The sequence below is a fragment of the Micropterus salmoides genome, unplaced genomic scaffold (assembly GCF_014851395.1).
Source record: "Micropterus salmoides isolate LMB-PRFRI ecotype aquatic unplaced genomic scaffold, ASM1485139v1 Ms_hic_scaffold_17, whole genome shotgun sequence".
NCBI lineage: Eukaryota > Metazoa > Chordata > Actinopteri > Centrarchiformes > Centrarchidae > Micropterus > Micropterus salmoides.
In genome coordinates this window covers 2,474,280-2,618,458 of record NW_024040817.1, presented here as the reverse complement: position 1 = coordinate 2,618,458, position 144,179 = coordinate 2,474,280, and the positions used below count along the sequence as shown (strand labels likewise).

The 144,179-nt window shown below is 40.3% G+C and overlaps 5 protein-coding genes and 2 long non-coding RNA genes across 10 annotated transcripts in view; 6 read left to right on the top strand and 1 right to left on the bottom strand.

Annotated features, from left to right (window-relative positions):
* The window catches only part of LOC119908108, a 119,336-nt gene extending 61,931 nt beyond the window's left edge, over positions 1-57,405 (top strand). The window contains exons 6-17 of the mRNA XM_038725860.1: positions 37,823-38,113; positions 38,534-38,818; positions 43,620-43,892; positions 44,056-44,346; positions 44,764-45,048; positions 49,331-49,369; positions 52,258-52,530; positions 52,748-53,038; positions 54,568-54,852; positions 55,311-55,427; positions 56,191-56,202; positions 56,340-57,405. Of these exons, the coding sequence (XP_038581788.1) occupies positions 37,823-38,113; positions 38,534-38,818; positions 43,620-43,892; positions 44,056-44,346; positions 44,764-45,048; positions 49,331-49,369; positions 52,258-52,530; positions 52,748-53,038; positions 54,568-54,852; positions 55,311-55,427; positions 56,191-56,202; positions 56,340-56,398 (2,501 nt within the window). The 3' untranslated portion in view covers positions 56,399-57,405. The remainder of the gene's footprint in view (positions 1-37,822; positions 38,114-38,533; positions 38,819-43,619; positions 43,893-44,055; positions 44,347-44,763; positions 45,049-49,330; positions 49,370-52,257; positions 52,531-52,747; positions 53,039-54,567; positions 54,853-55,310; positions 55,428-56,190; positions 56,203-56,339) is intronic.
* On the top strand, positions 14,963-18,463 carry LOC119908115. Its single transcript, XR_005445192.1, has 3 exons — positions 14,963-14,996; positions 15,812-15,835; positions 18,159-18,463. It is a non-coding gene; the product is annotated as an uncharacterized LOC119908115 (long non-coding RNA).
* Positions 57,406-60,369: 2,964 nt separating the features above from the next.
* Positions 60,370-68,739, top strand: LOC119908113 (BOLA class I histocompatibility antigen, alpha chain BL3-6-like). Its single transcript, XM_038725866.1, has 7 exons — positions 60,370-60,522; positions 61,432-61,704; positions 61,853-62,143; positions 64,814-65,098; positions 67,273-67,404; positions 68,168-68,191; positions 68,630-68,739. Exons 1-7 carry the CDS (start codon positions 60,447-60,449, stop codon positions 68,671-68,673), a joined length of 1,125 nt encoding a protein of 374 aa, XP_038581794.1. The 5' UTR covers positions 60,370-60,446; the 3' UTR covers positions 68,674-68,739.
* A 1,743-nt stretch (positions 68,740-70,482) lies between these two features.
* LOC119908114 (H-2 class I histocompatibility antigen, Q10 alpha chain-like) lies at positions 70,483-77,029 on the top strand. Its single transcript, XM_038725867.1, has 6 exons — positions 70,483-70,741; positions 71,919-72,191; positions 72,339-72,629; positions 74,579-74,869; positions 76,588-76,599; positions 76,753-77,029. The coding sequence occupies exons 1-6, from the start codon at positions 70,660-70,662 to the stop codon at positions 76,866-76,868; spliced, it is 1,065 nt and encodes a 354-aa protein (XP_038581795.1). The 5' UTR covers positions 70,483-70,659; the 3' UTR covers positions 76,869-77,029.
* A 1,925-nt stretch (positions 77,030-78,954) lies between these two features.
* On the top strand, positions 78,955-99,479 carry LOC119908105 (ATPase family AAA domain-containing protein 2-like). Of its 4 annotated transcripts, XM_038725856.1 has the most exons (29): positions 78,955-79,287; positions 80,501-80,589; positions 80,780-80,808; positions 81,451-81,544; positions 82,128-82,200; positions 84,530-84,608; positions 84,748-84,870; positions 85,105-85,171; positions 85,353-85,439; positions 86,228-86,336; positions 86,524-86,639; positions 86,808-86,982; positions 87,436-87,524; positions 87,760-87,919; positions 88,343-88,433; positions 89,160-89,474; positions 89,546-89,663; positions 90,151-90,337; positions 91,481-91,666; positions 91,843-91,978; positions 92,111-92,307; positions 92,394-92,553; positions 93,560-93,682; positions 93,881-93,958; positions 94,783-95,205; positions 96,120-96,253; positions 98,502-98,630; positions 98,792-98,830; positions 99,057-99,479. In XM_038725856.1, exons 1-28 carry the CDS (start codon positions 79,177-79,179, stop codon positions 98,822-98,824), a joined length of 3,711 nt encoding a protein of 1,236 aa, XP_038581784.1. In that variant the 5' UTR covers positions 78,955-79,176; the 3' UTR covers positions 98,825-98,830; positions 99,057-99,479. The 4 variants fall into 4 exon arrangements, 3 of the variants coding, with proteins under 3 accessions (XP_038581784.1, XP_038581783.1, XP_038581786.1); XM_038725855.1 differs by lacking the exon at positions 99,057-99,479 and having other exon boundaries at positions 78,956-79,287; positions 98,792-99,027; XM_038725858.1 differs by lacking the exons at positions 94,783-95,205; positions 99,057-99,479 and having other exon boundaries at positions 78,958-79,287; positions 98,792-99,027.
* Positions 95,914-105,037, bottom strand: LOC119908107. Its single transcript, XR_005445191.1, has 3 exons — positions 104,909-105,037; positions 100,365-100,506; positions 95,914-96,349 (listed from the first exon to the last, which is right to left on the bottom strand). It is a non-coding gene; the product is annotated as an uncharacterized LOC119908107 (long non-coding RNA).
* On the top strand, positions 104,947-120,658 carry LOC119908106 (zinc fingers and homeoboxes protein 1-like). Its single transcript, XM_038725859.1, has 8 exons — positions 104,947-105,296; positions 106,629-107,113; positions 108,286-108,912; positions 110,420-110,546; positions 112,121-113,335; positions 113,437-113,568; positions 114,196-114,635; positions 117,346-120,658. The coding sequence occupies exons 2-7, from the start codon at positions 106,755-106,757 to the stop codon at positions 114,625-114,627; spliced, it is 2,892 nt and encodes a 963-aa protein (XP_038581787.1). The 5' UTR covers positions 104,947-105,296; positions 106,629-106,754; the 3' UTR covers positions 114,628-114,635; positions 117,346-120,658.
* The last annotated feature ends 23,521 nt before the right edge of the window (positions 120,659-144,179 follow it).

The following is a 144,179-nucleotide window of genomic DNA, read 5'->3' as shown; positions in this document are numbered from 1 at the left end:
AAAAATAGAAAGAAAATAACTAGACGGACTACAGATGTGAATGGAATCAGTCTGGGTGGACACTGTAAATATTTTGCACTGTTTAATCCAGCAGGTGGTGGTAATGCCAACAGCTATAAAAAGACAAAGAAGAAATGCAGAGCGCATGCTCTGGCATTGTTTTGAGTGTGTGAGGTGTTCAAACGTGCAGGAGACAGGGAAACTGAAATCCGTGTGGGCACATGAGACCCTCAGAAAGGGAGACACCGCTGGTAGTAGCCTACCAGTTGGTCCAGGGGCGCGAAATAGTTTCAACTTCAGAAAGGGATCGCCAGAAAGGTTAAGAACCCCTGGCTTAGGGTATAGCTCCAAGATGCTTTTTTGTGCGTCTTGGGATGATACATGTGCAGAAAAAGGTTTTGTGCGTTTAGCTGAAACAGGGAACAGGGGCTACTTCTTTGAAAGGTCACTTCCTGTTGCCAGTAGGTGGCGCTATGACTGCATTTGCATATTGATGTGTTCAGGACGAGACTGTTATCATACATGTAAAGTTTGGTGCAGATGTGAGCATGTCCACTGAAGTTATTGCACATTCCTTTTCCACGGCAAAGCATCGATTTTGGATGCAAGACACGGTTACGCCCTTCGATGAGACCTCACAGATGGCACAACTTTTAATTGTCAGTGCCATTAGATTGCACAGCGAAAATGTGAAGGCGATTAAATAAATTCTGTAGGAGGAGTCTGTTAAAGAACGGAATATGTAAATCAGTCCAAAATGGCCAACTTCCTGTTGGGTTTAGGGCATTGCTTCAACAGGCTTTTTTGTAGGTCCGGATATGATATATCATAAATTCCTTAGAAACATGCCATTTTGCCACGCCCATGCACGAAAAAATATGACATGTAAATTTTCGTGGGACTTGAATTTTGGCAAAGTTTTGTGAGTTGCTACCAAAAATGTGATTCATTAGCAGAAAGAAAAAGGAATTCCTTCAGTTTCAATAGTGTCCTCATATGTCCCATGCTCTGGTTTTAATAATAAATTTGTGCATGTAATAGGTTTGCAAAGTGAAAAAGCCCAAAGTCCAGCCCAAATAGAGTTACCATCTCCGACAGAATTCAGTGCTCCTGAACTGAAAACTCGATTGTAGTCCATCCTTTACTTCCGTTAACGATCTGCGTCGCTTTGTAACACGTGTCAAAATGCTCACCTAGCAGCTAGTGTGGCATGCCCTCAAAAACACTGGTGGAGAAACACACTGAGGTGCAGCACACAATGACAAGACGTCCGCTGCTGCCTCCGCTCATCCTCACCCTCCCTATCAAACATTAGTTACTCTTCAGGCAGTCAGAGAACATAAAGTTGTTAGTGTGATATAGAGACAGTGCACAGTTAAAACTGTATGCATGAAAGATCGATTTGTTACAAATTGATAACTTACCACCAGGGTTGGGAGGATTACTTTAAAAATGTAATCCAGTACAATTATCAGTTACTTAATACTTGTGCATTACTACAATATCAAATACGCAAATAAAGAGGTAAAGATTCCTTGTCTGCTCAGTGGATTTTAAGAGAAACATACAATTATAAAATATCCCATTCCCATGAAATCACAATCGATGTTTAAATGTTTTTATGATGATGATTTAGTGTCCAATGAAAAGTTTTCTTTGTTTTTATGACGCTGCTGAAAAATAGGACTTCTTCAGTTCTGACTGACTGGCAGGGAAACTCAGCTAACCTCGTTTGCCAGGATTTGATACTGCTGGTTCATTACACACGGTGACATTTTGCAGCAAAGGCGAAAGGTGGACACAATTTCTAACCAGCGTACCTTATTTTAAGTCCAGCATGCATCACGTTAAGTCAGCGCAACACCATATAAAGTCAAATCCACCTAAAAAGATGGTGTTTTTTGAAAATAAACTATATAAACCCGTTCTGGTACAACCACTAAATAAAACTACAAAACTGAAAATGAGCATAATATGACCACTTTAACTAATGAAATGAAACATACAATAGTGCGCTTCCTGTTATTGATTCAAATGGTGTTCACACTACAAATGAACCTCTCCAGAGTTCACTTGTCAGTGGTCCGAGAACATCCCTTAGAGACGTACCAGAGTACTGTTGTTCTGTCTGCACCAGAGTTCGAGTCCAAAGGAACTGCAGGAAGGGGGTGTTCATTTCTACCGGATACAGAACATGGAAATATACCATCATGAAAGTTTCAGCCAGAAGAGATTAAGACAGAAGACGAGAAGAAAGAGAGAACATGATAACAGAAACTCAAATAACTAAAATAAAACATGTAGTTCTTTCAGAAGCTTCTACGAGGGAGTAGAACGCAGCCTTTTTATTATCATCATAGCCTTAACATTCTTCTGGGAAACAGGGTCTGGGTTGTAAATTTCTACTTTGGCTACCGGTAAACAGTAACTTTTTCTCTTTCCAGCTCCACCGGAGGTCTACATGTTTTCAAAGAACACCAAAGTTGAGACAAAGATCACGTTGACGTGCCTGGCCTCAGGTTTCTATCCAAAAGACGTCATCCTGCAGATCAAAAGGAACGGCAGTGTTCTAACTCAAGAGGACGGAGTGTTTACCTTTGGCGTTCGACCAAATGAAGACAACACCTTCCAGAGAAGAGACAGTGTGGAGATTTTAAGGAGCGACACGTCTACATTCACCTGTGAAGTGACTCACGCTGCATCCAGGTTACATGTTCAGAAGGAATGGGGTAAGAAAAATTTATGTAACTACAGTTGGTCTTTTTTACTTTTTTTAACTGGACATTTTTTTCATTTGGTTTTTCTGGCAAAACACAATTAGTAAAGTTCCACATCCATACTTGGGATTGTTTCTGATTAAAAACTAGAAGAATCTTTGGGTATTTGAGTATTTAAGGGAAGTGTTTTTGACTATTAGCAGCAGCACGAGACCAAAGTGTTTTGTCTCAGTACATCATTTTGATCAGTTTGCTTTTGCCGTTGTGATATTTTTTACCTCAAAAGCATTTATTACTGATTTTATGTAATTTTTTGAGAAAATTCTACCATAATTATCACCATGTGTATATTGTACTGACTTACATCAACATTGTAGTAGATTTAAAGTAACAAACAGAAGTGCTGCTGAAATTTAAAACTAAAGTTGAATATCTTGTGTGCTTTAGCTCAAGAGCCTCCCAGCACTGCAGTGGTTGCTGTTGTTCTGGTTGGAGTGGTGAGTGTGATCTGGGTAACGCTGCTAGTGGTCTTTAGCAAGAGATGCATTACTGGTAAGTACAACACATCGCCAACGATTGTCTTAACCAGGCAGGCCGATACTGATGGAGTAGAGTATCTGTTGATTTGTTTTCATAACATGAAAGAATGTGTGTCGTCCCTTAAAGGTTCATTGTGTAGGTTTTAGTGCCATCTAGTGGTGAGGGGTGTGAATTGCAACCAACATCTCAGCTCACATCACCGCTCCCTTTGCAAACTAGAAGGAGAAGCTACGGTTTTCAACACGCTTTGTTGGCTCTTGTGCTAAATAATACATGTGGTCCTCCATGTGTCCAAATTTCACTTCTTGTCTTGCGTCTAATAAACCAGACGACTACTGCTACTACTACGCAATCATAATTCAGTTGTTTTGACAGACATCAATGTGTTTTGGGTAATACAACAGCGTATGTTTAAAAAATAGTGTAAAGCCTTTCGTGTCTCAGAGGGAGCTGGTTGAAATCTGATAAATGTCCTCTAGTGATGTCTGCTGATGAATTTGATTCTTTTTTTTAATAAAAACTTTCCATTATGAGACGAACATGTGTCTTATGATAAGTCAAAGTAGAACTCTTTCAAAGGATACTTTAGTCCTGCCAGTGCTATAAACTTTAAATTATAAACTTCTGTTGACAAATACAATCTCAAAGAAAAACATTTTTGGATTATATTTTGGAATAGACATTAGTCTAATGTGTCAACCATGTTTTTGTTTACACAAGTATGAGCTACTTGCAGAGGTAAAAAAAGTCAAGTCCTGATTTAGTCCTGGCCATGTTGTAGCCTTTAAAAGATAAACTTTGGTCAGACACAGTGAAAATTGTCTGAAACACGTTTCCTGTCACTTTACAGGGCACTGACACAGGCACAGATTCTGAAGCTTGGCAGCATATCACAGTCTCACCAGGGGTCCATTTATAGCTGTTCTGAGCTATCAGTCATATCACATGATCTTCATCAACAGATAAGGACTATTACAATATATTTGGATAAATAAGGAAAAGAGGAAAGGTATATTATGTACAGGACTGGTACTTACATACATTTATAATCTCCTAAATCCATTTTCGGTGTTCTGCAGGGTTCTACAGATGGTGACTCTTGTAAGTATCTCTGTTGCTCGATATAATTTTTACAGCAAGCCCAGCACTAATAAATGTTTGAAACACATAATTATAATTACTAATATAATGTATGTTATCCATACAGAATACATAATCTTTGTGATATTTATCCCTGCAGCCAATGACCCTGCTGCCACCGCCAGTCTTGTGAATGAGAATGTGTAGGACGCAGCGTGAAGTTCCTGCAACAACAGCATCATTTCCATCAGAGTACACAAGCCTCAGTGTGCTGAAAGCAAACTGGCCGGTAAAACTGATGTCTTTATTACTGGGGCAGGCGATAGAAACCAGAGAGGGGAGTTTGAAATTTAGGAGAGAAATTAAATGGACTGAGAATATTGTAAAAAATAATATCTGTATGATATTATGTTGTGTGGTAAGGCTGATGCTTGTTTAGATATATTTATATTAGTTTTTTGGACAATGGGTGGCAGTGATTAGATGCACATGGGTGTATATAGAGGGCATAGGTGACAGGAAGTGGGAGGCACCGGTAGGGGGAGCGCAAACAGTTCTCACCAGACCACACGCAAACAACTGGAAACAAGTTAAGAAATCAACCGGTATGTTCATGTGTTTGTACTATTTACTCCTGCACCACAAACCTCAACTGCAATAATCTCTCTGGAAAATCATCTTGTGTGTCTGCATAAAAACTTCACCCCTACCTGTGCATGATGGCAAAGAGATTGGTAAAGCGAGGAAAAATTGCCATTACAATAAGTGAGAACTGAGCTCTAAAAGTGAATCAAATATGTCTGTTGTCAAGTCTGACATTCGATCACAAGATGGCGATGTTGCACTGGATTCTGAAAAAAGGTCATTGAACACACTGCTAAAGGTTTGGAAATGTTCATTGAAAACTGTCAGAAAACAAGAAACTTGAAATGCAAACAAAACAAATGCTGAAAGAGCTCATGAAATCAAAGGAGAATGCAAATGAAGTGCAATCTAACTTCGTTAATTTAATCAACATCTGTGATGCAGCCAAAGGAAATCATGAGTCATTGAAGTTACCACTGCCTGTAAATGCAAATGCAAAATCACTGGTTTCAACAAAAAATGGAAACTTTTGATGGTTTTATACAGGATGTAAATGTGTGGTTTTCAGAGGTTGGAGGGCATAAAACACACAGCATTGCTGAAAGTGTAATCACAGATGATATTGGACCGGATGACAGCGTTTCTAATGTATCAAAACCTAAATCAAACCACAAATCAAGTTCTTCATCACGTGCATCTTCTGCATCCTCTGCTCGCATTAAAGCTCAGGCAGAAAAGGCTGCTCTCATGGAATGGGTTGCCGCCCTGCAGAAAAAGCATGACCTTGAGGCACAGGAAGAACGACTGAAAAGGAAGAAGGAACAACTGGAACTAGAGACTGAACTGGCAGCAACCAATGCAAAAATCAATGTACTTGAATCAATGGGATCAAGAAACAGCTCAAGAGTATCTGATGGGATGAACTCATATTTGAGAAAAGGAACTGCTCAAAAGAAAACGTCAATCAAATTAAATCCGCATGTGAACACCTATTTACCTGATCAAGTGCAAGAGAAAAGTTGAGACCAAGGGGAAGCAGTTTTGCAACAACTGTAACACCTGTAGAAACACCAAAACAAGAAACAATTACGACAAATGGGATGAAAAATGTATCTGCTGCTAATTCTCAAAATTCCTGTCTGTTCTGTGATAGAGGTGGTCACACATTGGTGCGTTCTCCACAAATCAGGAAAAAGATGCGCAGGGAAAAAATAGACTTCTTAAAAGGAAAATGGAGTCCGTTTTGGATGTTTGAAGGTAGGACACATGAGCAAAGACTGCAATAGTTGTTTGACTTGTGACGTGTGCAATAAAAATCATCCTGAAATTCTTCACATTGAACAAAAGGACATGGGGAAAGAAAACAGAACTGAATGAGAAATCAATTGGGATCATACATGTGGGCATATTAGGGCCAGTGAAGAAGTCTTTTCTCTATTGTTCCAGTACAAGTAAAGACCCCCAAAGGAGACGCAGTGTTACAAACATATGCATTTTTGAAGTATGTCAAGATTCATGAAATAGACGCTGGCATTGAGCTGCTCATTGGCACAAATTCTGCGAAGGTATTGGAACCTTGGGAAGTGGTCAATAGCCAAAGGGATGGACCATATGCTGTGAGGACCCTACTGCTGTCAATCGAATGTCTGTTGTGAATCTAGAGGAGCTACTGGTTAAACAATACAATCATGATTTCAATGAAGGAACCAGCAAGGAAACAGAGGAAATGTCCAGAGAAGAGAAAAAATTCTTGGATATTGTGAATCACTCAACAAAAATGACAGATGGTCACTACTGCCTAGACTTACCTTTCAACCAAGAAAATCCCAGCATGCCAAATAACCGTTGCAGAGCAGAGCATCCAAAGCCTGAACAAATTTGGTAAAAATGAGATGTTTCACACTGAATATAAAGCTTTCCTCAAAGAAATGATTGACAACGGCTATGCTGAAATGATACCAGTAGATCAACTGACTCGCAATGATGGGGAACTCTGGTACATCCCACATCACGGGGTGTATCACTCAAGGAAAGGAACCTTAAGAGTGGTCTTCGACTGCTTCAAGGGAACATCGCTCAATGAACAACTGCTATAGGGTCCAGATCTTACCAACTCGCTCATCAAACAGATGTGGTTAATTGAAGAAGAGCAGCAAACTGTTTTTAACTGTGCTCGGATTATGTTGTTTATTCTACTTTTATATTACGTATTATTTATTGTAAGTGGACGCAGGTAATAAACGCCAAACTGCAAACTTTACGGAAAAGACTGGACATCGTTTTTCGGGTACACATAAAGAACAATAAATCAATGAACTACCTGTAGCAGCTAAATATAGGGCATAGTCACTACAATATCCTATAAGATTTTTTAGGTATTTAAATGAGACTCTAAAGAAGCTGAGTTTTAGGCACAACAACACTCTCCTGTTACTCTGGAATAAGACCGGCTGCTTTGTGTTTGGATGGCAGTGTCTGTCGGTCCACAACTTTGGTCCAGATTAAAATATCTCAGCAACTGTCGGATGGACCGTCATAAAATCTGGTACAGATATCCATGGTGGCTAAATGATGAATCTTAAAGGCTCTGGTGAACACCTGACATTTCCTCTAGCGCCACCACTAGGTCAAAGTTTTCACTTATCTGGTTAAAGGTGCAAGGTTGTTTATTAGTCATTATACAGCAAAAGGCTGCATAACGAAACAAAATGTATAGTTCCTTCATGCTACACACACAACATATTAAGTATAGGCTTATAATAAAATACGGTAACATATAAAATAAAACAATACAGTTATTTATATACATATTCATAGTTTTCAGTCACATGACATGCACGGTGACCTGGAGAGAAACATAGCAGTTCACTCTGCGACTCCCCCGCAGAAGCATTCAAATTTTATTATTTTATCACCTTTCAGCTTAAGAAAAAAGATATGAACACAAACTGCAAGTGTTGAGCACTTCTGACCCACATAGTCAAGAAAAGCGGTGGGAACATAAAGGCTCAGATTACGGTCGTGATGATACACTTGTGTCACAAGACCTGACGATGGTCAAAAACTAGATGAGAAGATCTCTGCCTCGTTAACCTTGATCCCTGTCACCTGTGATGCTCCCGCCCTGCTCGTTAGTCCCTGTGTGTATATATACCTGGTGTTTCTGTTCAGTCTTTGTCTGGTCATTGCAGTGTTTTGTAGTGTGTAGCCTGCCTAGCGCTGTCGCTTTGTGTCTTTCTGTGTTTTGTGGATTTTGTATTTTCTTGTGGCTCATTTATTTTGGATTCAGCCACTCTGAAGTAAGTGTGCTCGCTTTTTGTTGGTCAAATAAACCTTTCTGAACTTGAACTGCTCAGTGTCCCGTATGAGGCAGGTCTCTGTAATGATGTGGGCACAAAATCTGGTCAACATATTTTGTGTTTAGCAAAATTAAGTCCAAGCTGGGCCAGCATGGCTCCTCTGCTGGCTCTCTTTCCTCTGAGAGATCACCGCACCCGCCGTGGAGCCTGGTCCGGTTGTTTGGACCGGGTGGACCGTGGTCTGCTGCTCCTTTATCCAAAAACCCCGTCTAAATCTTATTATGACTTTATGTATGTCAGAGGTAATGCATGTTTTGTCAATAAAGCTGGAAAAACAGATAAAAAAACAAAACAAAAGTGTAGCAAAGTTTGAAGGAGCTAGCGGCTGCTGCTTCTACAAGCGCTGCCGGTTGCCATAGTAATAATGTAATATAATCTATAGGCACAAAATGTTCCTTCATGTTCCCCTCAGGATGATTTGTAACTTTGACTCTAGCACCATCACCAGGTCAAATATTTAAATTGCCCAAATACCTGCAGAGCTAAGGATATTCCCATCAGCCTCAGCTGTACTGTGCTGTTTTACATACTCGCACGCTAATCTAAGATGGTGAACATGGTAAAAACATGTCGGCCAAACATCAGCATGTTAGCATTGTGAGCATATAAGTATGCTAATGTTAGCATTCAGCTCAAAGCAGCGCTGTGCAGCCTCACAGAGCTGCTAACGAGCTGTAGTCTCACATGTGAGACACTCTACCTGTGCAGAACTCTGTAGTTTGTAGTTTCTTCAGTGTCTCTTTAAGCTGAAGCACAAAGTCATTATTATCTCAGAGTTGTTAGAGTTTGGATCATGTGGGTGAGTAAACGTTTATCAGGTTCAAATGTCGCAAAGGCTCAAATAGAGGAGGCTTCTATAAACAGGCTATTATAAATACACATTTAGGGTAGATAAGGGTTTGTGGGAAACAGGGTTTAAAGGTAACCTGGATAAAAAGGAAGTTCATTGTGTGTTGTGGTTTAACTGATACCATAAAACAGAACCAATCCAAGTAGGGCTGCATGATTAATCTAATTGCAATCGCAAGTCATCCTGTGTCATTACATAACCACAAAAACGTGCGATTTAATTAAAACAAAAAGGTTTGCTGCATGTGACACTAGTCTCTGTGTGCACTGCAGTCTGCTCATTAATTACTGACTGAATTCATGCATTTATACTAGTTCCTCCTCCAGGTTGTGGATGGTTCCTCTGCTGTGGATAGATGTAGATTTAGTCAGATCCGGGGTGCCGCTGTGCCAATATGTGCTCCTTCTGGCCGCCTCCTCCTGAGAGCAACACACTCCCTTTGTAGTTTTCTGTGACGAGTGTTTTAAGCAGCTGTTGTGGAAAAAAATCAGTATTTTTTGGACTGGTGCCAAAAAAAAGTATTTCTTCTTATGCATGTTTGACTTTTGTCTGTTTGTTGAGCAATACTCAATACAAAATGTCTGTATTTTGAACATTTAAGTAGACTAATGGTACTATTTGTTACCATTATATCGCAGTATTGTCCACAATAATCGCAATATGACTTAATTAATGTAAAGGATTCTGATGATGTTTTACAGATTAGGTTTCTTACTAGTAACAAGTGCTTGTTCCTGCCACTTTTATGGAGTTTCATACACTTATTTTTGTGTCATAAAATATGCATCTGTGTTCTTCGCTGGCTTGTTTTTGGGTTTTTTTAAGTTACTACTTTTTGGGTTCTTGAACGATATATATGTAATCAAACCTGATTCAGTCTGTCAGCTGCAGACTGAATATATTTTACTCAAAATGTATTAAAAGTGTAGTACTGATGATAAACACTATATTTACATATATAAATATTTATATATTTGATTGAAGTAAGTGGATTTATTCAGATTCAGAAATCAATTTAATACTTAAAAGATGACTGGGATTGTCAGATTGCAGAGATATACTTAAAATGTTAATATTATGAATTTGTCATTGGGGAATTAACATGCTAACGATTTTATTATTAGCTTCCCACCCTGCACTGTGAATGTTTACACAGTGTGTTCAGCAGCCTTTTGTATTGAAATGACAGCTGGCAGCAGAGGAGAGAAAAGATTTTAAAGTTTGATATTGACTTCATGATTGGCTGTGCTGACTGTGGTAAGATCTGATTGGAAAAAACTAAGGGAGAACACCATAGTCAGCTGTTAGTGGGTGCAGAGAGAGAGAGAGTTATCAATGAATGACGCATAAAGGTAGTCCTGGTCAAACTTATGCTAAGCTACATGTGTTCTGCTAAATATAATCACTTATATCTTGAAAACTAAACCACTCTGTCCAAAGGGGCTAATGATTTATCTGCCTTGTTCAAAGAGGTCACATTATGCTCATTTTATTCAGAGGTTGTACTGTACCTGCCCCATCCAGGTTGTTCACGACAAGTGACGCTGACGAGCTACATTCAGAACACGGCTGCTTGAAAAGCACCCGAGCTTCTCTTCTCCCTCCTCTCTCTGCGCCGACGGGAACAGGTGAGCGTCACGTAGCGCCCAAGAACCTGATATGGAGAGGGCAGAGCAGAGGACAGGTGTGACGCCAAAATGTGTGACCTATCAGATTCTGTGACCCAAAGGGAACCGACAGCTTGGGAGAAGTCCCGGTACGCCAAAGTGTAAAGTAAAGTGTGCACATTGCTGCAGCTCTTCTTTTCACCCTGTGTGAAGAGCAGCTCCATTAGATAAGATTTTGTCTCAGGCACCTGATTACTTTTGAAGACTTTGAATGGAAGCTGATTTCTAACTCTCTCAAACGTTCGCCCACAGCCAACACAAACTCTTGCAATTCCACCTTTTATAGGCTGCATAGACTTTAAATGACACCTCAAAAGCTCCTACAAACAGTAGGTACAACAGTACTTTTCAAACGTAGTTGATTTATTTAAATATAGCATTCAACAGTAACTATATAGGCTACACTTAAAAAGTTAAGACAGAGTAGAGTTCAGTCGGCCAGCAGAAATAGCCCAGTATGAGCTGGCCTCTCTACTGTATCTCTGAACTCCACCAAGTCACACACATCTAGGCTATTCTATGGGATCTCCTTTTGATAGATAGTCTGTGTTTTCGCTCACAGGAAATTTGTCTTCACAGTCTGTACAAAACCTCAAGCATACCTAACATACACATAAGTTTAGCAAGCAGCATACACAAAAAAACCCAGATAACATTTACTTTAGTGGTGCTACTGCAGAAGGCGCAACACTTTTACTGTAGCTGACCCGTTTCCAGGCCAGGGACGGGTATCTGCGACCTGATGGAGGCAGAGAGGGTGTGACTGTGGTCATGTGCAATAGTATGTGCTTTTGGTGGCATTACCGTTGAGATCTGGTAGGTTGAGGGTGTTAAGGCCAATTATTTTTGATGCATCAGTTTGTTCAGTCCAAGTTGGGAGGGGCTGCTCGTATCTGCCCACAATATTAAAAGCCTGGTCGAGGATAAATTGAAAATGAAAAACTCAATGACCACCGTCCGGTTCTGCCCAGTAAACACTTTCTGAATGAGGTTATCGTCGCTAGTTTCAAGTGTTTTTCAGTAAATCACGATATTCATGTAGTAAATGATGGTCCCATTTAGAGGAAAATAGAGCAGAAAGCAGGGGAGGCTTTAGGGCGGGGCTACCTTGTGACGGACAAGTCACTAACATGGCGACCTGTCAATCAGAATAGAGGCGAATTGTTTCTGCTGCGTCAGCGCCGTTGAAAAAGCTTATTAGGCTATTTTTCGCTAACCAAAATTAGCTTCCCGGTTAAAATCACAGTTAATGTGAATTACAGTCACACCTTGCTAAACAAGCTGGCTGGCGCCCACTCCCTCGTCCAAATATGGTAATTTCTGGTTCCAATAAACCAAGATGGCGACAGGCAAAATGCTAAACTTGAGGCTTCAAAACGGTATTCAACAAACCAACAGGTGACGTGACCGTGGCTAGGTCCATTTTTTTAATACCGTCTTTTGTCCTACCTTGAAGAGACTTCCGTATAATCTCAAATATTTGTTAGTTTAGAGATCTTTAATGCTGGTTTTACTCCCAAGCCAAATATTTAAAACTAGATCAGTGCAACAGTGTAACAATTCAGGAATAATTAGCAAAGGAGTTCTTAAATCGTAGTAGAATTAACGATTCTGAAAAGTCAGGGCTGATTCATAACCAATGTGATTTTATTTTAATTTATTATTTTTTATTGATGCTTGCATTGAATTGAGACTTGCTGCAGATAATCACCGACAATCAACATTATGTTTCCTTGAGGATGTTTTAAAGTCTACAAGATTATGGCTACCTCACACACACACACAATTGGAAAGAAGCTTTAGCGCTTAGTTCAGTATATGTGATTTGTAGTAAATGAGCTAAAATGTAAAAAGTATGTTCAATTAAGTAGTCACCAGGTTTAGCCTGCAGTAATGTTTTTTTAAGTGAGTGATACTCATGGATCATTTAAAGCAAGTGGTGTGACTCAAAGTCCTGCTTATATTCATACTATATTGATAAATATAAGTTTTATTCTTAAACAGCTTCTAAAAGGCATTTTTTATGTCATTATAAAATATGCTAACTTACTGACTGATTGGACTGATGAGGAGTTTCATCTGTTTTTTATCTAAGATTAAATTAATACCGTTGTTTGCTGTAAGCAGCAAATGTCTGGTATTTTATGGATTAGTGATCCGTCTGTTGTTAAACTATATTTATTAAATGAATATTGAACAGCACTGACATGTTAATATTTTTGGTGTGTCCCTCATCTGATTAAAAGCACGACTAATTCATGTGGCACGAAAAGTGTTTAATTTGCCTTTCTGAAACCTGGATGTGACTAAAAGGCAGCAACAGCGTCCTTATTTTGGAGCACCACCTGAATGCACCATCTACTGTCAAACATAAAGTACAGTGAAGGAGAAGGAAGCAGCAACAGTTCAACTAGCTGAGTTTTAAAACATGAAGGGAGTCGGCTTTGTGTTTAAAATGTATTTGGTCGCAGTTTGCATCCTGCTCAGGACGGGACTGATGGTGAATAGCGGTAAGTTAAGAGTTTTCTGAGGTGTTATGTGAAGCATGAGAAGGTAAAAATAGGAAAATAATTGATTTTAGAAATTAATTTCCACCCAGCTGACACGCCTAAGATACTAAGCAATGACATCAAGTCGAAATATGAGAAATTAGATGAATATGTTTGATGCAGACTTGCATACAGATCGTATCTTCACTGTATATATAAAAAATATGTTAAAAAATTATTCAATCATTAAAATGAACTACTGGTTTTCTCCCAATAAGTTATAATTTCAACATGATGCTGTAAATAAAAACCTGCGCCGATGCCTCGCGGACATATTGATGAGCGTGAATCATATTTCAAACTTGAGGCTATAAAACACAGATTGATCAGCTAATCCACTGTAAAAGAAATGACAATTTTGTTTGTTTGCTTTGTTGTCATCCATTATTAACTAAATGTGAACCACAAAACTGTTGTGAATGTTTCTGTGTTTTAGATCATAAACTACCTCCTGATGTACCTGGACAATCACACAGCATTATTGTGGTGGTGCTGGTGCTGGCCGTTGTCTTGTACAAAAGATTTGGTAGGTGGCAAATATACATCCATTATAACCAGATAGCAGTGGAGTGGAATTTTTATATTCTGTAAAAGAAAATACACAAAACATTTAATTCCACAATAATGTCTCCTCCTCCCTCAAGAGAAAACAAAACAAACTGAAAAACTGAACATTAAAATCATCCAGCATCCAGAGATCCTGGTCATTGGCTCCCAGCAGATGGCAAAGCAAATACTGCCATCTGCTGGTTCCCCAGTGAATCACAGAATCTTGGTGTCTGGTTCGACAGTAGTTTCAGTTTTGAGCACCAGCTTAGAAATATATCAAAAATTCGATTTATGTTAACTTTTAAGGACACCGAGACCATTTTACACACCTTCATCTCATCACGCCTGGATTATTGCAACAGCCTTTTCACCTGTTTAACCCAAAATCTATTGATCGACTCCAGACTGTCCAGAACTCAGCTGCCAGGCTTTTAACCAGAACAAAGAAATATGACCACATTACTCCTATTTTAGCTTCATTACACTGGCTCCCAGTATGTTTTAGAATTGACTTTAAAATTCTATTGATCACTTTTAAAGCTCTTCTTGGCCTCTCGCCTTGTTATATTTCTGACCTTTTAGTCCCATACGCACCAGCACGTACCTTGAGATCCTCGGGCAGAGGTCTGTTGTCTGTTCCAGAGTCTCGAGTGAAAACTAAAGGGGACAGAGCGTTTGCTGTCAGGGCCCCGAGGCTCTGGAACAGCCTGCCCGAGGAAATCAGGTCGGCTGAGTCAGTGAACTCTTTTAAGTCCCTTCTGAAAACATACTTTTATAGGAGAGCCTTTCCTGATTTTATTCTATTTATTTTTATATATTTTATATTTACGTATAACAAGTGTTTTCTTGTATTTATCGTACATTTGTTTTTATGTGTTTTATTGCCTTTGCACTTGTCAAAGTACTTTGTAACTTGTTTTTGAAACATGCTTTATAAATAAAGAACAAATAAAAGAAATAAAAAACTAATTTAACTTTATACATTGTAGTTCTTGCATTATAGAGTTACCTAAAATGCCATATCACTGACTTCATCTATGATTTATTAACATTGACTTTATTCACAGCTGCTGACAACAGTGGACCCAACACTGCCCAAGGTAACTACTTTATTTCTCTTGAAGTCTCATGAAGTTCATTGTTCAGAGGTTACTCTTACTTTATGACTGAACAAAATGAAATGCTGTCTGGTTTGTGATCTCTCTGCATGTTGCTGTCTCTTACTGATTTATTAAACATATATTGCTGCTAGTACTAAACTGGGTACACACACTACAGCAGATAACCAGTACAGGTTTAGGAACTCAACTCATTGTTGCTTTTGGTCTTTTTACTTGAATTATTGATCTTGTGGAAATTGTATCTTGCTGTTGGCAAATGAAGCAAATAATTGAGTAAGAACCAACTGTTGTCTTTGAAGAATTAATAAAAGGGAATAAACAGAGAAGTGCTAAAACACATATACAGCTGGTCTAGAGACCTGCTGCGTAGGGCGGCTTCGGGCGTCTGGCTCAGAGACGCAAAGGGATGCATCATCATTCACACAGTCTAGGTTTCTATGTTTTGGGAACAGAGATCCTCTCTCAGCCTTGAATGAACATTCCAGGAGAGGAGAGGAACAACAAGACGGGGAAAACAGCAAAACAATCTCACAGCTCTGACCTGAACCCTAGTAAATGTGGACAGACTAACAGTAAAAGTATAGAAGGAAAGACATATATATCTCTAAGACATAGCAATAATAGTAATAATAATAGTAAAAGAACATACATAAAAGATGAGATGTAAGAGGACACAATTTTCTGCCATAACAATTGACAAAAAGAAAAATAACATTGTTACCTAAAATACCGTGCCACTGACTTCATCTATGGTTTATTAACATTGTCTGTGTTAACATTGTCTTTATTCACAGGAGCTGGACCCGACCCTGTCCAAGGTAAATACTTTAGTTCTCTTTAAGTCTCATGAAGTTCATTGTTCAGAGGTTACTGTAACTTTATGGCTGAACAAAATTAAATGATGTTGGGTTTGTGTGCTCTCTGCAAGCTGCTTGAGCTAAGAACTAGGCAAATATTTAGGCGACCTAGCCTGAAAAGTTATAAGGCGATGGGCCTTAAGCCTAGTTCACACTACACGATTTAAATGGGTTAAATGAGAGGTTGATCGGCGGTCGCCAGTGGTTATGTGTGAACTACTCAATGATGCATCAAAACGTCTCCCCGACACATTTCTGACATATCGCCGACATCTGCCAGATATCAGAGTCGGCCGACTCAACATCTACATCCAGCCAATGCACTGCAAAAACAATTTTTACTCCCCTCAGCTCATCGTGTAGTCAGCAACAAGCCTTAAATGCTTCATGTGTGTAGACAATAACCCCCGTAACACAGTGGACGACACCAGTCCCAATGTTCAATACCCAATACTAAAGGTTTGGGATCGGGACATCCCTCTACTCAACTCTTTATTTTTGGTCTTTTCTATGGAAGATTTTATAGGACTTTAATATTTGTAACCCACAGAAAACAATCCACAAATGTGTATTATGATGCGCAAATATTTCACTATCTATCTACTATCTACTATTTCCCTATACAAGTATGTATTTGTACATCTGTGTTGTGTAAATCATATCCACAAAAATACAGTGCAATTTGCAAATATGTACAATTTACTCTGTACAAACATATTTTCATTTCACATACAAAGTGTTATTTACGCATTTGTGGATCTATTTTTACACACAAAACAGTTTTAGCACATTTACGGATCATTTCCTGTCAATTTGCAGGTCACAATACATTTGTGACGCATTTGTGGAATTTTGTCCACTCTGTACCACAGAGATCTGTAAACAGAGATCTGTAAACGTGAGATCTGTAAACGTGAGATCTGTAAACGTGAGATCTGTAAATGTGAGATCTGTAAACAGAGATCTGTAAATGTGAGATCTGTAAACAGAGATCTGTAAATGTGAGATCTGTAAATGTGAGATCTGTAAACAGAGATCTGTAAATGTGAGATCTGTAAATGTGAGATGTGTTAACAGAGATCTGTAAATGTGAGATCTGTAAACAGAGATCTGTAAACAGAGATCTGTAAATGTGAGATCTGTAAACAGAGATCTGTAAATGTGAGATCTGTAAACAGAGATCTGTAAATGTGAGATCTGTAAACAGAGATCTGTAAATGTGAGATCTGTAAATGTGAGATCTGTAAATGTGAGATGTGTTAACAGAGATCTGTAAATGTGAGATCTGTAAACAGAGATCTGTAAACAGATCTGTAAATGTGAAATCTGTAAACAGAGATCTGTAAATGTGAAATCTGTAAATGTGAAATCTGTAAATGTGAGATCTGTAAATGTGAGATCTGTAAATGTGAGATCTGTAAACGTGAGATCTGTAAACAGAGATCTGTAAACGTGAGATCTGTAAACAGAGATCTGTAAACGTGAGATCTGTAAACAGAGATCTGTAAATGTGAGATCTGTAAATGTGAGATCTGTAAACAGAGATCTGTAAATGTGAGATCTGTAAACAGAGATCTGTAAATGTGAGATCTGTAAATGTGAGATCTATAAACAGAGATCTGTAAATGTGAGATCTGTAAACAGAGATCTGTAAATGTGAGAGCAGTTTATTAGCTACACCAGCAGGTGGCGGTAGCGACATTGCCTCTCATGAGTTGTAAGATTATGTATTGCAGTACCCAGGATCATCTGATGGAGACAACAACTTCTGCTTCTGAGAGACAACTGGACTCTTCTCTATCTAAACTTTTTGTGCATATGTATATAGTTTACTATTGAATACTTTATCACTGTATTTGTTTTACATTTTTATTTAACTATTATTTGACTACATTTGAAAGTACTGTTGTACCTACTGTTTGTAGGAGCTATTGTAAACCCTATGTATAAGGTTATTTCCATTTTCCGTTGAGCTTTTGCATGAAAAACTGTATTTTTTTTTAAACATTTGCGCATCGTAGTACACATTTGTGGATTGTTTTCTGTGGGTTACAAATATTAAAGGGCAATAAAATCTTCCATACTTTTCATGTAGTTTATTGACAAACAGGAAAATACTGAATAAGGCCAACCTTATGCTTTAAAGTTGTCGCATCACCAAAATGCACTTTTGTCATAGAAAATACATGAAAAAGCAAAACCAGACAGGCCTCTGTGTTTTCATGATCTATTGTGTGTTTGTGTGTATCCACATGTAAAATAACACTTGTTTTCATTCTTACAGCCACCAGCTCAAATAACCAAAACACCATCTCAGTGCAAAGTGTTCTGGAACAGAGGGATGAGGATCAAGACTGAAGTCTCTGCAGATTGTAATATAATATTATTGCATCATTGCAATATTATTATTATTATTACATATAATAATATCATTTGACAGGGGTCTGTGTGGATCTTGGTTTTTAAATTAATCAGTATTAAACTACATACAGGAAGGGACATTATTTATTTTGACTGAATTGATTCATAGCCATTTACAGTGCCTTTTTGGAATTTACTACTAATCAAAGTAAACTTCACATTACTGCCAACAATTTGATAGGAAAACTCTTTTGGTTTCATTTAATTTTAATATTTATTCTTTTATTTATGTTGTGAAAACAAACTTGAATTGAATTTAGACTTGCTTAAGATGTCAAGTCAACATTATGTTTGCTTATAACTGACATTAATTAGATAGAACGGATGTTTGGTTTGTTGGATTATGTAACCTGAGTTTGTTTTTACAAGACTAGAAGTGAATGGAAACCAATAGGTTTTGAGTGAGAGATAATCAGGGATAATTTAAGTGCTGCTTATCATTTAAAACTGTTCAAGTTTTAAATGATCATGAGTGAGAGATAATCAGGGAGAGATATCATTTAAAACTTTATTTAAAAAGTTTTAAATGAGCTCTTGAAAAATGTCTTTGAAGCTGCTGATTGTAAAATGTGCTCACTTAGTGTTTTGGATTTATGAAAGGACTTTAAATCACTAAACTTATTACTGTTAAAAAGTTTTACTGTTAACAGATTATTATATATAATTATTATTATTAGTTATTTAGTTGTTTCTGGTGGGTTTTCATGTTGTATTGTCTTCAACAAATGTAATATTATTTTCTGGATTTTAAATGTTTACTCTTTTGGGTTCTTGGCACTTTGAAAGTATTGTTATTCTGATGGTTATTACTTGCTTAAGTGTGAGGATTATTTTGCTTAATTGCCTGTAGTTAAAGTTCCCTCCTGGTGATAATAATTGTAATGATGATTGTTTAACAATGTTTCTGAAAATACAATGAAATATTTCTACTTCAGTATCAATCTGTCGGTCCAAAAAATCTCCAGTGAATCCTGCATTATCTGCATTATGTGTGTTATGATTAATTTGCTCAACGACAACATTAAGACAGTAGTGACAAATATTAAATATTTGCAGCTTCTGTCTGAAACAGTTCAAATTAGATAAGTAACTCCATGTGGAGTTTTCATTGGCCTCTAGCAGTGAGGTCTCAGATTACAACCACTAATTTCTAAGCTGCGTTTGTCAAAACAGAGACTGACAAACCATAGACGACATCACACACCAAACATGGACATCCACATAGACTTGATGTTGTAGAAGCTACTTTTGTCAGTTCCTGACTATGGTGATATACTGTAAATGCATGCTTCAGCTGCAGTGCTGAGGCCTCTTGATGCAGTGTATCATGCTGCCTTGCGGTTTATTCAGACGTTCCAAATATCGGTCTTAAAGATTTGCGGCAAAGCTTATTCTGAGCAGAGAAAACTGCCTTTGAAGATAATATCCAAATTACAGGAAAGGTTTAAGCTAGATGTCTTGGTTTCTACAGGACAATTTAAAGCCACGTGGAATTTAAGGCCGTATGATTTCCGGTAAACGCGGACGGGAATCGCGATAATAGAAAAATAATTTGATAATAGAAATGGAATCGGCTGTTAAATGCGGAATATCTCAAACTCTGCTAAAATGTGTTTGCATTTTAAAAAAATCGGGGGTTTCCCCTATCAAGCCACTTTTTCCACAGCACTTCAGCAAAACAAACAGAAAAACTATACTGCTATGTTGTATGTTATGTATGGGATCCTTTTATTTAACTTAACTTTATTTAAGTTTTACGTGGGTTAAGGATTTTAGTCATCCGACATGGATTTTAAGATAGATGACCGTAAAAACGCGATCAACGCTACTGATCGCAACAAAGCTCCGGTGACTATGCAAGCCGAGATAACTCTGCCCCTTGAGGACTGCTCACTCCTTAAGAAAGCGAACAAGAAGATTGATGACCTTATGGAAGATATCCGACGACTTTCAGAGGAACTCAAAGAGAAAGATTCCCTGCTGACTGGCTTTATGGATGTAGCTTCAGTACAAGCCAAACAGATTGTTTCTCGTAGCACAACCGCTAACATCCAGGACACCGTGTTTTGGGACCCCTCTAGTCTTCCCAGGCTTTCATCCTGCTCGACTCCGAAGCATCAGTCAACCTGGGCTGAAGTGGTGGTCCGTGGCTGCAAGAGAGGCTCGGATGGGGCTGCCTCTCCTCCGGACATCGGCCTCTCCAACCGCTATGCAGCCTTGTCTAACGACACTCCGGTCCATCCAGCGGATTCACCTGCGGCTTCGAGTCTCCCTGATACGGATCTCTTTCGGCGCACAGCGCCTGCCGACACTGTTGCATCTCCGCCACCGGCTACATCTCCTGCACTGGGCCGCCGGTCTGCCGCCGGACTTGATCGGCGGCCGTCATCCCGGTCAAAAACCTCCGCTTCCCGACGTAGGATCCTGAAGGAGGCTGTGCTCAGACGCTCCGGAGGCCGTCTCTACCCTGCACCGTCGGGTAGCTCTTCTCTCAGGTCTGTTACTGCTACTCCAACACAACACTCAACAGCTCACACACTCCATCCTCAGTCCGCACGCAGTGTTGAAGCAGATTCTGCTCAGTCCTGCTCTGGATCCCAACAACCAGCATCTCCTCGTCCTCTTTTCTCCCCAACCACACTAATAATTGGTGACTCCATAACCAGAAACCTCCGTTTCTTTAACGCTACCACTCGCTGCTTCCCCGGTGCCACCACGGCTGACATTTTAAAAAACTCCAGGACCTGATGCCGTCGCTCCCGTCCTCCATCACAAGAGTGATAGTCCATGTTGGAACAAATGACAAAGCTCTTCGGCAGTCTGAGCTGACAAAATTAGATTTTAACCGTCTTTTTAACTTTTTAAAGCAGTGCGGAAAGTCCGTTTTTATCTCTGGTCCCATTCCCACAGTTGGTCGCGGTGCTGGCCGCTTCAGTAGACTCCTTGGCCTCCACGACTGGCTCCAGTCCGCCTGCAGGGCTCACCGTGTGTTATGTGGATAATTTTAATATTTTCTGGCAAAGAATGTCTCTTTTTAAGACAGACGGACTTCACCCAAACAAACGGGGCTCAGAATTGTTAGCTGCGCACATACAGCATGTGGTGCGGTCCACACATGACTTACGTGAATGACTCATCATTCATGCAGCACACCTGGACACACCACCGCTCACTGAACAGATCTCTGCCTCACTGCCACAAACAACTGTCTCCACCTGCTGGCATGTAAAGCCGTCTGCTCCCAGCGCTGTTCCACAGACTTCTATTCCTGTCATCATCACACATAGACCAGTAAACCGAAATGTGCACATCCCACACAGAAATATTAGTAATCTCTTAAGGATTAGGACAACTGCACCAACTCCAGCACCCAGAACAAACTCATTTAAAATGGCTCTCTTCAATGTGAGATCACTTTCAAGTAAGACTTTTATCTTAAATGATTTTATCCTGTCTGCAAATCTAGATTTTATGTTTTTAACTGAATCCTGGTTGCAGATGAATGACTATAGCCAGCTAGCTGAACTGTGTCCGCCTCAATATGATTGCTTTAGTCAACCGAGGGTCAGTGGTCGTGGTGGTGGGCTAGTGAGCGTGTATAGGAAAAATTTTAAATGTCATCAAGTACGCTGTGATGAATTTAGCTCCTTTGAAGTTCTCACTCTTAAAGTTGGAGGGCTGCAACCTATCATATTTGTTATAATTTATCGCCCCCCAAAACCGCCTGGAGGATTTTTATCAGAACTTCCTGAATTTTTATCTACTCTGGTTTTAAATTATGACAGAATTGTTCTTTGTGGCGATTTTAATATTCATGTTGATGACCCCAACAATGTTAATGCAACTGACTTTTTAAATATGGCCACTTCTTTTAACTTCAAACAACATGTCAAAGGGCAAACACATAACCGTGGTCATACACTGGACTTGGTTTTTACCCTGGGTGTCAGCATTTCCTCTGTGGAATTAGTGGACATGACCATATCTGACCACAGATGTATTGTTTTTAGCTGCGATTCGCCTGTTACTCATGCCGCCTCACCAAGCTCCGTGTGTTGTCGCATCTTTAATGAACAAAGTGTTTCAAAGTTTTGCGCAGTCTTTCAGAGCCAAAGCCAACACCTGTCTGATTCCAACACCAACAATCTGGTCGATCACTTCAATCATATCTGCTTGTCGTCACTAAATATTACTGCTCCTCTAAAGGTTAGGCCTACGTCTAAAGCTAGTAAACAACCCTGGATAAATGACAGCATTCGCAGCCTAAAAAGGGAATGCAGGAAAGCAGAGCGCAGATGGAAAAAATCCAATCTCCAAGTCCATTACCTCAGTCTGAAGGATTTATTAATTAACTACAATAAAATGGTTAAGGATGCGAGAACACACTATTTTTCTGAACTCATTACTACACATAAACACAATCCCAGGTTTCTGTTTAAGACTGTGGATCAGCTGGAAGTAATGATGACTGTGAATTGTTTTTATCTTATTTTACCAATAAGGTGGTGTCAATCAGAGCCTCTATTTCCCCCGCGGCCTCTTACTTAGAGGTTCCTCACCAGCAACAACAGAGTTTTAACCAGTTTTATCCCATCGACTTGTCTGAGCTTTTAAAAACAATATCACAAATGAGAGTGTCCTCCAGCCCACTTGATATAATACCTACAAAATTTTTACTAAAAGTAATAGATTCTGTTGGGCCCCATTTGATCTCTGTTTTCAACAGCTCCCTATCTACTGGTTGTGTCCCTGATTATTTTAAAACGGCTTGCGTGAACCCACTTTTAAAGAAACCTGGTTTAGATCCCTCCCTCCCACAAAATTTTAGACCAATTTCAAAACTGCCTTTTATTGCAAAGATTCTAGAAAGAATTGTGTCCAAACAGCTGCTCACTGTGCTGGAAAATAAAAAATATTTGAAAAGTTTCAGTCTGGTTTTAGGAAGTACCACAGCACTGAGACTGCCCTGCTTAAAGTCACCAATGACCTTTTAATGTCTGCTGATGAAGGTATGTGCTCAGTCCTTGTACTCCTGGACCTTAGCGCTGCTTTTGACACCATTGATCACAACATCATGTTAGACAGACTGAGGCACTGGGTGGGGATCTCTGGTACTGCTCTAGAATGGTTTTCATCCTACCTGTCAAATAGGAAGTTTTGCGTGTCTGTAAACAACTATGTCTCTCATTCTGTCCAGTTAAATATGGTGTGCCTCAGGGGTCGGTCTTAGGACCCATTTTGTTTTCCTTGTATCTGCTTCCCGTTGGACATATTATCCATAAACATGGCATTTCTTTTCATATTTATGCTGATGACACACAAATATACTTGCCCGTCAGATCCACAGACCCTGGAATGCTGAGTTCACTTAACAACTGCCTTTGTGAAGTTAAAAAATGGATGTCAAATAATTTCCTCCAGCTGAACTCAGACAAAACAGAAATCCTGGTCATCGGGTCCCAGCAGATGGCAAATGAAATACTGCCATCTGCTGGTTCCCTAGTAAATCACATTAAGCCTGTGGCAAAGAACCTTGGTGTTTGGTTTGATAGTAATTTAAATTTCGAGCAGCACACCACAAAGCTTGTTTAATCATGTTTTTATCAACTTAGAAATATAGCTAAAATTCGATCTATGTTAACTTTTAAGGACACCGAGACCATTTTACACGCCTTCATCTCATCACGCCTGGATTATTGCAACAGCCTTTTCACCTGTTTAACCCAAAAATCTATTGATCGACTCCAGACTGTCCAGAACTCAGCTGCCAGGCTTTTAACCAGAACAAAGAAATATGACCACATTACTCCTATTTTAGCTTCATTACACTGGCTCCCAGTATGTTTTAGAATTGACTTTAAAATTCTATTGATCACTTTTAAAGCTCTTCATGGCCTCTCGCCTTGTTATATTTCTGACCTTTTAGTCCCATACGCACCAGCACGTACCTTGAGATCCTCGGGCAGAGGTCTGTTGTCTGTTCCAGAGTCTCGAGTGAAAACTAAAGGGGACAGAGCGTTTGCTGTCAGGGCCCCGAGGCTCTGGAACAGCCTGCCCGAGGAAATCAGGTCGGCTGAGTCAGTGAACTCTTTTAAGTCCCTTCTTAAAACATACTTTTATAGGAGAGCTTTTCCCGATCTTATTTGACTTTATTTTATCCCTTTTATTTTATTGTATTTTACTAATTTATATTAAATTTTCATGCTCTTATCTTTTTTTTGTATTATTCTTTACACTTGTTAAAGCACTTTGTAACTTGTTTTTGAAAAGTGCTCTACAAATAAGGATTATTATTATTATCCATACAGAATACATAATCTTTGTGATATTTATCCCTGCAGCCAATGACCCTGCTGCCACCGCCAGTCTTGTGAATGAGAATGTGTAGGACGCAGCGTGAAGTTCCTGCAACAACAGCATCATTTCCATCAGAGTACACGAAGCCTCAGTGTGCTGAAAGCAAACTGGCCGGTAAAACTGATGTCTTTATTACTGGGGCAGGCGATAGAAACCAGAGAGGGGAGTTTGAAATTTAGGAGAGAAATTAAATGGACTGAGAATATTGTAAAAAATAATATCTGTATGATATTATGTTGTGTGGTAAGGCTGATGCTTGTTTAGATATATTTATATTAGTTTTTTGGACAATGGGTGGCAGTGATTAGATGCACATGGGTGTATATAGAGGGCATAGGTGACAGGAAGTGGGAGGCACCGGTAGGGGGAGCGCAAACAGTTCTCACCAGACCACACGCAAACAACTGGAAACAAGTTAAGAAATCAACCGGTATGTTCATGTGTTTGTACTATTTACTCCTGCACCACAAACCTCAACTGCAATAATCTCTCTGGAAAATCATCTTGTGTGTCTGCATAAAAACTTCACCCCTACCTGTGCATGATGGCAAAGAGATTGGTAAAGCGAGGAAAAATTGCCATTACAATAAGTGAGAACTGAGCTCCAAAATGAATCAAATATGTCTGTTGTCAAGTCTGACATTCGATCACAAGATGGCGATGTTGCACTGGATTCTGAAAAAAGGTCATTGAACACACTGCTAAAGGTTTGGAAATGTTCATTGAAAACTGTCAGAAAACAAGAAACTTGAAATGCAAACAAAACAAATGCTGAAAGAGCTCATGAAATCAAAGGAGAATGCAAATGAAGTGCAATCTAACTTCGTTAATTTAATCAACATCTGTGATGCAGCCAAAGGAAATCATGAGTCATTGAAGTTACCACTGCCTGTAAATGCAAATGCAAAATCACTGGTTTCAACAAAAAATGGAAACTTTTGATGGTTTTATACAGGATGTAAATGTGTGGTTTTCAGAGGTTGGAGGGCATAAAACACACAGCATTGCTGAAAGTGTAATCACAGATGATATTGGACCGGATGACAGCGTTTCTAATGTATCAAAACCTAAATCAAACCACAAATCAAGTTCTTCATCACGTGCATCTTCTGCATCCTCTGCTCGCATTAAAGCTCAGGCAGAAAAGGCTGCTCTCATGGAACGGGTTGCCGCCCTGCAGAAAAAGCATGACCTTGAGGCACAGGAAGAACGACTGAAAAGGAAGAAGGAACAACTGGAACTAGAGACTGAACTGGCAGCAACCAATGCAAAAATCAATGTACTTGAATCAATGGGATCAAGAAACAGCTCAAGAGTATCTGATGGGATGAACTCATATTTGAGAAAAGGAACTGCTCAAAAGAAAACGTCAATCAAATTAAATCCGCATGCGAACACCTATTTACCTGATCAAGTGCAACAAAGACAGAATGTGCGGATGGGAACTGCATCTTCTTCACAGCAACAGGTTGCTCGACCAAAGGAAAGAGCTGCTGGACCGTCTGTTAGAGCTCAGGATATGACTCCTCTAACACAACAACCTGTATTTAATGATGGTAATCAAGGTGATATCTATCACATTATTCAGAGGCAAAATGACATCACAGCCCTTCTTGCTCAACAAAATCTCTCTCCTACTTTACTACCAAGAGACATTCCTGTTTATGATGGTGATCCAATATGGAGTTTTCATCGGGGCATTTGAGAGAGGAGTGGAAAGAAAAAACAGACGACTACAGTGACTGCCACCAGAGGGCATCCAAAAGATTTAGTCCACAGCTGCCAACAATTGCCTCCAGCTGAGGGCTATAAAAGAGCAAAGGATCTACTTAAAGAACATTTTGGTAATGAACATAAGATCGCCACAGCATACATGGACAAAGCATTTGCCTGGCCAGCGATCAAGCCAGAGGATGTGAAAGCATTGCAAGCGTTTTCATTATTCCTTAGAGGCTGTTGCAATGCAATGGAACAGCTCACCTATATGGAGGAGATGAATATTGCTTCCAGCATGAAGACCATTCTTCTGAAACTGCCTTACAAGCTCAGAGACAAGTGGAGGAATAGGGCATGTCAGCTTCAGGAACAACATGGATGAGAGCTAGTTTCTCTGATCTAGTAGACGTCATGGAGAGACAAGTGAAGATATTGTCGGATCCACTTTTTGGAAACATCCAGGATGTTAAGACAACTACATCTGTCAAAGGCTCCACCTTTGCTAAAGCAAGAGAAAAGTTGAGACCAAGGGGAAGCAGTTTTGCAACAACTGTAACACCTGTAGAAACACCAAAAACAAGAAACAATTACGACAAATGGGATGAAAAATGTATCTGCTGCTAATTCTCAAAATTCCTGTCTGTTCTGTGATAGAGGTGGTCACACATTGGTGCGTTCTCCACAAATCAGGAAAAAGATGCACAGGGAAAAAATAGACTTCTTAAATCCGTTTTGGATGTTTGAAGGTAGGACACATGAGCAAAGACTGCAATAGTTGTTTGACTTGTGACGTGTGCAATAAAAATCATCCTGAAATTCTTCACATTGAACAAAAGGACATGGGGAAAGAAAACAGAACTGAATGAGAAATCAACTGGGATCATACATGTGGGCATATTAGGGCCAGTGAAGAAGTCTTTTCTCTATTGTTCCAGTACAAGTAAAGACCCCCAAAGGAGACGCAGTGTTACAAACATATGCATTTTTGAAGTATGTCAAGATTCATGAAATAGACGCTGGCATTGAGCTGCTCATTGGCACAAATTCTGCGAAGGTATTGGAACCTTGGGAAGTGGTCAATAGCCAAAGGGATGGACCATATGCTGTGAGGACCCTACTGCTGTCAATCGAATGTCTGTTGTGAATCTAGAGGAGCTACTGGTTAAACAATACAATCATGATTTCAATGAAGGAACCAGCAAGGAAACAGAGGAAATGTCCAGAGAAGAGAAAAAATTCTTGGATATTGTGAATCACTCAACAAAAATGACAGATGGTCACTACTGCCTAGACTTACCTTTCAAGCAAGAAAATCCCAGCATGCCAAATAACCGTTGCAGAGCAGAGCAGAGAATCCAAAGCCTGAACAAATTTGGTAAAAATGAGATGTTTCACACTGAATATAAAGCTTTCCTCAAAGAAATGATTGACAACGGCTATGCTGAAATGATACCAGTAGATCAACTGACTCGCAATGATGGGGAACTCTGGTACATCCCACATCACGGGGTGTATCACTCAAGGAAAGGAACCTTAAGAGTGGTCTTCGACTGCTTCAAGGGAACATCGCTCAATGAACAACTGCTACAGGGTCCAGATCTTACCAACTCGCTCATCAAACAGATGTGGTTAATTGAAGAAGAGCAGCAAACTGTTTTTAACTGTGCTCGGATTATGTTGTTTATTCTACTTTTATATTACGTATTATTTATTGTAAGTGGACGCAGGTAATAAATGCCAAACTGCAAACTTTACGGAAAAGACTGGACATCGTTTTTCGGGTACACGTTAAGAACAATAAATCAATGAACTACCTGTAGCGGCTAAATATAGGGCATAGTCACTACAATATCCTATAAGATTTTTTAGGTATTTAAATGAGACTCTAAAGAAGCTGAGTTTTAGGCACAACAACACTCTCCTGTTACTCTGGAATAAGACCGGCTGCTTTGTGTTTGGATGGCAGTGTCTGTCAGTCCACAACTTTGGTCCAGATTAAAATATCTCAGCAACTGTCGGATGGACCGTCATAAAATCTGGTACAGATATCCATGGTGGCTAAATGATGAATCTTAAAGGCTCTGGTGAACACCTGACATTTCCTCTAGCGCCACCACTAGGTCAAAGTTTTCACTTATCTGGTTAAAGGTGCAAGGTTGTTTATTAGTCATTATACAGCAAAAGGCTGCATAACGAAACAAAATGTATAGTTCCTTCATGCTACACACACAACATATTAAGTATAGGCTTATAATAAAATACGGTAACATATAAAATAAAACAATACAGTTATTTATATACATATTCATAGTTTTCAGTCACATGACATGCACGGTGACCTGGAGAGAAACATAGCAGTTCACTCTGCGACTCCCCCGCAGAAGCATTCAAATTTTATTATTTTATCACCTTTCAGCTTAAGAAAAAAGATATGAACACAAACTGCAAGTGTTGAGCACTTCTGACCCACATAGTCAAGAAAAGCGGTGGGAACATAAAGGCTCAGATTACGGTCGTGATGATACACTTGTGTCACAAGACCTGACGATGGTCAAAAACTAGATGAGAAGATTTTATTTGGTATTTTGAAGAGACATGAAATCCTGAAATATATGAAGATTTTGAGTTTTAAAGACTTCATTTCCTGCATTCTGGAGACATTTTCTGCTCCAATTTATGGTGGAAATATCTTTATTTGTATAAAGAGAAACAAAATTTTTTAGCTTAAATGTCACGATCCTGTCAGTGTGTCTTGTTGGAGTCTGGGTTTCGGTTCCACGTCTTTGTTCCTAGTCCCGTGCCTTCAGTTCATGTCTTAGTAGTTCATTGTCTGCATTATGTTGGTTTAGTCTGCTCTGTACTGTGTTCTAGTTCTGTGTTCTCGTTTAGGTTCTGTCTGTTATGATCTCTGTGTTATAGTTGTTGGGTTTCTGTTGTTGTCTGTAGTTGGATTCTTGTCTGGTATTTTGTTGCATGTGTTCTGTCTGTGTTGGTTATTTTGCCCCATGTCTGCGTGTCAAGTGTCCATCTGTTGCCCCAGTTGTCTCTCTGCCTGCCTGTCTCTCTGTTTTCCCAGCCGTCTCTGCCTCGTTAACCTTGATCCCTGTCACCTGTGATGCTCCCGCCCTGCTCGTTAGTCCCTGTGTGTATATATACCTGGTGTTTCTGTTCAGTCTTTGTCTGGTCATTGCAGTGTTTTGTAGTGTGTAGCCTGCCTAGCGCTGTCGCTTTGTGTCTTTCTGTGTTTTGTATTTTCTTGTGGCTCATTTATTTTGGATTCAGCCACTCTGAAGTAAGTGTGCTCGCTTTTTGTTGGTCAAATAAACCTTTCTGAACTTGAACTGCTCAGTGTCCCGTATGAGGCAGGTCTCTGTAATGATGTGGGCACAAAATCTGGTCAACATATTTTGTGTTTAGCAAAATTAAGTCCAAGCTGGGCCAGCATGGCTCCTCTGCTGGCTCTCTTTCCTCTGAGAGATCACCGCACCCGCCGTGGAGCCTGGTCCGGTTGTTTGGACCGGGTGGACCGTGGTCTGCTGCTCCTTTATCCAAAAACCCCGTCTAAATCTTATTATGACTTTATGTATGTCAGAGGTAATGCATGTTTTGTCAATAAAGCTGGAAAAACAGATAAAAAAACAAAACAAAAGTGTAGCAAAGTTTGAAGGAGCTAGCGGCTGCTGCTTCTACAAGTGCTGCCGGTTGCCATAGTAATAATGTAATATAATCTATAGGCACAAAATGTTCCTTCATGTTCCCCTCAGGATGATTTGTAACTTTGACTCTAGCACCATCACCAGGTCAAATATTTAAATTGCCCAAATACCTGCAGAGCTAAGGATATTCCCATCAGCCTCAGCTGTACGTGCTGTTTTTAATACTCGCACGCTAATCTAAGATGGTGAACATGGTAAAAACATGTCGGCCAAACATCAGCATGTTAGCATTGTGAGCATATAAGTATGCTAATGTTAGCATTCAGCTCAAAGCAGCGCTGTGCAGCCTCACAGAGCTGCTAACGAGCTGTAGTCTCACATGTGAGACACTCTACCTGTGCAGAACTCTGTAGTTTGTAGTTTCTTCAGTGTCTCTTTAAGCTGAAGCACAAAGTCATTATTATCTCAGAGTTGTTAGAGTTTGGATCATGTGGGTGAGTAAACGTTTATCAGGTTCAAATGTCGCAAAGGCTCAAATAGAGGAGGCTTCTATAAACAGGCTATTATAAATACACATTTAGGGTAGATAAGGGTTTGTGGGAAACAGGGTTTAAAGGTAACCTGGATAAAAAGGAAGTTCATTGTGTGTTGTGGTTTAACTGATACCATAAAACAGAACCAATCCAAGTAGGGCTGCATGATTAATCTAATTGCAATTGCAAGTCATCCTGTGTCATTACATAACCACAAAAACGTGCGATTTAATTAAAACAAAAAGGTTTGCTGCATGTGACACTAGTCTCTGTGTGCACTGCAGTCTGCTCATTAATTACTGACTGAATTCATGCATTTATACTAGTTCCTCCTCCAGGTTATGGATGGTTCCTCTGCTGTGGATAGATGTAGATTTAGTCAGATCCGGGGTGCCGCTGTGCCAATATGTGCTCCTTCTGGCCGCCTCCTCCTGAGAGCAACACTCTCCCTTTGTAGTTTTCTGTGACGAGTGTTTTAAGCAGCTGTTGTGGAAAAAATCAGTATTTTTGGACTGGTGCCAAAAAAAAGTATTTCTTCTTATGCATGTTTGACTTTTGTCTGTTTGTGTTGAGCAACACTCAATACAAAATGTCTGTATTTTGAACATTTAAGTAGACTAATGGTACTATTTGTTACCATTATATCGCAGTATTGTCCACAATAATCGCAATATGACTTAATTAATGTAAAGGATTCTGATGATGTTTTTACAGATTAGGTTTCTTACTAGTAACAAGTGCTTGTTCCTGCCACTTTTATGGAGTTTCATACACTTATTTTTGTGTCATAAAATATGCATCTGTGTTCTTCGCTGGCTTGTTTTTGGGTTTTTTTAAGTTACTACTTTTTGGGTTCTTGAACGATATATATGTAATCAAACCTGATTCAGTCTGTCAGCTGCAGACTGAATATATTTTACTCAAAATGTATTAAAAGTGCAGTACTGATGATAAACACTATATTTACATATATAAATATTTATATATTTGATTGAAGTAAGTGGATTTATTCAGATTCAGAAATCAATTTAATACTTAAAAGATGACTGGGATTGTCAGATTGCAGAGATATACTTAAAATGTTAATATTATGAATTTGTCATTGGGGAATTAACATGCTAACGATTTTATTATATAGCTTCCCACCCTGCACTGTGAATGTTTACACAGTGTGTTCAGCAGCCTTTTGTATTGAAATGACAGCTGGCAGCAGAGGAGAGAAAAGATTTTAAAGTTTGATATTGACTTCATGATTGGCTGTGCTGACTGTGGTAAGATCTGATTGGAAAAAACTAAGGGAGAACACCATAGTCAGCTGTTAGTGGGTGCAGAGAGAGAGAGAGTTATCAATGAATGACGCATAAAGGTAGTCCTGGTCAAACTTATGCTAAGCTACATGTGTTCTGCTAAATATAATCACTTATATCTTGAAAACTAAACCACTCTGTCCAAAGGGGCTAATGATTTATCTGCCTTGTTCAAAGAGGTCACATTATGCTCATTTTATTCAGAGGTTGTACTGTACCTGCCCCATCCAGGTTGTTCACGACAAGTGACGCTGACGAGCTACATTCAGAACACGGCTGCTTGAAAAGCACCCGAGCTTCTCTTCTCCCTCCTCTCTCTGCGCCGACGGGAACAGGTGAGCGTCACGTAGCGCCCAAGAACCTGATATGGAGAGGGCAGAGCAGAGGACAGGTGTGACGCCAAAATGTGTGACCTATCAGATTCTGTGACCCAAAGGGAACCGACAGCTTGGGAGAAGTCCCGGTACGCCAAAGTGTAAAGTAAAGTGTGCACATTGCTGCAGCTCTTCTTTTCACCCTGTGTGAAGAGCAGCTCCATTAGATAAGATTTTGTCTCAGGCACCTGATTACTTTTGAAGACTTTGAATGGAAGCTGATTTCTAACTCTCTCAAACGTTCGCCCACAGCCAACACAAACTCTTGCAATTCCACCTTTTATAGGCTGCATAGACTTTAAATGACACCTCAAAAGCTCCTACAAACAGTAGGTACAACAGTACTTTTCAAACGTAGTTGATTTATTTAAATATAGCATTCAACAGTAACTATATAGGCTACACTTAAAAAGTTAAGACAGAGTAGAGTTCAGTCGGCCAGCAGAAATAGCCCAGTATGAGCTGGCCTCTCTACTGTATCTCTGAACTCCACCAAGTCACACACATCTAGGCTATTCTATGGGATCTCCTTTTGATAGATAGTCTTGTTTTCGCTCACAGGAAATTTGTCTTCACAGTCTGTACAAAACCTCAAGCATACCTAACATACACATAAGTTTAGCAAGCAGCATACACAAAAAACCCAGATAACATTTACTTTAGTGGTGCTACTGCAGAAGGCGCAACACTTTTACTGTAGCTGACCCGTTTCCAGGCCAGGGACGGGTATCTGCGACCTGATGGAGGCAGAGAGGGTGACTGTGGTCATGTGCAATAGTATGTGCTTTTGGTGGCATTACCGTTGAGAGGTTGTGAAGGCCAATTATTTTTGATGCATCAGTTTGTTCAGTCCAAGTTGGGAGGGGCTGCTCGTATCTGCCCACAATATTAAAAGCCTGGTCGAGGATAAATTGAAAATAAAAACTCAATGACCACCGTCCGGTTCTGCCCAGTAAACACTTTCTGAATGAGGTTATCGTCGCTAGTTTCAAGTGTTTTTCAGTAAATCACGATATTCATGTAGTAAATGATGGTCCCATTTAGAGGAAAATAGAGCAGAAAGCAGGGGAGGCTTTAGGGCGGGGCTACCTTGTGACGGACAAGTCACTAACATGGCGACCTGTCAATCAGAATAGAGGCGAATTGTTTCTGCTGCGTCAGCGCCGTTGAAAAAGCTTATTAGGCTATTTTTCGCTAACCAAAATTAGCTTCCCGGTTAAAATCACAGTTAATGTGAATTACAGTCACACCTTGCTAAACAAGCTGGCTGGCGCCCACTCCCTCGTCCAAATATGGTAATTTCTGGTTCCAATAAACCAAGATGGCGACAGGCAAAATGCTAAACTTGAGGCTTCAAAACGGTATTCAACAAACCAACAGGTGACGTGACCGTGGCTAGGTCCATTTTTTTAATACCGTCTTTTGTCCTACCTTGAAGAGACTTCCGTATAATCTCAAAATATTTGTTAGTTTAGAGATCTTTAATGCTGGTTTTACTCCCAAGCCAAATATTTAAAACTAGATCAGTGCAACAGTGTAACAATTCAGGAATAATTAGCAAAGGAGTTCTTAAATCGTAGTAGAATTAACGATTCTGAAAAGTCAGGGCTGATTCATAACCAATGTGATTTTATTTTAATATTTTATTTTTATTGATGCTTGCATTGAATTGAGACTTGCTGCAGATAATCACCGACAATCAACATTATGTTTCCTTGAGGATGTTTTAAAGTCTACAAGATTATGGCTACCTCACACACAATTGGAAAGAAGCTTTAGCGCTTAGTTCAGTATATGTGATTTGTAGTAAATGAGCTAAAATGTAAAAAGTATACAGTATGTTCAATTAAGTAGTCACCAGGTTTTAGCCTGCAGTAATGTTTTTTTAAGTGAGTGATACTCATGGATCATTTAAAGCAAGTGGTGTGACTCAAAGTTCTGCTTATATTCATACTATATTGATAAATATAAGTACAAGTTTTATTCTTAAACAGCTTCTAAAAGCATTTTTTATGTCATTATAAAATATGCTAACTTACTGATTGATTGGACTGAATGAGGAGTTTCATCTGTTTTTTATCTAAGATTAAATTAATACTGTTTGTTTGCTGTAAGCAGCAAATGTCTGGTATTTTATGGGATTAGTGATCCGTCAGTTGTTAAAACTATATTTATTAAATGAATATTGAACAGCACTGACATGTTAATATTTTTGGTGTGTCCCTCATCTGATTAAAAGCACCACTAATTCATGTGGCACGAAAAGTGTTTAATTTGCCTTTCTGAAACCTGGATGTGACTAAAAGGCAGCAACAGCGTCCTTATTTTGGAGCACCACCTGAATGCACCATCTACTGTCAAACATAAAGTACAGTGAAGGAGAAGGAAGCAGCAACAGTTCAACTAGCTGAGTTTTAAAACATGAAGGGAGTCGGCTTTGTGTTTAAAATGTATTTGGTCGCAGTTTGCATCCTGCTCAGGACGGGACTGATGGTGAACAGCGGTAAGTTAAGAGTTTTCTGAGGTGTTAATGTGAAGCATGAGAAGGTAAAAATAGGAAAATAATTGATTTTAGAAATTAATTTCCACCCAGCTGACACGCCTAAGATACTAAGCAATGACATCAAGTCGAAATATGAGAAATTAGATGAATATGTTTGATGCAGACTTGCATACAGATCGTATCTTCACTGTATATATAAAAAATATGTTAAAAAAATTATTCAATCATTAAAATGAACTACTGGTTTTCTCCCAATAAGTTATAAATTTCAACATGATGCTGTAAATAAAAACCTGCGCCGATGCCTCGCGGACATATTGATGAGCGTGAATCATATTTCAAACTTGAGGCTATAAAACACAGATTGATCAGCTAATCCACTGTAAAAGAAATGACAATTTTGTTTGTTTGCTTTGTTTGTCATCCATTTATTAACTAAATGTGAACCACGTTATTCTGGGAAATACTTGAAGTCAAACCCTGTGAGTTACCAGTAACAGTTAAGTGTGAAACTGCCAAATTTCTGCAAACAGGATCTGTGAGAGATGAAGACAGATTGTCAAGAGAGATCATTATCAGCGGACTTTGCTTTAGTAAATGTGAAACGTTGAGTTCAGAAAATGTCAAAAAGAAAAAAACGAAATAAGCCCATCACACGTTGCCAGAGCCCAAAATTATGTCCTAAAGATGTTGATTTAATCTGATGAATTCACTGTAAAATAAAACTCAAAATCAAGCGTTCTCCAAAGTAAGGAATCGTCATCATTAAATCTATGTTTCAGTGTTACTAAATAAATTTAAAACACAGCACAAAACTGAACCTTGACTCAAATATGCCACAACTTCACACTTTGTTGGGGGACAGGAAGGAAGCAGTTTAACTTAGTGGGCATATTTTTTTTACTATCTGATCTGGAGGAAGTCAGAATGAGAATACAGAAAAAAAAAAAAAGAATCTACATTTGATTAATTTTACTTTCTTTTCTCCTGGTTAAAGTAGCTTGATAGAAAAATAAATAAATAAATAAAATAAAGTAGCTTGACAGAGCTCAGCTGTAACATTGTCACTTATAGATATACTTCTCTTCAGTGGTGGACTGTAACAAATTTCAATTACTCACATTACTGTAATTGAGTAGTTTATTTGTGTATTTGTACTTTTTGGAATAGTTTTTTAAATCTGTAATTTTACGTAAAGGTTCAGTGTGTACATTTTAGTGAAATCTAGTAGTTAGGGTTGCAAATTGCACCCTCCCTCTCCCCTACCAAATAGCTACGGTGCCTGAGACAGGACAAAGATGTCATCTATGAGATAAGAGATTGACAGTCAAGAAATGAGGTTTCTTTAGATAGATGTGTTAAATTATAGAAATTATGTAAAACCAAATGTTTATTGAATATTATTGTTACTTTTTCATTAATAAACAACAGCCACATGAAGAAATGAAGAGTTACATGATTTCTCATGCTCCTGTAATACATTATTTTACAACTTGGGAGGGTTGGCTCATTTGGACTAACATACCAAAGAAAATGAAGAAATTAAACACTGTCACATCTAGTGCATCAAGTATGACCACTGACAGATACCAGGACAATGTAAGCCTCACTGTTTCTGCACCACAGTCCATTATTAACCACATAATACATGAAGATTACAAAGTGTACAAGTGCAAGAGAACAGCAGCTTTATCACAGTGTTCACACTCATATAAGCTAATAAAAAGGTTCATTTTGCGAAAGTTAATAATATATAATATGTAAATTAAAAATGTTTTTGAAAGTCCAGCCCCCACAGTGTCTGCTCAGAAAAAAATCACCTAATGTAGAGGTTATATAATACTTGTAGCATTCAGTTAAAAGTAAGTTTTATACTTTGGTAAGGTGCTTTGCTCAAATTAGCCTAAAAGACAGGCACATGACAGCATAGGTGTCATTTACACTGGGGACGCTGGGGACATGTCCCTACCATATTTTGAAATAGCTGATTTTGTCCCCATCACTCCCAAGAGATTTGTTAGAAATGTTCTGAAAAATAGATTGCACCAAGTAATGTTCACTAATAAATGAAAATGCTTTCAGAAAGGTTACCTTGTACAACAAGAAAACATGCAATGCAATTTAAATATAGAAGAAACAAATGTGCATTGTCCAAAAAAATTAACTTAAGCTAAAAAAAAATGTTTTTCTAAATAAAGCTATTTCCACCATAATTTGGAGCAGAAAATGTCTCCAGAATGCGGGAAATTAAGTCTTTAATGCTCAAAATCTTCTGGGGGAGGACCCCACCGAGCCATTGATATGGCAAAGTGACAAACTAAAATCAAAAGCACAATGTGGCTTATATAACAAGCAGTCCTATAATAAGTATAAATAAGATATTAAATCAATATAAATATGTTATTTTTGGAGGTTAAAAGAGTGACTTTTACTCTAAGTACATTTTAAATGAGCTACTTTTTACCTTTCACAAGTAATTTTACTTTTACTTAAGTAAAAGTTCATCAACGTAACAGTACTTTTACTTAAGTAGAATATTTCTGTACTCTTTCCACCTCTCGTTCTCTTTCTGTTAATTCCAAACAAACAAAAAAAAAAACTAAACCGGGCCTAATAGAATATCTGTCTGTCTGTGTGACTCTCAGAGACACATTCCCTCTTTTACACCTACACGGCTCTCTCCAAACCTGTCGGACTCCCGGGCATCCACCAGTTCACAGCCATGGGTCACCTGGACGGCAGGATGATCGACTACTTCGACAGTGATCACCAGCAGAAAGTTCCCAAACAGGACTGGATGAAAGAGAGACTGCCTGCAGATTACTGGGAGAAAGGAACACAGTCCTGCCTGAAAAAGCAGCAGTGGTTCAACGTCAACATCGACATCCTGAAGAAACGAATGGGACAAAATGACTCAGGTAAGATCCATGAAACGAGAAGGGCAGCAACAACGTTTTGATGAAGACCATGAAATCAACGGCTATAATAGAACACTGACTCTTTCATGTTTAACCAGAAACCCACAAAAATTCAAATCTGACCCAGCTCATCGTGTTTGTCTGTCATTACCTCCGGTTTCAGATGTCCATGTTTTTCAGTGGATGCACGGCTGTGAGGGCGACACGCAGCCTGACGGCACGATTAGGTTCCACCGCGGCATAGACAAGTACGGCTACGATGGAAACGACTTCCTGTCCTTTGACGACGCCAACCAAGTCTGGGTTGCTTTGACTGACGTGGCCATCCCGACCAAGAGGAAGTGGGATGATGTCCAGGTCCTAAAAGAATACACCAAAGGCTACCTGCAGAATGAGTGCATGGAGTGGTTGAGGAAGTTCGTGGACTATGGGCGAATGCAGCTTCAAAATGCCAGTAAGTTTTCTCGAAGATAATGACCTGGGCCCTGAGCGTTTCTACACTAAACACTCTTAAATGTTTACAAGTTTCCTAAAGCAGCCGGCTTACTGTGCATGTGCACACCGGAAACCATCATGAGCTAACCCTAGCCTCTTTGTTCTTACTCTTGGGACAGCCAGTAGGTTAGTCCTAAAGGTTCTCGGGGGTTCGTATTGGCACAAGCATATCAGCACATCATGTATTGCTCCAGTGTTCGGTTCTACTGGACGAAACAATTTTTTGGACTAAATTACTTATTTATTTATGTAAATAAATAAGTTATGTTAAATAATTAACTGTTGTCTGTTAACTGTCCTAAATCTAACCAAACGGGGCCTGGGTTGTACATTTCTGTTTGGCCACCAGCAAATAATAACTTTACTTTTTTCTGTCCAGCTCCACCTGAAGTCTACGTGTTCACAAAGAGCACAACAGTTGAGAGAAAGGTCATGTTGACGTGCCTGGCCACAGGTTTCTACCCAAAAGACGTCATCCTGAATATCAAAAGAAACGGCCGTGTTCTAACTCAAGGGGACGGAGTGGTTACCTCGGGCGTTCGACCAAATGAAGACGACACCTTCCAGAGAAGAGACAGTGTGGAGATTTTAAGGAGGGACACGTCTACATTCACCTGTGAAGTGAATCATCCTGCATCCAGGTTACATGTTGAGAAGGAATGGGGTAAGAAACTTTATGTAATTACAGTAGGGCTGTCCCGACTAAGGATTTACATAGTCGAATCACAATCGTCAACTCTTGCCTATAGTCGACTGATAGCCGGATCATGTGTGTTTGTGTGGCAGTGCGTGCGACGTGGGGGTTACACACGGTAACTCCGTTTTAATCTTAAGAAGCTGCAGTCTCTTTAAACCTTTAGTCTATTTAAAGCTTCTTTCTTTTCAAGTTTTTAGTTACAGCATTATATGTTGATATTTATATTTCAGTAGGCTGTATATTAACTTACTGGGAGAAAACTGGTAGTTCCATGTAAAATCAGGCGTTGAGCACCCCCATATCGCCAAAATGGAGAACATCCAAGCTGGCGCTGCGTATAGCTGCCTCAGTGTTTTGTTTTTGTGTTAACTCAGTGTTCAGTTTCAATTTTATTTATATAGCGCCAAATCACAACAACAGTTATCTCACAGCGCTTTTCATAAAAGAGCAGGTCTAGACCGTACTCTATGATGCTATTTACAGAAGCCCAACAGTTCCCACCAAGAGCAGCACTAGGCGACAGAGGCAAGGAAAAACTTCCTTTTAAGAGGCAGAAACCTCGAGCAGAACCATGACTCAGGGTGGGCGGCCATCTGCCTCGACCGGTTGGGGTGAAGGAGAGAGAGAGAGAGAGAGAGAGAGAGAGCCTTCACAATATACAGACAGTAAAGGTGATGTTGCTATAGACTGAATGAAAAATGGTGTAGATATTTATAGTAGTGTTGATGATAATAATCGTAATGTTAATGATTATAATAACAATAATAACAGTAGGACTAGCAACAATGGTCGCTGCAGGAGAGGGTGTCGAGCAGGAACACGGGGGCAGCAGGTGACCCGCAACCACAGATCCAGAGCCAGAAAACCTGCAGGAAGTGATAGGAGGAGAGAGGAGAGGGACGAGAAAGCACAAGACTACCGGAAAGGGGAGAAGTTGAGTTAGTAACATACATTAATGGGATGAGGTTGCGTAGAGAGGGAGAGAAAGTAGAGGAGAGAGGAGCTCAGTGCATCATGGGAAATCCCCCGGCAGTCTAGGTCTATAGCAGCATAACTAAGGGATGGTTCAAGACTCACCTGAGCCAGCCCTAACTATAAGCTTTATCAAAGAGGAAAGTCTTAAGCCTACTCTTAAATGTGGAGATGGTGTCTGCCTCCTGAACCCAAACTGGAACCTGGTTCCACAGGAGAGGAGCCTGAAAGCTTCCTGGTTCCTGTCAGAACACGTGCTGCAGCATTCTGGACCAGCTGAAGAGTCTTAATGGACTATTTCGAGTAGCCTGATAATAAAGAACTGCAGTAATCCAGACTAGAAGTAACAAATGCATGTGTTTTTCTAGTTTTTCTGCATCATTTTTAGACAGGATGTTCCTGATTTTCACAATATTACGTAGGTGAAAAAAGGCGGTCCTTGAAATTTGCTTAATGTGAGACTTAAACGACATGTCCTGATCAAATATAACTCCAAGATTCCTCACAGTGGTGCTGGAGGCCAGGGCGATGCCATCAAAAAACTATATCTTTAGATAATGCGTCACAGAGGTGCTTCGGCCCCAGAACAATAACTTCAGTTTTATCTGAGTTTAACATTAGAAAATTACAGGTTATCCAGGTTTTAAAATCCTGAAGGCACATTTGAAGTTTAGCTAACTGATGAGTTTAATCTGGCTTGATCGATAGATATAACTTAGTATCATCTGCATAACAATGAAAGTTTATGGAATATTTCCTGATAATATTGCCTAAAGGAAGCATATATAAAGTGAAGAGGATTGGTCCGAGGACAGATCCTTGAGGAACTCCATAACTAACTTTGGCGTGCATGGAGGACTCATCGTTAACAGGTACAAACTGAAATCAATCTGATAAATAGGACTTAAACCAGCTTAGAGCGGTTCATTTAATGCCAATGAAAAGTTCCAGTCTCTGCAATAGGATCTGATGGTCAATGGTATCAAATGCAGCACTAAGATCTAATAAAACCAGTACAGAGACAAGTCCTTTGTCTGATGCAATAAGGAGGTCGTTAGTAATTTTCACCAGTGCTGTCTCTGTGCTATGATGAGCTCTAAATCCTGACTGAAAATCCTCAAATAAACTATTGCTCTGTAGAAAGTCACACAGCTGTTTAGCAACTGCTTTCTCCAGAACCTTAGAAAGAAATGGAAGGTTAGATATAGGTCTATAGTTTGCTAAAACATCCGGATCAAGTTTGGGCTTTTTCAGAAGAGGTTTAATTACAGCTACTTTAAAGTACTGTGGTACATAGCCTGTTGATAGAGATAGATTGATCATATCTAGTATAGAGGTGCTGACTAAGGGTAAAACATCTTTAAGCAGCCTAGTCGGGATGGGGTCTAAGAGGCAGGTTGATGGTTTGTATGAAGAAATTATTGAAGTTAGTTGGTAAAGATTGAGGGAAGCAAAACAGTCTAAACATATATCTGGTTCTACAGCTGTTTCTAAGGTTCCTGAGTTAAGAGATAAGTCTGTGCCAATTGAGGGCAGGTCTTGGTGAATTTTGTCTCTAATAGCTAGAATTTTATCATTAAAGAAGCTCATGAAGTCGTAACTAGACATCTTGTATAGAAATTTTTGCCCAATGGCGTGTAGTTCAGCAATACAAACTCAAAAGTTATCAAACAGTGGTTGGATAAAGAGGGATTCTGTGGGAACACCACTAAATGTTCAATTTCAATACCATACACCAAAACAAGGTCGAGGGTGTGGTTAAAACAGTGAGTCGGTTCATGAACACTCTGAGAGAAGCCAATGGAATCTAACAGAGAGATAAACGCAGTACTAAAGCTGTTATTCTCAACGTCCACATGAATATTAAAATCCCCTACAATAATAACTTTGTCCATTTTAAGGATTAAAGTTGACAAAAACTCAGCAAATTCAGATAAGAATTCAGAGTACGGACCAGGTGCTCAGTACACTATAATGAAGAGAATTGGTTGCAGTGATTTCCAACTTGGGTGAAAGACCAAGAACAAGACTTTCAAATGAGTTATAGTTTAGTTTAGGTTTAGAGCTGATTAGTAGGCTAGAGTCTAGCTACAACTCCGTCTCCTCGGCCTGTGCCTTGTGGAATGTGAGTATTAATATGACTGGGAGGGGTGGATTCATTTAGGCTAACATATTCTCCATCACCCAGCCAGGTTTCAGTAAGACAAAATAAATATTAGTTAATTTACTAGTACACCTTTAGAAGAGAGAGATCTGATGTTTAAGAGTCCACATTTAATTTTCCTATATTTTGCACTGTTGCTCTTGTGGTTTTAATTTGAGGTTTTTATGCACAGCTCCTCTTCTGTTTACCTTTGATTTAAATAATTTCGATTGTCGGGGGGGCAGACACCGTCACTATAGGGTTTTCACTAAGTAACTCCTGGAATGGAGGAGCAGAGAAGTGTGTTAGACTGCGACTCTGCGTAGGGTTTTGGGTGGGTAACTGCTGAATTAGAAGGGCAGAGAAGTGTGTTAAACTGCGACTCTGCGTAGGGTTTTGGGTGGGTAACTGCTGAATTAGAAGGGCAGAGAAGTGTGTTCACTAATAAATTTGGCCAGATTTTGCTGGAAGAAAAATGTTGACAACATACAGACTGAGTGAACACAGCCTGGCCATAGAAAAGGTCGCCACAGACAGAGCTGGCTACCAAAAGAGGAGAGCCTCTGCTCCCAGTGTGACAGGGGACAGGTAGAGACAGAGCTGCACTTTCTAATCTCATGCCCCAAATATAAAACACTAAGACAAAAACACTTTGCAAACATTTCCCAAATATACCCCTAATTCGAATTCAAATCAAGCTGCAAAATATCTCCTCATGCCATGAAGTGAGGACAACCAGTGGAACCTCCGACTGATAAATAATTGTACAAATATTCAAATTATTATTATTTTGATCATTTGATATTTTAGTAATTGTATTGTTTTTACATTTGATACTGATTTCTGATTTTTTTTTTAATCAATAAATTATTTTTTTTACATTTTTTGTCTATTAATAAACACACACTTACTGTTTTATTTATTTTATTTAAATTTTTAATACATTTTATTTTTTTAACACACACACTTACTATTTTATTTATTTTTAATATATTTTTATTTCTTTAACACACATGCTTACTGTTTTATTTATTTTATTTTAATTTTTAATATATTTTTAATTTTTTAACACAAACACACATACGCTTTGATTAAATTACGCTTTAATTACTTGTTTAATGAAATGTATGGGGTTCATTGTTCTTATGTAGTTTGTATGATGCTTTGGCAATATTGTTGTTACACATTCGTGCCAATAAAGCTCATTTGAATTGAGTCCTTGGCTCAGCTTCAGCCCCTGTACACCATACCCCTCCCCCCCCCCAAATCATAATGTAAATGTAAAGCACAATGTGGCTTATATAACAAGCAGTATATAATAAATATAAATAAGATATTAAATCAATATAAATATGTTATTTTTGGAGGTTAAAAGAGTGACTTTTACTCTAAGTACATTTTAAATGAGCTACTTTTTACTTTTCACAAGTAATTTTACTTTTACTTAAGTAGAATATTTCTGTACTCTTTCCACCTCTCGTTCTCTTTCTGTTAATTCCAAACAAAAGAGAAATACCAAACACATCTCTGCCCCAGTAACTTGTATTTCTACTGCCAATAATAATCAATTTAAAACTAAACCACTCTGCCCACTGAGCCTAATGGATTATTTGCCTTGTCTAATAAATATCTGTCTGTCTGTGTGACTCTCAGAGAGACATTCCCTCTATTACACCTACACGGCTCTCTCCGAACCTGTCGGACTCCCGGGCATCCACCAGTTCACAGCCATGGGTCACCTGGACGGCAGGATGATCGACTACTTTGACAGCGAGCACCAGAAGAAAGTTCCCAAACAGGACTGGATGAAAGAGAGACTGCCTGCAGATTACTGGGAGAAAGGAACACAGTCCCGCCTGAAAAAGCAGCAGTGGTTCAACGTCAACATCGACATCCTGAAGAAACGAATGGGACAAAATGACTCAGGTAAGATCCATGAAACGAGAAGGGCAGCAACAACGTTTTGATGAAGACCATTAAATCAACAGCTATAATATGTTTATTATAGTTTCATGTTTAACCAGAAAACCACAAAAATTCAAATCTGACCCAGCTCATCGTGTTTGTCTGTCATTACCTCCGGTTTCAGACGTCCATGTTCTTCAGTGGATGCACGGCTGTGAGGGCGTTACGCAGCCTGACGGCACGATTAGGTTCCACCGCGGCATAGACAAGTACGGCTACGATGGAAACGACTTCCTGTCCTTTGACGACGCCAACCAAGTCTGGGTTGCTTCGACTGACGTGGCCGTCCCGACCAAGAGGAAGTGGGATGATGTCCAGGTCCTAAAAGAATACACCAAAGGCTACCTGCAGAATGAGTGCATGGAGTGGTTGAGGAAGTTCGTGGACTATGGGCGAATGCAGCTTCAAAATGCCAGTAAGTTTTCTCGAAGATAATGACCTGGGCCCTGAGCGTTTCTACACTAAACACTCTTAAATGTTTACAAGTTTCCTAAAGCAGCCGGCTTACTGTGCATGTGCACACCGGAAACCATCATGAGCTAACCCTAGCCTCTTTGTTCTTACTCTTGGGACAGCCAGTAGGTTAGTCCTAAAAGTTCTCGGGGGTTCGTATTGGCACAAGCATATCAGCACATCATGTATTGCTCCAGTGTTCGGTTCTACTGGACGAAACAATTTTTGGACGAAACAATTTTTTGGACTAAATTATTTACTTATGTAAGTTAAATAAATAAGTTATGTTACATAATTTACTGTTTTCCTAAACCTAACCAAACGGGGCCTGGGTTGTACATTTCTGTTACAAACAATAACTTTACTTTTTTCTGTCCAGCTCCATCTGAAGTCTACGTGTTCACAAAGAGCACAACAGTTGAGAGAAAGGTCACGTTGACGTGCCTGGCCACAGGTTTCTACCCAAAAGACGTCATCCTGAATATCAAAAGAAACGGCCGTGTTCTAACTCAAGGGGACGGAGTGGTTACCTCGGGCGTTCGACCAAATGAAGACGACACCTTCCAGAGAAGAGACAGTGTGGAGATTTTAAGGAGGGACACGTCTACATTCACCTGTGAAGTGAATCATCCTGCATCCAGGTTACATGTTGAGAAGGAATGGGGTAAGAAACTTTATGTAATTACAGTAGGGCTGTCCCGACTAAGGATTTACATAGTCGAATCACAATCGTCAACTCTTGCCTATAGTCGACTGATAGCCGGATCATGTGTGTTTGTGTGGCAGTGCGTGCGACGTGGGGGTTACACACGGTAACTCCACTTTAATCTTAAGAAGCTGCAGTCTCTTTAAACCTTTAGTCTATTTAAAGCTTCTTTCTTTTCAAGTTTTTAGTTACAGCATTATATGTTGATATTTACTTCAGTAGGCTGTATATTAACTTACTGGGAGAAAACTGGTAGTTCCATGTAAAATCAGGCGTTGAGCACCCCCATATCGCCAAAATGGAGAACATCCAAGCTGGCGCTGCGTATAGCTGCCTCGGTGTTTTGTTTTTGTGTTAACTCAGTTTTCGGTTGGGATTCCCGGAGCTCTTTCACCACAGAAGAGCTCATGAAAATCAGGGGAACAACTCGAGCAGATTTATTTTCCACTTTTCTCCCATCATCAGTGGAATTATTGGACATTTTGGTGAAGGGCCTTCTCAGCAGCATAGTTCTCCTGATCTAGAATATTTTATCATTAACTATAAACCGTTTTACTCCCCCTGAGTTTTCTTCATTCGCTCTGGTCGGTGTTTACATTCCGCTGCAGGCCAACGTGCACGATGCACAGCTCATACTGGCCGACCGGATACTGTGTGTGGAGCAGACGAACCCGGACTCCCTTGTTATTGTTCTTGGTGACTTTAACAAAGGAAACCTCAGCCATGAACTCCCCAAATAGAGACGGTGTCCAACCAGAGAGGGGAACACTTTGGATTACTGCTACACCACAGTTAGCAGTGCCTATCCCGCCGTCACATGCGCTCCACTGAGACACTCTGATAACGTGATGCTCCATCTGATTCCTGCATACAGGCAAAAGGGCGTTTCACATACAGGCTTGGCAAGGAGGTGCGAGAAGCTAAACAACTGTACTCAGAGACATTATAAAACCAGTTCTCTGCAAACGACGCCACTTCTGTCTGGAGGGGGTTCAGAGAGATCACAAACTACAAACCCAAAGCCCCCCACTCCACCAAGCCCAATGAGCTGAACCAGTTCCACTGCCGCTTTGAGAGTCAATCAGACACCATCCCCCATGACTCCTTGGTTCAGCTTCAGCCCCTGTACACCGGAGGGCCGACTTCACCCCCCTCTCTCCATCTCAGAGAGGGAAGTCAACAGACTATTCAGGAGGCAGAAACCCTGCAAAGCAGCTGGGCCGGACTCCATGGTGTTTCCCCATCCACCCTGAAGCACTGTGCTGATCAGCTGTTTTTAACATTTTTAACACCTCACTGGAGACAGCTCTACTTTCAATCCCAGACAGAAGAAGAAGACTGAAGAAGTTCAACCTGCCATAGTCAATGATGCTGCATTTCTACACCCCCATCATTGAGTCCATCCTCACCTCCTCCATCACCATCTGGTACGCTGCTGCCACTGCCAGGGACAAGGGCAGGCTGCAGCGCATCATTCGCTCGGCAGAGAAGATGATTGTCTGCTATCTTCCATCACTTCGCTTCCAGGACTCTGAGGCGAGGAGGAAAGATTGCAGCTGACAACTGTTTCAGACTCTCCCCTCTGGCAGGAGGCTGTGGTTCATCAGGACCAAAACCTCTCGCCACAAAAACAGCTTCTTCCCGTCTGCAGCCTCATTAACAAGACCCGGGTCCCCCACTGACACTCTGCAGATGTCTCTGCACGTGTAAATATGATTTCATTTCATATCTTGCACTAACCTGGCACATTGCACATATTTGTTGTCAATTGTTAATACAACCCCAATTCCAATGAAGTTGGGATGTTAAATAATGTAAATAAAACCAGAATACATTCATTTGCAAATCCTTTTCAACCTTTATTCAATTTAATACACCACAAAGACAAGATATTTAATGTTCAAACTGATAAACTTGTATTATGCAAATATTCCCTCACTTTGAATTTAATGCCTGCAACATGTTCCAAAGAAGCTGGGACAGGGGCAACAAAAGACTGGGAAAGTTGAGGAATGCTCAAAAAACACCTGTTTGGAAGATTCCACAGGTGAACAGGTTAATTGGAAACAGGTGAGTTTCATAATTGGGTATAAAAGGAGCATCCTCGAAAGGCTCAGTCATTCACAAGCGAGGACGGGGTGAGGTTCACCAATTTGTGAACAACTGCATGAGCAAATAGCCCAACAGTTTAAGAACAACGTTTCTCAACATACAGTTGCAAGGAATTTATGGATTTCATATCTACAGTCCATAATATCATCAAAACATTCAGAGAATCTGGAGAAATCTCTGCACATAAGCAGCAAGGCTGAAAACCAACATTGAATGCCCATGACTTTCGATCCCTCAGGCGGCACTGCATTAAAAACAAACATCAATGCGTAAAGGATATTACCACATGGGCTCAGGAACACTTCAGAAAACCATTGTCAGTTAACATAGTTCGTCGCTACATCAACAAGTGCAAGTTAAAACTCTACCATGCAAAGCGAAAGCCATATATCAACAACACCCAGAAAAGTAAAGTGGAAAAGGACTATCCGGATTGTTATCGGCGCAAAGTTCAAAAGCCAGCATCTGTGAAGGCACCATTAATGCTTGTCGTGTGACATGCGCAGTGACCTGGAGGGCAAAACAACAGACTAACATAGCGGATCACACCGCGACTCCCCACATAGACGCCACAAAAGCATTAAAATTTTATTTGGATCGCCTTTCAACCTAAGAAAGAAAGATATGAACACAAACTGCAAGTGTTGGGCACTTCCGATCCATATAACGTTAGGCTACAGCATCCGCTGCCGCATTTCTATCATTAAAAGCCGCCAGGTCCCTAGAATTTCTGCACAAACTGTCAGGAAACGTCTCAGGGAAGCTCATCTGCATACTCATCATTGGGGTCTCGACCTGACTGCAACTTCATCGTCGTAACAGACTTGAGTGGGCAAATGCTCACATTCGAAGGTGTCTGGCACTTTGGAGAGGTGTTCTCTTCACGGATGAATCCCGGTTTTCACTGTACAGGGCAGATGGCACAGGGCGTGTATGCCGTTGTGTGGGTGAACGGTTTGCTGATGTCAACGTTGTGGATCGAGTGGCCCATGGTGGCGGTGGGGTTATGGACAACAAACAAAAGTGCATTTTATTGATAGCATTTTGAATGCAGAGAGATACCATGACGAGAACCTGAGGCCCACTGTTATGCCAAGGACCACAATGGAAATAAGCTGTCTGGGTTTATTGTGTAGCTGGGGCATCTGTTGTTGGAGGTGCCACTTTTATATTTACAATCAATAAAGAAGCTCAATCAATCATTCATCCATGACCATCACCTCATTTTGCAACATGATGATGCACGGCCCCATGTTGCAAGGGTCTGTACACAATTCCTGGAAGCTGAAAACATCCCAGTTCGTGCTTGTTTGAGATGCTCTGGATCGGCATATATGATAGTGTGTTCCAGGTCCTGCCAATATCCAACAACTTCGCACAGCCATTTGAAGAGGAGTCAATAAACACACACACACACACACACAATACAGTCAACCTGCACATTTTCGAGTGGCCTTTTATTATGGCCAGCCTAAAGCAAACCTGTGCAATCCCCATGCTGTCTGATCAGAATCTTGATATGCCACACCTGTGAGGTGGATGGATTGTCTCAGCAAAGAAGAAGTGCTCACTAACACAGATTTTGACAGAATTGTGAACAATATTTGAAAGAAATGGGCCTTTTGTGTACAAAGAGAAAGTCTTAGATGTTCAGTGTATATTCAAGCTGGCTACACTGACATACACAAAAAACCCTTACACCTAATGAGGAAGTAGCAGCAGCTCAAGTGTTCCTTTGTTTAGGAAACTTTAAAAGAGCTACCAGAGCCCAAAATAATGTCAATGTACTTTACACTTTATGTGGTTAGTGATTAGTCACTTGTTAAAATTGTAATTAAATAAAAATAAATATTCACATTGTCAGTGCAGAAATTATTCATTTAATTGTCAGTCATCTGAATAAAAGCACGATTAATTTCATGCAGCACAAACAGATGTGTTTCTGAAACCTGAATGGAACCTGAGTAAAAAGCAGCAACAGTGTGTTCATTTGGAGCACCACCCAAATGCACCATGTACTGCATGTATAGGGATGAGATGAAGGAAGGAAGCAGCAACAGTTCAACTTGATGAGTTTTAAAAAACATTAAGGCAGTGAACTTTGTGTTTACAATGTATTTGGTTGCAGTTTCCATTCTCCTCGGGACGGGACTGATGGTGAACAGTGGTAAGTTGAGAGTTTTCTAACTTGTTAATGTGAAGTAGGAGAAGGTAAATATAGGAAATAATTGATTTTAGAAATGAATTTCCGACCAGTCCACATGCCTAAGATACTGCAACTAAGTGATGACATCAAGTGAAAATGCAAGTAATAAGATGCATATGTTTCATGTTTCTTGAGGCCATAAAATATTGTAGGATTGATCAGATAATCCGCTATAAAAAAAAGACAATTTTGTCAGTTTGTTGAAATCCATCTATTAACTAAACATGGAACTTATTATTCTGGGAAACACTTGAAGTCACACCCTGTGAGTAGCCAAACATCAAACACAAGTATGAAACTGCCATATTTCTGCAAACAGTATCTTTAGAGAGATAAGAGACACTGTCATCCAAAGATGGTTAAAGTCAAGGGCAACTGGACTTGGTTGAAGATACTGTAAGACGTTTCGTCCCTCATCCTGACTGACTGGTAGGGAAACTCAGCTATTTAACCTCAGTGGGGTTGTTTGCCAGGATCGTCAATACTGCTGGTTCGTTAGTGTTCCTGGCTGTTGTAAAGACAGTCGTTACAGTCGTTAGGACTACCCGAGGCCAAGACTGAACGACCATCGTTGGCATCCTCACCTAAGGCCAATAGATTACGTTTGTTGAGTTTCCTGGACGTAGACGCCCTCCTCTGTTCAACAATGGCCTTTCAGCCCGGGTGTAGATGGCTTCCTTGACACCTCTTTCAAACCATCCATCTTCTCTGTCTAAAATGTGCACCTAGTGGTCCTCAAACGAGTGTCCTCTGTCCTTCAGATGTAAGTAGACTGCAGAGTCTTGAACTGAGGAGTTGGCCCTTCTGTGTTGAGCCATGCATTTGTGTAGTGGTTGTTTAGTCTCCCCAATATACAGGTCTGTGCATTCCTCACTGCATTGGACCGCATACACTAGATTGCTTTTCTTATGTTTGGGTGTGCGGTCTTTGGGGTGGACCAGTATCTGTCTTGGCGTGTTCTTGGGTTTAAAAAAACACAGGGATGTTGTGTTTGTTGAAAATCCTCCAGACAAGTATGGAATCACAATGTTGTTGCGTTTGACCTTCTTCTCCTCATCCCCTGTAGTTTTGTTCTTCTTGGATCTTGTGGCTGTCTTCACAAAGGTCCATTTAGGGTATCCACAGGCTGTAAGTGCCCCCTTCAGGTGTTCAGTTCCTTCTCTCTGGCTTGGGTGCTTGTTGGTATGTTTTCCGCTCTGTGGTGCAGTGTTCTCATGACCCCTAGTTTGTGCTACAGTGGGTGGTGGGAATCGAAGAGTGGCTATTGGTCTGTGTGTGGGTTTTCTGTAAACACCAATTAGCAGGCTCCTGTCCTCTTCAATGTGTACAGCGCAGTCCAGGAAGGCCAAACAGTTGTTGAGGACATCTTCTCGTGTGAACTTGATGTTGCTTTCCAGAGTTGATGTGTTCTGTGAAGGCTTGCACTTTTAATTTTGACTTCTGGCTTTTAATTTTGACCCAGGTGTCCTCCACATTTCTGTACCAGTGGCTCGGTGCTGTTCCTCTGAACGAGTTGAGGGCTTTATTCTCCACTTCTTCCACGTAGATGTTCGCCCCAATCAGGGATACCGGTGAGCCCATGGCACAGCCATGCTTCTGTCTGTAGAATCCTCCATTGTACTGGAAATAGGTGGTGTTTAGACAGAGGTTGAGTAATTTGCAGATTTGGTCAGGGCTGAGGCTAGTTCTGTTGTCCAGGGTGTGGTCTTGTTGGCCGTTTCCTTACGGTTTCTACTGCTTCTATGGTGGGGATGTAGGTAAACAAAGAAGTCACGTCATAGGATACCATGGTTTCATCTGGGTCCAGTTTCAGTCCTCAAACTTTGTTTACAAAGTCAACGAAGTGTTGGATGTGGTGTGGCATGTTTCCCACCAAGGGAGCTAAGATGGTAGAAATGGGTTTGGCAATGTTGTAGGTGACCGAGTTGATGCTACTGATAATCGGCCTGAGTGGGGCTTCTTCTTGGTGTATCTTGGGTAGTCCATAAATACATGGAATGGCTTCTCCAGGATACAAATGGTAATATTGTTCACGGGAGATGGTGTTGTCTTTCTGTAGCTGTTGTAGACATTCTATTGGCTTTTTTCTTGTATCTGCTGGTTGGGTCTCGCCTCAGTGTCTCGTATGTGTTTGGGTCAATTAGTAGTGTGTTGACCTTGTTCTGGTAATCCGCTGTTTTAAGGACTACCATGCATCTTCCTTTGTCAGCAGGTAGGATAGTGATGTTTTGATCCTTGCTCAGTGATGTCACAGCTTTCCTTTCTTGGATGGTGAGGTTGGAAGGGGGAGCCTTCGCATTAGAAAGGGTTGCAGATACCTTTAGTCTGAGCTGTTCCGCTTCTGTTTCTGTTAATTTGTTTTTCCTAATGGCCGATTCTGTGGCTGTGATGAGGTCCACTATAGGTAGATACTGGACGATGCTGGCAAACGACCCCACTGAGGTTAAATAGCTTAGTTTCCCTACCAGTCAGTCAGAAGTCCTTTGGATGAGGGACAAAACATCTTCCAGTATCTTCAACCTAGTCCAGTTGCCGTTGACTTCAACCTTCTTTGGAGAACTATGACCTGGATGACTGAGAATCTTCACAAACAAGAGACATTGTCAAGCTTGTTTAGTCAGTTGACCTCCTGATATTTGTTTCATGTTAAAAAGAGAAACTACATAAGCCCATCACACGTTACCAGAGCCCAAAATTATGTCCTACAACTGTGGATTTAATCTGATCAACAGTGGAAAAACATAGTACTGCTAATTATAATCAATTTAAAACTAAACCACGCTTCCCAAAGGGTTGAATGAATTATCTGACTTGTCTAATAAATATCTGTCTGTCTGTGTGACTCTCAGAGAGACATTCCCTTTATTACATCTACACGGCTTTCTCCAAACCTGTCGGACTCCCGGGCATCCACCAGTTCACAGCCATGGGTCTGCTGGACGGCAGGATGATCGACTACTTCGACAGCGAGCACCAGCAGAAAGTTCCCAAACAGGACTGGATGAAAGAGAGACTGCCTGCAGATTACTGGAACAAAGGGACACAGTCCCGCCTGAGCAAACAGCAGTGGTTCAACGTCAACATCGACATCCTGATGAAACGCATGAGACAGAATGACTCAGGTAAGATCCATGAAACAAGGACTGCGACCATTTTTTGATGAAGGACATGAAACCAACAACTGTAATAACTTTACAGATAAATGCTTTAGCAAAAATAAAACAAGGGCTCTTTCATGTTTAACCAGAAAATCATAAATATTCAAATTTGTCTGATCATCCTCTCTGGCTTTGTATTTATCCATTCATCTCACTGTCCTAGCATAACTTTTGGTTTCAGACATCCATGTTCTTCAGTGGATGCACGGCTGTGAGGGCGACAAGCAGCCTTACGGCACGATTAGGTTCCACCGCGGCGTGGACATGTACAGCTACGATGGAAACGACTTCCTGTCCTTTGACGACGCCAACCAAGTCTGGGTCGCCCCAACTGAAGCGGCCGTCCCGACCAAGAGGAAGTGGGATGATGTCCAGGTCCTAAAAGAATACACCATGGGCTATCTGGAGAACGAGTGCATGGAGTGGATGAGGAAGTTTGTGGACTATGGGCAAATGCAGCTTCAAAATGCCAGTAAGTTTTCTAGAAAATAATGATCTGGGCCCTGTTTCCTGATAACAGTTGATTTCAGAGCGTTTTCAAAGAGTATTTCTACTAACACTCTTACATTTATTTTTTAATGTTTCCCAAAGCATGTGCATGAGCTCACCACAAACTGCTAGAGCTAACGCTAGCCCTTTGTTCCTACTCTTGATACAGACAGTAAGCTATTCCTAAGGGTTCTCAGGGGTTCGTACGGCACAAGCATATCAGAGAAATATTTTGGCCAGAGCCACAGAGTGATTTGTAGACGAGAATTCAATCCTCTCAGTGACTTATAGCCAGAGTGAGGATTTTAAAACTGGTGTAATGTGGTCGTATTTCCTGGTTTTCGTCAGGACCCATGCAGCAGGGCTCTGATCTTTGCATCCTGTTGTGAGTGTGCAACTTTGCATGTGCTCTTGTGTGTCTGCAAGGTGTGTTTGCATTCAGTTCAAGTATGAAGAGGTTAATAAAGTCACTTAAGGGCGGGTTCACACTTAAAGGTCCAGGTTCTGTATCGAACCAGCGTGAGGATGATACATGGTTTAAATTTTCCAACTGGTCAGGTCTGCATCACAAAGGCAAAACTCAAATGGTCAAGAAATTGTAAACAAAAGCCATGTGGTGAAAATGGTATTTGATTACTGGTCATACAGTCGGTGGGTAAAAAGCACAAACCCTTCCAAATACTTACATATTACAGTGCTTTGACGTACTGTTGACTAAGGCTGGACGATTGAGTAATCTTAACCGAAATTCGTTTTTTAAATCCTATTACTATTTTAACTAAAGGTACCCTTCAGCATCCGTATGAAACGTCACCGTTTGCTACGTCCCAGCAACACAAAGGAGGCTCATGGGCGATGTGCACAGCTGGCTTCAGGGGGCTGTCAACGCCTTTAACAGCTCGCTAGCACTAGATAGCTAGTACTTCTGGTCTGTTCCGGTCTGTCTCATAGAGACCCGACGTGTTTCTGAGACGCTGAAGGGTACCTTTGGCATCAAATAACTACGTTTTGTTTTGTTCTGGTGTTGGATGCTCTGAGATGAGAACGGTCTGGTATCATCATGAAAGTTTCAGCCAGAAGAGATGAAGACAGACGACAAGAATTGAGAATACGATAAAAGAAACTCAAATAACTAAAATAATAACATGTAGTTTGAGGCTTGTTCAGGAGCTTCTTCTAGGGAGTAGAAAGCTCCCTTTTTTTTCACCATCATAGCCTTAAAACTGGGAAACGGGGTCTGGGTTGTACATTTAAGCAATAGCTCACGACAGGCCGTGGTATACGCTTATTACATCACAGTTGAGGGGCGTTGTTCGGCGCATTTTATAAAATGGTTACCAAGTATGGCAAAAAGAACATAGGCTAACACACTACAATTTGACTTTGTTTTATTTCATCAATAGACATTTCTTTATGAATACACAAAGTGGTGTTACTTTCTAACGTTACTTTGTCGCGGAGTGATACGGATCTGTTTGGCCACCAGCAAATAATAACTTTTTTTCTGTCCAGCTCCACCTGAAGTCTACGTGTTCACAAAGAGCACACCAGTTGAGACAAAGGTCATGTTGACATGCCTGGCCACAGGTTTCTACCCAAAAGACGTCATCCTGAATATCAAAAGAAACGGCCGTGTTCTAACTAAAGAGGACGGAGTGGTTACCTTTGGCGTTCGCCCAAATGAAGACGACACCTTCCAGAGAAGAGACAGTGTGGACATTTTAAGGAATGACACGTCTACATTCACCTGTGAAGTGAAACACCCTGCATCCAAGTTGCATGTTCAGAAGGAATGGGGTAAGAAACTTTATGTAACTATAGTTGGTCTTTTGTAGTTTTTTCATTTGGACAGTTTTTCATAAAGTTTTTCTTGCATAACACAGTCATGTTAGTAAAGTTCCACATCCACACCTGGGATTGTTTCTGATCACAAACTAGAAGAATCTTTGGGTATTTCAGTATTTAAGGGTGGAGTTTTTGACCATTAGTAGCAGCACGGGGCCGTGTTTTGTTTCACTACATCAATCTCTTTGCTTTTGCTGTTGTGAATTTCTTACTTTTTTAACAGCCAGATGTTTTTCTCCTCCCAAGCACGTATTACAGATTTCATTTTTTAGGAGATCATAATTATCACCATGTGAATATTGTACTGACTTACATCAACACTGTAGTAGATTGAAAGTAACAAATATTAGTGCTGCTGAAAGCGATTTGAAATTTAATACTAAAGTTGAATGTCTTGTTTTGTGTTTTAGCTCAAGAGCCTCCCAGCACTGCAGGTATTGCTGTAGTGGTTACTTTTGTTCCGTTTGTGGGGGTGAGTGTGATCGTGGGAACGCTTCTAGTGGTCTTTAGCAAGAGATGCGTTACCGGTAAGTACAATACATCACCAACGATTGCCTTAACCAGGCCGATACTGTTTTTTTATTTTATTTGTTTTGATAACATGAAAAAATGGATGTCGTCATTTAAAGGTTCAGTCAGTGTAGGTTTTAGTGGCATCTAGTGGTGAGGGTTGTGAATTGCAACCAATGGCTCAGTCACCGCTCAGTCCTCCCTTTGCAAACTAGAAGGAGAAGCTATGGTTTTCGACACGCTCTGTTGGCTCTAAATAATAGGTGTTCCTCCATTTGTCCAAATTTCTCTTCTTACGTCTAATAAACCAGACGACTACTTTTTCTTCCCTTTTGTACTTCTATAGCTCTGTAGAGCATTGTGTCCGTTTGGGCTACTGTAGAAACATGGCGGCGCAACATGGCGGCGTCTATGTAAGAGGACCGGCGGTGTATATAGATAGAAATGTCTCATTCTAAAGTAATAGAAACATAACGGTTCATTATGTAAAGTGTTATACACCACTGAAAACATAGTTATGTTTATTATATTGCATTTCTGTCATTAGATCCTCCTAAATGTTACACACTGGACCTTTAATAGTGCTGAAAGTTTTGGGAATCATAATTCAATTATTTTGACAGATATTAGTGGGTTTTTCAACAGTGTATGTTTTAAAAGTAGTGTAAAGCCTTTAGTTACTCAGAGGGAGCTGGATGAAATCTGATAAAAGTGATGTCTGCTGCTGATTTTGATCATTTAAAAAAAAAATCCCTTTTCTGTTTTCTGCTGGGTCTACAGATGGTGACTCTTGTAAGTATCTCTGTTGCTCGATATCATTCTGCAGCAAACCCAGCACTAATAAATGTTTGAAAGACTTAATAATATTAATAACTAATTTACTTTAGTACGTTAGCCATACATAATCTTTTTAATATTTATCCCTGCAGCCAACAACCCTGCTGCCGCCGACAGTCTTGTGTATGAGAATGAGGAAGACGCAGTGTGAAGTTCCTGCAAACAACATCCTTCCCATCAGCATGTTAGCATTGTCAGTGTGAGCATTTGAGTATGCTAATGTTAGCATTTAGCTCAAAGCTGAGTGCAGCCTCACAGAGCTGCTAAAGTGGATGGAGTCTCACATGTGAGACATCATTTTTGAGACACCTGTGCAGAACTCTGTAGTTTGGAAAACAAGTGGACCACTTGCAGCCCCAATGAAATCAGAAAATATTCTTCTTTGGTGTCTTTTTAAGCTGAACCACAAAGTCGTTATTATATCAAAGAGTTGTTAGAGTTTGGATCATGTGGGTAAGCAAATGTTTATCAGGTTAAAATCTTGCAACAGCTCAAATAGAGGAGGCTTCTATGAACAGGCTGTAAAATATAAATACACATTTAGGGGGTTGATAAGGGTTAGTGGGTTAAAGGTAACCGGGATTAAAAGGAAGTGAATGAATTTATACTAGTTCCTCCTCCTGGTTGTGGATGGTTCCTCTGCTGTGTACAGATGTAGATTTAATCAGATCCGGGGTGCCGCTGTGCCAATATGTGCTCCTTCTGGCCGCCTCCTCCTGAGAGCAACACTCTCCCTTTGTAGTTTTCTGTGACGAGTGTTTTAAAAAGCTGTTTTCCTTGATACCTTTCCTTCAAGTAGACTAATGATACTATTTGTTACCATTATATCACAATATTGTCTACAATAATCGCAATATGACTTTTTCAATATGAGATTAATGTAAAGGATTCTGATGATGTTTTTACCGATTAGGTTTCTTACTGGTAACCAGTGCTTGTTCCTGCACATAATGGACTTTCATACACTTGTTTTCGTATTATATAAATATGCATCTGTGTGTTCTTTGCTGTCTTATGCAGATTTTGTATTTTTACATGTTTGTTTGAATTGCTACTTTTTGGGTTCTTGAACAATATAGACACAGACCTACATGTAATCAAACCTGAGCGTTTTCTAATGTAACGGGATGTTAAATAAAGTAAAAAATAATGAAATTGCGTCCTGCAGTAGAGATTTACCAGCTTTGTGAGGAAGAAATCTAATTGTGGCAGCAGTTAGCGGGCTCTCCTGCAACTGTCCTGAACCAGCAGGAACCTCTGAAAGGTTAACCTACGTTCTTTCTAAAGGCCAGCAGGTTGTGAAAAGAAGCTCGATCGCATTGAAGTTAATGACACAATGTGTCTTCATCTCAGCTGATTTATTACCTTAGCAAACAATTTCCGATGAGTTCATAGTCTCAGTCGCTAGTTTTCTAACACAGCATGATGTTCATTTAGTAAATTATGGTCCCATTTAGAGGAAAATAGACGATAAAGTAGGGGATACTTTAGGGCAACCTGTCAATCAGGATAGAGGCAAATTGTATCTGCTGTCCTGTGTACATATAACTAGCTGTGAAGTTTTGGGGTGTTTGCGACACAGAAGACCTTTGACCCTGTCACAGTGTGTTTTCAGTTCATGAAAGTTAACTGGAATTTTTTGGTTACCTAAAAATGTCTTGTTCAGCGTTTGTTGTACTAAAAGACACTCTAAGGTGTCGCCTGTTAAAACCTTGCTTAAAAAACACTGATAAAAACACCAGATCGTTCACCTAAAGAAATATTGAGAGATTAAATGCAAATGAATGCAAAAATAATGTCATGGGGATGTTACTTATAGCCACAGTCTTATATACCTTGACAATTGTTAACATTCATAAACTTTGATATCACAAACAGCAGCGGGTGCTGTGGCATGTCCTCGGCATCTCTTCTGCAGAAGGCAGGTCAGTGTGAAGTCAGTGACGCCACCACTGCTGGCAATATTATTATATAATTAGGATTTGGGGTATATCTGAAATGTTGTCAGTTCTAATATTTACACACTCTTTTTTTCCTTTAAATGACAAGACTAAAATACCTTGTTAATTTAATAGCTTTGTTTCACCAAACTATCTTGCAAAAGTTAAAATGGTGCATCTCTTCACAGCAGGGTTATATTTCCTATTTTTATCCTAACTATACTCCTTATTCTGATCTTTTGAATGTAGTTTATACGTCTTATTATAACACTGGCAGGGGGTTAAGAAATATTTTGAAGCATAAAGCTATATTCAAGTTGGCTAAGCAGCACAAAACTCGTTGGTATAAGATTATTGAAATCTTAGTGAGGTAATGATCTGTGGCTGGCACATGGATCTGAACACACTGCTGGTGTTGTGGCTCTAAAACATTTTTATCAAGTTACTGGCATTGACAACTTCACCTTCATGGCAATAACTTAATCACTGACCATGAAAATCTTTTTGAAACATTAAGAAAATCAAATTCAACACACTATAACTTTCCAAATTTTGGAATAGCAACATGACGGTGCTTCAACATGATATTAGATCATAATATGGATTATTGGCCCCCACTTTATTTAACAGTTCTAATATAAATGCTTTAGGCTATTTGTGCAGAAGCACCACCAGTCAGGTTTATACTTTTGAGTAAAAAACGAAAGATGTCATATAATGTAGTCTCCATCTTTATCCCTTTACACTCTGCCCACACTACTAAATGCAGAAGCACTAACTGGAAGCTTAAGTTTGCTTTTGCTACACAAAAAAATAAAATTAGACATTGAACAACTAATAATGCAATTTTGGAACAAAGCACAATTTGAAAATGTATTTTGCAGCTTTTGGAAATTATTAATATTCGGTGCAAGACAGAGAAATTATGGTAGCAAGCCGCTTGAAGGGGGGTGCAGAGGGTGCTATTGACAGGGAGGAACACAGAGTTCAAATTACATGTGCAGACTAGGGGATGTTTTAGGGCGGGGCAAGTTGCTACCACGCCGACCTGTCAATCAGGTTAGAGGCGACTCGAATCCGCTGCTCTGTGTACATTTAACCAGCCGTGAGCTTATTTTTGGATACTGTCTGTGTTTTCGTTGAAGAGCTTTAACCCTCTGTAACATTTTGGTCGCCTGCAAATGTCTTGTTCAGCGTTCTGTTGTACTAAAAATCCTAAAGAGTCGGCGTTTAAATTTTTTTCCAGTAACCATATTTGTTTTAAGCCTGTTTTTCACTGAAAAAATTAGCATCCTGTCGCAGTTGACATTAATAATGGATGCTTACCAAGCTAGCTAGCTCCTCCCTCTCTTCCAAATATGGTCACTTCTGGTTCATCAAATTTTCATTTTCATTTTCACTTTAATATTGTCCGCCGTAGGCCTCCAATAGTAGTCATTAGGATTTTGAATATCTGCACCAAATTATAGAGTTTCACCACCACACAATGAATCATTCAAACATTCAAAGGATGGGACACAAAGGCACCGTCTCTCCTTAAAGCCAGTCGTGGTTTTGCACTCAGTTGTTCACATGACAAGTGACAGAAATTGTTGTGAGGAGAATGAAGAAATTAAGCTTGAGAGAGAAAATTAAATCCTGCCAAGTGTTAAATCTCTTAACAGCTGACCAATCACTTTGTAAAGTGGAAGAGTCAGACGGTGAAGGTGAAATTAAGGGAACAACAAATCACAACAAAACCACACACATAATGACGAAGTGCAGTAGCTGTGCGTTCAAGTGTCCAGTTAAAAAAACTTTAGAAGAGCTACCAGAGCCCAAAGGTCTTTAAAGAATGTTTTTAATTTGCAGATTTATTTTGACCACCAGCTGAAAATAACAAAGTTATTCAGTTTACATTAATATGAAACAGAAAAGAAAAGCAGTCCTCACATATGAGAGGCTGTAACCAGCAAATGTCTGGTGTTTTATGGGATTAGTGATCAGTCAGTTGTTAAAACTGTCATAACTAAATTAATTATGACAATATTATTATTTATTTCAGTGCCTCAGTCATCTGATTAAAAGCATGACTAATTCATGCAGCATGAAAAGTGTTTAATTTGCCTTTCTGAAACCTGGATGTGACTAAAAAGCAGCAACAGTCCTTATTTTGGAGCATCACCTGAATGCACCATCTGCTGTCAAACATAAAGTGAAGTGAAGGAGAAGGAAGCAGCAACAGAGTGAAACACAGTTCAACTAGCGGAGATTAAAAATATGAAGGCAGTCAACTTTGTGTTAACAATGTATTTGGTTGCGTCCTGCTCGAAGACGGGACTGATGGTGAACAGCGGTGAGTTCAGAGTTTTCTGACGTATTAATGTGAAGCAGGAGAAGGTAAAAATAAGAAATAAATTTATACTGTTTTTAAAAATTGATTTGAGTTTTAATTTTCCACCCAGCCCACATGTGTAAGACACTGCAAGTGATGACAGCAAGTGGAAATTCAAAATACAGATCCTATATTCACTGTTTATATAAGAAGAAATATTTTTTCTAAAAATAAATTATATATATAACTTTAAGCCATAATATACAGTAGGATTGATCATATTATACACTACAAGAAATTACCATTTTGTTTTGTTGGTCGAAATCCATCTATTAATTAAATATGGATCACATTATTCTGGGTGTGAAAGTGTGAAATCGCCATATTTCTGCAAACATGCACCTGTAGAGAGATAGTGCTGATCATAAAACAGACCGTTCCTCAAAAGTGAGGAGTCGTCATTGATTCAACGAAGATTAATAATTTAATAACTTCAATATGAACATAAACAGTTATGTGTCTGTGTTATTAAATAAAAGTAAAACTGACACTTTTGCAGAACAAAAACTGAACTTTGCATGTGACTCAAAATGCGCCACAACTTCTCAGTTTGGTTGGAGGCTTTAAAAAAGCAGCTTAACTAAGTAAAAAATTGTCTGATCTGGTGGAAGTCAGGATTTTCTTTTGTCCTGAGTAAATCAGTTAGACAGAGCTCAGGAGTAATGTTAATGTCACTTACAGATATAGTTCTTTTCTTTTCATTCCAAACAAACCAGAAATACCAAAAACTCGTCTCTGCCACAGTAACTTGTATTTCTACTGTTCATTATAATCACTTGAACATTTTTAAAACTAAACCACTCTCTCCACTGGGTCTAATGAATTATCTGCCTTGTCTAATAAATATCTGTCTGTCTGTGTGACTCTCAGAGACACATTCCCTCTATTACACCTACACGGCTCTTTCCAAACCTGTCGGACTCCCGGGCATCCACCAGTTCTCAGCCATGGGTCTGCTGGACGGCAGGATGATCGACTACTTCGACAGCGAGCACCAGAAGAAAGTTCCCAAACAGGACTGGATGAAAGAGAGACTGCCTGCAGATTACTGGGAGAAAGGAACACAGTCCCGCCTGAGCAAACAGCAGTGGTTCAACGTCAACCTCGACATCCTGAAGACACGAATGAGACAGAATGACTCAGGTAAGATCCATGAAAGGAGAAGGGCAGCAAGCTGGCACTTTTTGATGAAGGCCATGAAATGCTGGTAGAGTGATAAAAGCACTAGAAAAAATAAGCTTAACCAGAAAACCACAAAAATTCAAATCTGACCCATTACCTCCGGTTTCAGACGTCCATGTTCTTCAGTGGATGCACGGCTGTGAGGGCGACACGCAGCCTGACGGCACGATTAGGTTCCACCGCGGCATAGACAAGTACGGCTACGATGGAAACGACTTCCTGTCCTTTGACGACGTCAACCAAGTCTGGATTGCTTCGACTGACGTGGCCGTCCCGACTAAGAGGAAGTGGGATGGGGTCCAGGTCCTTAAAGAATACACCAAAGGCTACCTGGAGAACGAGTGCATGGAGTGGTTGAGGAAGTTCGTGGACTATGGGCGAATGCAGCTTCAAACTGCTGGTATATTTTCTCGAAGATAATTAACTGATAACAGTTGATTTCAGATCCTTTTCAATGAGCATTTCTACTAACTAATGTCAAATTTATTATGTTTCACCGCAAACCATTGTGAGCCCATTGTGTTCTTACTGTTGGGACAGCCAGTCTGAGGCTAGTCTGAAGGGTTCTCAGGGGTTCGTATAGCACAAGAATTTTAGGAAAATATTTTGGCCCGGAGCCACAGAGTCATTTTTAGACGAGAAGTCAATCCTGAGTCAGTGTGCGGATTGTAGAACTGGTATAATGTGGTGGGGTATTTCCTAGTTTTACCCTGGCAACAGTACTCTGAATAGGATGGATTTGCAATAGACCTTTGCATTAATCCGATATACTAGAATTTATGCATGGGTCAGCTTTTTTAGGTATAATATAAAAACGAATAATAATCCACAGTGTTAAAAGTGGCACTAAGATCCAACAATACTAAAACAGAAACTTTGCCTGAGTCAATGAACAGGCAAATGTCATTTAGCACCTTTATGAGTGCAGTCTTTGTGTTGTGTGGTGGGACAGAAATCCTGGCTGTAGTTTTATTGTGCAGAGCTGGCGTGTATTGTATGTGCAAACGCCATAGAGAAAAAAATGTCAGGTGATGTTGTATAAAGAGCTCAAAAGTCTGCATGAGGTGGTGGGTTTTTGCCCGTGCTTTGTGTGTGAGTGAGTGTTGTTTGGGAGGAGTGAGACTGGTCTTTGCATCCTGTTGTGAATGTGCAACTGTCCGTGTGCTGTTGTGTGCGATGAAGAGGTTACTAAATTTACTTAAATTAGATTAGTTAAGTTATTTTACTTAAGAGCAAATTCACACCTAAAGATCTAGTTTCTGAATCGAATCAGTACATGGATAATACTTGTTTAATTTTTCCAACTGGTCCGGACAATGTTGGCTCCCAAGGAGAGATTTTAAATTAACGCCCCCCCATGCCCAACCCTAAAAAGTCCCCCTCAGGGGTTGGTCCCCATCTCCCGAGCATCAGTGATATCGCTGAGGTGAGGTGCCTCCGCAGAACCCGAAGGATACTAAAGGACAGTACCCACCCAGCCACAGCCTGTTCACCCTGCTGCCGTCTGGAAAGGGATATAGAAGTTCTACTTCGTATAGGCTTTGCCCTCTAAGGCTATCGCTATTGGGTTTACCCCTACACTGAGAAAAGCTTGTCTACACCCACCCGCAGTGTGGGCCTCTCTTACGTCCTTATCTTGTTTATATACACAACAGTGAGACCTGGCCGTTGGCTCCCATTTTTCTTGAGCACTGAGCTGTCTAAAGAGCAGAAGAATACCTGCTAGTGATTTCTTTCAGCAGGCAACATCCGTGCGGATGTGTGGCGTCTGTGAGACAGGCTTCATCCTGCCGGGGGACCTCCATCCCCGAGGTGAGGCGTGCCTTGGGCTGGAGCACGCTGAAGAAGGTGTGGCTCCCTGGACGAAGCCCTCGACCTGCTGTTACCGTCCGTAGGTCTCTCTGTTCCAACCTCTGGTGGACGTCAGCCTTGACTCCAGCCTTGAGGAAGTTCTCTCAGGGGATATTACCGTCTCGCTCTCCGCCACTACTTCCCTTCCATCTGTCGGCGGCCTCATGAGAGAGCTCCCCCCCCATCATTCAGAGGGCTGCCGCCCACCGTTATCTGGTTGTCCCCACAGCCTAAGAGCTCGTCCCTAAGATCCGCTATAGAGCCCCAATGGGTCTTGCCGCTGAGAGGTAGCGCTTGGAAGGTTTAGGTCTCTCACAGGAGGTGGTGTGCACCATCCAAGGGTCGAGAGCCGCCTCCACTCAGTCCTCGTACTCCACCAGATGGTCGGCATTCCAACTCTGGTGTTTGGACCAGGGGTTGGACCCGGAGGCCGGTCCACTGCCTGGGCGTTTCCTGAAGGAAGTGTGGAGGCACAGGCCTGATGAATCATACTTCTTGATCTCTGGGGAGGACAGCGGTACCATTCGAAGATCTGACAGTGTATCTTCCTTCGTTTTAAGAAAAACGTCTGCTTTCCTTTTGTTGGTTTGGTGGTTAAATGTCGCCACATTACACTTGTTGCTAGCCAGCTAAAAGCTACAACTTTGTAATTAATAATAAACACTAGCAGCTTTCACGCTGCGCCAGGCCCGCTGCAATGTATGAAAGGTACGGAGCCAAATTAGTCCACCTCTGGGCCGGGGGAGTTAATGACAGAGAGACGGAACGATCTATGTGTGAAAAGCTGCAGCCGACATGATGGCGTAACAATCTTTTTACACGCCGCTGGTTCCGATAAAGCCAGACTGATATGTAAAAGCACACATGGTTGCGGATCCAGGGTGACTGCAGCTTGGCTGTCCTGAGCCCAAAACCAAGCTTTTATGCCTAAGAGCATCACCAGCTCTGTTAGGTTGAGAGTGATTACCCTCACGGGCCTTTTCCCTCCTCCTCATAGGTCTGAGGAAGAAGCTGCCTCTGACCTCCTCTGCCCTGTGCGCACACTGTCCTGCTTCGTGGCCCAAACAGCTGCCTGGCGCCGCTTGTTTGTGCACTACAGGGAACAGTCCAAGGAGCTCCCCCCTGTCAAAGCAGGCTGTGCAGCGCTCTTTCACAGGCTCCGGACAGCATCACAGCGCACTCACCAGCAAACAAATAACTTTTCTTTTTCTCTTTCCAGCTCCACCTGAGGTGTACATGTTCTCAAAGAACAGTAAAGTTGAGTCAAAGGTCATTTTGACGTGCCTGGCCACAGGCTTCCACCCAAAAGACATCATCCTGCAGATCAAAAGGGACGGCAGTGTTCTAACTGAAGAGCACGAAGTGGTTACATCGGGCGTTCGACCAAATGACGGCGACACCTTCCAGAGAAGCGACAGTGTGGAGATTTTAAGGACTGACATGTCTACATACACCTGTGAAGTGAATCACCCAGGATACAGGTTACATGTTGAGAAGGAATGGGGTAAGAACCTGTTTCTTATTCTTTGTTTTTCGCCATTTGTCATTGTTTTTGCAATGTTTACTGTTAGGAAGTGTCAAATCAGCCTGTTCTTATGTCAGACGTCATATATACACGCTTGACAAGCATATTTATTTACATTTAAATGTATTCATTTAGCTGACGCTTTTATCCAAAGCGACTTACAATTGCTATACATGTCAGAGGTCGCACGCCTCTGGAGCAACTAAGGGTTAAGTGTCTTGCTCAGGGACACAATGGTGTCTCACAGTGGATTCAAACCAGGGTCTCTCACACCAAAGGCACGTGTCTTATCCACTGCATTATCACCACCCCTATTTCATGCTAAACGTTGTTTTTTCGTGTATAGTAGACGTCCCCATGTGCGTGTGTATGATGCCCTTGGGAAACGCTAGCGCTTCCGGTCGCTAACTAGTTAACTAGCTAGCGATGTTTGTGTTTAAGAGTTGACAGCCCCCCAAGGCAACTTACCCTAACCTTAACCGTCACAGAAGTTAGTGCCTAAACCTAAGTCAGTAAATTTATGCAAGTTGACCAGCTGTGGTCGACATGTGCTTTGCACATCGGCCTCACGGTGCTAGCAGGTAGGGTTATGGTGCTTTTAGACCAAAAGCGACGCGAGCGTTTGGGGCGGTGAGTTTACATACAAACTCAATGCAAAGACACGTAGAGCCGCGATTTCCTGTCGGGTGCGACGCGAAGGGGGCGGGGCTGGCGACGCGAAGGCAACGCGAAGAAATTCGCGTGAGTTGAATATTTCCAACTCAAGCGAAGAAGTCGCACGACGCTGAGTCGCGATAGCCTATCAGTGTTGAGATTGTCCGTACATCACCGAGGCTTCAGAGCGTTGTGTGGAGAGGACCAGGCAGAGCGGGAGATTGAAAATCTGCTGGCCGGCTGAGAGCTGCTAAACGTGGGGGAGAGGAGCAGGGAGCAGCGCTGCAAACATTGGACAAATAAACACCCATAGTTGGTCGGATTCTGCTCTGACAGCTATGCCGTTATGCTGTCGTACTACGACTTCATATTTATATAAAAACTGGACATTACCTGGAAAAAAGAAAGTGAGGAGGTTGAACTACCGGGTGAGTTCATAAAACATGTGTCTGTAACTTCCAGCTATCATTGTACTTTACTATGACCAAGTTAGCATAGCACAGCCCTGATCGATCCAAACTCCATTCAGAAAACAAACATTTTAGTAGTTGTTGTCCTGCTGTCTTGCTGACAGACCTGACAAAGCATGAATTCATATGTTTAACAAATCTACATCATGTTGTAGTTATTTCGGCATCAGTTTAATCCGTTTATTGCTATGTAATGTTGTTTACTTTGGGTTCAGGCAGTTCTAGTAAAGGCGAGTTGTGTTAGGGTTAGGGTTATCGCGTTAAAATCGCCTTCTTGCATCGTGTGTTAACACTTGCAGCGAATGTACTCACGCGAGGAACGCGTCGCAACGCGAAGATTCGCGTTTGGTCTGAAAGGACCATTACCTCCTTTGTGTTGCAACGCTATAGCAAACTGCAGCATATCATACACACGCAAAATCAATGTTTTGTGCACAATAGCCACGTTTTCTTCAAAGCGTGTATAAATGACGCCTGAGATGAGATTGGGTTGGTCAAATGATGGTCAAATTTCCGTACCAAGAGGTCAACTTGAAGAATAATTCAGCTTAATTTAAAATTTGGTATTTTGTTAACTTTGGTCATCATTTCTGTCCGTTATGGTAACAAATTCAAATCAAGGAAGTTCAGTGAGACCAAAAATGATCAGACTGTTACACGACTTATAACTACAGCAACAGTCAGAAGGTTTGGGAACCGAAGGCCAAACCACTGGTTTAGAAAGTTATAATCAATCAATAAATTAATTTTTGTGTCATAGTTAGAAGTTACATGCTACATGGAGTTTTGAACTTGTAGAAGGTCAGAAACCTCTTTGATACTTGACATGGAACATCCTCTTTTCCTGTTTCTCACCAGCACAAATTCATGTTTTCTTAATGTAACCAAATGCTGCATTTCTATCATTTAGCTTTTACATTTTTGCAGCATACATCAACACCATAGTTGAAAAAACAAACAAATACAATAAAAAAATAATGTTCAAAGTGAGTGAATATAAAAGTAATGTGAATGTTTTCTGTTTTTTAGATCATAAACTACCTCCTGACATTGGAGAACATGCATCTATGATTGCTGGAGGTGTAATGGTCCTGCTGGTGGTGGTGGTGGTGGTGGTGGTGGTCGCATCCGTTGTGGTTCTGGCTGTCGTGTTCAGAAAAGGCAAATCAGTGGAGCGAAATAAATCTTTAGTGCTTTGCTTAGTTACCAGCCATGTTTTCTTAAATATAAGTTGAGGTATAAGCTTTGTAGTAACATTTAAGCAACATGGACATTTTAAAGTCAGTGAACAAGACCTGAAGTGTGCAGTAAACAGCAGGATAAAGAGGCAGTAACTGATGGAGTTCATTTCATCTTCTTTAGCCCCGCTAGTGTCGTGTAGTAGGGACGTCAAGCTAAACCCACCATGCTGCTGTAAACATCTTAGCATGCTAATATGCTTTAACTGAGCATATTACTAACTAGAGTTTGGTGTTGGTGTTGACAATAAATACCGAAATACTAGAGAAATGTGTTCTACCCTGCTGTCTGTACAGATTTTATCCCTTAAATATCTCTGGTTGTTGAGGCCACTACAGTCAGTGTTGGTCATTGATGAGCAGGTTTGAAGGAATGGCATTATTGAACATAAAGGATGTGATGAAAATATTTTTGGTGTTTAATTCACTGAGTTAGCCAAAAGTTCCCAATTGTTAAAATTTCATGAAATTTACAATATAATTTATCTGCCGCAATAAAACATTAACACTATGAAAACGAAACATTTAAAACTGAGACAATGAAAATGTTCACCACTGAATTAAGTGACCTTTAGATTGTCCATAAATTGTGTATTTTAAAAGTCAGCTAATGGAACGACAGATGCAGATTTAGACCATGCCATTGATTATATTCAATGATCCATTAACATTTCTTTTATTCACAGGAGCTGGAGCCAACCCTCCTCAAGGTAACTACTTTAAGTCTCATGAAGTTCATTGTTCAGAGGTTATTGATCACTAAACTAAATGAGATGTTGTCAGGTGCGTGTGCTCTCTGCAAGCAGCTTGGAGTAACGACAAGGAAAATATTCAGTCGTGGGCAGCCCTGAGAACAGTTACAAGATGATGAGCCTTAATGTTTCCGATGTGTGTAGAAAATAACCCCAATAAAAAATAAACATCAACACGGAGAACATACAGTAGGCTATGTGATAATTTGGGTGAACTGACCTTTTAAGGAAAGAAATACACATCACCAAATATGCATGTAAAAAATTACAGAGAGAGCAGATAGGCCTCCATGTTGTAAGTGTCTATTTTTGTGTGTGTGTGTGTGTGTGTGTGTGTGTGTGTGTGTGTGTGTATAAATATAATATATCAAATAACACTTCTTTTCATCAATGCAGCTACTCAGCTCAAACAACTCCCGGCCCGAAGTCTTCTGGAATAGAAGTCTGAAGTTTCTGCAGATCATTTTTATTTTCATTAGAGTACATGAAGACTCACTGTGTTCTCTTCAAACCAAATTCACCTATTTAACAAATACATTTACTGTGGGATACAAATTCAACGGGGAATTTGAAATCAACAAAGAACAATGAACATGTAAAAGTTACAAAATGTCTTTATTTTTCAATGCAAATCATTTTTTATTGGCCAATATAATGCAGGTTTAGGGGCTTCTGCATTCGACTCAGTTTTATTTTAATATTTTATTTTCATTTTATGCTTTAAAAAAAATTAACTTGCATTGAATTGAGACTTGCTATAAATGTACCACGACAGTCAGCATCACGTTTGCTTTCACTGTTAAAGTCATTGTACAGTTACTACTAACAGAAAATGTTACTTTGACAACAATCACAACAGATTTGATGTTTGTTGTTGTGGATTATGTAACCTGAGGATGTTTCAAAGTCTACAAGACTAGATGTGAATGGAAACCAATGGCTGCCTCAAAACTGAGACACAATTGGATGCAAACTTTTTTTTATATATGTGATATGTATGTCTGTATATGTGATTTGTAGCAGCTAAAATATTTAAATACACTGGTATGATTATTTAACAAGTCACCAGGTTTTAGCCTACAGTAATCAATGTATTTTTAGTGGGTGATCGTGGATCATTTAAAATGTAATGCTTATATTCATACCACTGTATATTAATACTATACGGCAAATACAGGATTTTTTTTTATCAAGCTCTTAAAAAACTTTTAGGAGCAGTTTATCTGTCATATATGCTCACTGACTGATTGATTAATTGACTGATAGGACTTTAAATTTATAGGACTGTTTGCAAAGATTTACTGTAAACACATTATTATTTTGGTAATTTACTGGTAAATTTTTTCTGGTGGGTTTTCTAAGCACAGTAATTCATGAGATATTGTTTTAAGCAAATATAAAATTATCTCGTCTTTAGCGCTTTTAAAACTGGTTGTTCATGTTATTAATGCGATCACTTAACCATGTTGGTTTCTTATACATTTGGCTTACAGACAGAGTAATTAATAATTTGATCTGCTTTGGGTTGAATGTTTGGTATAGTTAGCTATAGGATTATTTTATTTTGTTGTTTTTCCTTATACTAACTGAGGGTGTTGATTATTGGGTGTGGGTGAGAGTGGGTGTGCGAGTTATCTGTATATGTGTGTGTGTAATATATGTAGTTTTGTAATGTTCTGTTTTGTATTTGTCTATTATGTATTTGTGGTATAGGACCCCCTTTGAAAATGAGATGCTGCATCTCAAGGGGTTATCCTTCAATAAATTAAATTTATATTTGAAACTATTGTTATCCAGCTGTTTATTAATAGCTGAAATGTGAGGATAGTTTGTTTAATTACCAGTGAAAAAGTTCCCTCCTGGTGATAATAATTATAATGATTGTGTAAATATATTTTTGACAATACAATGAAATATTTCTCCTGGAGCACCAATCTGTTAGTTGAAAAAAATATCCAAAAAGTCTGCATTATGTGTGAAATGACAAAACCATTTGATTGTAAGATCGCGGTGACAAACATTAAATATTTCCTGCTTCTGTCTTAAGTTCAAATTAATTCAAGACATTTCATTGTGAAGCCACGTGCCAACAATTTAGGAAAGACATTGAGTCAAGTCACCTTTATTTATATAGCACATATAAAAACAACCCAAAGTGCTTTCCAAATACACAGTATACAAAAATGTCCTCCTCTGCCTATGATTGGCTAAGCCAGACGATGACGATTCTTGCGTAGCATTCGCTGCAAAACGGGGCGTTTTCGCTTCTTCTGCTGTTTTCTGCAAGTAGGCTCGAAATAGTTGCGAAATCTGGATAAAAAGCAGCAACAGCGTCCTTAATTTGCACCGTCTGTGCACAGCGACGAGGAAAAGGAACGAAGCAGCAACAGAGTGAACAACAGTTCAACAAGCTGAGATTTAAAAGCATGAAGGCAGCCATCTCTGTGTTTATAATGCATTATGTCGCAGTTTCCATACTGCTGGGGACGGGACTGATGGTGAACAGCCGTGAGTAGTTGTGTCAGTGTAAATGTGAAGCAGGAAAAGGAAAAAATAAGAAATTATTGATGCTGATTTCCACTCAGCCCACACGCCTGATACTGCAACTAAGTGATGACATAAAGTCGAAATACAAGAAATTTAATTTATGTTTCATGCAGACTTGCATATCTTCCCCGTATACAACATGATTATTACACAGATTCAGGTTAAGGTTTTTACGGACCCCCTTTTGTACTTTTAAGTCAGAGAAAACTATTAAATCCAAGAACATCAACAGGAAAATGTAGGTAAAGTATGGAAAAGGTAACAAAAACTAACAGGCCTTTAAAATTTGAGGCCCTAAAATACAGTAGCGTTGATCAGATAATCCACTATGATGGACCTTCTCATTGTGGAAAATACTTGAAGTGAGTCTGCAAACAGTATCTCCCTGTAGAGAATTGAAGATTGTCATGTACATGAAAACGTGTGCAGCCCCGACAGTCATGAAGATTGCTTCATAATCGCTTGACTTTCTGATCTTTGTTTCAGTGAATGTGAAACACTATCACACGTTGAAATAGCTCGAAATGATGTCCTAAAGCTGTTCATTTAATCTGATCAACGGTGGAAAAACTGTCAGTTTACTGTAAAATTAAACCAAAAAAAAGCAAGCATTCCTCAAACGCAGGAGTCGTCATTGATTCATTAAAGATTTAATAATATAGTGACTTGAACATGAACCTTTATGTGTCAGTGTTAACTAAATAAAAGTAAACCTGACATTTTTGCCGAACAAAAACTGAACCTTGACTCAAATGCGACACAACTTCTCAATTACTGGGAGACAGGAAGGAAGCAGCTTAACTGAGTAAATAATAGGCCTAATGTCTGATCTGGTGGAAGTCAGAATGAGAATACAGAAACTGAGAGAATCTACATTTTACTTTCTTTTGTCCTGAGTCCTTTGTCCTAAATCGGTTAGACTGAGCTCAGGAGTAATGTTAATGTCACTTACAGTTCAATTTATGTTCATACCAAACAAACCAGAAATACCAAAAACTTGTCTCTGCCACAGTAACTTGTATTTCTACTGTTCATTATAATCACTTGAACATTTTTAAAACTAAACCACTCTCCCCACAGGGTCTAATGAATTATCTGCCTTGTCTAATAAATATCTGTCTGTCTGTGTGACTCTCAGAGAGACATTCCCTCTTTTACACCTACACGGCTCTCTCCAAACCTGTCGGACTCCCGGGCATCCACCAGTTCACAGCCATGGGTCTGCTGGACGGCAGGATGATCGACTACTTTGACAGTGAGCACCAGCAGAAAGTTCCCAAACAGGACTGGATGAAAGAGAGACTGCCTGCAGATTACTGGGAGAAAGGAACACAGTCCCGCCTGAGCAAACAGCAGTGGTTCAACGTCAACATCGACATCCTGAAGAAACGAATGGGACAAAATGATTCAGGTAAGATCCATGAAACAAGAAAGACCACGACCACTTTTTGATGAAAACCATGAAATCAACTATAATAACATTACAGATAAATGCTCTATCAAAAATTCAAATCTGACCCAGCTCATCATGTTTGTCTGTCATTACCTCCGGTTTCAGACGTCCATGTTCTTCAGTGGATGCACGGCTGTGAGGGCGACACGCAGCCTGACGGCACGATTAGGTTCCGCCGCGGCATAGACAAGTACGCCTACGATGGAAACGACTTCCTGTCCTTTGACGACGTCGACCAAGTCTGGGTCGCCCCAATTGAAGCGGCCGTCCTGACCAAGAGGAAGTGGGATGGGGTCCAGGTCCTTAAAGATTACACCAAAGGCTACCTGGAGTACGAGTGCATGGAGTGGTTGAAGAAGTTCGTGGACTATGGGCGAATGCAGCTTCAAAACGCCCGTATGTTTACTTAAGTTATCTTGCGCGGGTTCACACCTGAAGGTTCGGTATCTGAATCAAATCGGTATGAGGATGATACACTGTTCATATTTTTTAACTGGTCTAACTTTGCGTTCACAAAGGCAAAACTCAAACTATTCCAAAAACTCACACAACATTGCAGCTGAAATCATTGCGTCTTCATTTAATATTTTGAATACGTCAGTGTTGTTAAACACTTTCTCTAGTAAGAAAGTGAAACGTTCTCTGCAGCCCAAATATTCAGGAGGTATCTCACTTTGACGCGAGTCCACGTCCATGCTAGTCAACATTTTGGTATGCAAACACAAGATTTTTAAAGAGGTCATATTTATCATTTATCTTTCCATCTCCTTTATTGAGTTGTATACTTTTTTTGTGCATGTAACAGGTTTGCAAAGTGAAAAAGGGAGTTCCCATCTCCCACAGAAAACACTGCTCCTTCCTGAACACAGATGGATTATAGTCCAGCCTTTACTTCCTTAAGGCTTGTGCAGACTACACAACTTTCAGCGTCGGCCGACAACTTGCCGTCTTGTGACGGAAGTCTTGAAGTTGTTGTGGCGTTCACACTACGTGACTGATGGGTGACAGGGGGTCACAGGTCACAGTCACCCAACGCTGGTCTTCAAACCACATGTCTAGAAAACACACTTTAAATATGAAATGGTAAACCTACAGACAAAACATCTGTTGTTTGTTCTTATAAAGACAAAGAATCTGGGTGAAAGAACGGATTAGCTCAGGTAGCAGGGATTGTCTGAGCTACAGAGAGAGCTGGAGGGGAGTTAAAAGTGGTTTTCGGTGAAAAGGTAGCTGTCTGCTCTCATTGGCTGGATGTGGATGTCGAGTCGGCCGACTCTCCCAGATATTTGCCATGCTAGATATCTGGCTGGCGTCTGCGATGTGCCAGGGATGCATCGTTAAGTAGTTCATACATAATGACTGGCGACCATCGCGTAGCTCTCCAACCGGCAAAACGGGCTTAAAATCGAGTAGTGTGACTAGGCTTTAAACTTTGTACCACATGATGCTCACCTGGTGTAGAAACACACTGAGCTGCAGCACACACAGACAAGACGTCCGGCCGCCGCCTGCCCTCACCTCCGCCCTCCAGGGTGATAAGAGGAGCTGCAGCAATGTGCAGTATGACAAAAAATATGGTGTTTTTTGACAATTAAACCATGTAAACCTGCTCTAGTAGAACCTCTAAATAAAATTATGAGCCTGAAAATGGTGTTCATACCAGAAATTAACTGCTACAGAGTTCACTTGTCAGTGGTGCGAGACCACCCCTTTAGTGCGGTTGTTTTGTCCGAAACCAGAGTTCGAGTCCGGCGTTCACACCAACCCAAAGGAGCCGCACCAAGCGGGTAAACGTTCCAGTGTTTGGTTCTATTGGACTAAACATGGTAGGAACCCGCCCTAATTTATGTTACGTATTTAGGTTCCTAAACCTGACCAAACTAAGCTTCGCTGGTGATGTGATGACAGTTCAAGGTGATGCTTGAAGCATAACGTGAAGTTTCAAGTCTACAGATTTATAATTCATGTTCCTGAGTGGAAGTCAGGTTAAGAAAGTAAACTGCGGCTGCTGAAGGAAGAAGTTTTAGGAAGTGGTGGTTCTGAATGTCATTTCTGCATTAGAACTGCTATTTTATAAAAACATACACATCTTAATTAAAAAAAGAAAAGCAAAAGATGCAGAATATGGCTCTGTACCAATAGAAGAGATGAAGACGTATAAGAAAAAGAGAGAACATGTCAAACACTTAGCGTGTAGTTTGAGGTTCGTTCTGGAGCTTCTTCGTGTGAGTAGAAGGAACCCGTTTTAACATCATCGTAGCCTTAAGATGCTTTCAGGAAACTGTGCCTGTACGTTTCTGTTTGGCCGCCAGCAAACAATAACTTTGCTTTTTTTTTCTGTGCAGCTCCACCTGAGGTGTTCATGTTTACAAAGAACACCGCAGTTGAGACAAAGGTCATGTTGACGTGCCTGGCCACAGGTTTCTACCCGAAAGACGTCATCCTGAACATCAAAAGGAACGGCCGCGTTCTGACTGAAGAGGACGGAGTGCTTACCTTTGGCGTTCGACCAAATGACGACGACACCTTCCAGAGAAGAGACAGTGTGGAGATTTTAAAGAGCGACACGTCTACATACAATTACACCTGTGAAGTGAATCACGCTGCATCCGGGCTACATGTTGAGAAGGAATGGGGTAAGAAACTTATGTATGTACTTTATGTGTTTGTCTTTTTTAGTTTTTTCTCATGGTATTATTTGGACACTAGTTTTCTGGCCAAACACTGTGGCGATGATTAGATCATCAGGTGCAGTTGTTCAGTTTATAGTGGTGATTGTGGGTGTGATCGTGAAAACGCTGCTTGTGGTCTTTAGGTTTAGAGATGTGTTATTGTTTTTTTTGTTTGTTTGTTTGTTTCGCTGTGGACCTTTTCTCTCAGGGGGTGCAGTCTTGTGCCCATGAAGGGGCGTCACTCCCCTCAAAAAGGGATGAGATGAACCTCATTTGAGCTGCCAAGTAGTAGTTTTTTTTAAAATCTGGTAATCAAAGTCCCCCCTGAGCCACAGTCCCATGTTAGCTTTCCCATGGAAATCCGGGGTACTTTACAAGTCCATAAAAAGATTATCTGACATATCTATTGAGAGCGTTTGAAGAAGTATTGTGGTAATGGAATGGGCGGGGATTGAAACATTGCAATCTCAGTTTTACATTCACTTTAATACAATGAACTCTTCCAAGCCCACCCATCTACGTAAATCATCCTCCATCTTACTGAGCAGTGGGAGGTAATTCAGTTTGTACAGGTTTTTGAGGTATCCCAGGGTATTTGATACCATCCATAGGCCATCTAAATAGACTTGCTGGAGTTTGGAGTGATCAAAATTTGTCAATGGAATTATTTCACTTTTTTCAAAATCTACCTTATAGTATTTAGTATTTAAGTAATATTTAGTACAGTGTGTAATTTGGAGAGAGAGTTATTAGGATCTTTTAAGTACAAGATAACGTCATCTGTGACCCACCTGAAAGCCCTTTTATATCAAGATCTTGTCTAATTGCTTCAGCTAAAGGCTCGATTGCTAAGACAAAAAGTGCCGGAGACAAAGGGGGCATCCCTGTCGACTTGATCTGCTTAAAGGGAATGTGGATGAAATCTGTCCATTGGTGCTGTTTTTTGAGTTTGAACCCAACTAATAAATAATGGACCGAACCCAAACTTGGCCAACACTTTAAATAAATATGGCCACTCTAGCCTATCAAAGGCTTTTTCAGCGTCTTAAGCCTACATGGGTTATTAGCTGAGGAGCGCTTTGAAATAAAGCCACACTGGTCTGGATTCATTAGTTGTGTCAGGTATTGGCCCAGTCTGTTTGCCAGGGCCTTAGAAATGAATTTATAATCTGCATTTAACAATGAAATTGACAGATATGAAGAGCATTTCAATGGATCTCTATTTTTTTTTTGTAAATTACAGTAATTGTGGCTGTAGAGAATGATTCAGGGAGTGTTCGAGTCTTAGAGGCCAAAAGGGCAGATCAAGACTATTTTGATCTTCCTGGCCAAGTTCAATCATGGAGAAAAATTCATCAATGTTACTCAGATTTTCTAGTGGTTCTGATGTGTACAAATGTGTGTAAAACTGTTTGAATTCATCGTTAATTTCTGAACCTGTTTCAGTTTGGATTGAGTTAATCGTCCTAGAGCTTTCAGAATTTTGTGCGCCCTCTTTCCCAATTTATGGTACCTTTGCTTGCTTCTCAGAATGTTTTTCCAATTTCAATCTCAAGGGAATTCCTGGTTAAATAAAGGTTAAATAAAAATACATATAGTGCATGTACAGTATATACATGTAATGATAATAATTATAAATATACTGTCCTAAATTCATTTTCTGTTTTCTGCATGGTTTACAGATGGTGACTCTTGTAAGTATCTCAGTTAATCATAATAAATCTGCACTAAAAAATGTTTGAAAGACTTAATAATATTAATTACCAATAGACTGTAAGTTAACCATACAGAATACATAATCTTTACAATATTTATACAAAAGTTAACATTTCTGTTCATCCTTGCAGCCAATGACCCAGACGACCAAAACCCAAGTACTGTCGGCGCTCTCACCGCTCTCGCCAAAGCCGCTCTCACCAAAGCCGCCGCCGTTCTCACCAAAGCCGCCGCCGCTCTTGAGTAGGTGGAGGGCTGCAGTAGGATGTTCCTGCAAATAACATAATTTCCATCAGCGTACATGAAACCTAACTCTGCTCTTTAAAACCAAATTGGCCGATGAAACGAATGTTTTTATCACAGCGCAGGCAATAGAAACCAGAGAGGGAAAATTAGAGGGGAAAAAAATAATGGACAAAGAATATTGTGTATTTAAGAATTTAAATGAGCTACAGATGTCTCCACTGTTTCACACTCAAGGACAGTCTCCTGTTACAGCTGTGAACTATGGAATAAGGCAGGCTGCTTTATATTTTTAACCATGCTAACGGCACAGCTCTATGGTTGGCAGTCCACCAATTTAGATTTAAATATCTCAGCAACTAGCCTATTAGACTGATTCTCACGAATCTGGTACAGATATCCAGAGTGCCTAAATTATGACTCTTAATAACTCTGGAACATTTCCTCTAATGCCACCACTAGGTCAAACTTTTCACTAATCCAGTGAAATATAATCTACTAGATCGATTGGCACAAAATGTTGAACAGACGGTTCATGTTCCCCTCAGGATGTGGTGTAATAACTTTTACTTTGACTTTTGACTTTTGCCTTATTTGACTTTATTTTATGCCTTCTATTTTATTCTATTTTACTAATTTTATATTTATCTTAAACGTGTATTTTAGTCTTTTCAATGTTTTCATGCTTTTATCTTATATTGTTTTTGTATTATTGTCTCTTGGGTAGTATTGTCTTTACACTTGTTAAAGCACTTTGTAACTTGTTTTTGAAAAGTGCTCTACAAATAAAGATTATTATTATTATTATTATTATTATTATTATTTTTAAACAGGCTATAAATTGTACATTTAGGAAAAGGAAGTGTTATACGTTGTGGCTTACTTGTTACCATAAAATGAAACTAAATAGGGTTGATTTATCTAATCACAGAGACCCACGTGCACCAGCCACAGTAGTTTTCTATGATAAAGCTGTTTTCAATGCGGCAAAATCAGTATTTTTTGGAGTATGAAGTATTTTCTCTTATGCTTGTTTAACTTTGTCTGTTCGTGTTGAGCAATACTTTTCAAAGTTGTCAGTATTTTGTGCACTTTATTTGATAATCAAGCAAGTAGACTCATGATACAATTTGTTATCACAGTGTTGTCCACAATAATCGCAATATGACTTTTCCTCCAAATCGCCTTAAATCCAATATAAATGTAAAGGATTCTGATTATGTTTTTACAGATTATGTTTCTTACTGGTTACCAGTGCTTGTTCCTGCACCCTATGGGTTTTCATGCACTTATTTTCATATTCAATATGCATCTATGCATTCTTTGCTGTCTTACATAGATTTTGTATTTTTGCATGCTTTTTTTAAATTGCTACTTTTTGGGTACTTGAACCTTAAAGATCAATATTTTTATAATTCAGCTGCTTTTACTCAAAATGTATTAAAATTGCAGTACTGATGATTAACATGTTGAAATATATTTGATTTCAGTAAGTACATTTATGCAGATTCAGAGATCAATGTCATACATTAAAGATGACTTGGATTGTCATACTTACAGTTACTTAGTGTGTGTGTGTGTGTGTGTGTGTGTATTTATATAATACACACACAAGGTTGTTTATTAGTCATTATACAGCACAAGGCTGCATAACAAAATGACATTTGTAGTTTCTTCATGCTACACACACATATAATTAAGTGTAAGCCTAAAGTATGGTAACATATGAAATAAAAACATACAGTTAATTATGTACATATATACATAGTGCATTTTTGAATGTGCATATAGGGTGAATATAAACAGCAGCAACCAGATGATAATATGAAAGTTTCATCTTCACAATAAACAGAGTCCATCGTGACTGCGTTTGAGCACCAAGCCTCATCGCTGTAAAACACAGTCCAGCTCTTCTCATCTTGCCGGATATATTTTGTATTTATTATTAAATTATATATTGCACAGGATGTATATATTATCGATATACAGTATTGTATATTTATATAACTGTATTATGTTACTGTTAATAATTATTATTTTATTTGCGTCTTTTGTTTGCACACGCACGTTGCGGCATGACGTCAGTAGGCGGCGGCAGAGCCCGGCGGTTTGAATCCTGACAGCGGGCTGCTGCCGGTCTGTTTATCGGCTGTTTGGTGTGTTTGTGTTTCCTCTCAGCCTCAAGTCCCGGAGCAGCCGTCCGGTCATCTGAGCAAAACAACCGGCAGAGACTCCAGCGCGTTTATCTCCGTGTTCTTGAGTTTATTGTGTCCTTTTCTTACCGGTAAGCTAACGGTCGTTAGCTTGGTACCATGGTGACGCTCCGCGTCAGAGGCAGCGGGCCGCAGCAGCAGCTCAGGCCGGACAGGAGCTCCGATTCCCCGCAGAGGACTCCACCCCGGAGACGGAGCTCGATCACTGATGTGAGTTTGTTTGTTTGGAGTTTAACGAAGCTTCACTGCATCTTTTGACTTTTAATACGTTTCAATATCAACTGTCAGAACCAAATGAGTAAAACCGAGCATGTTTACAACAATTAATATTATATTTATTGTTATGTTGTAGCTGTTGTTGTTTTGTCTTGTTTTTTCTGTGTGCTATGGACCTTCCATTTCGAGTCCTGAATAAAGTCATTATTATTATTATTATTAATTAATTTAGTTAAATTGTGAATCACATTCAACGTTAGTTTGTATATTTGTGGAGAGGAAACATATTTTGGATTAACGTTAGTGAGAAATTAAATAAATGACATAAGAGCCAGTTTTTATTCAGAACTTTTAGTATTTTTATTAATTAAACTACTATCATTATTATTATTTATACATATTAATCGGAAATTAACCACAAATCATTAAAATCATAGTCACATTAACATTTAATTTTATTAATTGTCAGTAATAACACACCAACATTTATTTTATGAATTATGAATACAGCTATGATTGCATTCTTTCTCTGTTGCTTATTCCCACTTCTAACATTCATTTTAATTACATAATTGTAAATTACATTGGATTTAAGGATTTCTGCTGCACCAAAATCTAAAAACTTTGGTATTACTACCAAATCAGTCCCGACCAGTAGGCTGATATACATTGCAGATGTATTGGTTCTGGCACATAGGCTATGTCAGCTGCTAAAATACAAGATATTGAAGTACAGAAATACCAATGACATGTTTCTTCTGGTTTGTCCACCAGAGAGAAGTGACACATCTATTTTTCTACTGGAAAATTACCTGCCCAGCACACGTCTCGGTCACAAATTAAAGGAAATCTTTTCAAAATCGTCTGATATATCATTATTGGATTTTTAAAACTTGTTTAAAAATGATTGGCATCGCCCTTAAAATGATCTGTATGCTACTCACTGCGCTGCTCTGTAAATGGTTTAATGATAAAGATGGTAACAACATTCAACTATACCAAGATCCACAGTTAAAGTAGCCAAAGAGCAGCCAATAGAAACTGAAAGAGTATTTAAACTCACTGGTTCAGCTTGTTTCTGCACGGCTTTAGAAATAAAATACACGTATGCAGTGTAGTGGGTGCACTGTTTGACGGTGTGAATATGACGCTGACGTCTTGTTAGTTGCAGGTGACTGACTTCTGAATTGTTTGACACATTTTTCAGGGATTCAGTGCCGAAGATGATGAAGACAATCACGACGATTCAGAAACACACGAGGATGAAGATGAGAAGCGACCGAGAGCCATCATCAGGTCGGACCAAAATTACCAATAAATGTTTGATAACCTCTCTCACTGCTGAAATTATTAGTCAGTTGATTTACTTCACTAGAATAAATGAAGTACCTAACATGCTTATATAATAAGACACCTTTGCAAATTGTCAATTCCAGTTAGTTGTTAAAAATGTATAACTTTAATGAATTTTGTTTTGTGCTTATAGGAAATCTCCAAGGCTTCAAAACACAACAGGTGAGTCACATTACCAGAATAAACACCAAGACCTGGAATATCAGGGAGTTTTGAGAGAGAAAGTCCTGAAATTTGTTAGTGTGTGTGTTTGTTAGTGCTGAAAATATTAAGTTCAGGTTCATTTCACAGGAAATCAGATGTCAGAGGTGGAAAATAACAAAGTAAATTTACTCAAGTACTGACACTTGGATTGATACGTCATATATATATATATAATATAATATTATAAGCCATCATGAAGTGCCCACTGATTGTATTTTGCTGCATGTGTGTTGCTTTATTGTGTCACTTGGTCGGACCAAAAACTGATCTGCATCATTTCTGTTCGGCTACAGAAAACAAAACGAGTGGCTGCAAAGATTTATTTAGATTATTTAATTACAGGGAATTTTTAATGTAAATGAATCTGCCTCTTAAACGTCTCAGGCGAGAATATTTGACAACAATCTGGTTTAATTTGAGAGTTTTGCTTTCTCTCGACGGTGTGATGCTGTTTCAGAGGCTTCAGCGGCGGTCACAAAGAAATGATCATATAAAATATGAACTTGTATTTTTTGGTGCAGCACAGTGGGTACACACCGGTGACTTTCAGAAACACCTGTCAGTCAACATGCATAACAACATGTGTGTGTGTGTGTCCAGGTGTCAGGAGGAGTGGGCTGAGGAGGAGCACCAGGCTGACCAAACTGACCAGCAGATATCAGGCCTCCAACATGTTTGACGGCATCAGCACCAAGTAAGACAGCAGCTGCATCAAAACACTCAGAGGCAACAACTGAAGAGACGTGGTGTAGTTATCAGAGCTGAAATGATCAATTAATTGATTAGTCCGTTGACTGAAAAATACTATTTATGTAGTAGAAATGCCAAATGTTTGTGAGGATTGGCTCCTTTTCTTTGCGTTATTTGACTGTAAATTGAATATTTGTCGGTCTTGTCGTGTTGATTTGTTGATGGAGGTTAAAGAAGCTATTTATTAGACGCTTTTATTGAATTGTTTAGGGCATTTTTCGTTAATATCTGATGTTTTTTAGACAGAATAATTAATCGATAAAATAATCTGAAGACTGCTAATAATCGCTAGCTGCACAGGATTGTTGGGTAAACAAAATGTGTGACTTTGGCATCTGACGCCTCCTCCAACCGGTTTTTAACCAAACTGCTGATCAGCAAAACACTCGAGCGAGTTTGTTTTTGATGTGTTATCAGTTATCTCATTCACAGTCTTTCCAAAACAATACATGCTGGTGTGGATTTGATGATCAAGTAGATTTAATCTGATCGATGAACATTTTAATTTAACACCGTTCTCCCTGCAGCACGACCAGGTCAGTCCTAAAGAGGATGGACAACATGAAGAAGAAGAGGCGACTGAGTAACAACAAAGAAGGAGTAAGTAACATCCTCCCCGAAACGTAACATTTACATCGTGACAGTAAACACCTCCGCGGTCTGAGCCTCCTCCTGTTTGTGGACGCGCTGCATTTACTGCATAATCTTTTGATGTGCGGTTGAATGTGTCTTCAGAATCAGCTTAATTTACAAGCAGGTTTATGTGCTTTTGTAATTTTGGTGCATAACAATAGTAAGTAAGTAAGTAAAGTTTATTTAATATAACACCTGTCACATATCAAGGTCACAAAGTGCTTATAATATTAGAAATGAGACCATCAGAAAAGTAAAGAAACAACAATGAAACATAAACTGTAAAATAAGAAACCTTAAAACTCACAAACTTGCACACAGTAAACACAATAGGTAGAAAATATTAAAAAAGATAAAGATAGAGCAGGTACTGCCAGCGAAGAATCATGAATTTAAAATTGACAATTAGAAAATATGAAAGAATAATGAAAGACGTGTCACGTTAAAGGGTCATTTCACCTAAATTACAAAAACACACGTCCCTCTCATATCTCTGCTTCCACCCAAACACAGCCTGTCTAGACTTCACATGTTGTTTACATGTGGAAGCAGCTTTAAAAGCGTAGCATGGTCCCACATCTGTCTGTCTCAGCGGGTGCTGCCTCTCTTATCAGGCTGTTGTGCGGGCGGTGCACCCAGCTGCACCCTCCCTCCGTCCGCTCGCTGGTACATGGGGAGTGGGCTCATCTCTATCAGCTACCAACATATTGGAAGGCAGCTAAAACCCGAGAAGCACCAGCCCATGTTTTTCTCTTTTGTATGTTTTTGTCACGTTAAGTTTAAGAGTCAGATCCTTTTGCTCTTCAAACTGGTTTATCTCCAGTCAAAATGTTATTTCAAAGTGTCGTTAGCGTTCTGATTTAAACGACTGAAGGTGTGAGGGGGATGTGTGAGATTGACGTTTTTAATCGAACGTCTGGTTTTCATTTTCAAAAAAAAAGGTTCTCTGTCAATCAGGACTGTGGCAGGTAAGGTCTGTCACAGTTTTACATAATTTTGGAAGCTAAATGACCGAGATGAGGGCTGGCGAGGAATTAAGGAGGGAAATGTGAGCAGGGAATGAAATTAACACCTGCCACCTGCCAAATCCAGGGTAAATGTTGGCAGGTTTCAGCTCACCTGCCACCACGGCACCTAACCCTCTTTCTTACATTAATGAGTTATTTTTTTAAAGCAATTCTTGATAAAAATTTCCATATTTCTACTGCCAGGTACCACTGACTCACTGCATAACACTCTAAAAGCGGCAGAAGGCTGAGTCCTCGTATCAGCGGCCGGGGTTTCAGTCTGACCTGCGTGTCACCCACTCTCCACTCTCAACTGTCCTGTCATAAATAAAAGCTAAAAAGCCCCTAAAAGTGATTAAATGTTCATAACCTGCCCCAGTGGCAGGTAATCTCAGACTGAATGTGAGTGAGGTTGTTCGTTTAAACAACTTTGGTTTGGTTTGATGTGCAGAGCGCATGGACTTTAGGGGCCACCTGTAAAGAAGAAATACTCATTCTTCCATACTGCCTCGGTGTGCCGATATGAGCTAATTGCAGATAAATCAACATCAGAAAAAGAAACAGAGAAAAGGATCCTTCTGTCATGTTGTAAGTGTTGTCGTTCCATAGCGTGTCCAGCAGAGGGCGCTCTGCAACTCCCCTGTTGGTAACTGGTCCACAAATCCAAAACAACAACAACAGCAATCAGCTGTTTGTAACATTAAAGAAGTTTTTTTAAACTGCATTATGTCATGTTATGTTGATGAGATCTCACAACTTCTTATAACAAATGCAAGAGATAATCTTTGTTTATGTTTGTTATGTGTTTATGAAAATGAAAAAAAAGAAAGGAAATTGGCGAATGTATCGCAAAATCTGATTTTCGGGAAATCCTCAAATATCAAAATCGGTATCGTTTTAAAAATCCCACATCAGTCAGGCTCTATTTGGAATAGCCATTAGACAGACATTTGACTAAACCTGGACCAATCCGGCTACCTAAATCTGTGTTTCTTAATCCTCAGGTGTTTTCTTCTGTCCTGCATGCCACAAACAAGATCAGGGAAAATCAGGGTCATTGGACCTGCTTTAAACAAAGAAAAACCCTGAAATATGTAGAACAAAAATTAATATTCATTCGAGAGCCTATTTGGACAATAGGCACAGTTGGAAAATACTGCCGTGATGTTTATCCATATTAAATTTATACAACCATCAGGAAATACCACTGCCCGGGATTGTACTATTGTTTTGTTTTGTTTTTTGTCTTTGAATTTCTTACTGTGTGTTTGTGTTTGATAAAATTGCAGAAGATCTACTCTAAAGCTCAGAGGAGGCGAACGCCGGTGCCGCCACAGAGCTCGCTCAGCGAGAGCGAGGACGGACAGGGTTTGTACGAACATTCAGGAAGAATTCAAGAGACAAGATTAACGTGGATTATAGCAGAAGAGGGGGCGACGTGAATCGGTTAAGATGCCGGTCTTCTGAAACCATCTGCCTTTGTTTTTTCTTATATAAATCGTTGCAGGTGCAGTCGATGACGAGGACAGCAGGCAGGAAGTGGCTGCAGATGACGACAGCAACGGCGCTAACCAGAATTTTGACGCCAAAGTGAGCCGAGCCTCGTCACTCTACCAGGGACCCAGCAGTGGTCAGTACCTCACTTCAATCACCAGAACATAAAGTTAAATGCTGCCGTTGCTTCTCCACAGGACGTAACACAAAAGTCATGTTTTTCCAGATAATAAAAGAAATCCAACATAATCAAACATCTGTATTTGAGGTCCTTTTTTTACTGCTTGAATGTTTTACCTTTCAAAAGAAATCACATTTATATTTGATGTTGGTCCTGATTGGTTCTGATGTTGTTGTTTTCTCTGGTCAGAGTTCCCTAAAGGGTCCTTCAGGATCAGCGCCTCAGGACCAAACACGACCCGCAGAGGAGCGTTCAGGTCAGACCGCTGGCACAACCTAAAACTTTTCTTTAAAGAAAGTGAAATATTGATCTGGTGTCTCTCTACTTACATGTGAATGTTTGACCAAAATATTTATTGCTCTGGCACGATGGAGCCTGAGAAAAACATTTTGATTCCACTAAAACTTCACAACCTCTACTTTCCTTTCATCCTCCAGACCCAATAAGAGTGCGTGGTCGAATCAGTCTGATGAAGACAACGACTCTGACGATGAAGTACAAAACGTTGAAAAGGTCCCCGGAAGGTCAGTAGGTCACTTCGCTGAGGAACGACAACACGAACCCTCCCCGCACTTGATTGGACGAACACTCCACTCGCTGAGCTGTCATTGGTTTTTGCTTCAGATGTCTTAAACTGTAAAACAACGGCGGCTGTTCAGGAAAGTTTGAATCTCTCCAAATCCTCCAAAATAATTGAACTATTTCGAGGGGGAAAGAAATCTTTTAGAAGGAGTTTGTAGAGTTGCTGCTGACACACGCTCACTGGATGTTCTTCAGATTTCTAGATGAGAAAATTGGTGCAACTCTCATGTTTGTACTGTATGAAGGTACAGCAAGAAAACTGCTTAGCTTAGCTTAGCATAAAGATTCGAAACAGGGGGGGAAAGCTTAACAGCGTTAAAACCACAATGTGTATTTTTTTACATGGGGTTATGCACAGAACTGTTTGTTGCAGGAGGTTCTGCTCCCGGCCAGGACAGTCTGTTTTCATGCTGCCCTCTTGGCCAGGTCTCAGCGTGGCTTTTACTTGGTTCAGTAAAAGGAAAATCAACTGACTTATCGTGCAGACTCGAGAGATATATTAATCTTTTCATCAGCAAGAAGTGTTTTTCCCCAAAATGCTGAACTTCTCTTTTAAGCTCACAAGATTTCCTCTGCGTTTCTAAAATTAGGTTTTCGTCTCTGTGCAGACCTTCATCAACATTCATGAAGGTCATCGGTGTTGATTAAATGTCACGAGTCATCATTTCCGGACCAGAGACTGTTTTTTTTTTTTGTTGCTGAGTGTTTTTGTGTTTGTTCTTCCCGCCAGTTGTCGCCCGCTCGGCCTGCGTACAGAAGATTTTCTGGGGCCTCGCCGAGACAAGATGAACGCAGGAGCAGGTCTGGCAGACATCGATCCCATGACCATCGACCAATCAGTGAGTTTAGACAAACTGTGTCTGTCAGCCTCCGGCAACCTTTGCTCTCCAAGTTACATTGTGAAATCTGCTGCCTACTGCCTTCCCCTCCTTTTTTTTTATCCGGCTCCTCAATGCCTCTTATCTCCTACCTCTCCTTCCCTCCTACCTCTCCTTCCCTCCTACCTCTCCTTCCCTCACTCCTCAGGTGGGGTTTGACAGCATCGGAGGTCTGTCGGGTCACATCTCTGCTCTGAAGGAGATGGTTGTCTTCCCGCTTCTCTACCCCGAGGTGTTTGACAACTTCAAGATCCAGCCTCCCAGGTGGCACACACACAATTAAATTGTGATTTTTAAACGTTTACGATGTTTCCTGTAAAGGAAATCTGACAAAAAATTTGACAAAAAATTTTAAAAAAGGTTTTTGCCTCGGTGGAATTTTTACATTTTGCTAGAAAAATGTAACATTTTTTAATCCGTCTATTTCTCCAGAGGCTGTCTGTTTTACGGACCTCCTGGGACGGGGAAAACGCTGGTTGCCCGGGCGCTGGCCAACGAGTGTAGCCACGGCAACAGGAAGGTGGCGTTCTTCATGAGGAAGGGAGCCGACTGCCTCAGCAAGTGGGTGGGCGAGTCGGAGCGGCAGCTGCGGCTGCTGTTCGAGCAGGTAACGTCACGCAAACAGCCCAAAACCAAAACCCCGCGCTGCCCCCTGCTGGCTGTCTGCACGCCACAGCCCCGTCCTCTGCGCTGTGCAGACGTCTACAGCCAATATGTTTGAGATTTAAGGAGAGACTCTGTTGCATGTGGCAGGATGGCTCTGCACTTCAGTATCCTGAAAAACCCAAAGGATGTCAGAATCTGTCCCTAGAGTTTAAGTACTGTATATTTAAAAACTTCTTAGAGTGTAATTTTCAAATAGCTGCTTTTTTTAACCTTCACATAGCCCAGTAATTTTAAATAAGGTAAAAAAAAAAATTATTCCATAACTACTTTATTAGTCTGTTCAGATATCAGTACCCAGGCAGTCTATTAATGAACCCGTCATTGAAAAATACTTTAACAGTTGAGTTTTCTGTGACCTCGTCATTTAAAGTGCGGCGGTGCGTGTCATCCTCAGGCGTATCAGATGCGTCCCTCCATCATCTTCTTTGACGAGATCGACGGTCTGGCTCCGGTCCGATCCAGCAGACAGGACCAGATACACAGGTCAGAACAAACTAACTCAACAGAGAAAACAAAACTGCAGCAAATATGCACGTCTGCATGCAGAAATGCTTTTATTAGCTCGGCCTCTTTCTTCGTGGTCGGCTTTTGGGAGACTTGGTGAATCAGATGTTCTGCAGCTTTTGGACCCAAACAGAATCACGAAAGCTGAAACTCAAATGAAAACAGTCGAGTAGTTCAGTTTTGTTCTTTTTGCCTCATTGCCTCCGTCCTGCAGCTCCATCGTGTCGACGCTCCTGGCTCTGATGGACGGGTTGGACAGTCGAGGTGAGGTTGTGGTGATCGGAGCCACAAACCGGCTGGACTCCATCGACCCGGCGCTGCGACGGCCGGGACGCTTCGACAGGGAGTTCCTGTTTGGACTGCCTGACAAAGAGGTGACCTCTAGTTTTATGTGTCTCATAATAACCAACTATGCACTTTGTAATATTGTTTTGAGAAAAGCTTCTCAAATACTTGAAGCATATAAACATAATACATCTAGTTTGTTCTTTCACAACTCTTGTTTACATGAAGAGGACAGATGCTCACTTATCTTCAGTAAGCTCATCACAATAATCACTTACTTCCTTTTTCAGCTGAATTTTGGCTTTAGAACTATGATGGCACACTTATACTGTTTGGTTGTGATAGATCAATTTATTCTGAGCAGTTTAAACGCAGATGATGTTTGTTAATGTTGTTTGCAAATAAAAACAAATGTTCTCTCCTCACCAGGAGTCCACGCTTCACTTCTCACTCGTTTGAAATGTAATTCTTGGAGCTCTGATGAATAAATTCACTTTCGGTTTGTGTTTCAGTCTCGTAAAGAGATTCTGAAAATCCACACCAGGCAGTGGAAATCTCCTCCGTCTGAAGATTTCCTGGATGAACTGGCCGAGAGATGTGTCGGTAAGAAAGACCCTAACCCATCACACCAAATAAAGAGATTTATTTTAACTAGTATCTAATAATTTAGATATACTGTACTTTAAATCTGATATTAAATTCCTAAGCTTTATAGAAAAGGAAAATGTCTCAATGGCCTCAATAATAAATTAAATAATTATGCAAATCAAGAAAGAAGTTTTTGAAGAATTTGTTGTTGTTTTTTTAATTTCATATTTGATACTGATTTTTTTTTTTTGTCTATTGACCTTTGGTGCACACACACATTTACTGTTTTATTTATTTATTTTATTTAAATTTTTAATATTTGATTTTTACTTTTTAACACACACAAACACACTTACTGTTTTATTTATTTTATTATTATTTTATTTTACACACACAAACACACACTTACTGTTTTATTTACTTTTATTTTCAATTTTAATTATTAGAAAATTTATTTTATTTATTTATTGTTAGTATTTAGTTTTTTTAACACACACACACATTTATACTGTTTTAGTTACTTTATTTAATGAACTGTATGAAATGAATTGTTCTTTTGTAATTTATTTGTAGCTTTGGCAATATTGTTGTTTGACATTCGTGCCAATAAAGCTAAACTAAAAATAATTTTAACACTTATTATGTGTCCTTTGAGAAGCTCCAGAAATACGTAATTTGGGTACATTTGTGTGTCTCTGCAGGAATTTGTGCAACCTTAAACTCTCCCTCTCTGTCTCTCAGGTTACTGCGGCGCTGACGTCAGGGCGGTGTGCACCGAGGCGGCGCTGTGCGCTCTGCGGCGCCGCTACCCGCAGATCTACGGCACCTCCCAGAAGCTCCTGCTGGACGTCTCCTCCATCGCCGTCACCAGCTGCGACTTTGTTGCGGCCATGAGGAAGATGTCGCCAGCCTCCCACCGCCTCGCCGCTTCGCCCGCCAAACCTTTATCACCTGTGGTTCACCCGCTGCTGGGCGCCGCCCTGCACGACATCCTGGAGGCTCTGCAGAGGCTGTTCCCTCACGCCGAGCAGGGGATGAAGAGGAAGAGGGAGCCAGGTGAGTCAGAGCTGAAGAAGTATCGCATCCTGTTTAAACAACTCTTTAATCTGTTGTTTTCTGCGTGTCAGATCTGACCTCTGGTATCCTTGACGACGGCCTGATGTGCGGAGGAAACGAGGTCTCCAGCACGTCCAGCATCTCCACACACTCCACCTCCAGGAGCAGAAGCTTCCTGCACTTTGCCAGGTGAGTCTGATCCACACTTCACAGAGATCTGGACCAGCAGCTCGGGTTTAAGACTCAGTTACACCCTCCTTTAATTTCACTTACTGTGTATTTAACAACAAACGGTACAATAAACTGTATGTTACTTTTCTATGTGGCTCAACAGCCTCTATCTCTGCACTACAGTGTAATTTAATCTCATGCAAGACAAAATTACTTATATTAAAATAATTCAGGGTAAAACGACGGCTCGTTTGAGCTGAAATAAACCAGACAGATTTTCATTTTTCACACTGAATTTATTATAAAAACTGTCATTGTGTGTTTTTACTACAGCGCTTCTGCAGCCTATAGTATTCTTACACCTTTGGTACCTGCAGTCTTTTTCTGTTTGCTTTCTCATAAAGCCCTAACACACCTTTTGTGCTCTGACTCTGTCATCATTCTCCCCTTCTCTTGCTCAACCTCCCTTTACCACATGTCTAACTGCGGTCCTTCCTTCCTGCAGGAGTGCTGTCAGACACCCAACGTCCTACCGTCCCAGGATGCTCCTGGCAGGTCGTCCTGGTGCCGGTCAGACCTCCCACCTGGCTCCTGCGGTTCTGCACGCTTTGGAGCGTTTCACAGTCCACAGCCTGGACTCTGCGGTGCTGTTTGGAGTCAGCAGCACCTCCCCGGAGGAAGCCTGCGCCCAGGTGACTCTTCAACAAACACCACACTGATGTAGACTTAAAACTTCAATTAATTCCACAAGTGTTGAGCAGCTGTAATCAGACTGGAGGATTGTTGGTTAACTGTGGTAAAAAGGGTTAGGAACTGATTTAGGAATAAGGCCATTACAGATCAACAGTTCCTAAGTCAATGTTCCTTTCTTAACTTAAGATAGGAAAAGTGTTTTACAGAAGCATCCTGACTTTGTAAAATCTTCAATCAACTCAATAAAACTGCTAAGCTGTCCCAACTTTTACTTTTCCACCAGCTAGTGTTTCCATCGGCTCTTAGGACACAACAGCTGCATTTCTCTGCATTTCTATCTCTCACTTGTCAATGGATTTATTTTCTTTTGACAGCATCAGCGCTCCGCTAGATGCCGGATATGCGGCGGTGACTGTGTCCGCTATTTTAGCCCGCTCTCTATCTTTCATCCCCCGAGTTAAGCGTGACGTGAATGTGGATTTTTCGACAGAGGTGCCCAACACCTCTAAGTCATCTGACTTGAAGTTAAATGTTTCTGCTCCATGTTTAAGTGTATGTTTCATAAAAAAATTACCAAAAAACAGCGATTAAAAGCCATTTAGCTCGGCAAGATCAGAAAAGTGGCATCAGTTGCTAGGTAACCGATGTTGGATTGAGTATTTAGGATTTCCTAACCTGAGATAAGATAGGATTCCTAAAGTTAGTTATAATTTTCTTCCGTAATACCAATCTTAGACTCTTCCAGTCTTTACTTAAGACTAAAGATAGAAAACTTTCTGTAATACGGCCGCTGGCGAGTAGAGGACAAAAAGCGACAAGGAACCCTGGAGTCAAAAAGTGTGTCTTTTTGTTAATTTAGTATGTAGTGGCGAGTTTAACAAGTTACGTTGCACAATAGTGAAGACATGCAGTCAGCTCACATTTAAAATTAGCTCCAGGTTTCGCCTCCTTGAACATCTCTCACTGTTGTCCTTTAGGGACATCTGGTGGTGATGACAGGCAACTGCAGAGTATTTTTAGATGTAATTAGTTCTAATTAGTTTCATTCTTAAACAGTATGTTGCAGTCTTTGAATCACACAAACCAACGCTGCAGAACATAAAACATTGTTCTCTGCCCCCCCCCCCCCCCCCCCCCCCCAGGTGTTCTGCGAGGCCAAGCGGACGTCTCCCAGCATCCTCTACATCCCCCACATCCAGCAGTGGTGGGAGACAGCAGGGCCCGCATTGAGGGCCTCCTTCCTCAGCCTGCTAGGCAGCATCCCCTCCTTCACCCCCATCCTCCTCCTCGCCACCTGCAGCGTCCCCCATCAACAGCTGGACCCTGAGGTGAGTAGCTGGACTGAACCCTGGTCTGAAACCTTTTCCCTCTCACATTTATTGCATCAGATCATGGTTTTTAGCAGTTTTGTCCACAGGAAGCCAAACACTTTTCGCCTTTTAGAAAGAACCAACTGGAAGGAAAACCATTATGGAAGAGCTCTGGCTTCTGTTTCTATCCTCAGATTCAGTTTCTGTTCCGGGAAGATTACGGGGAGGTTTACACCATCAGTGTTCCCACCCGGCAGGAGAGGACAGACTTCTTCCAGGACCTCATTCTGGACCAGGCGGCCGAGGCTCCACCCTCCAACAAAAAAACATGTATGTTATTTCGGTGGTTTTACCTGTTTTTTGAGTCCCGAGTGTTGGATGATTAAACATCAACATAAACTTTGAAGATTGATCTGAAACAATTAAGTCAGTTGTGATATTTTGGACCTCCTCCGCTCTCAGTGACTCAGGCCATGGAGATCCTTCCCCTGGCTCCCCCGCCTCCCCCCCGCCAGCTGCCAGAGCAGGAGCTCCTCTATCTGGAGGAGCAGGAGGAGGACGTGCTGCGGGAGCTCCGCCTCTTCCTGCGTAATGTCACAGAGCGTCTGATTTTGGACCGCCGCTTCAAGGCCTTCACCAAACCGGTCGACATCGAGGAGGTGATTTTATTTTATTAAGTATTTCGGCAAAAAAGCCAACATGGAGGCAAACGATGATGTAAAGAAATCTCCCAAATGTCCTCCAGGTCCCGGACTACATGATGGTGATCAGGAAGCCCATGGACTTCTCCACGCTGCTGACCAACATCGACCAGCACAAGTACGTCACCGTCAGAGAGTTCATGTCTGACGCGGACCTCATCTGGCAGAACGCCCTCGAGTACAACCCAGACAGCGACCCCATGGGTGAGATCCTGAGACATTCACAGTATATTCCAACAGACTAAATACAAGAACCGGGCGTGGAGGTTGGGTTTTAGAGCCATCGTATAATAACAGAAACAATAGAGGCAGAGATTCATTTAAAGTCTTATTCAAAATGTCCAGATATTATTAACAGGTCGACCTTTTGTTTGCCCTTCAACTGGAGGTTTATCTTGCTTTTTATTTTCCATGCCTTTGCCGTCTCCATGAATCGGACGGAGCGGGTGAGTCCAGGTGGAAGCTCAGGTGCTGCATCGATTTCAGTCCTTGCGTGGACGTCAGTCATAAAGCAGACGGGTTTTCAAAAAGCTTTGACAGTCTGACATTTTCATTGTGAACGCTTCGCTGTAAATCCACAGACATTCCTTCTTTGAGCCTCTCTGTGTCTGTGTCGGATGAGGGAAGTGGGTTTTACAGGTGAAATAAAACAGAAGCAGTTCGTTCACCTGGATTCACCGGCTCACAGTGGAAACGTGGAAGTAAATTTAAAAAAAGACCTCTCCGTCAGGCGCTCAGCTGGTAGTATCCAAGAGGTAAACTGAGTTAATTAGTCTATTAATTGATCAACAGAAAATTAAAACTGCAATGAGTTTGATAATTGATTTATCATTTGAGTCAATTATCAAACAAAAATGCCAAACAATTTGCTGCTTTTGTCTGTTTATATAATATTAAATCATATAATGATGTGTACATTGAATATATTTGGGTTTTGGACTGTAGGTTGGATAAATCAAGATATCTGAAGACCTGAGACTCTAATAATCATTTGATAGATCTAACTATAATGAAAATAAAGTGGGTCTGAGTAAATGAGATGCTTCTGCCGCAGCTCAGATTTCTCAGCATCGTGTTTCTGCAGGACTGAAATCAGTTTCATAAATTTCACTGTGATATACATCCGAGTGACTTATGTATTTGTGTGTAGCACAAAATGTGACCTTAAAGTCGATATAACATGTTGTTGATCTCTGTGTTTGTGTGTCAGACCGCCACATCCGTCACCGTGCGTGCGCTCTGAAGGACACGGTGCGCGCCATCATCCGAGACGAGCTGGACGAAGACTTTGCGAGAGTCTGCGAGGAGATCCAAGAGTCGCGCATCAAGAGAGGTGAATCCTCCTGAGGGACAGGTTCTCCGGTCTCCTCGTCTGTCTGTTTGCTGAATCTTACCTGCAGCAGAGGTTCAACACTGACACCGTTAAATCAAATCAACCACAGCTGTTAAACAGCCTGTTAACTCGACGTGCTGCTACTCATGTCATCGAACCTCTTAACTGACACTCAATCTACCTTTATTTTGCTTTCAGCTTCTTCTGAGGCCAACCCAGAGCACACCGACGGCGTCCGCAGCTCGCCGTGGAGCAGAAACAGCCCCGGACCTCGACGTACGTCCACTCTGAAGGATGAAATGTGTTTTGTTCTCTTTGAAAGGAATATGAAATGATTTGGCTTTTATTATTGACTTCTACGGGTGAGAAACACTGGAACAACTTCCTTCTGCACCTGCCTCAACATGTAGTAATGCTGCACGCATGATTGTGTGACCGGAAATTATCATTAACCTCGACAAGCGGTCGTGTCCTTGGTGTTTTTCCCTGAAAATTTAGGGACCTGGAGTGCAGTATGATTTTACTACTTAAAGTTACACATGCAAAAACCTTATTTGCATGTGTAACTTATTATTTATAATTAACATTTACATAAATTCATGAACGTTATCGCACCAGAATTTCATAGCAAACTGCTGTCAGACCATCATGTAGTTAAACTCTGCAACACACAGCTGTTTATAAATGTGTAAAAAAAATTATATTAGAAACTGATGAATGAGATTTTAGACATTTTGCTTATTGCTCAGTTTATCTGCGTATAATCTGCTACGTATACAAACAGATTCTTGACATTTGCCTGCTGTGTTGCATCAAAAGAGACAGTGGGGGTGAAGTAAAGGTACATAGACAGGAAGCTGCAGAGTCTTTATTTAACCATCAAAGCGTCAGAGTGAAAGAGCGGAGGAGGAGAGGAAGAGGCAGCCTCAGCAGCACTGACAGGGAGGAGAGAAGGTAACAAGAGGCAGAGCACAGATGAGATGCAAAGGTCAAGAGAAGAAGAAGAGGAGATCAAGTGCAGAGACGAGGAGGTGTGATTGCTTCCCCACGGCCTTCACTCTCTACTCTCCTTCTCTATCCACCCTCATTTCTCTTTGCAGCTCGCAACAAGAAGCGCTACAAGCAGCGGAGAAAAACCAAGTGGAGCACCGGTGTCATAAAGAAAATCAAGAAGAAGAAGCCGCCCGTCCCTGCCTCGTCTTCCTCTACCTCCACGTCCAGCGGGGGGAACTCTGAATCAGGCCCAGAGGGAGACAGAGCTGTTGTGAACGGCTCATGCAACGCGTCAGAGAGCAGCGACGGCGAGCAGAGACACCCAACAGCCACGAACGGGTATCATCACGACTTAAACGGCGTCACAGGTATCCAAAATGGAGTCCTTGTCAATGGGTACCACGATCACCCCGAGCCACTTGACCTCCAGCCAGCAAAACGATCTCTGAACCTCAGAGATCGAACCCGGACGTCAAAGACTACCTCGAACCTGGAGACGATGGCGAACGGGGTTTGTTTGAGAAAAACAGGTCTGTATGTGTGAGAAAGTGCCATTCGGCGGTGCGAGTTCATGCTCTACTAACTGGTCTTCACTGGACTGCGACAAAGCTACGCTGCTGCAGCTTCGAAGTGTGCGCATCAGGGAGTGAAAGTAAGACCGCTGCTTCTGCCGCTGCTGAACAAGCTTCAACAGGCCAAAGCTTCAGACTCAGAGGCTCTGCAGAAATCTGGGCATCGAGCCGAGCTGCCTCTGATACCTCATCAAAGCTGAGCCTTCACAGACATGTACTGAAGCGTCATGAGGGAGAGAGAAGAGGGTTTTCTTTACATGGTGCTCTTACTTAACCTGGTGGATTCATCCAGTCACAGCTTACAGGAACAAACACAGAGAGGGATTCAATTTCATGTAATAACATTAAGAAAACTAGTAACACGACTTTACGGAAATAACTAACTATTTTTGCATTTAATTGACAGTGAAGTCTAGGCAGGGTTCATACAAAGTATTTTTAATTTTAAAGTTAGGAACATGCTTGACTTTGAATATACTGCTTGAAAAGTGCTTCATTTTTAACATAATCTTGTGTTTCATAAACACAATTACTCCTGCAAACCAAAAAATAATTTAGTATTTGAAATTAAATAGCTAGGAAAGCCCTGACTCTGAAATTAGCAATCTTTAAATAATCAGAACATACAATCGAAGTTAATATGAACAGCTGCAAAAATAAACAAAGTATTAATATACATTTATTTCTGTATTGTTATAAAAGAATTCTGTGAACTATATTTTGAACAAATCGATGGACGCATAGCAACTTTTTAGAGAGTCTGTGAATTTTAGTTTTAGTTACCTTTAAAGAATTTGACTTTCAATAAACTGTGCGAACCCTGTTGGGAGTCAGAAGAAGAATAAACCATGTGCGCCTCCTGTCCTCCTCAGAAAAGTGTAGCAGGGACGAGGCGAGAGCCGGCGAGGCCGCCTTGGAGCAGATGCAGCTGTTCAACAGAGGCAGATCTGTGGAGATCCTCGACGAGGAAACGCCGCCGCTGGTGGTCGATCACTGCAAACTGAGGGTGAGATGTTACCTTCTGTAGGATGAGGGGTAGCAGCAGTAGTACTTTGTCCCAAACAATGAGTAGTGACTCTTCTATCTGTCCTGTCACTCGAACCTGTGGGGCAAATGTTCGATGCTATTTTTCCTGTATTTGTGCTTTGGTATTTTAGGAGGTGTTGTGTGTTTTTCTTGGACCCCGAGTCTGACAAATAAAGTTGAACTTTCCTGCTCTGGCAATGAAACACAACATCTTCTTAATCCCGCCTACTAAACTGTGATTGGCTCTGTGGTTTTCCAACTATTTTAATCCCATAAAACTGGATTTGGGCCTGAAACCAGGTGACTGTGGTGACCTGGTGGTGACTGTAAGGATGCACCGACATCGACACTGATATCGGATCGGGTCGAAACTTACTCGAATAGCTGGATCAGGTATCGGGCTGTGCAATAAAACAATAATGATAATTATCGCAATATAATTTTCCTCAATAACAATATAAGAAAGGTTCAATATATCGTGTGTATAATTAGCACTTAATTTTCCTACTAAAATATTTATTTTGTTGAGGAAAAAGGGACTGAGAAAAGAATTTGAATCTTTTTTTGTTTGTTTGTTTTTAAAGATTTTATCATAATTGTTTTGAAAGTTCTACCTCAGATATGTTAAGTGATCCACTGTTTGGCCTCAACGGTTCTGACCATAAGGAAAAGTTTAAAAACCACAATTAACAATCTGGTTTCTTCTGCTTTCACTCAGGAGCAAAAATCAGCCTTCAAACTTGAAAGAAAAAATATTGATTTGATACTTATCGTGATAATCATCAATATTGAATAACTGAATACGAAAAATTATCCTGATAAACTTTTTCGCGTGAATTGAATATTTTCAACTCAAGCGAAGAAGTCGCACGAGGCTGAGTCGCGATAGCCTATCAGTGTTGAGATTGTCTGTACGTCACCGAGGCTTCAGAGCGGTGTGGAGAGGACCAGGCAGAGCGGGGGATTGAAAATCTGCTGGCCGGCTGAGAGCTGCTAAACGTGGGGGAGAGGAGCAGGGAGCAGCGCTGCAAACATTGGACAAATAAACACCCATAATCGGTCGGATTCTGCTCTGACAACTATGCCGTTTACTCGCGGGAGGAGCTCGGAGTAAACTGCTTTCATTAAATTAGCTTTTTGCTATAGTTTTTGGGATTTCAACGTTGATTTATCTTCACTGGAGCTTCTCAGCAGCTAGCTTCCGTGCACATCCGGTTCAAGTGTTGTTAGCGTCGTTAGCTCTGTCGGACTACGACTTCATATTTATATAAAAACCGGACAAAGCTGGACATTACTTGGAGAAAAGAAAGCGAGGAGGTTGAACTACCTGGTGAGTTCAGAAAACATATGTCTGTAACTTTATTCCAGCTATTGTACTTTACTGTAACCCGTAGCGCTGATCGATCCAAAGCCCATTCAGAAAACAAACATTTTAGTAGTTGTTGTCCTGCTGTCTTGCTGACAGACCTGACAAAGCATGAATTCATATGTTTAACAAATCTGCATCATGTTGTAGTTATTTCGGCATCAGTTTGATCCGTTTATTGCAATATAATCACAGCAAAATGTTCACTTTGGGGTCATACAGCTGTACTAATGTCGAGTTGTGTTTATTCACGTTATCGCGTTAAAATCTCCTCACGTTGTGTGTGAACACTTGCAGCGAATGTACTCACGCGAGGAAAGCGAATATGCGCGTTTGGTCTGAAAGCACCATAATATAGCCTATCAAATAAAGCTCCCACCACAGAAACCTTTTATATTGCACCACTTCTCACTCCATGTGTACTGTACGGAGATGGGGGGCATGTTGAAATACTATATTATGCCATCTTTATTTAAGATATCAGGGGTAGCGTAATCTGATAGACTAATAATGATATTTTTGTTTATGTTACTGACGATCAGCCACTTTCTCGACGGCGGGCGTGGAAACAAACCACGCTTGTGGGTCACACGCATGCGCAGAACCCCTAAGTAGAACATCTGGATAGGTAGCATCAATCGACAGGACACCAGTCACCAATTAGCAACGACTCCCAGTCTGTTTCCCGGCTTTCCCACACTCCCAGCTCGTTATTGTAGTTACAGTAAGGAACACCGCTTATTAAAATCACACACTGGTATCTGCGTCGGGACTGCATCCCTGCCCTCGCAGTAAAGGTTTCAGTGGTATTTGCAGCTGTGATTATTTGTTGCCGGCGGAGTAATTGTTGTGTGTTCATCAGGATCTCCTGAGCAGAGCCGTGGCTACATCAGAAGGCGCCGAGGTGGAGCCGCTGGAGAAGCTTTACGCTGTGCTGGCTCAGTGCATCTACAGGCACAGACACAGCTACAACAAGACGGAGCTCATCCAGGTGCCACCTTCTTTAATTTCAGTCCTCAAGGCCCATCATTTTCTTTTTAAATTGAACTGAAGAGTGAACAGTTATATATATATATATATATATACGAATGTTTCTGTTTCCAGCTTCATGTTCATTCTGTCTTTTTTTTTTTTTTTTTTCTCCCCCTCCAGGAAATGAAGAAAGAAATCGACAGCTTCTCTTGATCACAGGTCTATTTTAATAAAAAACCTCAGTGCATTTAAACAGGAAGTGGTTTGCTGCTCATTCTGTCAGCTGTTATTTATAATATTAGTATTTAATCACGTGACCAGTTTATTTAAGAGTAATCCTTATGATCATGCAGTATTATTTCACTTTAATTTATCATGACGGAAGCTTAAATAAAAGTGCTATAGTGGATTAATTATCAGTATTGTTTGTGTGTTTTCTGTTCAGCAGCCAACTGAAGGACTTTCTAACTTTCAGTCCAGACTGTTCGTAACTGATCTGGGAACAGATTAAACAGCTCAACCAAAGGTTGGAAGTGACACTAAAATCCACCTGAACACTTGGAGTTTTGTTTAGTCTGTGTTATTCACAACATTCGATCGCTGTACGTAACAGATATTTTAATTTTCCATCTGATATTTGTGCTTAATATAAAATTTAGTTGAATTCTCACCGAGTAATTTTTACTTTTCATACAGTAAGTATGATTTTGAGGTACTTTTCTATGGTAATTCAAACGTATACTTCATTACCTACAGTATTTAAATAATAATAATGAGTAATTAAAATTTGCTGTACTTCTGCCAGTGGTGGACAAAGCACTCAGATCCTTTTACTTAAGTAAAAGTACTAATACCTCACTGTAAAAATACTGTTAAAGTTCTGCATTGAAAATGTTAATTAAGTAAAGTACTCAATGCAGAAAAATGTTATACTGTTATTTTTTATATCATGAGATTATTATTCCTCATGCATTCATGTAAAAGCAGGATTTTACTGCTGTGGTTGTTTGAGGTTGAAATATTTTGTATCAGACTGCAATTAATTATCTTTATGGATTTATACGCTCATTATTTTCCCCATTAATCGATTGCAAAAAATCCTGAAAATAGTGACACCTTCACAATGTTTGTTCTGTCACTCAAAACATCACAACTATTAAAAAAATACATTAAAATAACCAAAAGGAAAAGCAGCAAATCTTCACACTTGTGAAGCTGCAACCATGAAATGTTTTTACATGAAAATTCACTTAAAGGATTATCAAAATAGTTGCCAGTTAAATCAACAAATTTACTACCTATACTTGTAAAAAATCTTCATATGTTTTGTGAGTACAAATCTTACTTTGTAAAGTAAGCGAAGCTGTCAGATAAATGTAGTGAAGTAAAAAGTACTATAAAAGTAATATTTGATGTGGTGGAGTACCTCTAATAGTACTTGAGTAAATATACTTCATTAATGTCCATCACTGACTTATGATTACATGTTAATGCATCAGTACAATATTATACTGCATGATTATGATAATATCACTCTGACAGGAGTACTTTTGATACTTTCAGTTTAATTTTCAGATAAAAATAATTAACTTTTACTTGTGTAAGGTTTTTGTGCAGAACTTTTACTTGTAACAGAGTATTTGTACTCTGTGGTATTGCTGGACAGTAAAGAATGTAAATTGTACTTTGACCTGTGTAAATAATCAGTGTCTTCGGTGCAGCACTGTTACTTCTTACATAACTGCATCAGTACCTTGATCAGCACTCGGTGGTGGATCGACCTACTTCACTGCGATAGTTGGAACACGCTCCTGTCGTCGCTCTATGACGCACACGAACCTTCAAATAAATCTGTCACGCTGACGTCAGTACGCCGACGGTCGTTTCCGCTTTACCTTCAAAATAAATGATTGGGAATTGGACAAAAATCTAAAGACAGGTATACATAATACAACAACACAGTCTGTAAAGTACACATTTATCAAAAAGGTCTATATTCCTATAAAATAATCAGAAATTATTTTGTTAGAATTGCTCGCTTGCACATCAAGGTATTAAAGGAAAACAAATAATAATAAAAAAAGTTAATTAGAAAATATAAAGATATATATATATATAGATATAGATAGATAGAGATAGATATATATAGATAGATATATTACTGTGTGGTGTATACGTGTATTTAAATAGTCTTTGTATATAAAATATATAACCTATTTTATTTAAATGTTACTATATTTTAATACAAATTTAATTATCTGTTAAGTTCTGTGCGTGCAGCATTAAGGGACTACAAACATTCATTTCGTTATACAACTTTATGTGGTACAATGACAAATAAACAACCTTGTAGTATTTTTACAGTATTAACAGAAGTGTAAATGATAAATAATGAGTACCGGTAGAGTTGATCCTTAAAAGAGTAATAAAAACAGAGAAATATTTCAGTGTATGTGAGTATTGCACTGCAAGGTCCAGTTTAATGAGTTTAATGACTAAGAGTTTCTGTGCCTGACACGCTACATATTAGAAATAAAAAAAATAAAGAATATAAAACAAGTAAGGCATTGATACATAGAAAGAAATAAATACCATTTTTTCATAGTTTAAAATCACGAGGTCTTTCTTTTTAATGAATATCGTAAATTGCATCTGAAATTTGACGTGTAATAAAAATAAACCCCTAGGGTATTTGTATGATTAAAACCGTTTATACAGTATCTCACAAAAGTACACCCCTCACATTTTCCTAAATATATGATTATATCTTTTCATTTGACAACACTGAAGAAATGACACACACACAATGAGTGTACAGCTTGTATAACAGTGTAGATTCACTGTCCCCCCCTAAAATAACACATCACACAGCGACAGATGTCTATATCGCTGGCATCGAAAGTGAGTACTCCTTTTGTGAGATACTGTATATATTATAGTATATAACATTATTTTATGGCTTCATCTTGTGTTTTTTGATGTGAGAACAAACCAGGAATTTAAAGTTTAGCTGTTTCATATGAAATAATAAAACAGAAGAATTTATTTTTGGTATTTGTGTGGAATGTTATTTATTAGTTTGTTTATTTTATTTTTTTGTTTCACATAATTAAAAAAATAAAGGATATTTTTTTAAGAGTATGTGCGAGAGCATGATAGAAATCTGTAATGGCTTTTATGAAAGACATACAAAAGATAAAATAAACATATAAACTCTTTCTAATAGTAGTGTTAAAAAATTGCATATATAAAATAAGTGTAGTAGTAAAGAAGTAAATTTTAAAAATGCCAAAATTGCCATATTTAGACTAAGAGCAATCATTTTTTCGAATTCAAAAGTGTTTTGGCTGCAGGGCATTAGTAAGTCTATTTTTGTACATAGACAATGACACAGAGGAATCAATTAAATGTACATTTTAGGATAAGTTGAGTTATTGAGATAACAACGATATTTGATAGAAAAGTGACCACAGGATGTTTTACACAAAGGAAGATCAAAATTCTTAGTCTGTCTAGTTTGATAATTGTGAATTGTCAACAAAATCTATCAGCTATAGGGCAAATTTGCATCTACGGAGCCCCTGAAGTCCCATAAGATGATATTTTTGGGAACAAGATAATTATTTTGTGGGAAGAAGTTCTTAAAATAAAAAACAAAATCAACTTATGGGACATCAGGGACTCCGTAGTATTATTTTATCTCACTTTAAAAACAAATGTACAGGTTTGAAGAATGTTAATTTAAAAAAAAGTCTACACAGCTAACTGCACTTGCACTCAGTGTTCGCTGCATGGCAGGTTAAATCTTGTTAATTCCTGTTTGTAGTTTACATTCTATGTGTATTTGTTATTTTTTTATTTGTTATTTAATCTTATTATGTCATATTCAAATGATAAACTTTTTATTTTGTAGCAAACTACTTTAGCAACATTATTTTACTGAAATATTCATGCCTATAAAAGCACACTGAACTGAACGGAACAGATTTTTGTGATGTGTTTTTCTTTTTAAATGTGTTGTTATTATTATTCATAGACATGTTATTATTATTCATAGACATGTTATTATTAATCATAGACATGTTATTATTATTCATAGACATGTTATTATTAATCATAGACATGTTATTATTAATCATAGACATATTATTCTTCATAGACATGTTATTATTATTCATAGACATGTTATTATTATTCATAGACATATTATTATTCTTCATAGACATGTTATTATTCTTCATAGACATGTTATTCTTATACACATATTATTCTTATGACATGTTATTCTTCATAGACATGTTATTATTCTTCATGTATGACATGTTATTATTCTTCATAGACATGTTATTTATTCTTCATACACATGTTATTATTCTTATGACATGTATAGACATGTTATTATTCTTCATAGACATGTTATTATTCTTCATAGACATGTTGTTATTCTTATGACATGTATAGACATGTTATTATTCTTATGACATGTATAGACATGTTTTATTATTCTTCATAGACATGTTATTATTATGACATGTATAGACATGTTATTATTATTCTTCATAGACATGTTATTATTATTATGACATGTATAGACATGTTATTATTCTTCATAGACATGTTGTTATTATTATGACATGTATAGACATGTTATTATTATTCTTCATAGACATGTTATTATTCTTATGACATGTATAGACATGTTGTTATTATTTCTTCATAGACATGTTGTTATTCTTCTTCATAGACATGTTGTTATTCTTCTTCATAGACATGTTGTTATTCTTCTTCATAGACATGTTGTTGTTATTATTATTCTTCATAGACATGTTATTATTCTTCTTCATAGACATGTTGTTATTATTATTCTTCATAGACATGTTATTATTCTTATAACATGTTATTATTATTCTTCATAGACATGTTGTTATTATTATTCTTGATAGACATGTTGTTATTATTCTTGATAGACATGTTATTATTCTTATGACATGTATAGACATGTTATTATTCTTGATAGACATGTTATTATTCTTATAGACATGTTATTATTATTCTTCATAGACATGTTGTTATTATTATTATTCTTCATAGACATGTTATTATTCTTATAACATGTTATTATTATTCTTCATACACATGTTATTATTATTATTATTCTTCATAGACATGTTATTATTCTTCATAGACATGTTATTATTATTCTTCATAGACATGTTGTTGTTGTTATTATTCTTCATAGACATGTTATTATTCTTATAGACATGTTATTATTATTCTTCATAGACATGTTGTGTTATTATTATTCTTCATAGACATGTTATTATTCATTATAGACATGTTATTATTATTCTTCATAGACATGTTGTTATTATTATTCTTCATAGACATGTTATTATTCTTCATAGACATGTTAATTATTATTCATAGACATGTTATTATTATTCTTCATAGACATGTTGTTATTATTATTATTCTGTATAGACATGTTGTTATTATTCTTCATAGACATGTTGTTATTATTATTCTTCATAGACATGTTATTATTCTTCATAGACATGTTATTATTTCTTCATAGACATGTTGTTGTTATTATTATTCTTCATAGACATGTTATTATTCTTATAACATGTTATTATTATTCTTCATAGACATGTTATTATTCTTATGACATGTATAGACATGTTGTTATTATTATTCTTCATAGACATGTTATTATTCTTCATAGACATGTTATTATTATTCATAGACATGTTATTATTCTTCATAGACATGTTGTTGTTATTATTCTTCATAGACATGTTATTATTCTTATAACATGTTATTATTATTCTTCATAGACATGTTGTTATTATTCTTATGACATGTATAGACATGTTATTATTATTCTTCATAGACATGTTGTTATTATTCTTATGACATGTATAGACATTATTATTCTTCATAGACATGTTGTTATTATTCTTATGACATGTATAGACATGTTATTATTATTCTTGATAGACATGTTGTTATTATTCTTATGACATGTATAGACATGTTGTTATTATTCTTTTGACATGTATAGACATGTTATTATTATTCTTCATAGACATGTTATTATTATTCTTGATAGACATGTTGTTATTATTCTTATGACATGTATAGACATGTTGTTATTATTATTCTTCATAGACATGTTGTTATTATTCTTATGACATGTATAGACATGTTGTTATTATTATTCTTCATAGACATGTTGTTATTATTATTCTTCATAGACATGTTGTTATTACTCTGATTTTTCAGTGAATCCCTTACCTCAAGCTTTTATTTTGAAATATTCAAACCGGATGCATTTCTCGGCCGTTGGTCGCTTGTAGCGGCGGTACAAAAAATAATGCCATCGTCAGATTCGGTGAACTATCGGTGCCTTTTTATATTAAACTCTCCTTTTTATTAACAAAGCGACGGAGCAAACAATGCGCGTCGACAGCCGAAACCGGAGCTAACGGCGTTTAGACAGCTTGTCCCCGGCCGTCAGAGTGTCTCTGTGTCCGGCTGCAGCAGATGGGATCCTCGGTGTATTTGGCTAAAAAGGCGGAAGACTGCGCACCAACAGCCCCAACCAGAGATGATACAAAGCTCCAGCCGCTAGCCAGCTAACTATCTGTTGGGAGATGCTGGTAAACGGCAGCCGATCCACCAGGTAAACACACACCGAGCTGACAGCAGGACCGACCCGTTAATAATAAACACAACGCTCGGCTAGCTAACGCTAGCCGCTAGGACGGTGTCGCTGCGGTCGTTCCTCTTTCTCTGTTAAACATCTCAGACAGAAAGCTAGCTGAGAAGACACGGGGTTATTATTATGACTGGAGTCTGCGCAGGTTAACAGCTCGGTGTCTTTTCTTCTCTCTGTGCGGACAGGAAGTGCATTTTCTGCTGCAGCACCAGAGTTTGCTAGGAGGAGCTGAAACAAACAGCACAACAGTTTGATCAGCGCGCACAGGGCTAATATCGCATCAGCTCACACTTTCCCACATTTAGTTAACACATGTAATGTATTTAAAGATGATAAGGTGCAGCCGGATAAGAAACATAGGCAGAGAAATGTAAATATAAATGATAAGATGATCATTAGTGTAGAAAGATAAAACACAGTTAATGTAAAACTTAAATAAAAAGCAGAGTCCCAATTAGACGCCTGTTCCCTTTTACTGGCCTGGTGTGGCCTCACGTTTTGACAAATAAATGCAGGTCTCAATTAGAAGCCTGGTCTGGTTTTTATGGAGGTTCTTTGGATCTATAAAACCTGTTGAAGCCCACTGGGTCACCTGCTTAAACTGCTTCTAAGCTGCTTAGACTGTCCGTACCCAGAAAAATGATGTGTCAATATGGACGTGATACACACATTTAGATCAGTTAGATTCTCCACAACACAAACATGTAGTTCGTTTTATGGAAACAATGAGCACCAAAGTATTTTCATTCAACATCCACCGGCACGTTAAAGGAGTTAAAGGCCTGTCCCAAATATAGACGGGGTGAGTTCAGCAAATAAAAGCCTGGGCTATTGATTTAAGTTTCACGGCATGCACATGAGCAGTATAAAGCATGCAAATAAGATGTGCTACATCCACAATTTCCACAATACTTAAGTGTACATTGTTTGCTTTGCTACTTTGAGCAGAGCTTCACCCCTTTTCTGAAAACAATAAAATACGGCTGAAAAAATGCGGCCGATTTGTGATGTTTCCAGTCAGGATGCTTTCTGTTGCTCCTCTGTAAAAGCTAACCGGTAAATTTTAACTATTTTTTTTTTTACTTACCTGTTTAGTCAAGGCTCATTAGTTTCTCATGTGATGGAACAGGAACTCCAGGTGTGTCGTGTTACACCTGAACACACCTAAATGAGCTAAAGGAGAAACATCTGCAGAGTCTGGCTGAACCGATTTAAAACATTCCCACGTCTGATTGTGGCCTTAAACATAACTTTTACATGTTTATTATTGTTTACTTCTTTCCTTTTTGTCTTCAGGAATTAAGGACAACACAGGAAACATTTCGACAGATGACGTCCCACTTTATGGAGCCACAACGGGACGACTTGAACTGAGACGGCTTTAATACTCGGCTTTAATACAGCACTTTTCCCGACCTCAGGATGGCGAGCAGGAGGAAGTCCACCACACCGTGCATGGTTCCTCCTCGAGAAACCGTTGACTCGGACGAGGAGATGGAGGACGTCACAGATACGGCTGAGACGGGGGACAGTAACGGCGTGGCGGCCGTCTCCTCAGAGGTTTCTGGTCTGTTTGAGCAGCGAGGCGAAGACGCAGATGTCAGACAGGTCTCAGACCACTATCTGGACTCGAACATGGCAGAGGGGGGCTACGAGTGCAAATACTGCAGCTTCCAGACGACAGAGCTCAACCTGTTCACCATGCACGTGGACACGGAGCATCCCGATGTCGTCACCAACACGTCCTACGTCTGCATGGAGTGTGACTATCACACCAAGAGGTACAAAACTGTTTTTACACTTATATACGTGTGAGAGAGTTTGGGCAGGGCGACATTTACTCACCTGAACTCTTCAAATCAAACCTGTCACTGTAAGTTTATCTGGATTACAGCATCAGCATCAAGTATATTTAGCTTTCATTTCATTTCCAGCTTCTCAAATTTCTGTTTTATGTCTTCTTATATAGTTTCCAGCAGCTTTTGATGGGAGTTTTATTTAATTTTTACATTAATCAATCACAAAAAAGTGGCATTCAAAATGTGCGTCTCACATTGGCCTTAATTACGCTGAAGATATACTGCTAGATATTCAGCGCTTCTTTAGATCTTCATAAAACTCTTACAACTCTGTTTCAACACATCCGTTTCTAATGTATTTCAAGCCCGCGTGATGACAATAACGCCGCTCCGCTCTGTTCTCTAGTATATTTATTAATTCTGAACGTGTCGCGTGTCCAGATTGCGACACTGCACTGTCACATGTGAAGTCGACTGGATGAACGGTTCTTGACATAATCGAAACATAAACAGACAGAGATGCCTGCTGTTTATTAGGGAGATTTCAAAATGAAATGTACATTAAAAGAACGTTGTGTGTTCATTTTGATCTCACTCATCAAAGTGCTGAGAGAAATGCAAGTAAATGATGTTTCCTTACATTATAATTATCTGCCATGACAGCAAACAGCATGAAGGCTTTCTAAGCTACAATCGATCCTTGTGATGACAAGTGCCGTCAAGCCCGCTCACTCAGGGCGGGCACGTATGAATCAATGACAAAACTTCATGTCGTTCAAATCCTTTCAGGCGTTTCAGTGACGTACGAAGCTTCAGACGTCATCTGTCACGTGGGAAAGGCAATTTGATACAATCTTCAACACACTCTTTCAAACCAGTATGCTTTGCGAAAGTGAAACGAGTTTCGGCGCCTCGGTATCAAACGTCCCATTCCTTCCTTTCAGTCCTACAAAATAATGCTCATTGGTTACACAGAGCATAGAGAGCCACAACTCTCTGAATTTGTTAAAAACCAAATTGAAATTCTCTTGTAAAGAGAAAATTTAAGAATATAAATAATCACACAAAACTTTTTAAGTGCTCTCAGTCCAAGTTATTTATTTAATCCCATTAAATAAACCAAACCTAACTGACCAGCGTTTCTCCCCCTCTAGTTATGACACTCTGCTGGCCCACAACGCTCGCCTCCACCCGGGCGAGGACAACTTCACACGGACGATGGTGAAGCGAAACAACGAGACCATCTTCCAGCAGACGGTCAACGACCTCACCTTCGACGGCAGCTTTGTCAAAGTGGAGGACGACGAGGCCGAGGAGACGTCCCGCAAAGGCATCGCCCTCAGCAAGACGCCCATCATGAGGATCAAGAGCAGACCGGATCCCAAGAAGTTCACCGCCTCGCACAAACTGGCCGTCGACGACGTCATCAAAGTGGAAAGCGACGACGAGGACGACGAGAACAAGGAGCCGCCCACGCTGTCTCCCGCCCCGATGACACCCGCCGCAGCCGCCCCTCGCCTCGTCCCCGTCTCCACGCCGCTGCAGGTCCAGGCCGTCCCGCAGAGCATCGTGGTCAACAGCCCCAACGTGCTGCAGATCAAAGGCGGCTCGGGCGGCGGCGCCATGCTGCCTCCTGGGACGCTGGCTCAGGTTCTGTCGGCCCTGCAGAACCAGCAGAACAGCATTCAGACGCAGACTCAGCTCCTCATCCCCATCAGCAGCATCCCAACATACAACACGGCCATGGACAACAACGTCCTGCTGGTCAGCGCCTACAACAGGTAAGTGCACCTGGAGGGGCGGGGCTACGACTTATTATCTTTCAGTAGATTTCTGACTCCAAGAAAAGCAGATATTATTTATACATTATGGGCTTTATAATTTAAAAGTTTAACAGTTTATTGAGATCTTGAACACCAGCAGGAGGATGAGGCAGCTGGAAGTTGGCCAATCAGAAGAAAGTGGGCTTTTAGGGAGGAGGCACTTAAAGAGACAGGAGCTTAAAGAGGTGGTATTCTGCTTTTTGGCTTTTCCCCTCTCCTTTATTGAGTTATAAGCCTTTTTTGTGAATGTAACAGGTTTGCAAAGTAAAAAAAGCCCAAAGTCCAGAACAAACAGAGTTCCCGTCTCCCACAGAAAACAGCTCGTTTGTAGTCCAGCCGCTTCCCTTCGCTAAAGCTAAATGTGCCTCATATAACGCTCGCCAAGAGGCTAGTCCGACACGTGACCACACAGCTCTCCTCTCCCTTCCAAACACTAGCTACCCTCCAGGCAGTCAGTGGACATAAAGTTGTTCCTGTGATGTAGAGACAGAGCTCAGTTAAAACTTTATAGATGAAAGATCCTTTTGTTGCAGATTAATAACTCACCGCTCTGACACTCTCGCTCCAGTCCATGTACAGCTGAATCGAAGCTGTTTACCGGCTTCTCGCTGACCCGCCCTTCTCTGCTTCTGATTGGCTAGTAGTCCTTAACTAGGAACTGCACATGTGCAACTCCCAACAAAGATCATTTAGAGACGAGATGCATCACTCCATAGCTAAAACAAAGCCTTCAACACGGTGAAAAGAGGAGCTGCAGCAATGTGCAGTATGACAAAAAAATATGGTGTTAAACCCTGTAAATCTGTTCTGGTCCAACCCCTAAATAGGATTATGAACCTGATTATGAGCAGAATACCAACTTAAGGATTAACTTAGGGGCCAGTAAAAGTTAAACAAGGATTTTATTGAACTGTGAATCAAGCAGAGCTTCTCTAGCCGAGTCCCAGAATAAAAATACTGAGCTGGAAATGAGCATAATACGTCCCCTTAATTTAAAATATTATCAAACCACGTGTCACATTCAAGTCTCAGGACACAGCATACTTTTTATAAATGAAGCATTGTGATGCTTCAGAGACGCCACGGCCTGCAAATCATAGCAGCAGAAATCATATCATCACAGTGTTTCCCACAGAATAACAACTTGGGCGGCGGCTGCGGTGGCGGTCGGGGTGTTGGCGGGGTATATTTTCTATTTCTAGTAGCTTATTTCTTATTTAACCATTTATTTGTGCTTCATTCTCCATCTTATTTTAGTGTTTAAACTTTCCCTTCAGTTCCCCGCCTCTTCCTGTCTAACGAATGACACCTGCGCTCGTGTGTTCACTGTCACGTTACCTGGTCCGTCCACTAAACTAGACACAAAGACGGCAGTAATGTGTTTTTAGTTCAGTGTAGAACAGCTCCTGTGGTTATACTGTATATACTCACTCCTGTTAGACGCTAACTCTGATTTGTGTCGCAGGTTTCCGTATCCCTCGGTGTCCGAGATCATGGGCTTGTCTTCGCAGACGAAGTTCAGCGAGGAGCAGATCAAGGTCTGGTTTTCTGCTCAGAGGCTGAAACACGGAGTCAGCTGGACGCCGGAGGAGGTCTGTGCTTCACAAGATGCTTTCACACCGCATCACACACACACACACACACACACAGTTTCAGGCTGCAATTTCCACTCCTGTCCCTAACGTGGCACTCGTGGTTACTAATTACTGTCGGAGAGATGTGTGGAGTCACATTTTATTTTCTCATGTAGGGCAAAAAATAAGATTCATGCGGCCCTCAGGTGACTTTATTTAAATTTTCAGACAGCTTTGCCAAGATAGAGGAGGAAAGAAAGCCTAAAAGATGATGTGATGAAACAAATTTTAAAAAATCTAAGTCGCATTGGCAGAAGCTGTTTTAACATTTATTCCTTAAAACTTACTAGTCGCTAATTAAAGTAACTATTTCCATTTTACAAGTCGCTACAATTTAGATACTAGTGCTTATTTTTTAGTCACCATTTCCATTTTACTACCATCTATTATTTAGACATTCAACAATTAAAGTGTTCCTATCAACAAGGCTTTAGTCAATAATGAATAACTAGTAATAATTCAAACGTTACTGGTACCTTTTGGAATAGTTACTAATAAATAATGAAATAGGTTCTAGTATCAAAATAATAGATATACTAGTAAAATGGGAATAGTTACTAGTAGCTAATGAACAGATCATATCTGAAGTGCAGAGCCAAACAGATTTCAATTGCAAAAATGTGCAATGAGTCTTTAGTAACTACAAAATAATTACTACTGACTAATGGATTCATTTTTAGTAAATGAAAATGAACTGCTAGTATCTAATCAATAGTTATTAGTAAAACAGGAAATATTACTAGCAACCCTCTTTTACACAGTCTATCCTTATAACTAATGGAATAGTTACTTAGTTACTTAGCTTTTAAATAGTGACAAGTAAGTTTTAAAGAATTCATGTTAAAAACAGCTCGCCATAGTTTTAATATGCCTTCTGAAATACATTACAATAAAATAAGATGTTTATGAAACATCTTATTGCACAAGACTCGGGATTAAAGATTCATTCAGATTACATCTCAATTTAAAAACAAGCAACCCTTTGGAACGACCAAGTCGGCCATTTATCAGATCACTTCGTAAAAGACATTTTTATAGACCTGCTGTCATGTAATTATTTCTTTATCGATCATGCAACCTTTTTTAAATGTTGTCTTCTGTTCGTTTCTTTTCAGCTTTTTTGTTGTACTTTTTCAGCTCGTGCTGTTAGTTTTCTTTTGTTCGGTTCACTCTGAGGGACGTAAACTGTTCTCAGCTTAAATCTTCGGCGCTTGTGCTGTCAAACGTTACAGACATCAGGACGTACAGTCGGTTTATTTATCAGTGCTTACAAATTACATTTCAGATTTCAGCCGACGAAACAATCTCACCTCAAACAACATTAAGTCGCCATTCTGCAGCTTTCCGTCATATCACACGGTCTTCGTTAGCAGCCAGCACGTACAAGAAGTCCTTAACGATTAACTTCACTCTCACTTTATTACGTTAGAGTTCATAGCAACAGACTTTATTTCCTTTTCCAGAAACCGTCCAGCACTTCTGTCCTGTTATTTAAAGCTCAACAGTCTGCTCTTTGTTGCTTTCCTCTGCAGGTGGAGGAGGCGAGGAGGAAGAAGTTTAACGGCACGGTGCAGACCGTCCCCCAGACCATCACCGTCATACCCGCCAACATCGCCGCAGCAACCAACGGCCTGCAGTCCATCTTCCAGACCTGCCAAATCGTCGGTCAGCCGGGCCTCGTCCTCACACAGGTGGCCGGTAATGGCGGCACCATGCCGGTCGCCTCTCCCATCACCCTGACCGTCGCAGGTGTCCCCGGCAACCAGCCCAAAGCCGCCGAACCGTCGACTTCAGAATCAAAGACTGAGATGTCGGCCAGCGCGGCGTTCAGTTTGGACGCGTCGGCAACCAAACCGAAGAAGTCCAAAGAGCAGCTGGCGGAGCTGAAGGCGAGCTACGGCAGGAGACAGTTCGCCACAGAGGCGGAGATATCGCGACTCATGCAGGTCACCAAACTCTCCAAACGAGCAATAAAGAAGTGGTTCAGCGACACGCGGTACAACCAGAGAAACTCGAAGGATCACCACGGCGTTCTGCTGAGCGAAACCGCGTCCAGCAGGGCGGCGACGCCGGGAGGAGGCCGGGGAGGAAGGAACAGCAGCGGCAGCCTTAACGACAGCAATAACAGCGAAAACAACGCCACCATCGTCATTGACTCCAGTGACGACGCCAGCGATTCCTCTCCGACTTCTGCCAACGTCCCGGTGTCGTTCGGCTCCCCCAGCGACCCACGGATCAAATTCCGCCACGCCTTCCCCGACTTCACGCCACAGAAGTTTAAGGAAAAGACTCCGGAGCAGCTGTTCATCCTGGAGGCCAGCTTCCAGAAATCAGACACGCCCTCGGACGAGGAGCTGAGCCGGCTGCGTGCGGAGACGAAGCTGACGCGACGTGAGGTGGACGCTTGGTTCACTGAGAGGCGGAAAATGCCTTCGGGGACGCTGTCAAATGACGACGACGTGGAGGGGGACGGCGAGAGGGGGAAACCAGCTGTGCCTTCGTCCTCAAGTCAGGAGAGGCAGACCACGCCACCCGCCGGCAGGAGGACGCTCAAAAAGACGCCAGAGCAGCTTCACATCCTGAAGAAGGCCTTTGTCCGCACACAGTGGCCAACACCCGAAGAGTACGACCAGATGGCGGAGGACAGCGGTCTGCCGAGGACGTACATCGTCAACTGGTTCGGAGACACGCGCTACGCCTGCAAGAACAGCAACCTGAAGTGGTACTACCTCTACCAGAGTGGGAAGGTAAGAGCCGATTTAGTCTTTGTGATGTTGAAGTCACAGTGATGGTTGTGCCTCTTTAGAGCAGCTCGACCGTATAAACAAATGTAATTCATGGATTTAAGGTGGATGAGGCGCTGAACGGTGGAGCAAAGAGCCAGAAGAAGTCCAGGAAGCGTTTCCGTGGTTGGTCCAGGAGGACACGCCGGCCGTATCCCTGCAAACGCTCCCCACAGGGGGGCGCCATCGCCATCAAGGTCTGTGTGTGAAATGTGCACCAAGTTGCCAGTTTTATTAAGAGCTCAGGTGCTCATTTCAGGGGATTTTAAGTGTTACAAATGGTTTCCTTCCCTCGGTTTCTTTGTGTTTCAGTAAGTAGACTGACTTTGATAGAGCCAGAATCAATCCAGAACATCCACTGAGGAACAATTCATATATATGATATAAAGCAAAGAAAAGCAGCTGAATATCTTAAAGTTTTTGGTTGGACAAAACTAGACGTCACCTTGTTGTGAAGGCCGCTTTTTTACAAAAAGTAAACAAATAGTAACTTCAGTGAGGAATCGTCAGATTACTGGATAATGAAAATAATCATTGGACCAAATATAAATGACATGTACTGTAAACAATGCAGGTTTTGGCACATTTTAAGGCGGAAGCTAGGTGTTTCCCCTCCTTCCAGTCATGGTGAACTCCGTTAAGAGACTGTTTTTACAAATCCAGGCACTTCAAAACCTTGCAAAATTGATCACCTTTATGCAAAAGTCCACAGCAGAGTAACACAACCAGAGCTTTTTAAAGATACAGATCGTACACAGACGTTAATATAAATCTTCTCATTTAGAGTTTTTTAATGCCTGTTTTTCCATCCCTCCCTCGTGCAGGTGAAGTCCGGTAAGACGTTTCTGAAGGACTACTACCTCAAACACCGAGCCCTGAGCGAGAAGGACCTGGACGATCTGGTGACAAAGTCCAGCATGAGCTACGAGCAGGTGAGGGACTGGTTCTCTGAGACCGCCAGGAGGGTGGAGGAGGGCAAGGAGCCCTTCAGCGAGGAGGAGGCCGAAGAGGAGGAGGAAGAGGAGGCAGCAGAGCATGGAGACAGCGAAGGAGAGATGGAGGTGAAAGAACAAGGAGGGGAGGCAACTGACGACGACTGCAATGAAGATGAAGAAGAAGAAGAAGAAGAGGAGGAGGAGGAGGAAGCAGCAGCGGAGGAGGAGGAGGCAGCTGAGGAGGTGGAGGATGACGAAACGATCCAGGAGGAATCTGAAGGTTTCAGCCAATCACAGCCTCAGGCAGAAGAGCAGACATGAGCAGACAGGTGAGTGTCTGAGTGGACTGTGATCTGCAGTCAGCTTCACTTTATGAAAGCGTTCACTTCTGTGCAGGTTTGCATTTAGTTCATGTAGATTCACACAACTGCACGTAAACAAAAGAAAACTTTATTTTTTATTATTTATTTTTTTAATTTTATTTATTAGGTTCCTCCCACCGTCCAAAGACATGCAGGCTAGGTTGATTGGTGACCCTAAATTGTCCTTAGGTGTGTGGCGACCTGTCCAGTTTGGCTCCAGCCCCCCAAGACCCTGTACGCAGGATAAGCGGTTGACGATGGATTTTAAACAGGAAAAAAAAAGATAAATCAAAGATGTAGGGCCAGAATGTGTCTGATCAGATAGCGCCTGGAGTTTTATTCATAGAAAGTTCTCATACGGCTTCTTTTGATAAATGAAAACAATTGCATATTTCTCACAATAAGGTGGCAAAGGAAGTCTTGTTTTGGTTTCCGTACTGAAGAATCTAAAACTTTTAAAACCAGATCCGGCCAGCCCTTCTGCCAGATCAGAGAATTTCAAAACATCCTGCAACTTGATGACAAAGTGGATTTAGTTGTTTCTTGTTTGAAATTAAGTGTTTAATTTCAGATTTCCTGCTGTTATCAGAGTTTGAGGTACTGTTGGATTCCATGTTGTTGTTAGTCGGTAAAACAGTCACTTTCGATAACCAGTTTAAGTCATTATATTAAGCAAAAATCCTCTGATTCCAGCTTTCTCTGTTCATCATAATGAAATCACAAAAACAAAATGCAAATTAATTATAATTCAGGCAAAGCGAGTTTTATTTGTATATAGCAATTAGAGCAAAGAGACAATTCAAAGTACATAAAACAAGTAACAAAAGTGTAATAGAAATGAAAAATGTAAGCAGGTTAATTTACCTGGTATACTTATTTATTTGATTTTGCACCTCAATAATAAGTAAGTGTTAGTTGCAGCCCTTACAGTAAAAAACAGAATCATTTAAAATACAGCAGAACAAAATTGAGAAGTTGTAGTGAAGTTGACACAGTTTTGCATCTGGAAAGATGGTAAATATTTACAAACAGTATGTAGCAGATATTACCTGAACTAAGGTAATTTACTGACGCATCACATCAGGCATGTTATCTGTGATTTAAGTAGCAGCAGGATTAAACGAGGTGCTCCAGATGTTTTCCAGCTCCTCCTCCTCGGGGATCCGGAGTCCTTCCCGAGCCAGATGTGAAACACTCTCTCCAGCGAGTTGTGGGTCTACCCCGGTGTTTTTCTAACAGTTGGACGTGCCCAGAAAACCTCCCGTGAGTTTCCTCCGTTGGGCGTCGGGGCTCTGCCTTAGAGATGCTAGGAGACCCCGGGGTGACCTAGAGCACGCAGGAGAACGTTACAGTCGACATCAAATCCAGTTATGTATTGGACTCGGTTGTATATTGTAGGACCGTTCAGTGCTGTTAACATATCAGGTCAACAGGGATTTAAATAACTTATTATATCCCAAGAAACCAAATGTATTTATGTAAAGGCCAGTTTAGAAGCAGCTGCTGGTACCAGAGGCTTCTTTGGACTTTTTTGTTGTCGTAAAAATTCCGTCCTAATTTATCTACCATCACCCGTCAATAAAACATTTTTAATATCATTAATTTAAAAAAGAAACTCGATCACAACAACATTTATCGTTATCAAAGCAAATATGTTTAGAATATGATGTGTAGGCCAGGGGCAACGTTTTCTGAATGAATGACATGTTTCCTTGTTTCCTCCCGTTTGGTGGGCGTGTCACAGGTGTTACCTTATCAGCTGTGACAAGTTTGTAAACGTGTTAAAATAGCAGGGAAAAGCAGTGTGTTCGAGGCGCCGCCTTTTCGGTTGGGGAAAAAAACGTTTTGTCAGCGCTGAAGTCGGATGATACCAGAACTCTTAAAGTGATACTAACAGATTCGAGACCTTGCGTAAAATATCACAGTAAAATGCAATAGTAGTTCATTGGTATTATTTTTTTTTGTTGTTGTGAACAAGCAAGGTGATCTATTTTCTTTTTTAAATAACTTGTATCAGATGCTCCTCGTACTAATTAGGTCATCCTCACATCAGAGGAAGGACGACAGCTTGGGAGTCTTTTTGTATTTGAATGAGAGAGAGGAGGAGTGAAACAGTTTAGTGATCACTGTGAGTTGTGGAAATTTAGTTTAGTTTGTTAACCATAGAGAATAATTTGTTAAGCCTTCGATCGATAAATCTCGAAGAACCGAATTGAAAGATCTCTGCAAGCGCTTTTCCCTTTAGCGTCGCGATCCTCCTCCAAAAAAAGTAAGACAGTAAGAAGTAGAAAATGTGAAAAGAAGTCTACTGAATCCAAACTACACTAAAGAAGCAAACGGAGGAGAAGAGAGGAACATCAGCTGGAGCGCCACAAAAGCGTTGAATTGATAAGATGGAACGAAGTAATCGATCAGTGACGAGTGATGTGAGATCTACTCTCAGATTATTAGACAGCAGCTAATAAAAGTGCACACTGCCACCAACTGGAGAGGAGGTCTACTACAGGTGGTTAGTGGGCGTTTCAGTAGATCGGCCTTCAGATTTTTCCCGTCAGTGATGGAGAATATCGGGTTAATGCGACCGCAGGTTGGTCCATCGTGTACACATGATGTCAGAAACCTTCCTGTCCTGGCTTGAATGTTTTTTATCTTTCTTTCCTTTTGTTTTATTCCACAGCGTTAACGTTGCTTCCCCCCCCCGCTGTGGAGACAACATGGAGGACGACATGCGTCAGTGTTTCTCAGCTGGTGGGTCGGGACCCAAAGACGGCCGCAGGACGCTCAGACGGGAGTTACAGCTCACATGGATGACGTGTTACTATTAAAAAAGAAATAAATAAAAAAAGGCGGGTTTGTGCCTTGGAGATGAACTTTGGGTCCTGGTGCAGCTGAGAAGCACTGAGGTGACGGAGCTGAATTAACGGACAAAGCATCGGGATGTAGTTTGTTTCTGCTGACGAACTGTGGGGACCAACCCAACGTGCGGGACGCCGCCTCTCACCAAGCGTTGGCACGAGTGTAAGTTTCCAGCTCTGCTCCTGTACAAATAACAAGGCTTTTATTTTGGTGACAATGACAGGGCTTTTACTTTGGCCTTTCATGTCCTTTTTCTTACAAAAAACAAATGTTTTACGGTGAACTTTGTATAAAGGAAAAAACAAATCCAACACGTTTCTAAAGAGGTGAGACCTCTCATGAATATTAAAGTCTGTTTTTTGAGAATAAAAAACACCATCAGACCTTTATCTCAAGGGAACGTCCTCTCCCCAAACCCAACACACAAAACATTTTGCTGTTCTGAAAGCAAAGGTTTTTAAAACCGTGTGAATAGACAACAAATTAGTGCCATTCTGTTTTATACTTTTGTTTTTAAAATCCAAAAATCTGTGCTGGAGTCCATCCCAAATCAACATTTTAAACCTTTTTGTATTTTTTTCAAGTGATTTGTCTGAACGACATATATATATAAAATAATATGAGGACTGAATCCATAATACTGTTATTATTACACTATTATAATTCCTTTTGAAAATGTCATAAGGTGTTTGGGTCCATTCAGTTTCAATAACGTCAATTCAGTTTGTGAATTTACCTCCAAACACGCAAAATCCACCTTAAAACACATCATCATTAAACAATTGTGCATTTTAGTGTTAAAAATGTCTAAACAGAGTTATTATTTCTGACAGATTTACTTTTATAGTTGCATTGTGGGATGATTTAACAGTTTGTATCAACAGAAAACGCAAAGAAAATGCTGAAAACTTTGACTGATACTGAAGTTTAGGGTCTCAAACTCTTTGAAAACTCCTGAAGAAATTACTTAAATTTGGTTATTAAAGAACAGACCGAAATATGTACAGAGATGACATTTTACAGTGTAAAAATAAACTTATTTACCTCAAAAGTTAGTTCAGTGATTGAGTTTCTTGTGACTTATATACTGATATAATCTGTGATATTATATTGGCTTGAACTTCAACAGCAGCTGATGTTTAAGAGCGTAGATTGAATCAAAATGAACGCAGTCCAACATGACGTGTAAGAAATCCCCCTTCGCGAAGGTTATTATGTTTCAAGTGTACCATCATTTGAGGAGATGTGGTTTCACATCATTAAACTTACACGTGAAATATTCTCTTCAAATTGAATTCACTCAGACACTTGAAGGGTAACTAAAGGTATTTTTCAACCTGGTCCAGTATTGACGGCAGCGAGACAAAGCTGCAACATTATCCTTGCATTTGCACCCCAGCAAAGTACGTCCATTAAAAGCGCTCAGATTGTCATTACAAGTGTGTGAAAACACAACGGAAAGGATCCCTATAGAGGAAGAGCTTTTATTTTGAAGAGTAAGATCCTTTTAGTTAAACCAGAAGCAGTCGCTGTGTCGCTCTCTCGTCAAAGCCACCAGACTTCCTTGGCTAAATAGTAGTTTTACCTCTCCGGTTGTCGTGTGACACAATAACACAAACAAACCGACGCAGCGACAGACCAGCAACTCCCGTGTTCTGTGAGGTTAAATTATTGTTTTTATCAATGGAGTCTGGCGGGAGCGAAATAGCGACTGTTTCTGGTTAAATAAAAAGGATCTTACACTTTAAAAAAAATAAAATAATAATAGGGTCTTTCTCTGTAGGGATCCTTCCATAATGTTGTCACTTTCTTTGATTTACTTAGACGGTATGGATTACGTTGCAGCCTTGTATCGCTGATCCCGACTGCAGCGCGCTCGCCCTCTCAATACAGAACCAGGTTGAAAAAACGCCTAAGTTTAGAAAACTTAAGGTCGGTTTATACTCGTCCTCTCTGTTACACCATATCCAGCTTTCTTCACACCTCCATCATACATACCATACCGCCTTAGGCTGAAAGCAACACGTCTTCTGAGGCATTCTGGGAAACGTAGGTAATCTGGTGGAAAAAGAACACAAGTCATGACATAAAACCCTCATTAAACATTACAAAATAAAACATGATGTGTTTTTGAAGGTGGATTTTCTCTTTAACGTCCAGCTCTACATTAATAAGGCTGTAATAAGATTTATTAAACTTCTGTTGTGATGGTGGAGTTGATTACAGAGTGAAGCCATTTTAGACCCGTTCCCCAATACGTCATGTGGGTTAAAAAAAAACAAGCATATTCATCAAGAGTTGATCGACTTGAAAGGGAGATGAACCCAAACACTGTCCTTGTCCAAAAAAAAGAATAAAACAAACAAAAAAATAAGGCATGTGTGCTCTTCTTCAGGAAACAGGCAACTTTACCTCAGTCAGTTAAGCTACAAACTCGGTAAGATTGTGACATTTACAATTTACGGTTACAGTTTTCTTTTTCTAGAGAATTCAATACTGTATGCATGAAAATACAAAATTATTATTATTATTATGTCTTTCAGATGGTGTTTTTTTTTTTTTTTTTGTCCTCGCCACCAAAGTACGTGAATAACTTTTTAAAGAGAGAAAAAGAAAGACAGTTATTAGTGCGTTTATTTCCTCAAATACGGGTGAACTAGTAAACAACATCCTTCAGGTTTTCCACAAGAATTACAGACAATATTTTAGGGACAAGAAACCAGAAGCACATGGCTCGTCGAACTTTTTAAAAACTTTTCATACGTGGGGGGTAAAAAGAAAAAAAAAGAAGAAATAATAAGCTTTTATTTTGCTTTTCTCTGCTCTCTCTTCCTGTGTTTGCTGAACCGTGTAGGACTCTGTTAGGATATGCAAACATCACAGAACAATCAGCGGGTGGTGAACCGTCAATCAGCGTTCTTTTGATTTGGGATTTTGTTTTGTTCTTTATCAGCGATATGGGATCCTTTACATGAGCTCTGTAATTTTGCAAAGTTACGCCTTTCTGCCATTATTTGCTCATTTCATTGCTTTAATATCCAACAGTTTTTAAGTAGTTAATTTATTTATTATATCTGGACTTTCATGGATATCTTTTTATGTCTGCAAGCAAAAAAATAAAAAGTGACAAACAGGTTGGATTCAGACTCATTTTAATCTTCATGCTTGTCGAGAGTAACTAAGTACATTTAGTCAAGCACTGAACTTAAGTGCAATTATGGTCTTTTTTTTATGCTATTTTATATTAAAAGAAATTAGTTCATCAAAAGAATATTTTTGGTTCTGGAAATTAGGTAACACTTTTTCAAAGTTTCCTTAAATGTTATGGACAAAATGATTGAATGATCAAGGAAATACAGGAAAAAGTCAATATTTTAAATACCATAAAACCTCAATTAAAAACCTTGTCCTGTCCCTTTAACTGGCCTAGTGTGGATACACGTTTTGACAATTAAACGCAGGTCCTAATTAGACACCTGGTCTAGTTTTTATAGTTCTTTGGAGACAGTGCTAAGCTGCTTCGATCACACATACAAATATTTATATTTAAACTTTTAATATGCTACACATCGTTAGATCGGGTGGATTCGCCACAATTCAGATTTACCGGTAAGGTAAACAAGCCTTATTTTTTATTCAACTAATATCCATTCTGGTTAAAATAAACAAAAAGGAATGAAAGACCTTTAATTGATACAAATTAAAAGCCCTGGCTGTTTATTTGGAGTTTTTTTTACATTTGTATTGATTGTGAAAATGTCTAAATTTGTCCTGCATTGTCCGACCAACAGTCGGTCGGACAAACTCCTAAAAATATTCAGTTCATAAATGAAATAAAACAAAGATCTTCACATTTAAGAAGCTGGAACCAGAGAATATTTGGTGTTTTTGCTTGAAAGACGGCGATTTACAACGATCAGAACTTGTTGCCGCTTAATTTCAATCAACTGACTGATCACTTCAAATGATTTAATGTCTACACTTTAGAGGGAAGTATTTTACATTTTGCCCCAATACATTTATTTGACAGTGACATAAAGCTGAACATTTGGTAAAAAAATAAATAATTTACCTTTTTCCAGCACTTTGTATACATTTTTTTTTATTAAATTGGGGCGGCAACTATCAATTACTTTCATTTTTGACTAATCTGTAAGTCATTTAGTCGATAAAATGTCAGAAAAATGTCACATCATCGTTCTCAAAGTTGATATATTCAGCTTACGATCATAGAAATCAGAGAAAAGCAGGAAATCTTCATGTTTAAGGCCGATTTTTTTGGCATGTGTGCTTAAAAAACATTTAATCAATTATCAAAATATTTAACCAATTATTACTGCTTACCTTTTGATACTTTTAAGTACATTTTGCTGAGAAGACTTTTGATTCTTCCACCACTGATAACATAACAATAAAACATAAATCATACCGTTCAGTCATCAGTTCACCAAGGGCTGCTTGGTTTTAGCCAACATTTAAGAACTTCTATTGTTAAATAAAAAGGGTTTAAAAGTGTTAATCTGTCTCTGTGCTCATCTGAAAGCAGTGCGACAAACAGGAACAGAGTTAAGACGCTGCTCTGACTTCCTGTTTGACACCTGAACTAAAAAGCCACGAACATCAACAAGTTTTCAGCTCCAAACATCAAAAATGTCAGAATCTAATCTGCTGAATGAATCTGTAACACACTGACAGTAAACAACACATAATCACCCCGATGCTCAATACAAAGGTCGGAGTCCGCAGAGGAGAAATTCACTGTTGTGTTTAGAAGAAAAAGTGTAGATGTAACACTTAGATAACTGGTGTACATAACAAAATGTGATTTCAGATTACAAAAGTTAGAAAACAAAAGGAACCTTTTCATTGGTGATGAATCTTGTTTTCATTAAATTAAATAAAGCCTGTCGGTTTTCATTGGAGGTATTATTCGCCCGTGAAACAGGAAGCGGTTTCTAAGAGGCCAAGGATGCTCGAAAACTCAACTAAACTTTGCACACACATTCACAAAGCGACTTACAAGTGCTATTTATCAGAGGTCGCACGCCTCTGGAGCAACTAGGGGTTAAGTGTCTTGCTCAGGGACACAATGGTGGACGCGTCACAGCGGGAACGGAACCCAGGGCATGTGTCTTATCCACTGCGCCATCACCACCCAAGTACATTTACTTTTAACTCTGTGCTGCTAAAATACATGAACACTTTATACCGTCTAATTTAGCGGTGGAATGTAAACTATCAGCGGAGTAACGGGTTTGATTCAGATGGTTTTATTTTGTTTCAAAGACTCATTTGAAAATTTTACGCTTTTCCTACTTTTACATATTAAAAAGTACATTAATCCAGTATTTTACTGAGTACAATTTGAGGTTTTTGAGTATTTTAATTTTACTCTGCTTTCATGCATCAATATTATATATTCATCCTCACTTGTGGAAGGAAGTTGAGCTGACCTTTGACCTTTATACTGTGTGTAAATGGAGATTTTAGAAGTTGAATTCTGCTCTCCTGCTGCATCACATTTGCCGAATATGCCACATGTACAGCAGTTTAAAAGGTTTTGTACTCGTTCTAAAACGTTAAAAAAACCCTGTTCTTTTAAACCGTCTTCCTGTTTTCAACATCTTTCTCTTTGCCTCTACGGTTTATTTCCTGGTACACAGCTGCGTCGTTCCTTTAATCTCCATTCCCACACTGAGCCAGTATTTTTCATCCTTGGTGACCCGCCTTAATCATTCGGCGCCATCGCCAAGTGCGCCTGGTGAAATGCCATAGAAACCAGCAGCACCATAGAAACCAGTCTAACCAGTCCAGGGCACATACCGTTCTCCTTCACATACTTCACCATATTACCAACTGAGCTTTACATGTAGGGGACTTCTTTTATCTTAAAACCCAGTCCTGATTTCAGGGGAATCTGTCCGTGAGGTTGGCAGAGACGTTTTCGGGAGCCATGTTGGGGCGTTTTGGCACGTCTGTGTGGTGAAATAAAGGGCGGGGGGGGGGTATATGTCTTCTTGTTGCTTCTTTTTCCCAGCAGATGGCAGTGTGAGCTCAAACACCCGCCTCTCCTGACTCTACTGTAAATCATGTAAAGCTGGTTGGGGTTAGGTAATACACCATTTGTTCACAGATCTGCTGGGCATTATCCAGCCTTCCTGGAAGTTCACTGGCTGGAAAACCCATGAGGTTTTTGTTTTTTTTTACCCCCAAATGTCTCCTCTTTTGTTGCCTCCGTTGGCGGATGAATCAGGGGGAAAAAAGCTTCATCCACGTCCTTTAACAACACAGAGCTCTGCCCCATTTTGTGGCATCGGGTCTCCCTCGAAAACACCAGTTACATGCCGCAAATGGTCTGGCAGGGGCCTCTGTGAAAACACGAGCAGACCGCCGGCCTCGCAGGAGATAAAAGTCAGAGGCGGCAACCGAAGAGTTAACCTGTAGAAGACCCGTCTGAACCAGGGGTGGGAACTGCTCCCCTCCTAATCAGAGCAGAGAGAAAGGGAGGAGTGGGGGAGGAAGAGGAGGGCGAGGACGAGGAAGAGAAAATTAGAGTCGACACGAGCGGTGTGACGGGCCGAACAGAGGCCGTGCGAGGACAGCAGAGAACCCTTTCACTACTGACCTACTTTTACTGACACACACGTGTACACAGCAGTGTGTGTGTGAGAGAATCTATATGGCGGGCTGATGAGGACTAAATCTCGTGTTTAATGCTTCACACACACTCAAAAACCCACACTCTCCATCTTGGCAGCACACTTTCAAACTAAGTGGTTCTGTGCAGAACCTTTTTAGGTTCTACTGTATTTCTTGGTACAGACAGAAGAAGTACTCTGATATTTAACTTGAGCCAAAATAGCAATATCACAGTGTAGAAATACTGTCACAAATAATTAACCCTGCATTTAAATGTATTAGCATAAAAAAAAAAAGTCTTAAAACAATAAATCTTAATTTGTTTGTTATGTTTTGAATTATTAATCTAAATCTGCAAAGTAACTTAAGTTAGTTAAGTTAAAAATAAAAACTCAAGATGCCTCAAGTTTGTACTTAAGTGCAGTACTTCTACTTACTAAAAGGCTAAGTTCTGTATTTTTTTTAACCTGGACACTATTTCTTTCATGTTTTTGTGTCTGTAACATTTTTTTAAATCACCAGACTCGAAAAACTGCCTCCCAGAACACAGGAGTCTGTGTTCTGCTGCTTCGGTTGGTTAAAAAAAAACACAACAACAGGTAAAAACACCAAAACTGGTCCAATTTCAAAAAAGTGGCCCCAATTAGTCACATGGACACAAACATAGTCACATGGAACTTAAGGTCCGGCGGAGTTAGCCATGCAGCTAACTGGAGTCTGGAATGAGCATCAGAACTGGACCGGGACCAAACACAACCTCAGAGACCGACGGAGGCAAGTTTGACGAAAGGGAATACTAGTGTCGAGGTGATTTACAGCGCCTCTAACCAGGACTCTGACTCCGGGGACAATGAAGACGTGGCGGGTTCAGGTGAGCTGCAGGGACGTCGGGCACCAGAGAGGCAGCGACAGCGTGTAGAGCCGTAAGATTTTTACATCTAACTCAGTAAATTTACTACTTGTAGAAAAAGCACAAGACACGCTTCCACAACAGCCAATTTCTGCCATTATATCATCGCAGAAGAAGGACGCGACAAGATGACATCATTAAAAGAGCTCAAGCGTTGGGAAACCACATGGAGAACATGATGAAATCTGATATTTTATTATTATTAATGTGAGGAAGGTTACAAACTCATCGCTCCACACACGGCTGATGTTTTCAGTCACATGCTTTATATACGTCATAGTTTATTCTCTCCTTTGCACTTATAAAGTTTTCATGCGCGAATCGAAAATGTGCTTCATACAAACGAGTGAATATTCAAGCATCTAATATCTAAATAAAGTGATAAACTATAAAACAAGTTTACAAGTCAAATAAAATAAAAAGTTGTACGTTCTTCTGTTTGTATTTTATATTTTCCTTTTGTGGTTAATGTTATTTTAATTTTTGGACTGAACTCGGGGGTTCCTTACAGAACCTTTGCATGAGAGGGTTTTTAAGAGTGCAGGCGTCCCGGCCTGCTTTTCTCCCCCCCCTCCCCTTTTCAGCCGATTACGCAGCAAAGAGCGAGCAAGCATAGAGATATATAGACAGAGAGAGAGAGAGAGAGGGAGGCCGAGGCTGTCTGGTGCTGGTGTGGGTCATTCTGAGGACAACTCTCCTCTCTTCACGTCATCCCTCCCTCCCTCTCCTCCCTTCTCTTTTTCTTCCTATACCCTCCCCTCTCTCTCTCTCTCTTCCTATACGCCTCCTCCCCCCTCCTCCTCCTCCTCCTCCCATGCGTCTGCAGTTTGTGCCCGCGGTCCCTGCATGCTCGCTGCGTCGGCCTACATACCCAAACGCCTGTGTGACTGGCTGCACGCAAACCCAGACCGCAGTACCAACGCATAGCTTTTTATATGCAGCTTTTCTGGCAGTTTATTCATGCATTCATCCATTCGTTTCTATTATGACGACCAAGAGATAGATGGACCGAAACTATTCAACTGTCACAGCAAAACTGTCCGGTGCACAGGGAAATATGAGAAAATAAAAATGTAGTCCAGCAGGCTTCAGGGCTGCTGCAAACTGAAACACTATAGGTCCTTACGTGTGTATAACAATAATACTGATAGTATTCCTGTGGGAGCAGGTATACTAAAGAAAATAAAGTCAATTTAAGTACAAAGGTCTCTATAAAGTTGCCATTTAGAGCTACAAACAGTAAGTTTTCAGGAGAACTCTAAGTAAAAATAATGAATAATTATTGAGTACCAGATATACATTTAGCTGGCAGTTTATCATCAGGTACACCTGGTAAAAATAATGCAACACTCTGCTAATCTTCAGTTTGAAATAAAACTTGTAAAGAAAACTTTGTAAAGCTCTTGTATTAGAGCACATTAGTTTCACATTACATTGGTCTAACCAAAAAACTGAAACACAGTATAAAATCTAATTAAACACAGGAAAAATGATGCAATTTTTTTGCATTTACATTTTAAACACTTGAACGCCAACGCCTGAAAAATAAACACCAAAAAATTCCAAAAGCTAAGAGTCGCTGCTGTAAACACGTACAGTTTTTAATTGGATACCGAAAAAGTTAAGTTACATAAACTACTTTCTATACGTTAAAGCTATAACAATCTTTCTGGGACTTAAAAAAAGACTCTGTTGAAGAAAAGCCGATTTTCAGTTGAATGTCAGTTATGTCGGCTGAAGAAAAGCCGATTTTTAGTTTAACATTCGTTATATTTACTGAAACAAGACGATTTTTAGTTTAACGTTCGTAATGTCGGCTGAAACAAGCCGATTTTCAGTTAAATTTGTTATTTACTGAAACAAGACGATTTTTAGTTTAACGTTCGTTATATTTACTGAAACAAGACGATTTTTAGTTTAACGTTCGTAATGTCGGCTGAAGAAAAGCTGATTTTTAGTTTAACATTCGTAATGTCGGCTGAAGAAAAGCTGATTTTTAGTTTAACATTCGTAATGTCATCTGAAGAAAAGCTAATGTTAGAGGCATTTCCGTTAGTCAAAAACAACCTGGACAGCTGCAAACATCCACACGCCTGTTTTTCTGGCTATTTTTCTGGCTCTGACGCAGGAAGATATCTCATTCTTAATCTTGCCTTTCACTAGCAAGGACCACACAATTAACAGGTACGATTAAATGATTTATTGATGATCGAAACAGAAAGATGTACGAGGCTTGCGTTTGCCGAAGAGACATTCAAAAGCGTTGTGGGGAAGCTACGATAGGGAAATCCGCCGTAGCACCCGGGCACGAAGGACCCGCTTATAAACCCATGAAGAAGAAGGAGGAGGAGATCAGGAGGCAGGACAGAGAAAAGGGAGGGAGGGAGAGCAAAGGGGAGGAGTTAGGAAATGCTGCCGATTACGTGGTTGATGTGTGGTCCCGCTCCTGAAACTCTGCTAATTAGCACCCCACAAAACTGATTGTTTTTTTGGTTTTTCAGCAGTCAGTGAATTTCTGAGCAAATGAAGAGACAAAGGCAGCGATTCAGAGATCTGTTACCAGACTGGTGCGGGAGTAAAAGTGAAAAATGATTAGGATTCATCATCTGCGGAGCATGAAAAATCTGACCAAACGCTGACAAAATATGTTGAGAGACGGCTCTGCAGCTGTCTGAACCTCAAAAACTTAAACTATGAACTTAAGAAATACATTTAAGAAAATCACAAATGAAGACAACAAATCCCTTGAACAAGTTCTTTTACAAATGATCAGGTACAATGTGAGAAAAGTACTGTAGCTGACTTGTGTTGCATTCACTGTCTGTGTAACTTCACTTCAGCAGCGTTCACTGTCTGCACCGTGACCCGTCAACCTCACTGTGTAATGAAATCTCTCCCCGCTGCCGTCATGTAAACGTGATACATCAAGTGGTATTGCATGTCTGCGACTGGAGAACCGATGCACGAGGAGCTTCTTCTTTAGGGGTCGGATGTGTTTTATTGTGTCAGATTTAACTTTTTATGGGCCTTTTCCAAAACACACAACTGTGTTTTAGAATGACATCACTGTTTTAGCAACCAGCTGCCATAAGTCTTTATTTTTTTAAACCCAAAAGGTGGCTCTCTCTTAGGTAAAAAAGCAAGATGTCATTATTCACGGCAACACGCTGGCTGGCAACCTTCTGACAGTCATCACACCTCTCATTATATCTATTCAGTCGGAAAAAAGGGAGAAAACGAGCGCATTTCTCTCCTCCATCGCTCCACAACACGATTCTCCAGCCTTCTATTAACTGTCAGAGTGCTCCAGCTCTCCTCCTCCTCAGTTTGCTGATAATCCCTCCAACATGAGAATAAATAATTCACCGCTGTCGGCTCACAGCCACGTCACAGTAGCTTTTTGTGTTTTCTCCTCCCTGGATTTTAAAGTTTACATGCTTGATTTATGGCGCTGACTGAGGGCCGCGACCTTTCAACTTCTCTTTTTTTATTATTATTTTTTTTAAACACTGCGTGCCATTTCAGGAAGGTGTTCGTGTCCCGCCGCAGTGAGATATAGTCCCTGCAGGCTGCTCTGCCAGCGGATGAAATGTCAGTCTGTGGTGCTTCCCCTCCTCTGTTCTGTGATAATCCCTTTAACATGAGAACATTTGCCATGTAAGTCCGGCCTGCCTGCCCGCCCACCCACCACCACCACCACCAACCACCCCCCCTAAATGAACTAATGGCCGCCTGTCTCAGATGCCTCAGCTCTGACAGATTGGTTGGCTGGACCGCCGTGTCCTCGCAAGACCTCTGGCAGGCTGCGTTCACACAGACGAGCTTCCTGATCAAATCTCTGCACATACAAATACCCAGACAACATCTTACATGTTACATTACGGTACAACACACAACAAAATCTGCAGGACCGACCCTACTCGGCCTCTGATTGGCTCAGCATGCTTTTTACACTACATCACATTCACACACTGAGGCAGAGGCACTAGAAACAGAAATACACATTCACCCACCAATGGCATCATGAGCAATTTGGCCTGATGAATCCCCGAACACCACACTTCAGTAACAGAAGATGCCACTTTTCATATTTGTCCTCCCGAGTCTCACAAAGACCAACCAAATTGGTTATTTCACTTTCCGTTGTTATCTCGTGTTGTCCTGGCGACAAAAGATAATTGAAGAGATAATTGAAGTTTTTATTGGCTCGTTTAACTACTGTATTTGTCTCGGCTGTATTTATAAATGGGATGCGCTTAATTGCAGTTCCATGTTAACTGCTGAATCGGCTCGACGTTGCTCTTTGTCTCTTGCAAACACAGATTAACAACATGTAGCTCCTCCCACTCACAAACATTTGCTTCAATCGCCATTAAAATTTTATTAGATGGCTGCAATGCATGTTCTGTAGGTACATTTTCATTCATGTTCACTTGTATGTTTAAAAACAGGATTTACTTTGTGCACAAAAATCTTCAGCTGCAGTGTGAACAGAGTCACGGCTAAAAAGGTTAAAGTGAGGACTCCTCATATGTGACAAGGAGGGACAGTCTGCAGAAGTGATCTCTTTATCTCCACTAACACAGTAGATGTGTGACGCGGTGGAAACCCGGCCTGTGTGCGGCGGGTCTTCCCAGGATACCAGGCAGTCAGCTGAATGTACACACTGGCTCACGCAGTCCAATGCTCTCACGTTTGAGCGGGCAAACACACGGCTGGCCGGCACGTGTGCTCTCGCAGTGGCTATATGACCGTCCTGAAAACAATAAAACAAATAAATAACCTCAGCCGGTGAGTCACCTGGTCAGAGGAGACTTATATATACACACACCCCCCCGTCACTCCTGCTTGTCCACAGGCTCTAAAAACCATCCGCTCACCACCTCGGCCTTTCAGGTCAGTGCATCAGTAAACACACCACCCACACGAACACGTATGCGTGAATGCAGGCGGAGAGCCACACATGAGCGCACAAACATACTCTGATCCTTCGCTAAGAAAAATACCGTCCCTGAACACGAGCGAGCGAGCGAGCGAGCGGCCGGCTGGGTGTCCTCAGGTGACCCCACATATGCTGCTTCTACACCACAGCTTTAAATAGAAACGTGTTCAGAGTGACTCCTTCATCACGGACCGCTTGATTCAATGAACAAACTACATGCGGTATCTTTCAACAAAATTGTAATTCACAGTGCTTTACATACCGTAGGTATGAGAAGCCGCCTAGGCCATAATTACTGATTCGCACATACGTACTGTCATGCACATACATACTAACTTGAACATACTGTCATTTTTAAGTATGTACACAGGCGCAAGGTGAGTATGTGTATGTGTTCGAGGGTTGGGAAGGTGGGATCCGTAGTGATTAATGCCCTTTCCTTTGGTGTGGGAGACCCGGGATCGATCCCCACTCACCACATCTGTCATTGCAGCAGTTCTAGGGATTATAAAAGCCTTCTTTTAATTTTTTTTGGGGGGGGGATAAAAATGACTACCAAATTACTAAATGTACATGCAATTCTCCGCATTCCCAGTCGTGACATATATTCCCACTCTAACTCGTACATACATTAGGTCTGAAAGACATTTAGTAAAGATGTAAAAGAAAGAAAATTATATAAAAAAGGATTGGAAAAAAACTGAATAAAAGATTAACAATATGCTAAAATAGAAGAGAAATCAAAAAGTAGAATAAAAACTAGAGTGCAGCTACAGCGCAAGATATAAATGAATTGTCTCATGTAAACTAGTGTTTGAAGCCTGGAAATCCCTGGAAGATGAGTGGAATGACTTTTAAATGTCCTCGAAATCTATGTCCATCACTGACGGACTATATCAGGAATGTCCTCATTTAAATCTTTATTTTTTAGTCAGTCACCCATATTTAGAGCAACTTTAAAGAAGTTATTATGCTTTTTGGCTTGTTCCCTCTCCTTTATTGAGTTATAAACCTTTTTTGGTGCATGTAACAGGTTTGCAAAGTGAAAAAGCCCAAAGGGAGTTCCCATCTCCCACAGAAAACTCTGCTCTGAACTGAAAACAGCTCGTTTGTAGTCCAACCGCTTCCTTTTCATCCCTGTGACGACACAGCAAAATGTACTCTCGCTCCAGTCCATGTTGCTAAGCTGGTCGGCAACATGTACAGCTGAACTGAAGCCGTGTTTATCGGCTTCTCATGACCCAACCTACTCTGCTTCTGATTGGCTAGTAGTCCTTAACTAGGAACTGCACATGTGCAACTCCCAACAGAGATCTTGTAAATACAAGATGTATCACTCCATAGCTAAAATGAATTGTTCAACACAGAGGGTGAAAAGATTTTAACCTGAAAATGAGCATAATATCCATCCATCATCAACCGCTTATCCTGCACACAGGGTCGCGGGGGCTGGAGCCAATCCAAGCTGACATCGGGCGAAAGGCGGGGTACACCCTGGACAGGTCGCCAGTCCATCGCAGGGCTGAGCATAATATGACCTCTTTAAAATATATTTTAGATTGATGCTCGACTGAAGGTAAAGGTGTGTTTGGACAGATTGCAAAGTGCATTTGCAAACAATGGAAATGTAAAATACACGAGTAGGCCAAGGTTATATTCATTTCTCGCCCCTCGCCTGGAATCATGGCAGCGAAAGTCAAAACAAATTAACCAATAAAAAATGCAAAACTACAATTAAAGCTGCAAGGAGAATTGGGCGGGCCCTTACACTGTGACGCGCGTCGGGACGTGATGTGTCCACGGCGCAGAGGCCAGAGATGGGGAGACGCGCCCTGAATTATGGCGCATTTTGAACTGGTCACGAAGGACTTAAACGTAACTACCTGTGTCCTGTGGGTGGCGCTAGACATCACCCAGCTGCTGAGTGACGGGGGAGCTGTGGGCGGCGCCGGAGCTTCTCGACAAATGAAATAACCGGTGTCGGACAGCATTCTGCTCTGATCCGGACACGTTTACTGGCAGAAGCAGCTTAGAGATCCTTTTTTTTTTTTTTTATTAACTTTATTCTAATTTTTGGGATTAATTTATCTTCACTCGCGCTTCTCAACATGTCTGCTGTCGTTATTGTAGCCGTCAGTGGCGCCCAGAGCTTTGCGATACTGCTTCATATTTGTACAGAGACCGGACACAACAGGAAGTTGCTTGGAGAAAGCGTGGAAGTTGAACTACATTCAGAAAATGTGTCGAGCTGAACGCCATTTAAAAAACGAGCATTTTAAAAGTTGTTTGCAGACAGACCTGACAACGGATGAATTCAGACGTTTTACAAATTGGCATTGTGATGTAGTTATTTCGGCCTTATTTTGATCCGTTTATTGCATTTTAAATCACAACAAAAAGTTTATTTTGGGTCTTGGGTCCAGCGGTCAAACTCACAACGGGAGACGAAAGTTCACTTGCCGTTGTATGTGAACACACCATTAGCTGCAGGCGAGGTGAAGACACATCAAGTAAAAACAGTTCACACATATCCTGCAGCTTTATAAATTCATAAACATACAGATTTTAAGAGAAACAGAATTAGCTTTTGTAAAATGTATTGGCACTACGCAACCCTAATGATACCAAGGATTTGGACTTGCTTAGCCGAGTCAAACGTAAAATGCTTATTTTCATTAACCCAATTTCTCAAATCAAGTGTTTAAAGTCTTACCAGATTATAATTATACAGACTAATAAAAAACTGTTTAAATCAGAAAGTAAAAAGGTCTTTAGCACATTTAGAAGGACAGCAGAGATCTGAATCTGGTCGTTACCTCGTAGGTTATTTTTTGATAACTGCACGGCTTATTGTACAATATAGCTGAAATAACTGTTTATTACGGCCTTTGTTCTAGAAAAAGGAAAACTTTTTGCTCGTTTCAGACGCAAATAGGCGTAGATATGGTTTCAGTCTCGACTTCCTGCTTCCCGTCGGTCATCTAAATTCATAAAGCGTAGAAGCCGACATATCTGTTCAGCCTTCACCGGATCACGGTTTAATTTCTGCAGCCGAGGACGACGGCGATAACCTCTCCCCCGTTCTGTATATACACTAACACACACACGTCTGACCTGAATATAGGACGGCGTGTAAAGGCCCGAAACACTTGGAGAAACAGTGTCTCCTCTTTTAGTATTCTTTTTATTTCTCGTCTCGCTTCATCGCTTCTCCCTCTGCTCAGTTTTCTCTCTCCATCCTCTCGTCTACCCTCTCTCCTTTTTCATCACTTGCTCTTTTACACCCTCCAACTCTTCCCTCCCTTCTTATAACCTGATCTCTCTCTCTCTCTCTCTCTCTCTCTCTCTCTCTGCCCTCATTCTCAAACCTTTCATTTCAGCTCACTGGCTTTCTTTTTTTTTTTCCCTGCCGTGACACACAGATTTTTATACTTTACCCAAAACAGGAAAAGTGACAATTAGTTTTCTTTGCTTTCATTCTCCCTGAAAAAAAATTAACATGTTGGTTACTTCTCCCTTAAACAATACAAGCATCAGATGTTCACTCCTTCCACACGCTTTCTTTTCACAGTTAAAGCAAAAAGTCGTCTTCCTCTTTTATAACATAAAGCGATGTGGTTACACTGATCAGACGTAGACGCAAGAAAGGCATCAGCTATGACTGAAAACATTGAGCAATTTAAGTCAGTTTTCTTGGTCAGTTTTTCAATGAATGAATAAAAATATATAGAAAACCATGGAATTAAAGCTGTGAGTCAGGCTGTATTCCCCTAATCTGCTTTACTTTAAATGTACTCTTAAGTGTTTTCTGCAGCTGTATTATTCTTGGAAAAGCCTGACTGCGACATCTGTGTTTTGAATTGTACGTGTTAATGATTTAAACATGTTAAAATTATACACAACACCTTCTCAGGTGAGACAAACGTCTGCTGATTTTACAGCAGAAGAAAAAATGCTGTGCTTTGACACACTGGGAGTTTTTTGAGGAACTCTGAAGAAGAGTTTTCCTGACAAAGTGAGTCTTTTTTTTTTGCTTTTGTCTCTGTTCATTGTGACTTTCCCCCTCTTACACAATACGGCCAGAAGTATGTGGACACGTTTATCAGGGTCTCGGCCTGCTTCAAGGTTTCGGACAAGGCTCTACAGTTCAGATGAAGGGAAACTTTAGCTTAACAGCATGCAATGATACTTTAGACCAGAGAGTTCACCAGATACTTCTTAAACACAAAATCATGTTTATTGTTTCAGATTTTGCTTTTTGTCAGCCACACTAGCGGTGTTGCTTGGTCAGTCCACAACTTATCCAGACTGAAATATGACATTTTGTACCGACACACATGTTCTCCAGAGGATAAACCCTAACGATGATACCAACTTTAGCATCCTCTTAACTTTTCATTGAGTGTGTGTCCAATGCTAAAAACCTGCACAACAACCAACATCACATCAGCCTCAGCTTTACTTCGTGTTTAGTGCTAATTAGCCAATGTTAGCATGCTAACACCCTAAACTATGAAATCTTAATTGCTGACAACTTGCAGTATGTCCACACTAAGGCCATAAGCATTGACAAAAAGGTTGAGCGCCATTGTTTCAAAGCCAGCTCCATAAAGAAATGGTTTTCTCAGTTTGTTGTGGGAGAACCACATCCAGCACTTTTGGGATGAACCGGAATGTCGACTGTGAGCCAGACTTGATCACAAACATCAGTGTTGGACCTCACTGATGTTCTGGTGTCTGAATGGGAACAACTTCCCGCCGCAGGTTCAACATCTGGTGGAAAGACTGAAACCAGAAGAGTGGAAGCAGTTCCAGCAGCACATTAATGACCACAGCGTCGCAAGTCTCATGGGTGCAATGTTCGGTGTCCACGTACTTTTGGCCATCTTCCCTTTCTCTGCGTCTTCAGCTCTCTCCCTTCCTTTGTCTCCTTTTGTCCTGACGGCCACTAATTATCTCAAATGCTCTCAATCCATCCTCAATTTTTATCCCCCTCCCTCTCTTTTATTTTTTCCAAGTTTTCTTTCCACTTCCGTCTCTGACACGATGTCTCTCCCGTATTCTTCAGTTTTCTCCTCCCTCCCTCCCTCCTTCCTTCTGTCGTTCGGCTTCTCCATCTCTGTGAAAGGAGGTCCGTTACACAATTGTATCGAGGCTATTGAGGTCTTGGGTACACAAAAGACTGCATTCAAACCTCTGTGCTGTTTTTCAGGAACCGGGCTCGGCGCAGAATCGCACTTACCATCTGCTGTGCGTGCATACGTGTGTGTGTGTGTGTGTGTATATAGCGTGGCCTTTCTCACCTGAATACAAATCCCATTTAAAATCAACAGTGAACCGAAATCCGACGGGGTCAAAACCTTTTGAAACAATCGTGAGAGAAGAACTGTTCACAAAAAAAAAAAGAAAAAAAAAAAGGTACACAGCTGGGAAATTGCCGTATAGTTCGCCTTTAAGTGATGTGCACGCACACACACACACACTTCAACCCTGAATTTACATGTGCGAGTGCATTGTGTTCATCAACGCTTCACCTTGATCTTACACAAATCTTGTTTCTAACCTCAGAACCCAAAAATAAAATGTTTCCTCAAGCTGCTAGACCTCACAGATCGAGTAAAACCTCTTCGTGCACACACACACACACAGAGCCATGTGGGTCTATTTGGGTCAGAGCTGAAATGAAAGTGTTGTCGCAGGAACACACAGTTACACCAACACAGACTCCCTCTCAGCGCTGCTCTTAGTGTGTGTGTGTGCATATACTGAATTCATATATATGTATATGTGTGTGTGTATAGATGTGTATCTGAGTGTGTGTTCGTGCTCCTGTCAGCTCCGCTCCTCTTGTCAGGCCACGTTTGGACAAGTGCGTCAGCGTTTCCCTCCTTTCTTGCTGTCATGTTTATTCTCGGCTGTATACCTTTATGTTTTGGCGTCGTATTAACCTATATTAACACCGTGAAGCGGCGTACAGAAACCGCCTGACTCCTGCACATCAAAGACGCCGCAGCCGTTTGAGTCTGTCACATCTAACTAGACTAACGTGTTTTCCTTTACATTCCCTGCGCGCCGACGGGTCGCCGGAGCAAGATGCAAACTCCCCTGTGTAATGTCTCAGAGTTTGAAGAGTGATTCTCGCGGCGCAGCCTGCATTAGGAAGCAGATCCGTGTGCAGTGATGTTATATACTGTTCTAACCTCACAGGGCAGCAGATTGGCGCGGTTCAACATGGCTAGACAAACACACACCCGTCTGCATACGTAAATATTTATTCCCTTGAGTTTCTGACTTTGAAAAAATGCTTTTTCAGCCCAAATTCTGTTCTGGAAAAACAGATGCTCCTTGTGCACTGAAGTGTTTGACACTCTGCTTTGCCCATTTGGACCACAACAGATCTGAGCTTCAAAGTCTAAAATGTTATTTATACTTCTGTCAGTGATGTTAACTTAACTTAATGTGACCTATGATTCAGTCACTTACAGAATCATATCTATCTCTATATATCAGTTTCAGTCGTTTGATTGTCAGAAATGTCTATTCAGTGAAGTTGATAAAGCTGATTCTGATTAGTGACGTCACGATACCAGAAATGTAATAGTCGATACAGATACCAGTGAAATTCCACAATTCGATACCACGGGAGAAAAAAAAAAAAAACAATAAATCCAATGTGCTTGAACATACATTCGTTCTTTTTCTCCCCATCTCTGGCCTCTGCGCCGTGGACACATCACGTCCCGACGCGCGTCACGGTGTAAGGGCCCGCCCAATTCTGCTTGCAGCTTTAATTATAGTTTTGCATTTTTTATTAGTTATTTTGTTTTGACTTTCGCTGCCATGATTCCAGGCGAGGGGCGAGAAATGAATATAACCTTGGCCTACTCGTGTATTTTACATTTCCATTGTTTGCAAATGCATTTTGCACGTCATGAGAACCAATACTTCGGTAAACCGTGTAGGTACTCGTTTTTCTACAGTACCGTAGGTACCGGTGATCTTTTAAGCTTTGGCAATATTGTTTTGAACTGAACTAAAACGTGGAAGATGTTCGACAAGTGCAGCTGCAGCATCAGCGCCGCCTCGACTTGTCGAAAAGAGAAACGGTAAGCGTTGTGTCTGGAACCTGTGGTGAAGTTAGTTTAATATCGTCTGATACCTTCAATAGCTCCGTGTCAAAGCCTCGGTTTCTCACAGTTTTATGTCTGAGAGCTAATGCAGGCAGACGTTTCACAGTTTTGATCTACTCGAGGTGCAAAGAACTAAATGTCTGTCCAAGCCGCCTGGCACGTTAAGGGGCGGTTAGGGTTTAGGTCTTAAAAGTGCAACACCTTCCATTTCTATATTCAGTAACTTTAGTTTATCAAAATAGAAATCTCTCTTCGTAATGTTCAAATGTTTTTTTATTAAGAACGAATGTATGTCCAAGCACATTGGATTTATTGTTTTTTTTTTCCTCCCGTGGTATCGAATTGCGGAATTTCACTGGTATCTGTATCGACTATTACATTTCTGGTATCGTGACGTAACTAATCAGAATCAGCTTTATTGCCAAGTTCCCCGTTTACACACACACAAGGAATTTGCTTTGGTGTTTTGGTGCTTAGCAATGAACATAGTAAACACACAGTGGACGTAAACAGATATCCATATTTGTACATTTCTACATGTATTTATATCATCAAAGCAAAGTCCTCGTTCGTGTAAAGTACTTCCTGGCGATAAAGCTCTTTCTGATTCTGATTGTTGAATTGAGGGGGAAGACACTGTGAAAAATCAATGAAAAAAAATAAGAATGAACTGGAGATGTGAGTCAGTCAGAGGCCAAACACAAACAGTCTGTTGATAGATAGCTGCAGCTAGCGTCTGCTTAGTTTCTACTTTGGCTGTCTGTAGCAAATAAACAGCCTGCAAAAAACAGTGTTGGAAAGTAAAGTACATTCGCTCAAGTACTGTACTTCAGTACAATTTTGAGGTAACTGTACAATGAGTGTTTTTATTTTATGACTTTACTACATTTCAGAAGAAAAATACTAATATGTTCATTTGACAACTTAAGTTATTAAATACTCTGCAGATTCAGATGGATAATGTAAAATATAATTCAACTAATACCTTCTGATATAAAGTAGTTAAATTAGCTCCATCACTTATAACAATAATTGAATCAATTACTTGTAACAAAAACAGGTCCGGAGCCCAGCGAGGGCCCCGAAGTCCCCAAACCCACAACTGAAAACATGTTGACAATTTAAACGGTAACATTTTTGCTCTAAACTGCACTTCCTTCCAGCCGAGTGTTAACAGCGTCCCTCTCTTCACACTGACTGGCTGCAAGTAGACAATTTCAAATCCTTGCACCAAAATGGAATTTTTCGTGGAAAACGGGACCCAAATAATTTAAAGGAGACACTTCAGCTCTGAACAAAGTATTTAAAAAAAAACAAAAACAATAAAAAACAAAAAAATAGGTGCAGGTGCATTCAAAGAGCCTCCAAAAAGCTTTCCCATGAACAGAGTTTTAAAAGGAAAAACAGAAAACACTCCTGTAACAAAACAAAATAAACTTGAAGTGTTCCAACATAAAGGCTCGATGCCGTGTGGTCAGGGCCTTTTCCTGAAAGCTGATAAATGAAAACCATTTGTCTGTGCATTGAAAGTTAATTTTTTTATTTGGTCTGTATTTATTTTAATCTTGATGATCTGCTTTGTGCGTCTTATACACCTTTCATATTTGCACCTTTCCGCACGGCTCAGGAGGACCAAGTTCTATCTCATCTCATGTGATAAAACACAATATCTTGGAGTGTTTTGAAGACGTCTCCTTGCACTTTGGAGATCTGTGATTTTCCGCTATTTTCTCACATTTTGGAGACCAAATCAAACGATAATCTAATCGTCAGATAAATTGATAACGAAACATATTGTGCAGCCCCGGAGTCGACGCTTATAAATCTGTCGTCTAAACAATAAGTTTATTACATTACATTGTAGACGTGTTTCTGTTTTTTCTGACTGCATCTGCTTTTAAACCCAAAAAAAGGCAAAATGACAAAAACTGTATCATAATGATTTTACAGGACATAAGTCGTGCCATTGATCTCCAACAAGAGACAGCCACATAAAACAAACCATAGAAGAAGAAGAGCATTTTCAAAGGGTGTTTGATCAGAGCAGAAGACATTTAACCAAATCCCCAAATATAGAGAAGTGACTGCTGCAGTATGGGACAGATAATCCTGTAAAACCTCTAAAATCAGCGAGTTCAGCACGCAGCAGAGTAAATATGTGTGTTTTCCTTTTTTTTGTGTGTGTTTCTGACACCTTCTGCAGCGCCGCAGCCTGTCAGATGTCTCGTCTTCAGACGCTCTGACAGATTGGGATGTTAAGACTGTGATTTCAGCCCGGTTACGTCAACCCCCTCCCCACCCCCATGCTCTGCACCAGCCGAAAAAAAAAAATCAGCCATTTAAGATGTTGTCAAAGGAAATTATTGCGTGTCCTCGAAGCGTTGAGGATATCTTCCCCTCCTCCTCCTCCCTCCCCCGCCGGCTCACCTGGGGAGGAGCTGAGGGAGCTACAGGAAGAGGTCAGATGATGTTTCTCAGTTCACGTTACTGTACTTTCAAATCAATTCACATTTGTCTCAAGAAGAGAACTGACAGAAAAACGTGTCTGTCTATTCCTGGAAACCTGCTATAAAAGCTGTGTGATGTTGTTTTAAATTACTTCGACACGGCAGGTTCGAGGTCAGGCGGATTCGTCAGCGCTGATTCGGACCTTTTCAAACACACGGCGGCACAATTTGTCGTCATTTTGATGGGAGGCGAGAAACTGAGTTGTTTTTTTTCCCTTTTTTCCTACTCTGACAAGAATACAAGTGTATGGTTTAATCACTCTTTACTTCTCATTCCTTTAGATCGTTTGGGATTTATTTGGTGTGAAGAGACTGAAATAAGAATTCGCTTTACTGGAGGAATAGAATACTGGAGGTCATAAATCTGAGCAGCCCTCAGCCCACAGATCATGTTGAGCAGAGATAAAAACTGTTTTTCTCTGTTTCATTTATTCATCTGTTGTGTTATATATTTTTCTATACTACAGTGTTAGACGTGTGGCCCCCTCCTTAGATGAAATTCAGATACCTGTGCACCATCAAAAGTTCGCCGAAGCAGCCATTAGCTGCTCCTCTTTGTAATGTGCTAATTTTTGGATGTTTATTCACAATGGATATTGGAGACAGTAACATCCTCCCTATGCATTATATTTGCATGTTCAGATTGGATTGAGTGTGATTTTTGATGCAAAGTGAGACAATCAGGCGCCATCGTTTTTAAAAATACCGTCCTCTTTACGCTCCTGTCCCACAAGTCGCCAATCACTGCACCTCCACAAATGCCCCTATATCGCAGCACGTCCACCCTATGTCTACACCGCAAGCGAATCAAATGTTTAGTTCCTCTCTCGTAACAGATACGCTCTCATTTTATCCTACGCAGCTGTCGGCACACGCTCGGTGCAGGTTGCGTCTCACGGACGTAACGTGAAGTGTTAATTTACACTTCTCTGGAGACACCCAACACATTAATCGTGTTTTCACCTCGTCATTTCATACGTTACTATAAAAATATAGATTATAGCCATTTTAAAGCATTCGACTGAGTACATTTAGTTGGTCTCTGCAATCTGTGTTGATGCTTGTAAATTGTGATATTTTGGTTGTATTATTCAAATAATTATTCTTTAATTCTTTGTGGGTGGTGATGGCGCAATGGTGTGAGAGACCCTGGTTCAATCCATCATTGTGTCCCTGAGCAAGACACTTAGCCCTTAGTTGCTCCAGAGGTGTGCGACCTCTGACATAAATAGCAATTGTAAGTCGCTTTGGATAAAAGCGTCAGCTAGATGAATAAATGTAATTTATGACATGAATCTTTTGTCACGTTGCTCTTATCAGTGTTGATCATTTTTATTTTTTTACAGGCTTACAGACACAAACCCAGCTCTGCAGTGTAGGCTCTTTTTCCAATCGCTGTGAATTCATTTAGTTCCTTTAACAAAACTATCTTACCTCCAGTTCCACTCGTTGCTTTTTCACCTCGTCAGTGGACGGGATTTGCTGAGTTATCATGGAGAAATTGTCTCCTCCTTCATCTGCCCATAAAAAACAGTGACATGTGGTTGAAAGCTCTGGAAAAGGCTAATAAATGGACCTTTACCAATATTTTAAAAAGGTCAAGAATTAACTTTCACACTCAAATGATTTGCAGCCACCACAGTGGAAGCTGACGGAGATGATCAGTTTCTAAAAAACTTAAATCCACATATCAGACATTTTGTTGTTTGTCCCATTTTGTCTCTTTTATAAATGCATCTAAAATCCACTTTGTGAGCTTTTATACTTGTACGTTGGTGTCTGCAGTTACAGCACTGGTTGGCGGTGGGGTTTCTGTGTTCCTTGAGTTTCTTCTTCTTCGTTGGTGTAGCCTTCTACAAACAACGGCGACTGAAACTGAGCGGATTATGTTGGAGCTCATCGATGTTGAACAGTTATTTTGTGAAATTAATAAAACACAGAAACGACAGAAGGCGTCAGGAGGAGATGGTATGGATGACGCCTGAACCGGTTCAGGCAGAAAAAGAAAGACAAGCCACAAATGCGTAGGAGGAACTGGTGCTACCAAGCCGACCAATCACAGTTCTAGCGGTTTGCACGGGCGCAACGTGTGGTTAAATTTTTGGTGAGGCTGCGTGACTACAGTGTAGAGTCGACACAGAAGTATAAAGCAGCCCTAAATCCACCTTCACTTTTGGTTCAAGACAGATCTGTTGGTCCGGCCCACTTCTACCTGAAGTGATTTTCCACCTTCATCCTAACCCTACAAAAATAACACCAAATGACCGTGAAAAACAGTATCCGGATCTTCTTTACAAAAGCGGTCGTGCTCTACACTGGCAGTCGTTTGAAATTTTCACGGTGAAAAACGACGATTGAAATGGATCTTATTGCACTTTAAAGACGGCCCCTAACTCCTCGCCTATAGTGACAGGCACATTGGACAGGTATTTGGTTCAGCTGCATCTTTGGTGATTTTGAGGTGATCAAAACTGAAGCATCTGCCTTACCCATTTCTCCAACATATCATAAACTAGGACAAAATGAGGCTTTGACCCTGAGCTATAAAAAGGTAACAGCCGTGAAAACCGTCAAATGTAAAACATTAAACTACCTTCACCCCGGTTTCCATACACGACGAGTCTCGAGGTTGAACGGTCGCTGTAGCTGCCATCTTCCACGTGTTGGTTACCCCGTTATTTACAGTACTGTCAAAAAACGACTACAGACATGTTTTCAGAATGGACTTGGGACCCAAGTATCGGTTCTCGTGACGTCCCTAATTGACGCTATAAAGGTTTTTAAGTCAATCTTCATCACACACTTTATTTTTAAGAACACATGTTACCAAAACTGGTCACCTCCATAGTATTTAGAGAGTTTCTTCATCCGATAACAGAATTAGAAAAATGCGTTTTGTAGGATGGGAGAATAAGTAGGAGAACGTTGTTCGTGTCCCATGTGAAACAAAAAGTCAATATTAAACATTTTTATTTAAGTTACATAAGTCATGAATTGCGTTACGTAATTGCGTAAGTTATGCAAGTAACGTTATGTAACTTACCCGTTAGCTGACTTACGTAGTTTTTTTTTTTTTTTTATCCAAACCATGATCTTTTCCTTAATCTAACAAAGTATATTTGTTGCCTAATCCGGACCAAATCACAACATTTCGCAACTTTAACAACGTTTCAAAATGGCGCATTTCACAAAGCTGCCATTTTATTTTGAAAGTCTAACCGGACGTTGCATATTTATTGTTACTAACTGTTGCTAACTTGACCGCGGAACCCTAAACGTCTGACAGTGACGCCAAAGGGCCTTGGTCAAGACGCCAAGCATCGATGTGAGTGAAATGGAGACTGAATGGACCCAGTAGTAGACCGACTGATAACACGTCAATCGCTTCACCGTATTGTAACCACATGGCATGATTGTTATGAGATGAAACAAGATTCGCTCCACATTTTGGCAAGTTTTATTATTTCTACCAGCGTCATGGCTGCACAAGGTGAAAGGCTGCACGAGTTAATTTAAAGCATGTGGCCAAGAATGGAAGGAGCAATCTTTAAATGGCCATAACTACCTCGTCACTCACATGAAATCTTGCACAGTTTCTCTCTGTATAAAACCCTTTTATATCCATGAATCTAAAAGTTTCTGTCCAAACGCATTTTATTTTTACTGCTTTTATGCTATTAAACTAAGTGAGCGCCGCCGACGATGAAGAAGAAGCTGATGAAAGCAACAGAGAAAATAAAACTGTGGATGTTTGTCTTCTTGCACTCTATCATGGTGATATGTGGATGTTTAAAAACAATAAACAGAGAAAACTTCAGAGGGGGGAGAAAAAAAAAAAAAGACACTTGGGACACATCAAGAAATAAAAAACCCCACCCATGTAAGATGCTCTACTTTATTACTGTCTTACCACAGAAGAAGAGGGGCAGAGCGTCTGAACGCTCAGCAGGATAAACGGTCGGCTGCACCATCAGCAGCGCTCCTCATGAGTTTGATCCCTGACGGGGGACAAAACGTTATTACTGTGGTGGGTTATTTAATGTGTGGGGTTAATACACCAGTACAGCTAATACAACACATTAGAGGAGATTGATTAAACACTGGTTACTGTGAGCCCCTGAACACAGCTGTGATACCAAAGAGACTAAAATTAAAGATCAAGTTGACAGTTTTGTGAGTTAAATCTTTACTTTCTGGTATTCTTTATGAACGACGGACTGTTTGATTGTGATTTCAAAGAAACGTATATTCTCGCTCAGTTTAAAAAAAAAAAAGAGACAGCTGATCAAAAAACACACACACTGAAGGATTCAAGCTGAAACACGCTCATGCTGATGAATCATGAAAAACATCTTCACTAACAACCGGTTCAGCAATCGATATTACCAAGTCTTTATCGCAGCTTTGACAATGATCTGATCAATACTGCATTACAGCTGAATCAGGTGAGCTGCTGGTAAAGCGCCAACAAATACATGAAAATGCTGCAGACAGTAAAGAGAAAGAAAGTCTAGACAAAAAACAGAT

Coding starts and splice junctions, on each gene's coding strand:
- LOC119908114 (XM_038725867.1), top strand. CDS start 70,660: ATGAAGGCAGCCATCTCTGTGTTTATAATGCATTATGTCGCAGTTTCC. Junction 70,742..71,918: donor GGGACTGATGGTGAACAGCC/GTGAGTAGTTGT, acceptor TGTGACTCTCAG/AGAGACATTCCCTCTTTTAC. Junction 72,192..72,338: donor AATGGGACAAAATGATTCAG/GTAAGATCCATG, acceptor CTCCGGTTTCAG/ACGTCCATGTTCTTCAGTGG.
- LOC119908105 (XM_038725856.1), top strand. CDS start 79,177: ATGGTGACGCTCCGCGTCAGAGGCAGCGGGCCGCAGCAGCAGCTCAGG. Junction 89,475..89,545: donor GAAGAGGAAGAGGGAGCCAG/GTGAGTCAGAGC, acceptor TCTGCGTGTCAG/ATCTGACCTCTGGTATCCTT. Junction 90,338..91,480: donor CGGAGGAAGCCTGCGCCCAG/GTGACTCTTCAA, acceptor CCCCCCCCCCAG/GTGTTCTGCGAGGCCAAGCG.
- LOC119908113 (XM_038725866.1), top strand. CDS start 60,447: ATGAAGGCAGTCAACTTTGTGTTAACAATGTATTTGGTTGCGTCCTGC. Junction 61,705..61,852: donor AATGAGACAGAATGACTCAG/GTAAGATCCATG, acceptor CTCCGGTTTCAG/ACGTCCATGTTCTTCAGTGG. Junction 67,405..68,167: donor GGCTGTCGTGTTCAGAAAAG/GCAAATCAGTGG, acceptor TTTTATTCACAG/GAGCTGGAGCCAACCCTCCT.
- LOC119908106 (XM_038725859.1), top strand. CDS start 106,755: ATGGCGAGCAGGAGGAAGTCCACCACACCGTGCATGGTTCCTCCTCGA. Junction 107,114..108,285: donor TGTGACTATCACACCAAGAG/GTACAAAACTGT, acceptor CTCCCCCTCTAG/TTATGACACTCTGCTGGCCC. Junction 113,569..114,195: donor GGGGCGCCATCGCCATCAAG/GTCTGTGTGTGA, acceptor TCCCTCGTGCAG/GTGAAGTCCGGTAAGACGTT.